At 42.8% G+C, this 144,179-nt stretch overlaps 3 protein-coding genes, 1 long non-coding RNA gene and 2 other non-coding genes across 13 annotated transcripts; 1 reads left to right on the top strand and 5 right to left on the bottom strand.

Annotated features, from left to right (window-relative positions):
* The first annotated feature begins 41,565 nt into the window (after nt 1-41,565).
* LOC139652032 (cyclin-dependent kinase 5 activator 1) lies at nt 41,566-42,558 on the top strand. The gene has a single exon (XM_071528962.1). The coding sequence runs from the start codon at nt 41,566-41,568 to the stop codon at nt 42,556-42,558; it is 993 nt and encodes a 330-aa protein (XP_071385063.1).
* Nucleotides 42,559-54,542: 11,984 nt separating this feature from the next.
* Nucleotides 54,543-98,351, bottom strand: myo1g (myosin IG). 7 transcript variants are annotated; one of them, XM_071528948.1, is made up of 23 exons: nt 98,179-98,351; nt 95,045-95,253; nt 93,393-93,486; nt 92,940-93,105; nt 91,810-91,863; nt 91,610-91,705; nt 90,130-90,246; nt 89,641-89,847; nt 89,194-89,339; nt 88,970-89,084; nt 88,266-88,436; nt 87,190-87,260; nt 83,359-83,433; nt 83,006-83,138; nt 81,072-81,238; nt 80,365-80,572; nt 78,959-79,182; nt 78,174-78,318; nt 75,939-76,063; nt 75,255-75,360; nt 70,013-70,170; nt 63,765-63,776; nt 54,543-55,611 (listed from the first exon to the last, which is right to left on the bottom strand). In XM_071528948.1, exons 1-23 carry the CDS (start codon nt 98,271-98,273, stop codon nt 55,263-55,265), a joined length of 3,243 nt encoding a protein of 1,080 aa, XP_071385049.1. In that variant the 5' UTR covers nt 98,274-98,351; the 3' UTR covers nt 54,543-55,262. The 7 variants fall into 7 exon arrangements, with proteins under 7 accessions (XP_071385049.1, XP_071385047.1, XP_071385048.1 ...); XM_071528946.1 differs by lacking the exon at nt 63,765-63,776 and adding an exon at nt 67,421-67,428 and having other exon boundaries at nt 70,009-70,170; nt 75,255-75,368; nt 75,959-76,063; nt 98,179-98,350; XM_071528947.1 differs by having other exon boundaries at nt 75,255-75,368; nt 75,959-76,063; nt 98,179-98,350.
* Nucleotides 98,352-101,855: 3,504 nt separating this feature from the next.
* Nucleotides 101,856-104,552, bottom strand: rbm43 (RNA binding motif protein 43). The gene is made up of 4 exons (XM_071528961.1): nt 104,485-104,552; nt 103,750-103,955; nt 102,589-102,677; nt 101,856-102,446 (listed from the first exon to the last, which is right to left on the bottom strand). The coding sequence occupies exons 2-4, from the start codon at nt 103,931-103,933 to the stop codon at nt 102,003-102,005; spliced, it is 717 nt and encodes a 238-aa protein (XP_071385062.1). The 5' UTR covers nt 103,934-103,955; nt 104,485-104,552; the 3' UTR covers nt 101,856-102,002.
* A 524-nt stretch (nt 104,553-105,076) lies between these two features.
* LOC139652029 (uncharacterized) lies at nt 105,077-110,287 on the bottom strand. 2 transcript variants are annotated; one of them, XR_011695733.1, is made up of 6 exons: nt 110,248-110,280; nt 109,971-110,020; nt 109,670-109,781; nt 108,720-108,813; nt 107,974-108,059; nt 105,077-107,080 (listed from the first exon to the last, which is right to left on the bottom strand). It is a non-coding gene; the product is annotated as an uncharacterized lncRNA (long non-coding RNA). The 2 variants fall into 2 exon arrangements; XR_011695732.1 differs by lacking the exon at nt 109,670-109,781 and having other exon boundaries at nt 105,078-107,080; nt 110,248-110,287.
* LOC139652034 (small nucleolar RNA SNORA9) lies at nt 108,153-108,287 on the bottom strand. The gene has a single exon (XR_011695734.1). It is a non-coding gene; the product is annotated as a small nucleolar RNA SNORA9 (small nucleolar RNA).
* LOC139652036 (small nucleolar RNA SNORA9) lies at nt 109,653-109,787 on the bottom strand. Its single transcript, XR_011695735.1, has one exon. It is a non-coding gene; the product is annotated as a small nucleolar RNA SNORA9 (small nucleolar RNA).
* Nucleotides 110,288-144,179: the final 33,892 nt, after the last annotated feature.

The following is a 144,179-nucleotide window of genomic DNA, read 5'->3' as shown; positions in this document are numbered from 1 at the left end:
TGTAACTTCAAAATTATTTTTACCACCTCAGGCACTTTTGCATCTTTTGCACAGATTAAGGCTCTGTGAGCGCTTTGCTTCGATGTGCCAGATCTGTCCCCTTTAAATCTCAGTTTTGCACATGATAAATGTTATACAAGATGTACTTGTACTCAGTTCAAACATTTGTGCGTCTCAAGCTTGCTCCCATCACTCATCAGAGACCTGCTTGAACTGGCAGCAGAGAACAATCCAATGTAAATTGGTTGAAAAGTCTTATCTAACCAGCCCATTTAGCAAACAAATCCATGGTGAATTTTGTGCCTCTGGCTTATTCTGAGGAATACTCTTGTGTCCTGCTGTGTGTAGAGTCCAATAACAATACTGGTCCAATATTTTCCAGACAGACCTACTTTTTTTTTTTTTTTTTTTCAATTTTAAGACATGTCTGCTCCAGTAGATAGCATACAGACTAGAAGAAACTGGAAAGATGGGCGAGAAAGTGGAGACGAAGGTGTTGAGCTGGAGTTGAACCCATGCCACAGGTCCAGTGTAAGATATGAGATATGCTCTGTAGCCTATTGAGCCATCAGGACAGACAAAGACAAACTTACTGTGGATGAAAGGAGATCTGCTGACATCTATCAGATATAGATCTTTGATATATATCTGATATCTAGTCTCTTGGCTCAGTAGAGAATAATGTTATCAAATTGACAAGGAACCGATATGAAGTTTGATACAGCAAGTTATTTGTTCACAGCATGTTACATAATGAGAGAAGGTGAGACATGGATGGTACCACAGATGATGGTTTTCCATTTAGAATTGGCTCCCTCAAAGCCTTTTCTCCATATATGATTCTCTGGGGTTTATGGTCGATATGACACATGAGATATGATCCACAACATGTTTTACTCTATTGTTAATGTTATCCCACTACACTTCCTGTGAACAACCATTTCATTACAGGTATTTAAACACACATAGACTCCAAAACCTGTTATCAGATTACCTTTATCAAAATGACAGCTGCTGTGTTTGTTTCTTTCAACTGGCCCAATCAGTCTGTGTTATCTTCAAAATCATTACATGCCCTCTATGACATGAGTCAGCCATGATGTAGTAGGTCTTTAATCATGCAGAAGCATTGCTAAAAGGAGATTTGTCCCTGTACCTGGGCCCTGAAGAGGTTAACAGCATGCAGACGGGCCCGGGGCCCCAGCACAATGGCACTCACCCTCTGAGCTATGCAGCTCTATGCAAGGAACTCCCATGAGACATTAGCTTTTGGCGTAACTCATTAGTCTATTGAATAGACCCAGTGCTAACATAATAGCCCATTACACAGCAAGGAATCTCCTCGACTCGACAGGAATTCTCGAGCTCAGGAGCCGAACAATGGGACTCTGTGCAAAAAAACATCTGGGAGGGGCGGACTGGCCGAGGCCTCTGACGTCTGACCAACGCCCTGCGCTACCTCCACACACCCTGTTTTCCAACTCACAGTCTCAGCCGTGCCAATGCATCTCACGAAACCCTGCCGCAGCTTGACCGTGAGGGGATTAATTACCTTGGTTGGCTGAGTCAATCTAAGGACTTGGCTGGAAAGGTAACCAGGAGTCAACTGGACAACTGACCACCATGAGAAACCTTGCAGGGAAGTTCACTGGAGAGTAGGGGAGGCGGGGGTGATGTTGCCCTCATAGTCTCGGTGTACACTTTGACCCTGTCCCCTCCCAACATCTCCCTCCGTTCCTCCCGAACCCCAAGATCTGTCAAGAGGCAAGAGAAAGTCAGAATGGGGGCAACTTCAGCCCAGAGCGATGCATCTCTCTGGGTGCATTTGATTTGCGCTCACATCTGGGCCAGGGAGGGGATGACACATTTTGCAGAGAGAGACTTGATTATGGGAATCTGTGCAAGTATCTCTCAGCACGCTGTCTGCCTGTAATCCTGTTCTCAGCACCACCCAGCCCAGCTACTCTCTGCCGGCAGTCATCTCAATCAGACTCAGGAACACAACAAATGCCGAAAAGTATTATGGGAATATCCCCTGAATATTTAAAAAAGATTCTTCGCTGACAGACATGAATGTGAGACTGAGTCGAGGTTGTGTCTGCGGCTGTGCTTATGGGCTTCCATGACTTTATTTAACTTTACTGTAGCTTCAAATCAAAGAGAGTGGGGGGCCCTGTCAGCCATCGCTCATATGCACATTGGGAGGGAATGTTCAGAATGCTTGGAATTATACACTATGCTTCAGGAGTTTGGTACAGTTTAAAATAGTCGACTGATACCGATTCAATCTAAGTCACAGAAGATGATAAATATATACTGTACATACAAGGTATACAGTGATAAATGCTTTGCAAAGCGTGCATGTATTTGGCACTGAAAGTAATGATTTGCATTTTTGTAGCGGTTAACAGGTGTTAGTCTCGGAGCATTCCAGTTGGACTAATTCACCCTCTCCAAAGTTCATCAGTGTCTGACAAGGAAAAGCCTGAGGGCCTGCTATCCAGAGATACATTTTTCTCTCAGCGAACGCCGCAAACAGAGGAATTAGCTGCAGGTAGTCATATTTTTGGATCTGGGAGTTCACAGCATAAAACAGAGTTAGTGTAAGGCCCACTGTCTTCAGAGGTGAAGTATGTTTTTCCCTGAACATCTAATTTTATATAGGCTAGATTTAAACTGGTCTAGAGTTAGTAAACATATCTTATTGCAATAACACGATGAAATGCTCCTGACAGACCTTTCATTGCATTTCCTTGTAGATCTTGACCCATATTGTCTTACTGCCATATTTATCAATATTAAGTGTTGAGATACTGGACCTAGAACAAACACTTCACTATAGGAGCCAACACTGCACTAAGCCAACATTGCAAGCCAACAGATATCAATCTGAATTGGATTTCCAAAGATAATTCCAAAGAGAAATACATACTTAGGGAAGTGGGTAAGACTCATTTACCACACCACGCATGGCAACACTTGGTGGTAACAGTCTCTGTGTTACTGTTGGCTTTGTTCTCCTTCGTCACCATGTTTGTTTACACTGCTAGGCAGGTGGAGATTAAACTCCTGAGCTTTCATTCTCTCTCGCTCTCTCTTTCCCTCTGCCTCTCCTGTTCAGTACGCAACTATTCATTCTGATATTCACAGTTCCATTCTCTCAGGCCACCTCATACTGTAAAGGTTAAATAAAGGAATTGTTCACAGTGTATATTGAGCAGGACAGTACTTCTGATTCATAATAGAGTGTGTTGCAATCCCTGCACAACAGTTATTTCATCAATGATTTACGCCATTATGTCACTTCGGTTTGGAAAAAAAAAAGAAATAGCCTCCATTTAAAATAATGCCTACTCACAAAAAAAAATGATTTCTGGCACAAAAGCAAAGTATGGGTTACTATCAAAGTTATCAGTCATCCTTGAGACTTCTGTATTCAAAATTATTTGAGGAATATTGGCAGCCTTGTTTTCAGCTTGGTGGCAGTACATTTCTGACATTATCCAATGTGTTTTGAAAGGGTTTCATGAACCCAAGAGGTTATAGAATCTTCTCAACACATAGAGCATGAAATCCTTCAGTTGAAGTGAAAACATGAACATCACCAAAGTTGGAGTTACTAGGTTTTCACACGACAACAGCCATAAACTGGTTAGCGTTTTGGAACACAACTTCAAATACAGTAGCATCCTTGTTTTAACAACAGCCTCACGCTGCTTGGAAGGCTCAGTGACCCAAAATATGCATAAGTGAGTCTGTTAATGAGGGCATGAACTGGGCACACGTTCAGAGCCTCCTCTATCGTGCTGCCAGCGACAGCCAACCTGGGTTGGGACAGCGGCGCTAGGAACCCTGGGTTGTTGTTTTGACAGGACGGCTGCCAAGTGATAAACTTCTGGGTTAGACTCATTGTGTCAGGTCTTTTTATACTCCATCATCATCCTCTTTAGTACAGCCTTTCATTGTCTACGGTCATGCCAAGATGATTGTTCATGTCGGGGCTTGGAATCCAGCATGCCCTGCCATTGTCAGCGAAACAATTTGTGGTTGGATCCTGCATCAGTCGCAACCAAAACGATAACAGATGCCACCGATTCTGCTAGGCACTGACAGTATTCTTAATATCTGTGGATATATTTTTTCATTGTTGACACTGCCTAAAGAAAAACATTGTAATTGAGGATATTCTTAAATCATACATCAGGGAGTATTTGACTGATAATCTCGGGCCAATCAGATTAATAAAATGTTGACGCACTTATGCCCATAATTAATGTTGTGATAAAGAGCCAGAAATCTTTGTTAGAACAAGAACCAAAACGTCATCATTCCAGCGTATTATATTGTCAGAGGTTTGTTATGATGTTTGAAGCAGAAGTTCACTAGCTAGTGCAGAATTAATAGAATAAAAAAGATGACTAGTGCAGCGGTTACAAGCTAAACGAGTCTAATTTCTTTGATGTGTTAATTTGGATTGATGTAGTTCAGGGGAAGGTCATACATTTAATCCCATCCTGAGGCAAGGAAACATGGGAGCTGCAACAATACGGGATCTGCTGCAGAATGGCTTCTAAAAATACGGGATCTCACAGGAACGAGCAGACTGCTGACATGTGTGCACCAGTACAATGTTGATGCAACCGGGATGTTAACACCCAAACTCTTTGAAGTGAGGAGAAGTGCAGGCCAACAGGTCTGTGCAAAGTGCATTCACAGGAAAGAGTTGGGGCACCTATAGGTGAGCCCTTATTGACAAGGCCACGGCTCATGCACAACCTGTGGAAATCTGATTGTTTCCAAGGTGATGTGATGTAGAGTGTGAGTGCTGTTGCTTGCGAGCCTAAAACAGATCAATATGGGAAAAGAGTCTACGTTCTGAGAATATTTGGAAGGGATTCCTAAGACATCTATAACTTCTTTCTTCCTTTATATATAATAAATGGGAATAATTTGTTAGATCAGCACAGAGGCGTACAGAATAGGGAACCTGCCCTACAGCTGGAGGATCCAAGTTCAAGCCCCCATCCTGCTGAAGTGTCCTTGAGCAAGACACTGAAGCCCCACCAGCTCTGCTGCTCTGTAGCTGAGCCTGCATCCCTGGCACAAAAAAGAAAAGGGAAGGCTGGTGTGGGGATCAATAAAACATTATTAATGATGCTTTTCATTTATAATGCACTTTTCATTAAGAGCAAATCTCAAAGTGCTAGAAGAAAAAGACAAAAAAACAATACAGGAAGAAAAAAAGCAGGACATCTATCTGCCAATTTCATTCGCACTATGTTCCGTACATTGGAGGATGTATGACCCAGTGTCTCATTGGTCATACACAAGCACACAAGTACATGAATTCATACCAATATATGTGTGCAGACATACACACTTTCTGTACTGTATGCAAAGTATACATCAGCAAGATGGCTACTCTTAACGTTTATACCATTGTTATGAACCTGGATCATTGTGTGGAGCAGACCCTTTAACCTAGAAAGGAATGGCTAATCCCAACTCACACACATATATTCACACCACACACACAAACATCTCATGGAAAACTAATAATACCTCAAAATTATGACTTCATAGTTTAACCTTTGGGGCAGTACTCAATCACACCACGACTTGTTTATGGCACTTACTTTCAAACAACATTCCTACATCACATACAGTATATGACATGACCCACAAGCATGAACCCATTTAGCTAAACTAAATGCCTGTACATGCTGTAGATGTAGGTGATGTCCATAGTCTGGTTAACATCCTTGAAAATTATCTGCAAGGCCAAGGGGTCATTTAAATACTGATAATATGAATGATTACCATAACCGTTAACTGATAACCTACATTTGCTTTTCTTATGAAAGATGGCCTAATGTAGGTTATCAGTTTACGGTTACGGTTCTCTCTCTCTCTATCTATTCATCTATCTACCCGTGTAATGGTATTTCTTTCCAAATGAGATGTAACACATTCCAGACATATTTGCTTCAACACTATATCCCATTTCCCAATCCAGTTGTCAGTCTCCACCTCGGCCCCCACATCCCCACTTGACACTGCATAGCACACTCACAGACAGACAAATCACACACTGAAGAATAAACCGACAGACACAAAATGAGAGATGTTTACACGTTCTGCTATCACTCCATCACGTCCAACTCTCAGCTGTAATCAAGCCAGCTACAACCCATGTGCGGTTCTTCGGCTCTGATAGTGCGGCTTGGCTCTGTCACTGCAGAGTATCCTCTCTGCCACACTGCTTTGGTGCTATCTCCCTGAACCAAAACAAGATAGTATGCACCTGCAGCATGTTGAGGGAGTCGTCCCCAAACAAAACCCTATCTCTGTCAACACTGAGTGAGTCAGCTGACCACTGACTCACTCTCTGTCACTCCTAACCCAAACAACACCGAGGATCACCACAACCTAAAATAGCAGAATAATTTCTGACGCTGTACATCAATTTATGTCTGCACTATATATCTAACAGTAGAGTACGATGCTGTAACAATAACAAAAATGATCATATTACTAACATGCCTACTGCTTCTGCAACTACTATTACTGCTACCACTACTACTATTTCTACTATTGCTACTGCTTCTACTCTTTCTACTATTGCTACTACTGGTATTTAGACTAGTACTACTACTTCTATTTCTACTACTTCTGCTAATAAAAATACTACTACTACTGCTGCCACTACTACTTCTAATGCTACATTTACAACTACTACTATTACTACAAGTACGACAATTACTATTATTGCTGCTATTAGTACTACTATTGCTACTAATGCTACTACTACAACTACTACTACTATTACCACAATAACAACAACAAGGCAACACTAAACATGTCAGTAGGAAGATGCATTATCCCATGTATCCATGTATCAGTGCCTCCCCTTAGGCCAATCAGTGTAATTTTGAAAATGAAGTTTTGCCAAAATCTGATCAGTGGCGTCCAAGATATTGTGCGTGACTCTCCCAATTTCACCACCATTACTACTACTACTACTACCACTACTACTACTACTACTACTACTACTACCACTACCACTACTATTACTACTACTACTACTACTACTACTACTACTACTACTACTACTACTACTACTACTACTACTACTACTACTACTACAGTGGGGTGGTTTCATTTGAGGGCCGTATTCCTCAACTAGACCTGGATGCTAGAACTAGATGCTTTTTTCTTCTTTCATGTGAGATTTTTGTGGCAATGATCAGCATCTTATGAACTTTCTTTCGGTGTGCGTAAGTTCTACACACTCTCATCAATACAACCAGTTTACCCACCTTTTAATTTGCAAGAACAGAGTTTACTCACCTATATAGCCTGACATAAGTGTTTAGGACCAAAAAGTCTTAGTATGCATGGCAGTAACTGTTATCAAGCTGACATAAATTGTATAAGAATAGGGTCGTTTAAGTGCGAAAAAAAACATGAATTAATGCTTTTCTTACAGTATAAATGATTTGTGATATTGGTGGCTGTCATGCCTTATGATGATCACCAACTGGAGGTCATAGTTTACCTTTTAATTTAACAATCACTGCTTAGACCACATTAAAACATTTGAAGGTGGGAAATATTGTTTGCTCTACCTATATAACCAAATTACTCAATCCTAAGAAACAAAGTACGGTTGAACGGAGGCACGGCTCTGTGGTAAGTCTTCCCTCTGTTGCTTTTGGTTTTGGCTGTGAAATTGACCAGAAAACGATGGCATGACCTCATGTTTGTCTTTGGGTCTGACTGATTGAAATGCAGAGCGCTGTACACAAAGCACCCTCCTCTCAGGGTGAGCTCAGCCTCGTCTGTAGGCCTCTCTGACACACTACCTGATCCCCCCGGGGGGTCCTGAACCCATCGTGCCTTTATGAGGGCTATTTGGGACGCCATTCAGGCCTTGATGACCTTCCCTATGGGGACACGCCTTAGGGCAGAGAGGGAGGGGCCGGGGAACAACAGGGTCAGCCTAATCCTCTCCTGCTTTGAATGGCCTCCATTCGCCCAGCCTTCACAAGTCGCAGAAAAATACGGTGGACGAGGACTGGGAACGGACATGAGGGCAGCAACTGTGCCACCATTGCCCTTTAAAAACTATCAAGGATGTTCAAAGGCCACGTATCGAGTTTTGTGGAAATATTTATAGGACTAAGTCACGTTCTGATAAAGGACCGGTGTCTCGGCTAAGGGTGAACCACACTGCAATCTTACTGTATGTAGATTGGTGAGGCGCAGCTGCCAGATACTGGACCACCTGCAATTTGCAGGTGCAGCTGTGACCCCAAATGCTACAGTATATTATCTGTGAGTCTTCAGCATGTCAGTGACGGCAGATAAGGAATTAGACTCAGTTATCTCTCTGGGAGTTTATTTTTTGGTCGGGAATGAAAATAGAGATATATTACTAAATGTTTGGGTGTTGTAATAAAACAAAATATTGGAAAAGCACCGTGCGCTGCAGTAATTGTCTGACATAACATATTGTACCAAAACACTGCTCCTTTTGATGACCATTTAAAATAAAATTGTTGCTACTCAGCAGCTTGTAAACACTGAGCAGCATGTTCCATAATATTTAACTTGTTGCTGTGAGTGTATACTGTACATGATACAGTCTACTTCATATCAAGTCTGACATAAGTGTACTGCTGTGAAATTATGCAGTATAAAATTAAAATAGTGGGAAAATTCTACTCCGAGACAAATTAACTTCTTAACCCTACCTAAAAAGAATATAACCTGAAGAAAAACAATGTTCCAGATTTTACTGTCATTTTTTTTGTTCAGTTTGTGTGACTGAACACTGAGCAGGTTGTTTGGTTTGGTGTCAGAGAGTTTATTCAATGATAACAGCATTCACAACAACCATCGCTGGTCTTTGTCTTCCTGTCTGTCACTGTGCATCGGTGTATGATAAATCAACTTGTGATGACTCTTGTCATATTTACCTCTCAATGAGACATCTACTAAAAACACTCTAAAAACTATGTCAAAGCTTGTTGTATTAAGCTATGTCTATCTGCAGTTTTATGCTTATCATGTCAGTGATGCACTAGAAGACAAACGCCTACCAATATTTTCCTTTATATCATGGTGGTTTTTCTTGTAAACATATGTCATTTAAAATGTTCAGTGTATAACGAAAATAATTTTGCCCCACCCAACAGTGTGCTATCGATGATGCACTGTGTACAAAAACCTCTCACAAAAAGGCTAACAAACTTGTCTAGCTGGTTGTGAATTATGCTGCTCTGTACCACATTTTACCAGATCATTTGCCCCACTTGGCTTTTCAGAACATTTTATTAGGATACTGATGTCTCTGACTTTGTCTTCGAAATGGCAATTTTAACTGTGTTGCTTTGCTATTAGACCTCATTCAGCAATAAAGACTTTACAACTAACTCACAAGAAGACTGAGCATTAAGCCACTGTTTTCTCACCATCTTTTCCCTGAGTCCCATTTCTCTCTCATTTTCCCTGGTTCCCCTGTGCTTCTCTGCTGGGCCCTATAGGCTCCTAACAGGGTTGTATAATTGCCTTTGTCTTTCCAGAACAGTGTAAAGGCCTGTGTGGTTTCCCCTGACCCCCAGCACCCAGCTTTCAGACCCCACATGTCACCACACCCTCGCCCCACAGTGACGTGGAAATCTGGGACAAAGCAGAAGACCACCATCAAGCAGAGAGACTAGCTAAAGCCGAGTTGCAGAGGAAAACTTCCTTGATTGGCCATCATACCTCTAATGACCTGAATGGAAAGTGAACTGGAAGCATCCTTTGTTCACAACAGTAAGGCATGCCAAATATTTCCACTGTAGTTTGATGAATGTGATAAGTCTGATCTTATCAGTCATCTCCCTTGTTATACATCGTCTCTCCTCTGCTTTTACAGCGTTATAAACAGTGTCTTCAAAGGAGTTTTCCCAGACAAGGGGAGCAATATATGGGCAAGCAAAGGTTGATCTAACATTGTGCTTTTCTATAGTGGCCACTACAGTGGTCCTAACACTTCAATCAGCTTCTCTTTGAAGACTGGAGCAGGTACAGTATGTCCAGGGGACACAGCTGTCATGTTTCTGCTGAGCTCAGGCTAAATTAAGCCAAAGTCTTGTTAATATAATGTCATATATTGGTAATATTCTAATTATGGCCCGCCTGGATTTCATTTATTTTGTGTCTACGTGGGAGACTGTATGTTGGCACAGAATACCAAATATCCTCACTCACTGCAGCGCTTCTTATTTAGGTCAAAATCAGGCAATAGATTTGAAAAACCATCATATTTTTGAGAGCTGAATTTCAGTAGCTGTCCAATGGCCAATTGTTTTACAAAAAACACCATTTTAATAGAACACAAACCTTACAATACGATCATTTTTGAACATTATAAAAGCATGCAGCATTTCAAACATTTGCAGCAAGTTTTTGCTCTCAAGAATGTGACACCATTTGAGGCTGGAATTCCAAGACTGTAAAAGGGTAATGAGGTTGTGTTGTCCCTCAGCGTGAGTGGAAGTGATAGTGGCTCTGTGATACATTTATCAATGCGCTGGTCATATTTGTTTAGCTGAGTGTATCCTGTCTCAACACATTGCTCCCATTCAGTCCTGTTATGTTCTCGAGTCTGCCGTCTGCGGCCCGGCCCGGCCCGGCTCTTTTATCTCCTTAGTTAAACACCTCGTATCAACGTTCTGCTCGCTGCAATGCAGACATCCGGACAAATCAATGTAAATTTCCCTTTCATGCTCACTTGCCAAAAAGTACAGACGAGAGGATGCAAAGTGGTTATCTGCGCTGCGAGTGAGGCCTGAGGACAGACTGCTTTTCGCAGGAACCACACTGCAAGGACGACAGCAGCATGATGAAATAGCAGGATTTAGACCTGGGAGTGAAAAACATGGCATGATTTATCTTGGCAGCTTGTTTGTTATTCTTAACGAGGCGTTTAGTGACCAGAAAAAAAAAAAAAAAAATCTAATGTCCTTTTGTAGATGGGGAGCAATTTCTCCAGAATCAAAACAGCCAAGTTTTCAAAAGCGACTCGGCTGAGGAATGCCGCAGCAGCCCAGTGTCTCGCCTCACCTGAGTGACTCGTGTTGTTTTAGGAGCGGCGGGAAATGAAAGACAAGTGATGATGTGACAGTTTGGGCCGCGGAGGAAGACCGGTGGTTAAGTGGAAGAGCTTGAGCACCTCCACCTCTCCACACCGCTTGTTCTGTACACAAACAGCTACAGATGTGGCCAAGGTATAAAGTCCCACGTTTTACTAGCATGCTTTGTGCTTTTTGGCTGCATCGCAAAGAGGAACCTAATTTTTCTCTCTCTTTTCAGCCATCAGTAAGTACAAGGAATTGTCTGGTAACTAGTTGGTTGAGAGATACAAGAGTTTTATGCTACAATATAGTAATCCGGTTGTAACACATACATTCAAGGACTAATTTCCTGCATTTTGAATATGGGATGGAAATAGGATAAATGCACAAAGGACTACTGGGGATGGATTACTGACATTGTACAGAGGTATCTATCACCTTTTTGATAAATGTTAAACTAAGAGACTTTTCATCACATTAATCCATTTTCCAAGATGTTTTATTGTCTAGCACTGTGTTGATTAAGGCTGCAACTAACGATTATTTTCAATGTCGATTAATCTGTCGATTATTTTCTCGATTAATCGATTAGTTGTTTGGTCTATAAAATGTCAGAAAATGGTGAAAAATGTTTCCTAAAGCCCAAGATGACGTCCTCAAATGTCTTGTTTTGTCCACAACCCAAAGATATTCAGTTTACTGTCATAGAGGAGTAAAGAAACCAGGAAATTTTCACATTTAAGAAGCTGGAATCAGATAATTTTGACTTATTTTTCTTAAAAAATTACTCAAACCAATTAATCGATTATCAAAATAGTTGGCGATTAATTTAACAGTTGACAACTAATCGATTAATCGTTGCAGCTCTAGTGTTGATGACTGTTGTTTACACATCTATTTGTCAGTATAATCCTTACTCATTACATGAAGTGGATTTAAACACTTTTTCCATTAATGGAAATTTTTTCCTCCATTTTTTTGTCTTTTACAAACAGGCAAAGCACCGGCATTCTCTCCACAGGAACCGAGTTGAACCCTGTTTCTCAGACTCACACCATTGTATTTGATCCCCTCTGCTTGTTAGTCGCTGAACCTGAAATGAGCACATTTTGACTGAAAGGACGGTGGAGACAACAGTCAGGGACAAAAGGCTGAAAGAAAAAGGGGAACGGAGTGAGAAAGAGAAGAAAAAACTTGACTGGAAAGGTTATAGTGTTAAGTGCCAGCATGGGGTAGAGGGAAAATCAAGTGAACTGGGCTCACAGATTATCATGTCAAACCACAGAAACACAGGCCAGGAGCAGGCTTGTGGCAATTTAAACCTTTGCTAAATATCATAATACACCTATTTATAGTGGGCATGGTGTGCTGTGATTTTAACAAAGCAATACTTCCAAAGAACTTAATTGTCTAATTGTCTGGACTGGATTTCCTCCTCCGCTATGGTGAGACCACACCAGTATCCTGTCAATCAGCTTTTGAACTGGAGCATGTCAATATTATCACTCATTCATAACAACCAGGGTGAGGCCTTACCCTCATTACCCAATATTTTACAGGACAGTTGGCATGTACTGCAGTTTTTTGTGGTCTGTGTAAACTCAGTATCCATTGTAATATTCTGAATACACATATATCGATAAGTGGGACACAAAGATGTAGATAGTTTATTCTAAAGGCGATGATAGTGATATGCGCCGTTATCCTGAATTCTGCATGCATGCAAAACTTGTAAACAAAACTGGTTTTCTGAGTAAAGCAGCAGACTGTCCAATCAATCATGCTGTTTACCACAATGATCCAGTCTTTCTGTCATGCTTCCCGACCGCTGAATAAGGTACACACTGCAAAATCACAACAGATGCAGGGGGTAACACACTTGTCTTTATACACAAATGACGTATCTTTAATTGATTCCATAAAGTTGATTCATCGAGCTCGGCTCGCTCATCTTCCGACTCATTTGACTTGGTGAATAGCCGGCTGATGTCGGGCTTGTTCAAGAAAGTTCACCTGCCAGTGGTGATAAATGATTTCTGTTGCTAACCTCACTGTTTATAAACTTTGTTTATTAGATACCAGGTATTTTTTATTGAACAGACATCCATACAAAGACAACAGTAGAGCTGCCTTGATGTCAGCTGTAACAGCTGGCAGCGCAGAGGATTTTTCATATCGTTGTCATCATGTGAAAACCTTGTAACTTATTGTATATTATATAATACATTTTATATAACTAATGTTTTAACTTCAGTTGAAGAATTACATGCTCCTCTGTGGTTTAGGAGAAAATTCTCCCACCGTCTTATGAAACCCTCTCAAAACCCACTGGATAAACTCCAAACTGCACTGTGATCAAGATAAAAACAAGGCTGTTTTTCTGAGTCCCTGAATAGAATCAGAATTAGAATCAGTTTTATTTATTTATAAGGTTTGCTCCTGTAGGCCACATTAAACATAAAACAATACAAAATTATAAAAGAAGCATATAAAAGATTTAAAGTAGAAATTAGGGAATAGGTCTCTTAATGATGTGGTATATAAAGAAGTAATATAGTATGAAAAACTAAAAATAGAAATAAAAAAATACAACTCTTATCTATACAGTATGCACATGGTTCTCTGTTGCAACCTGACTAGTTGCACTGATGGGAAGCAATGGAAATCACTAGTAGAGAAATAATAATAAGGGGCAGGAATATATACAGGTATAGGGAATACTGCACAGGGAGTATAAATAGGTATAAATATATAGCTAAATATAACTGTACAGCCAGAACAAAGTTAAGTGTTTAAGAGCTGACTTTGGATTGAACTTTGGGTCAACTTTGTAATTTTAGCGATACAAGGTTTTCACCCGGCAGTAAACGTCAGTGCATCCTAATCCCCGTTAACACCTGCTGAAGAGCTTACAACTCCAGATGACTCCATTTGGACATTTGTTATTTTTAATTTCTATGCAGGCAGATCCTTAAAAACACCGTTATCCACATTCTTCATCTCGGTCTGATGGCGGTATCACCGGCAGCTCTCCCTCCTCCCTTGCGTTACGTGGCTAATGAGCTTCGGCAAAGCCTGGCTAAGCGTGAAATATTTTGGCAAGGCGCTGGTTTCCCTAGTCGGTTTGTGGTGTGACCCTGACTCTCTCCTAATTCCTGAGCCGTCCCTCGGAGACCCCGGGCAACAACACCGTGGATCAAAGCTGGGCCTTAAGGTCACAGAGTTCAGGCCCCTGGTGGGCTGATTAAAGCCATCAAAGACACTGCGGAAACAACTGCTATACACACACACACGTGTAATAAACTTTATAGTTATATCCTGAAATATTCCTTCTGTTGCTGAGGGGATCAGACAGACCAATGGCTGGTGTACGTCTCCAACAATGAGGTCGCCCAGTCAACTCAAATATGAGGAAACAGCCCCTTCGCTCCTCTGTCACGCTAATCCCAAAGCCGTGAGCCTGCAGCACCCCGCGCTGCCTGACAGATACACACCTCAAAACACTCTTAACTGCTCCATTACCGTGCTGCCACAGGCCACAGGCGTCGACAGACAGCTTCTTACTGGGGTAATCCTGCTGCTGACGACGGGTTCAGCGGGATGAGGGGGTAGAAGAGCTGAGGGGGGCGAGGGAGGTTTAAGGAGGTTTAGGGTGAAAGAGGTTGGAGGCACCAGCGATGCCCAGAGGGAGTCGGGATGACTGACGCCCCTCAGCTTCTAACATCTGCTCCCCTTGTACAGGACTTATTTAATAATAATTATATAATATAAATTTTATTTGTTTCAAAACAGAGCTGCAAAGCACTGTACAAAGGATAAAAAAAATTAAAAACAACAGCAAAAGGAGATATAAAAGCAAGGCAGGGGTCATAAAAGCAATAGCAGAAGGTCATTAGGTAAAAGCAAGTGTATAAAAATTAGTTTTAAGAAGTGATTCAAATGATGATACAGATTTAGGTTGTTTCAAAGTCGAGGAGCCCTGATGGCAGCGGCCTGATTACCTCTTGTTTTTAATCTACATTTTGGAACAGCCAATAGGAACCTGCCTGAGGACCTTAGGCTACAATCTGGCTCATATGAGGTGAAAAGGTCTGAGATGTAGCTTGGTGCCAGACCCATCTGTGCTTTAGATGTGAGCAGTAAAATCTTCAAGGAGAATACCGGTGTCACCTTGAGTTATAGCCCATTTATTTCTGTCTACGTCTAGTTTACATTTCCCACAGTCAATTTGCAACGCATGCTGTATGTAAATAGATTTACTTGTTTTTCAACATTTTTAAAATACAAACTTTACGATGTCAAACCTAGTTTGAAATTAACTGCTGTCCTGACTAACAAAGACACCCCAAATAAGAAGACAGTGACAATGAAGTTTGTAAGGTGACATGTTTTGAGATTGATTATGGTCTGGCAGAGACTTCCATTTCTTCCTGTGGGTGTCAGGTGATTGACATGAAAACACTCAACTCGGACTCAATAAAATAACGATTAAACAGAAACTTTGACAAAACCAAATTAAGGCGTCATGTTTACTGTGATGGATTACCTAGCCTGGGCTATTTTCATGTCTGTGGAAGTTGTTTTTCATTCTGTAGAAGAATGAATGGCAGCATATGGCTTCCTCTGAAGGGAGGAAAATGAGCCCTGATATCTCCAAATTCACTGTTGACTGACTGACTGTTTGCAGGCACCAGCAGGAATAATGTGACAGAGTCAACCTCCACAATCTTTAAAACCAAGACAAACCTAAAAAAAAACAACAAAAAAACAGAATTATCCTTTAAATGCAAATTCTAAAACTAACAGGTAGCCAATGTAACAATGCTAAAATCAGGGTGATGTGATCTTGTGTTTTTGTTCCAGTAAGTATCTCAGCTGCTGCATTATGTACAAGATAGCAACAAGAGAGACTTATTATTTGACCGAGGCAGGACTACAATCTACCTCGGTTTAATCAAGCTCCATTTCTGATCAGAGAGTAAGGGTGAAAGAGCAGGAGGAAGAGAAACAGGAGGAGGAGGAAGAAGAGAAGGAGATGGAATTCAACAACAGGACCCTTGGTGATTCCTGGTCTGCGGACTGGAACTCAGTCAGACAAACCGATTGAATGTGAGGACAGAAACGAGAGGAAACACCTCTTAACTAGACCCAGTGCAGCTTGTGGGGTCTGCTCAGCACAGATGGCACCTGGCATCATTCATTCACCACCACACAGTGAAACAGCATCTCCTTCCTTAGCCTGCTGCCTGTCTCAGCATCATCTTAACGCTGATGAGTTAGTTTGTTCGCTCGACTGTTACGGGCGAGCGACCTCCTCTGAGTTCTCTCTGAGTGCTGCAAACTTTCCATGACCCGCTGTGTTCGGGTCGAGTGAAATCAGCTGAAAAACGTGGCAAAGATTGTCTTGCATAACTGTGTCACTCCACTTTTTAAGCATTTTGAATGTTTTATGTTTCAGTTTCGCTCCCAAATGCTCCTCTGGAATGTTTTCAGCGTAGCAGGTGGAGTTAATGACCGAGCTATTTTCCATACTTTAGGAATCCACTTCAAAGGTGGCATCTGGCACGCCCCAGTGTCGAGAGTACGAGTCTGTTGCACATGTCTTTCTGCTCGCTAACTCCGGCTTAACGTTTAGCACGCAGATACGCTGGGAGACAGAGAGAATGCAGGTGAAGCAGAGACGAAATATGACATGACTAAGAGTCGCAGGGAGACTTGCATGATATCAGGGGCGCCAAAGTCCCCTCAGGGAAGATTACATGTACAGTAAGTATGCTCGCAGGCACCTGCTAAGGATTTTGGAAAAAGAAATTCCTTGCATTCATGTTCTCCGTGCTCCGCAGTGACCCCTCAGTTCACACACTAGCATTCCAGAGGTTCTGGAGGAGGGAATGATAATTTCTTTCCAGCTTCACTAATGCAACAACCCATAGCCTTTGTCCTGCATGCATTCCTCTGACACATGGAGCAGATTTGGGTAACGATGGCCTGACAGCTGATCTTAAGCTGATGATGTTTGGAGCCACAAGCGAGTCTTGCAGATGTGGCGGGCTGACACACTGTCAACCTCTGTAGCCACAAGCAGTGCAGTTTGTGATGGAAAGGGATGGAGTCAACCAAATAACCAAGCAAAATCGTCTTTGATCAGTTCCTTTGTAATACAAGAGGCACTTGAGCTGCCTGATGTCCCGCCATAATCACCATGATATATTAAACAAACCAGTTATGCTAATGAGGCCACTGATTGCATTAACTAATATTTCTATGTCAAAATAATTGTCTTCACCTAACACAGGGGCAGTATTAATGAAGATACAGAGTGTGAACTCTGTATCGCAAAGCATTAAGGAGTTGTAGTAGTTTCAAGAAACACATTTTTCCTCATTAATATGCAAATTTATGCCGCAAGGTGCTCAACAATCTAATCAGATCATCTACTCTACAAGGGGAACCTGTGGTGTAAGTATAAAGTTTCTATCATGTATTGTTCTTGAGTTAGTGTGTTCACAAGTGTGTGTCTGCCTACATAGACAGACACATGCCACCATGATGACATAATGTCCCACATACCATGTACCATGATGTACCATGGTGGTGGGACATAAAACTACAAGATCAATATCTGAATTCTTGGAATTTTAAAAGTAAGATGTCTCAGTATTACAATAATCAGTAGAATACGATGATCATTCAAAATGGCCGGAGGTTTTGACTTTTCACGCATGTCACTCAACACATGACCAAGCCGGCATGCTCATGGAGTTCATGCGGCGTTTTTGAGCGGTCAGATCATTCTTTATTTAGGGCAGGAATCTGCAGGAGGTCTGTGTGCTGTGACAGGGGCCGAGAGCAGAGAGGCCCCACCTGGAAGTACTTCTCCTGGGTCAAAGGTCAGTGCTATTGAACCTGATTGACAACATCTATACATAAACAAAGACACACATCAGTGTAACAAGAGAGATGTTAGGTTCACGGCAACAAAAGAAAATTTTGTCTCCCCTTGCTGGATACTCTTTCAGTTTGTTTTTCCAAGAGAGTTTTTCTTTTTTTTTCTTTTTTGTTGATAAAAATACAATACAATGCAATGCCAGTTAATCATTAATTACTCTGACATCTAATATTTATTTTAACAATTACAAGAAATGATGCTGAATCTAGATTAATCAAATTCGTCTACACTGCTCAACAAAAACCTTTACGCACCAGTGTTAGTGTTAATGTTAGTGTTCAAAGGTTATGCCATAGAAAGGAAAAAGGTTGATAGATGGCTTTCACTGGAAATAAAACAATTGCTGTATCAATTACAGGTCAAACTCCCCTTTCTCTTGATGGCGGTGACCCTGAAAGTGCTTCAATAGCTTGATGAAACAGAACTGTTGCGCACAATAATAGGAAGCATTAAATGTTTTAATATCAGGACAGGCATCTCTCTTAACATTGTGCTGTATGTGTCTAGGAGCAAAAACTGACAACTACAGGAAGGCATCCGCCAGGGTGGTTCCCTCGCATTAGCAGAGAAGAATAGGTGTCACTCTGACTGCTGGACTTTGTTTAGTAGGTGTGCTGTCAGGGTGTGGAGGATGCCATCTAACCTCTGTGGTAGAAAGTAGATGATAAAATGAGGATGCCAACTATATGTCTTAACAAGATTGTGGGTTGATGCCTCAAGAAAGTAGGACAGCCTCGTCTGACTAGAAACAAAAACAACAACAACAACAGCACGCACTCCCAAATCCCTCTCAAAACAACAATAGGACTCATGCCAGTAGGTATAGCGTATCTGTTGTATTGTGTACTGTGTCTGTCGGTGGTGATAAGACGTTTTCCAAGAGGCCATGCTCTTTGCTTATGTTTGGTTCCAAAACAAGAGGCTGAGATAATAAAAAAAACATGGCAGATAAAAGTCCAGCCTCTTGTGAAGTTTACATTACGTAAGAGAGGTCATGATGTTTTCTGAATTTGTTAGCCAAAATCATACAGACATAAGCATCAACAGCACTTTGGCCCATATAGAACATGAGTCCAGATTCGACCAAGGTCGATCCAACCATCTCAGCGGGTCCCCGTATTTAGTCTATTCAGCGATCGCTCCTCATAACATCCCCGGGGGTTCGCAGTCTTCGTGTCTCTGCTTATCGAGGCATGCCAGACATTCTCTCCACTGTGTGTGTGTGAGTGTGAATGCAAGTGTGCGAATGCATGTGTGTCTGTGTGCACACATGTGTGGCTGTGTGTGTGAATGTTTGTGTGTTTGTGTGTGTGTGTATGCATGCTCTGACCTGAGCGCAGACATGAAAATAACATGTGAATTCACCTCCTCAAAATTCCAAACACTTGTAGAACCTACGAGCCAAAACAAGGGGATGGTTTCCTGTTTTGTTCTCGGCCCTTTTGAAAGGAGAGACTCCCACCTTTCCACCACCCACCGTCCACCTACACCCCCCTCTTTGGTCTCATAGGAAAGGACGGAAAGTTTGGAAAGGAAAGCTGAAAAGCTTTCAAACTCTCCATCAGTGAGTGGTTTTCCATTTCAGACCGTTTCTCTCCGGCGCAATTTAATTAACAAGCTTTTGTGTCTTTATCTTTCTTACAAAGAGTTACTCATCTGCAAGCTACCTGTTCCATAAACACACTGCATTGCTTCCTGCTCTGCACACTGACTTTCCAGAGATCAAACGAGCGATACTGCCATTGTAGTCTTGTAACATAAAGTATTGTACATAAACATATTGGCATATTAAATCATAAAATCTGTTCAACTAATTCAGATCTTCTGGTTAACAGCTGGCAACAGCAGGGGCTCCTGTTCCACTTGATTCCAATAAATTGCGATGCTAATGGAGTTTCCCTTGTTCCAGTAAAACTATTCAATGATGATCCAACCCTGACATTTTTAGAGGAATCCTTGCTGTAAATAAACAGGGAAGGGAAGGGGGTGAGAGGAGAGAGGGGGGAGGCGGGCTGGGGAGAGAGGGAGGGTGCGCTTTTATTGCAACAGTTGATTGTTCTCAGAGTCAAAACAACGCACGCTCAAGCCACTGTGGACTGGCATTGTAATAACAAACAATCCTTATTTTCTGCAATCGACGTTTATACAATCTGAATTGTCAGGCGGTGAACAAGGCTAGAGCCTGGCTGTAGCCAAAGTGGGTGCATGTATCTGCCTGCACAACATGGGATCGCAATAACAGGAACCACAGTGTAGCTCCTGCAGACCTGCAGATAAGAGCCATGCTGAATGAGGACCTCAGGCTGAGGCTCAGGCTAGCTGTCCAAAGCCACATAAAAAGTTCCATTAATGAATAAGGCACCTAATAATAATGTGCTGTTCAAGACAATACATTAACTGGAATCTCCAGACAAAGCAAAAATGTACGGTAAATTACACATCAAAATGCCAATCACAAAGGTACCACCATTCTGTGTGCATCATGGAAACAAGAAGTGGCTGTTCCTCAATAAGGTAACAGAAAATGTTAGGGCTGGTTATAACATCTAGGATGATGACATGTGCTTGACAAGATGCATTTGTCTCACTAATTGACTGCAGTTTTCTCGCCTATGCACCTCAGACAACGCTGATGTAATGGAAACCATAAGATGACAACAACTATTGGAATGCTGTTCGCTTTAAATCCTTTTCTTGTATCTGCTACTCCACCCTGGCAAAGGCTAACCTCAAAGAGCAATTACTGTGAATGTGGAATAAAGGTGAAATAATAGAATATACAAGACCGATTTCCCTTTCCCCCTTCTGTAATTGATTGGCTGTGTTTTCTGAGCTGCGTATGTCCACTGTTTGGACGAGATTCCAGGACGACTTCCAATTCATGTCAAATGTCTTGGCTGTTGGTCTCTCCAAGTGAAAATATTATGAAAATGCTAACCAGTATTTGAAAAACAACCAAGATGGTTATCAACTATTATCATCAGTGAGCAAAGGAGGCCTGAGGGAAAAGGCACCAAAGCAACTCTAATAAAGAACGCTTTTGTACAGTTTTTTGGGCCAGGCTTTGCATGTATCTAATATATTGTTTACCGTATAATACAGGTTGGAATGCTGTGGGTGAGCTCTTGATGACAAACTACAGTGTTAAATGTTGACAGCCTACACCATGGTTACGAGGAGTGAAATGAATCTGTTCCTTAGAAGCATACTTGGCATAAACAAACCTGCGGTTTGCACTGACTTGCGTCTCAAGGCCTCGCAATCATCACTAACGTAGATTAATTATTTCAAATACAGATACCAATATAGATACAAGCTTTTCTCCTCATGCTAAAGAGTTGAGATCACTGAAAAGAGGGCTGAGGATGAAGCTGCAACTGGAATGTAAACATCAATTAAAATTTAAAGTAGTCGTTAAAATTGACTATTGCAGCCTGGATGCTAAAATACTTACAGAGATATGAGAGATAGAATGAGGGAGAATAAAATGACGGTGGGATGACAGTAACTTCAAATGTCCTCTAAGAGATTCAAGGAAGAAAAATGTAGTATCTTTCTATCCAGTCAAAGCCAGTCAACACCTAGTTAGTGAGAATTCAATCTCACTGAACTTTAGATGCCCTAGGGACGTTGGCACACAAGCCAAAGCCACCTTCTCTCCACTCCTCATGAGGAGATTCCAACCAAGCAAAATAACAAATGGTGTCCGATGGGATATGCAACTCACAAGGAAGAGGAAATAACAGGAGAAAGCACCCTTCAGATCGAGGGCCCTCAAAGACCTGAAGTGAAAAGAGAGCGGGAATGCGGGTCGACAGCCTGCTAAGTCAGCTGACTTCGAGTAACACCGAGTTCTATGGCACACTCCAAAACACGGTGTTACTCGAAGTCAGCTGACTCCGAAACAATGAGCATCGCAACCACATTTCTCCTCCCTCTCTCTCTCCCTCTCTTTCTCTTTCTCTCTGCTGTTCGTTCTGCTGGTGTTTGCTGTTTGGTTGCTATTCAGGTTGTACTGGAACACTCTCACACTTGTGCCACATTATCAAGGGATCAGCAATGAGCGACAAGGAAGTGCCCCAGATTATGATTGGCAGACAGGTTCTGTTGTGTTTGAGGTCTGCGGTGAAACCGACTTTGATACCTGTTCCATTACTTATTTGGTTTTGAGATGGGGAAATAAAGCGTGATGGGGAACACTCCCTCCAGGATGAACTCGGGTCCCTGTTCTTTTCGCTGGCTGAGTGGTAACAAAACACTCACTCAAATTTTAAAGACAATATGGGACCCACTTACAGCACACTGAATGCTAGGGAAACTAGGGAAGAGTCACTCGCAAGTTATTACATGTGCTCCTGAATTTGGATTAATCTCTATACACATCTGCACTTCTGGTGAAATACCTCCGGGGGGCCCTGATTGTACAAATCTCATGCATTGCCTATTCCTCACGCTTTCCTTGCAGATAGAAAGATACACACACACACACTGTACATGCGCACACACACACACACACCACTCTATTAATAACATTGCGTGCAGACGGCTTCTCTCTCGTACCTCTCACGCCATGACATCACAGGGTTTAACATATTCGCAGTGTTACAGAGTGGCTCGCATTAACTTGGACTGACAGCCGGTGACATTAAGCAGCATTCCATACATGCTACCCTATTGGGGAAAGCAGTTAGAAGATCATAACATATTTGAGTGACGTTTGATGAGCGTGCAGAGGCTGAGGAGCAGAGGCTTAAGAGGATTTCACTGATGATGTTAGAGCAAATGAAGGGTGTCCCTCAGTTCAGGAGAGGAGAATACACGCAAATCGCTGGATCCGACTGAAGCAATATCGAGATGTGCACAAATTTAGTCTGTTTCAAAGTGTCAAATGTTAGGATAAAGGCACCGGGTCACAGTTTACAAATGATTTCTTTTCGCTGACATAATCGCAGTTAATTTTACAGTCGTTTGACTCATGTCTAACTGATGGAAACCCAAGGTATGTACAGGCAGTAGTGCCTCAATAGATGCGTGCCAAAAATGTCTTCCACTAGGACTCAGACACTGGAGAAGAATAGCTTCCAGCAACACTTGCAGTACTGAGAACAAATATAAGAGTCATATAAGAGTTACGAATGAATGTAAAAACAACACATTTCGGCTCGTGACTAGGACTCAGACAGACAGACAGACAGACAGACAGTATAAGCTGACATGATCATTGGAAATGTCAGGGGATTTCAGCACCATCTAAGATAAGAGATCACCTCCAATGATTGTCTACCTCCATAACTGTTAATTTGATATGGGAGGAGGATTTGATACTGACAATCCATGATGAGGTAGAAACAGAATAAGAAAGAGAGAGTAAAACCACCACTAAAATCACCACTACAGCCAAACAGGCGTCAACTATAAAAACCTGTTGCTATATTAAAATGTTGTTTGTGGTTGTTTGTCACGCGTGGGATCCGTTGTATAGGGGCACTTGAGATAACAACCTGATCTCAAGTATATCTTATGATAACTACACCGAGGCCGAGACACACGCATCCGGTACGCCACCTGATACGCTCAATCCACAAGGCGTGAAAACTCCTCAGCATGACAAGATACGGGATAAATTCTTGAGGAAAAGTGTACAGTCACGAATACCCTCATCATCGCTAAGTTCCAGTTCTGCCCATCAAATCTCCTCTCTGTTATTCAGGTGTAGTACTGTGCCAGATAATGTTACCAGAAGACCTAAGGCCATGCTTTCAGAAATGAATAGTTTAAAAAAAAGAAAACATCGCTACAAAAGGTCAGGAGTGCTGTTACATAATCTAGACAATTAACTGAATGATTCAGGGAAAAGATAGCGCAATTAAATTATTTGATTATTTATCCCAAAAAATAGAGATGAGATGATGTTTCATGAAAGCCTCCAAGAATTTGGCATTCTGAGATACTGTAAAGGGAAAGTTTCCTATGCTGCCCATCCCAAGTGGGTCCAGCCCAGGCAGTCTGCATGATAAAACAAACTAAACAAAGTCGGAACATTCCAGCACTAAAGCACTGGAGCGCCCAGAAAGAGAGGCGGTGTCAGCCACCATGTTTACTGGCAGCAGACAGAGGCGTGTGCAGCCTGCCTGCATATGGGCCGAGCCCAACCCGAGGCGAGGAGCTTTCACCTTCCTGGTGCATGATGTCATGAACTCTGTCTGCTATCTCTTCCCATTCCAAATGGCCGCTCATCCTTATCCCATCAGGGTATGAGGGCTTGTAACATCCCTCCTCTATTTTCAAAGCCACCGTTGAGTAACAGGAGACTTGCAGGTGAGGTTCAGGTGGAGTGACGGTTACAAATTGGCCAACTCAAAAAATGAAAAATTCTTATAAAGAGCAATATACAAACCCGGCCAAAAAAGCTACAAATACGTTAAAAATGCTGCTTAATAACCTCTGAAACAGGGCCAGTTCTATTGACCTGCTGAACATCCCTTTAAATGGGCTTGTTGCCAGTCTTATTTCCCCTGACTTGTGGACTCTTGGAAAGACGCAGCAGTGCAGGAAGCAGAATTGAATGCATCCCCCCAGGGTTAGCATATACCCAGGAGAGTTTGCTTACTTTCTCTCTCTCTCTCTGACAGAGAAGGATGAAAGCTTGGCCAGGACAGCCATGCCTGAAGGTGAAAAACGAATGCCAGGCTGGCAGCAAGAATGCGGTTATGAAACATATCATAACCAAACACTGTGCAGAAGAAGATTATATGCGGCCATGGCATGGCACGTCACACAAAACACAAAATACAGACATGTATCCACAGACACATCCAAAAAAATGCATATGCACACAGACAAGTATGCAACACAAGCATGTATGCACAGGCACACAACACATACTCATGTACTAAAGAGAGTGACTGACAGAGAGAGTGCTAGTATGCCATGTAAGGCGAGATCTCCAACATTCTTGCACAAGACAAGAAAAAAGATATTATGTTACAGCTGTGTGCAGCAAAATTCATAATTGGATCAGACCATGATGGATGGACAGCTCATAAGCGAAGAATCATCTGAACCACAGTTGGTACCCTGACACACATTTACCAATATTGTAGTCAGCATGCAAATATGCATCTTACTTATAACCTGAGGGGCTCTAAAATGGCACAGGTAAACTAATTGGAAATTGAGGCAACCATGATCTAACTGTGGGAATCTTGCCACATCTCTTCACTGCAATGAGTCACAATTTCTGTAGATCAAAGGACCTCATACTGTTTCTGTCTTTGAAATTTCAGTACAACTTCTTCCCTTCCATAATCATCTTAACATTACCTATTGGCGTGCAAACGGACCCCTGCAGCAGCACAGTGTTTTCCAGTGGCCATGGCAACGGCAAAGACTGATTGAGCTCCATGAGCAGGAAGCGCTGCAAGGACAACAGGATGTGCCCTGGCTCCGCCGTCGAGGGTCTAAGAATTCTAGGAAGTTATTGTACTTTGTGGAATGGCCTGCGGAATGCAAGATGTCTGCCGTTTTTTTTGAGGTCCTGGCCATATCACATGTTGGAGGCGACAGGCTTTGAAGATAATGTGCCCCTGTTTGATGCATGTGTGGCATTGTGCTGGCACAGAGATGTTTGTGGTCGCCCACCTCTCCACCCCTCTCCACCCCTCTCTATTCTCCTCCTGACAGCCAGAATGTTAAACAGACTACAATAAAAATCCCTACAGTCAATCAGCCACAGAGGCCAAACTCGGTCACATATCAGCCGGGTAAATGGAGATGTTCCTGACACTAATGTGACATGAAAAAAACAATAAATGACAAATATCAGATCATATAACCTCCCTGTAAAGTGACTTTCAGCACAAATAAAAAGAAGAGAGATAAGATTTAGCGGGCCATCAAAATCTGCTTCATGCACAGTGCCTGATAAAATAAACACAATGAAGTAAAAGCAGGAACCGTGAAGGAAAATACAGACTATTTTGGCATTAGAGCTCTTACAATTGTGCATTGAGAAGATGATAGTATAGTTTCAGCATAGTTTCTCAATTTTTTTCCCTATGGTTTATACTAACACTTAACATACATATAGCACACTGTGGATACTTGGTGGATGACACAAGCTAACATTGCATCATCGCACTAAATACTGAACAGAGGGGAAACTGCTACCTATCATTTTGTTGATCAAAGAATTTTTGGTTTCAATACAGGAAAGGAATCTGTAATATTGTGTATGTTATATTATATGAAGATATAATCTGGCATAGGGGACCATCATATTTTTTCTCCTGTTTGAAGTCGCTTTGGAAACAAGCCAAGGACACGGACGTGAATCCGGTCCTCAGGAGGTACGAATACGGTCCTAAACGTCCTTCTTCTTTGACCCTGCAGGCTTCCTTGCTTCCTTGTATACATGAGTACTGATGACATAATATACATGGGTACTAATAACAGTAAAATGTTGGAGGAGGGAAAGAGGAACGTAAAGGAGAAGAAAGATAAGAAAAGGTCAAAGGATGTAAATGATAAAAGTAATGAAAAAGAACAGAGTTTAAAACCCCCTCCAGGAACCTCTGCTGATGTATAGAAAATATGGGCTGCGTTAACAGTACTACAGGAATGGTAAGAAATGACAAAGGGAAAATTTCCAAAAACAGGAACGTGGGACAAAAATATTCTGATGGGTTTAAAAACTAAGTTGGATGAGGCTTCTTTTGACAAAAAGACACAAAGTTATTATGACAAAGTGTGGGACTGTTGGTCCACGCACCGCCATAATAACCAACACAACCGATCCAAAACTAACTCAAAAAGAAGTAAAAAGGTGGCCAGCTAAATTACAAATGGCAATGAATGTAGCATCAGAGCAGACAGATGCTGAACATTTAACACAATTCTGTTGGAGTGCAGGACTGACAAAACAGGAGATTTCCATCCAGAAAACTTACAAAAACAGACAATGATGGCTTTTGGTACATGGGCAAAAAGAGAAATTAACCCTGTTGTTAACAAATGTATTAAAAAGTTGATGTCTGTCGGCATGCACAATACAGCTGAAGTTCTGATAAATCTAACTCGCACTCCAGAGCCACTTACATCGGCTGGAATGTATCCTATATATCCCAGACATTAATGACGATATTCTCACACTTGCTGCCGCAGTTCAGACACAACAAAGGCCAGATAATGAACTGGGTGCAGTGGAAGGGAGGCAGGACGAACGGACAGTTCCAGTAAAAGATAAACAAGAAGAAATTGAGAAAAAGGAGAGTGTGGAGAGCGCAAGGCCAGAACAAAGCACCTATATGGCGTTAACAAATGATAAAGTTTGCTCCCCCTCAGCTGAAAAAGTCTAATTCCAAAGCCTAATAGACCAGATTCATGGAGATTTGTACAGGACCTGAGAGAGATAAATGTGTTGTTCCCACAGCTCCCATAGTCCCAGATGTTTTGGCAATTTTGACAAGTATTCCTGCGAACAGCACCTATTACACAGTTGTTGACTTGTGTTCCACCTTCTTTTCAATTCCATTACATCCAGATTCACAATATCTATTTACGTTTACTTATGATGGTCAGCAATACACCTGGACCAGGTTACCATAGGGCTACACTGAGAGTCCGACTGTGTATGCAGCAGCTGTCAGATGAGATCTGAAAGACTTGGAATTGCCAGGCGGCAGTACATTGATATAGTACACTGATGATCTGTTGATAGCCTCTCCATCTCACTCAGCCTGCACAACAGACTCCATCATGCTCTTGACCACCCTAGCTGAGAAATAAATACTGAATAAACTCCAGTTTTGTCTTCCCAAGGTTGACAATATGGGCCATGTTCTCTGTACTACTCCCTCCATCCAGAGTTGCTGCCCTCTCTTCCCTGACAAAACCTCACACAAAGAAAGAACTGAATTCTTTTCTAGGCATGTGTAACTATTGCAGGCAGTGGATCTTCGATTATCACTCCATGGATGCTGTGCTGAGACCAGCAGTGACTGACCGCACAGCTCCCAATGACGCTGCTCCAGGTTTAGGTATCCTTGACCACACATTGCCTTGTCATATCTTTGTGGCTGAGAGAGAGAGGGGTTTGCAACTGGTATCCTGGCACAACAACATGGTAATGGCAAACGCCCGATTGCATACTATTCAGCTCAACTCCCTGCTGTGGTTCGTGGTCATCCTGGTTGTCTATGGTCTATTGCTGCCACTGCATTAATGATTGAGAAAAGTACTCCCATTGTACTAGATTCAAAATGCACTGTCTATGTATCTCATGCAGTACAAATTCTCCTCCAGAAGACGGCCACACAACACTTCACTGTTGCACGCTGTTCACAATATGAAGTTGCTATTTTAGGTCATGCTAATGTCACTGTTGTTAGGTCGCCAGTTGTTAATCCAGCTACCCTTCTACCTCCATCAGACACTACTGATAATGATATTACACCCCATAATTGTGAAAAGGTTGTTGAGTCTGCTACAACACTGCGTCCAGATTTGCAACAAACACCGTTGATCAACCCTGATTTAATTCTTTATATAGATGGCAGTTCATCACGCCTTTCTGATATAGAGTATATAGGCTATGCAGTAGCAGCAAATTTTGATGTGCTAGAATCTGCAGCACTACTGCCTGGAACATCTGCTCAAATGACAGAAGTATTTGCACTGACTAGGGCATGTATTTTAGCTACTAATAAAACCACTACCATTTATACAGATTCCATATATGCTTTTGGTATAGTTCATGATTTTGGGATGTTATGGAAACACCGCGGTTTCATCACTTTATCAGGTGGTCCATTAACACATCATGTTCTGGTTGACAATCTATTGCAATCTATTGTGGTTCCCCAATGTCCTCAAGTGCAACCTATGCTTCTGCCAGCACCGTACCTTAATGATGTCATTGTGGCGCAGTCCAATGCTGATGAAGTGGAACAGGCTGTTTGGCATAAGAAAGGTTGCTACCCCTCAGAGTCTGGCCTGTGGCTCCACCCTGACGGTTGTATAATTTGCCCATGTTCTCTGCCACTTTCACCCCTGGAGTGACCATACCAACAGCAGATTTTTGTGCTAGATGTATGAAATGTCAACAACACAATGCAGGGCAACCAAAAGCAGTAATAAAACAAAGCCGCTTACCAGTACCGTCAGGGCCATTTGTAAATATGCAAATAGATTATGTAAATATGCCTAGTGCATAGGGATATAAATATATCCTTGTGTGTGTTGATATGTTTTCCAGATGGATAGAGGCAATGCCCTCTAGAAAATGTGATGCCAAGTCAGTAGTTAAGCTACTAGTACAACAAATCATTCCTAGGTTTGGCATCCCAAAGTCCTTGAACAGTGATAGAGGAACTCACTTCACTCACACTGTTATCAAACAGTTGTGTAAAGTCCTAGGAATAAACTAGCAATTACATACGCCATACCATCCTGAGGCTTCAGGATTGGTAGAACACATGAACGGTGCGTTGAAACAGAGACTTGGTAAATTAACAGCTGAGGCAGGAATCAAATGGCCAGATGCTCTTCCTCTTGTACTAATGTCTCTTCTCCCAACAGAACAACGGGATTGTCTCCTCATGAGATCCTCATGGGGCGACCAATGTCAACAGGGTCCTCACCTCCTCTTACACCACAGCAGGTGACTCTACAATGGACAGATGAAACGACCCTGCAATATATGTCTGCACTAACTGCTCAGTTGAAAAAATCCAGTTCACAGGTGGCAGCAGCATTCCCGCCAGCAGCGGAGGGGCCCAAACATCCTTTCCAGGCAGGAGAATATGTTTGGATAAAATCAGTTGGCAAGTGTTCTTGTTTGTCTCCTCAGTGGAAAGGTCCCTTCCGGGTGTTGCTGACCAGTGATACAGCAGTAAAAGTAGCAGGCAAGCTGACATGGACTCATGGCTCCCACTGCAAAAGATGTCTAACCCCAGAGGTGACGGGGGAAAAACCAGATGGACCCAGTGGAACAGCTCCCTGATAGGATGCCTCCTTGCTATGGGCTGCATCGTGGTGCCACTCCTGATCTTCATCCTGGTATCTGCAGGCGATCCAAGATCATCGATGGAGCCGGAGCGCGCAAGCTCACTTATTCCCAACACCGACACGCACATTGATAACACCGTCGATCTCTTCTTGGGGAGAAGAGATCGACGGAACCAGGACAAGACGCTCTGCCTATGACCAACATCTACACTTAACTATTTCAGATGCATTGTAAGGCTTTGGGCACCCCTAAAGTATCCTGATGTTATGTATAATGCCCAAGACTACTATGACTATGACTATGACAATGTTGACTGTGATAATGATGGTGATACACTCTAATGACGGTTTATGACAATGCTAGGGTCTGTGCTATGTTTCCAACTACTATGCATTCACTCTACTGAATATTGACACGTACACTACTGCCTTTAAAGACGATGATGATTGTGTTGAACTGAGCATCATTTGGGATTTTTCCCTGTTACTAATATCATGAGGGTTTTTGTCCTGAATGTGGATTTATTAGACGCATCAATAGATGCCCACTCGGTCTTTTACTTTTCCCTTGTCAAAGGGGGGAGGAAATGTTTGGCCAGTGTGTATACCTTTATGTCTGTTGACCTCCATTTTGTTCATGTATTTGTTTTAAATTTAATTTCAGTCGCTTGGCTGACATATGGAACTCATAAGACATATTGAGTGGATTTAGTTGTAACCATATATTTTTTTATACATTATTTACTTTTATAATCATAATCAGTATATATTCTTTCATTACTTAATTGATTATTATATGCCTGTTGTGTGATTACTCTCAGACAATATTTTAATATTTCATGGTTCAATGGCAACTCTACATATTTTGAATATGAGCCTTTATAGGCTCAGAGGGGGTAAATATAGGAAAATATGTATTATGTATGTATGCCCGTTGTTTGTTCCAATGTATTGATTATCATGTGCTTCCATGTGAGGGTTTATGACTGTCATACACAGAAAAGATACTATTGTTCCTGAGACACACTGATACAACATCCATACAACTATGACAGTGTTAAGATCATGAGACAATGCTTTGTCTAGGGGGGGAGGGTTGCAGGTGGCTGTCCTTGTCCAAGGAGATATAAGCCTGGTTAGTCTAACCCTCGTTAGAGAACTGCGCCATTCCCTTTGCTATGATGTACTTCTCTCCATGCATGTATCATTAAAGAAACCACTAAATCAACGGACGGCGAACTTGTCTTTATTATAAAATTATTCATCAGTGTTTTTGCTGCAAAAGTGAGGGATTCTTTTAATATAACACATCCCAGTTTGCATATTACACAACAGTTTGAGCTTAATCAAATCGTCAGTCATTCAGCCTGTTCACTGGACACAGCACTCGCTCTGAGAAGCCTCATGAAAGGTCAATCTCTTAATCCACAGTCTCCTCTTCAGCCAACGGTATCCACTCACACTTTTCCTCCAGACAGATCCGGTAGCCTGCATTCTTAACTCACGCGGTGCATTTGATCCTGTGTGAGCTACACCTACCTAATTGTCCCTGCCTCACCCCCCACCAACCCCCCACACCCCCTCATCAGCCCGGCCCGTGATCTGGATGTTTCCGTTGTGACAGCCCTTCTCCCTGACGCGTGGATGGAGCTGTCGTTCCTGTGGGTCAAGGGGCACCGGGGTCATGGGTTAACACCACAGGCTGCTTTGCAACAACAAACAAATTGTCCAAAAATCCCAAAAAAGGGGGTGAAAGGCTCCACTCTCTGGTCCCATAAATCCCCTCACACCCTAAATACACAGCCAATGTCATATCTATTACCACACTGGAGTCATAGCCATGAATGCCTGTTTTGAAGCTGCTTGGTAATGGGTTGTGGTATTCTTTCAATAGATAAATCTTTTCTTCATGTTGCCATCAGGTCTATCCGATCTATTCAATCTGTACACCATAGAAACATGCAATGGAGTGAAACACGTTGAGCTAATGGGGGATGAGGGTTTTAGGGGGGCTGATCCCCCCCTACGGATCAAATGTTTGCTTGGCGCTGAAAGGTACGTTCTGCCTGTGGGATCGGGGTGTCTGGTTGTGTGCCTTAGGTGTAGCGAATTGCATGTTGTCTCTCCCTGATGATGTGTTGTTCAATGGAGAGGTTAACAGGTTTGACCCCCCCCCCCTCCTCCTCCTCCTCCTCCAGGCCATGATGGTCACGAACAAAGACAGACAGATAGGCCGACACATACACACACAAACAGAAGGACACACAGGCATACAGGAAGCTATGAGGCAGGGAATATAGAAACTTTAGCTAACTTAGAATTAGGAGGTACAAACTGACCGTGAATATTTCAAAACAAACTTTTAACACAGGGGTTTTTGTGTGAAGGACCATGAGGAACCCCATCTGAGGGGATATTTGTTGTTAGATATGATTTGGTGCACTTATTTAACTGTGTATACCAGGAGTTCTCAAACTTATTCAAGTCACAGACCCCCGAAAAGACACACATTAGGCTATGGACCTCCATTTAATGAGATTTTCCCATTTTGTCTTAAGATTTTTTGCTTCTGTTGATTAAGTGTTGAACTGTTCAATTGTCTACACTGCACATGGAGAGATAATAGTTCTGTGAGTGAAGCCTCTTGTGATTTAAATAGTCATTATAATACTTTCTCCAACTGGGATAATTTAAGTGAATTATTAAACTACTCCTCATTTTTGCAGGGGACCGCCTTGAACCCCCTCAAGGACCCCTGGAGTCCCCGGGCCCCACTTTGGGAAACACTGCATTAGCATACCAGTAAATAATCATATACCAGTATGTGGTGGGAATTTATGTATCTGGTCTTACTGATTCCATTTCTGATATCAACTGTAAGATACCAATGACTAACATGAATACAGTGCTGGTAAAAGCTTTGACATAAAATACTGCTGGCCGCAAAACATGTACTTAATTTGGGACAATCAATTTCTTAATTTTACTACTGTTGCCATGCTCAGTGGTACAATAAAAGGCGTTCAGTATATTGCCGGTGTATATTATGTCCAAGCTAAACTGGCACCCAAGGATTTCAAATAAATCAATGTGCAGACTAGCAATGGCACACAGCCAATGGAATAAAACAGTATCATAAGTATCTAGTGCCATCTAGTGTTAAGCAGAGTTAAGTCTCTAGTGCTAGGTTCATCTTTAGAAATACTGAAGTAGGTCCAGACCTCAGTTTTACCAACACTGAGAGCCTACAAGTGTCCATTTGAAGAGATAAATATATCTTTGATAGCTTGTTATCCATCTATCTCTCTGTCTTTCTATCTATCTGACCATACTGTGCGCTATGCCACCTCAATTCTCATAGTGACTGCATGCTGATTGAATGTAGGCTATATGTGAAGATTGATATGTACTGTCTATCATGTCTTGAAATGTCTAACTTGTCAATATCTCTCTGCAGCAGTGCCACCAGAACAAATTCCTGTACATATTTAAACACCCAAGGGACAATAAACTTTATGTTTCTGTGTATCTGAATCTCAAGTCCTAAAGAGATACTAAAAATCAAGATCTTGGTGATCATATAGTATGTTATCCTGTCAAAGGATTGTAGAAATAAAGTCAAATCTTTCTGAATTCACTAAGGGGAACGGGGAGAGAAAACGCAAAAGCAAGAACTGGCTCAAAAAAATAACAAAAATTATTCACCCACCTCCCTTGACATGTGACACATTTCTGAATTTTATTTTGTTTTTATTTTGTTTTTCTATCTTTGCAAACCTCTGTGTACATGTATTTCTCTAGATATATGTGAAGCATACATTTGAATGATATTTTCCTTCAAAATCATTTTTAATCTACCTTTTTTTTGCTATTTTAGCCAGTTCCAGGCCCCCTCAGTGCATCTCAATGGGATATTAGGATATTATGGATATTAGGATAATAGGATATTATGCAGTTAGAGTTACGCTTCAGAAAATTTCTGTAGAATACATGAATTGAGTTTCTCCTGCCAATTTTCCTGATGACTTCCATGTTAAAATGAAAAAGTGCCAATTTTAATATGTTAAAATCTTAAAGTGAACACATTTTGGGCAACTATACAGTATACGCACATACAGTTTTGGTTATAGAGATCCAGCCTGTTGTATTTGGTGGTAAACTGAATGAATAATGAGTGCCAAATACATTTACACTATTACACTTTACTGTAATTAAGAAATTGGAAGTTGTAAGGATCATTTTAATATAAGATATATATAATAATATAAAATGAATAATTCAGCAGCACTTTTCAGACCTCCTCTGATAAAGAGTCAGGACTGATATGGAGTGAATGAAATACAGCATTAATCTTTCGTGAGAGCATCAGAAATACTATGTCCGGATACAGCTTGTATTGCATGGACAGACTTAGGGAGAAAAGTAACAAAAAGGAACATCAGCTAACTAAAATTAGTTAGATAGAGCTAACGTTAGACAGCAAATTGGCTGTCAGTAGCACTAACATCAACTTGACTGTAATTCGTTGAAACAGAGTCTGTAGAATAGCATAAATATTTATTACCTGGCAGGCAAACTGGCTCTGAACTTCCTGTGTTGCAGTCAGTCAGCAGGTGGAGAGGTGATGCTAGCAGCCACAGCTAGCTAGCAGCTGTTAGCATCATGGATGTATTAAACTAGGTTAGCATCTTCAGCAAAAAAAAAAAAAAAAAAAAACGTCTCTCTGCTGCTCCTCCCGGCGACAGGTGGACCTGACCAGGGCTGGTGGGTGAAGTTAAAAAGCTAGGGCAGTTTGTAAACATCCTTCTCTTGCTTACGTTTTTTATTTACTGGTTTATTTTTCCGTTTTTTGGAAATTACGTATTTTTTTGTGATGAGGCATTTTAGCTAACGTTATTTTCTCGAGACTTGCTAACACACACCTGTCACCTCTGCCTAATCGGATCTCCTCGCGCCTACATGATGAAAAGACAACGAGCCTCTACTGAAATTGTAAAATTAAGTGTTGTGCATGTATTAACGAATTACATTTGTTCAATGAAATTTCACAATAAAGTTGGGTGATTAAAACTGTATGTTGACTGTAATGACAAGATACTCCCATATACACTCTTTGATCAGGAAACCACAGACTCCACAGACACTTTGGGGATCTGTTTCTCTCTCAGCTGAAGCCAGTCTTTCACATTTTGAGGCAAGAATGATTGTTTCTCACTTTAGGCTATATGTACAGAAATAGTAACTCTGCATATGAAGACAACATAGGCCTATGTTAATATAGGCTATGGCAGTTGCTGGACACTTTTATCCAAAGCCCCTACTACGAGTGGATGGGTGACCACAGTGGAAATTTAACCCTATCTACCTCACCTTGTAGCCTGTAATGTGGACTTTTATATGGCCTTATAATTAGATGAAATTACCATTCCTCATCACCACATAACCTTAGATTCAAATCTGATTTTTCCAGGGTAGAAATTGATTTGGAAAGTACAGACTTGTATTGTCCACTAGAGTGCGGTATCACCACACATGTAAGCTGTGCAACACAGCAGAACGGACGTGCACTGCAAATGACTCATGAAACATGAGCTATGATGAGCAATATTTCAGTTTCACTTAAATGGTGAAGAATTTCAATGTCTGGGTAAACAACTACATCATCCCCACGTTTACAGCCCCGCATTTAGTGATGAGACTGTCGCGCAGGGTTCGACTGATATGGGTTTTTGAAGGCCAATACTGATACTGAAATTTGACCATTTACATGCCAAAAAAGTGTAAGTATCCAGTGTTTCCCCCAGAGTTTTATTCTCATCAGTCTGGAAAAGCCTCTGAAACAGCATTTAGACCATCCTGGGACACTAAAACTCTCCACTGAAACCCAGACTAATGAAAATTGATGTGTCATGAAATGAAATTCTATCTTTAAAGCATGGTGACCAATGGCAGGGGAAACTGTGGGATACATTAGGGACATTAAATGAAAAATTAATGTACAACAAACAGGCTGTTACAGACAGTTTTGATGTAACAGTGATCAGGGAGGAACCTCCTTCATATCGGCAGTGGACAACATGCCCGACATTTGATATTTAATAATAGGCCAATATCGGCCTGATATATCGGTCTAACCATACTGTGGAGTGCAGTAGTCCCTCTCCTCTCTCCTCTCTGCTGCTCTGCAGGTCTTTAAGAGGCAGATTAGAGTCTGGTCAGTCAGACAGACAGATGTGTCATCAGGTGAACCTGTCTGACTCCAGCAGCCACAGCTGAGCTTACTGTGCCTCTCTACCCGTCTGTGCCCTCGTTCTCCCTCCCCACCATTATTCTCTCTCTCCCTCTCTATCAATCCTTCCTTTCCCGTCTGTGTCCTCTTTTTTCCGCCCTCACCATTTCTCTCCTCCCCTGCATCCTGCTTTCCTCCATCTCTCTCACTCTATTCCCCTCCGTCTGTGTCCTCTTTTTCATGTCTTTCACCCACTCCTTTCTGTTAAATCACTGCCCTGGTTTTCTCTCTTTTCTGATTCCCTCTTCCTACATGCTTTTCCTCCTTGTTTTCATTTTGATTACTGGTGTTTTTTAGTTTTGTAAATGATGTGCCGCATTGTGTTGTGACCTGACTTTTTGCGGCTCCCTCTGTTTCCTTCCCTAAAGAGCCGTGGGTGGGCTCTTTGCTAACCTGAAGTGCCCCGGTTATTGCTATGCATGAATTGACTGAAGCCAAAGAGCCTGCATAGATAAAGTCGAGATGAAAGGATGCCAGTCGAGACAACAACACACAGTCAATGTGTTCATCCAGGCTATCAGGTAGTAAAGTATTCAGCAATTTAAGGAAACAAGAGAGATAAATAACAGCTTGATGCATTTTTACAACAAATACATTCAGCAACATGCAATAATGTGGCCAAAGAAAATAGAAGCAAGCAGTAAACCACAGAGACATAATTACACTATGAAAAAAAAAACAATTTGCAGTAACTGGTCTGAGGAAACAGTAGCCCCTGCTGGTACGGAAAACACATTTTAGGTTTCATTTCAGTGCATTCTGCTCAGTTAAAACAGTGGGTGTGTGACAAAAAGGCAAGACAGATCCGCTGTGCATTTGGAACGGGATGAAAGTGTGTGATGAGACCAAATACATGCTGCTGCGCCTCGTTTGTAAAAGAAGCCCTGGTGCAAAAAAAAAAACAGTACTGAAAAAACAACAAAGCACAAAACAATTAGTTTCATTGACCGCACCAGTCTTTTCCCCTACAGCAAAATGCAGGACATGAAAGTAGAAATCACAATTACATAATGGAAGTAGGTCAAACAACAGCGAATTATACCAACTAATTTCAGACCCAACATTAGTATAGGAAAATAAATGCTTACCCTCTTTGGAAAAAGAGAGCAACTTTATGGCAAAACAAGAATCCAAGTCAACTCTCTCTGGAAGGTAACCTTGGAAATTTTTGATATCTGACCCAATTAACAACAGTTTTAATATCAGCTGATTCCATACAACCGATGCCTGAGGCTCAGACATAATTTTGTGCCATGCATACACTTTAATCTCTGGATTAAAAAAGTGTTGAAATGGGGTTTAGAATAGGAAGCTTTCTCACTATGATACATATAGTATAGATAATACTGTACATATAGATATAGTAGATGTGCAAAAACAGATATAGTAGATGTGCAAAAACAGTGATTACTGTAGGAAAGACAACCAACAACCATAACAGGTTCATGCTCCTATTTCTACCTCTTGTCTGGATGATGTTGGAGCTGCTGGTGTGTGTTCTTGTGTGTGTGTGTGTGTGCGTGTGTGCGTGCGTGTGTGTCAGTGGACAACAACAGCTCTTTTCATAGCCGCCAGTATCCGGGTCAGCTGTGCAGGAGACGCTGGGAGTCCTGCAGCTGTCGGAGGGAGAGAGTGAGAGAGAGAGAGAGAGAGAGAGAGAGGGAAGAGCAGGAGAGAAAAAAGAGACAGAAAGAACAGGGTGGTGGTGATGGTGTGTGTGTGTATGTGTGTGTTTGGTGAATGAGGAGATCTCCCCTATACAGCTCTAGTGACCAATCAGCCAGCTCACACATACAACCAGATAGAGGAGAAAACAAAGATGGGTTTATGCCAGAGAGGGATGCAAAGTTGTTTGTCTGCTTGCTCAAACTGGTCACACAGTGTTTTATATAGGCCAGTGAAGCACAGAGCCACTTAACTGATGGCACAGCAGCGGGGGAGTTAGGTCTTCCTGGTAGATAAAAGTAATGTTTCACTCTACCGGGATGAGTCAGTAATAAATGCGATGGACAGCTGTTTGAAACGCTGCCAGACAAGCTTTTAGACATATTCTACAAGGTTATGGAGTGATTCATGCTCAGTCACGCGACTCGCTTTAACCAACATGCTTTTGGCAAAGAAGAACCCCTGAAGAAGTTATTTGTTACGGTCGTCTTAGTCACTCTTATGGTTGTTTTATTCACTGTTTTATTTTAGCTTTGGGAAGGATTAACAGTTCAGTTCCTAATTTTTGAGACTTTACTAGCTTTTATGTTTTTCATCTCTTCTGTTTCTCTTCTCTTCTCTTGTTTTCTTATTTTCCCTTCTCTTATTTTCCCTTCCCTGCCCTTCTCTTCTGTTTTTTTATTTTCTGTTCTGTTCTGTTCTGTTCTGTTCTGTTCTGTTCTGTTCTGTTCTGTTCTCTTATTTTCTGTACTTTTTTCTCCTCATACAGTTTGTGCATTTAGTGTCTTTTCTGTTGCCTTTTGCAAACTACAAGCTTCCTTATCTTGTCTTCCTGTTAGTATCGTTTGTTTTTTTCTCACACATCTAGAGGGAATCCTCCAGGAGGAATCTAACCAATTCAGAATTGAAATCAGTTTAATCACCAAATTCAAATTGGGTTACACATCTCATACTGACAACTACTGTACAAGGCCCTCGAAGAGACGGTGCAAGACATACAGCTTGTAGACTGTCCATATTAAGAGACATTATCTATAGCGGATATCTGAACGATAGCCCCTAATTGGCTGCATACTTCAGTTTAGTTTGTTCCTGCAAGTGATGCAGGCCAATGTGTTGTAACGGAAGAAACAATTTGTCCATTGATATTTTATTGCCCCCTCCCTTCCCTGAAGACATAAGATGCATATGATCCTCTTACTCCGTAGCACACAGGAGCTTCATGACCTATAATACAGGATGACCTTATCAAGACGGTTGCATAATAAGACCTGACCTGCGGCCATGTGAGGGAGGCTTATTCACTCCGCACACCCCCAGGCACGGGGTTGAAGCTATTTATTGACATGTCATCTTCATGCAATATTTCATCTTAATCTAATCTTTGTGAGTTAGCGTCCCTAAAATTCAATAAGAACCTAGAATTTTATCTCCCTGTGGTTAATACTTATGTTTCAGGCTTGTGACAGACCACTTTATAACTTCAGAGTCACAAGGCCTTTACTGGCCTGTATACTATACCATGTGCAGTCTGCAGTTCACATAGCCTATAGCACTAATTTGATTTGGTTTGATTTATTAGACAACCAAATTCTATGTAAATTGGGTTAATTCGTGCAGTGCTGGTAAAATGATTTGTGCAAATTTATCTCCAAATACCAAATATCCTACTCACAAATTAGAGAAGTTGTAGTACAATGTAAATGCTGCTACTACTACTACTACTTCTACTACTACTGCTACTACTACTGTTACAACTACTACTACTACTGCCACTACTGCTTCTACTAGTACTACTTATTGTACTGTTCCTAGTATTACTACTATTGATACTCTACTACAACTACTACAACTGCTACTATTATAAATGATAATAATAATAGTAATACTAATAGCCTATACTACTAATACTAACAATAATTATTATTTTACCAACAATAATAATAATAATAATCATCATCATCATCATCATAATGATAGCAATAATAATAATCATATCATAATAATCATAACAATACACAACTGTTATTTTAAATCATGTAATTTGGGTGAAACCATTCATTTGGTAAGTGAAGCCTATTTAAGTTTCGCAGACGGTGTGTTTGTTTGTGTATGTGTTTGTTTGTTTATTGTGTTTGTGTGTGCGTCAGGGGCAGCTGCGCCCGGCTAGGAGGAGTCTGTCAGGGGGGGGCGGTGTGATGAGCGGCTCTGTGCGCTCACTGGTTAGTGAGCCTAATGTCTGAGTCCATACGGACGACCGGGACCGATCACCGGCTAGTAGGCAACTGAAGCCTGGTATACCGGCTCTCAGCTACACGAGAAAATTGGATTGGAGGACTAAAAAAAGGACTTTACGCACGGATCTCTGTTTTTGTAAGAAAGGAGATGGAATGCATTGAGAGGACTCAGATATTGCTGTGAAAGTTTGCATTTCGTTTTGCATCTCGGAGATGGAGACGCAAATTAAAGGGAAAAATATCATAACATTGTCAACATCCACACTCTTCGGGGTTTAGGGTGCAGCAGAGGATGACACCTGCACCCAACCTGGGAAAGACCGACGCGTTATTCTACACCAGGCATCTTTGAAGAGTAGGTCAAAGCTCCTGCAAGAGTGACTTTCTGCCTCTGATTTGGCAGACAGTTCATTTAACCGTCTGGCCAGCTGTCAGTGCGAGACTTTGGCTATTAAGCTACTGCATAAACGGCGGATTTGTTGCACTTTTTTTTGCGTTTCTTCTGCCTTTGCACCATCGCAGACTGCGGCAGTCGTCTCGCACCCGGACATCTCGTAATAAACAGGTGAGCATCACAGCATCCCATTGAAGAAGACGATAGTATCTAATGTTCGCATTGAATGTGAATAACTTTTTTTATAATAATAACGTTTTTGGAACGTCACTATTCTAGTAGTTTTCTGAAAAGGGGTGTTGGGAATGGAAACTATACTTTTAATACCACAGCTTATTACATGGAGAGGAACAGCTTGTACTCAAATAGACTATACAGTATATTCTCCATTGCGCACGACGCGAAAGTGCCGCCTGAATTTGATCAGCATGAGGGAGATATAAATCATTTTAATAGTTTAAACTCTATGAGTCTCACAAGAATAACATCACAGAATGGAAGTGCATTGCATAGATTTCCCTATAGGCTGCAGACTAACAGCTACTAAGGTGTTTTTATATGGCATAGTTGCATTAGACAGGGGTTTAGATCAAGAGCTGTATAATTTGACACGTTTGTTTTACTGCCCACGAGTTAAAATTCTCTCCTCATCTGTGTTTTTATGTTACAGGTAATCTCTGTGTTACCACAGTCATTTAAATTTAATCTACCATTCAGCGTGGAGACCGGTCCAGCTTACCTTGACATGTCTGAACCACTCATCTTTTCACCCAGTTTCTCTGTAGCGCGTTCACATCCTCTGGATTTTAAGAAATAAAAGAGGAGGGAGCTGTGCCTCAGACATCCTCACCTCTCTCAACCCCATTAAGGCAGCATAATCTCTGAAGCACTGACTCACCATGGGCACTGTACTATCGCTGTCGCCTGGCTCTCGGAAATCAAGCTACTATGACAACCGGCCGGGCTCGCTCAGCCACTACCCGAGCCTCAGCAGCCGCTCCCTCAACACCCAGAAAGACCGCGGCCTGAAGCGGGGCCAGTCCATCTTCCTCCCGGCGCTGACATGGAAACGGCTGGTGGCGTCGACGAAGAAGAGGGGCAGCTCCAAGAAAGGCTCGGGCGGTCCGGTGGCCCTCGGCGACCCGCTCAACAACAACAACAACATCAACATCTACCAGAAGGACCCAGTGCTACACCTCAACCGCGAGAATGTGAAGAAGTCTCTGTCGTGCGCCAACCTGTCCAGCTACGAGGGCCCGGCAGGCCTGGGCCTGGGGCTCGGCTACGGCCTGGGGATGGGCCAGGGCCACGGCTACGGCTACAGTAAATCCCAGCAGCTTTCCTCCGTGAAAAAGGTTCCTCAGGGGACAGTGACCTCGTCCCCCAAGCGCGTCATCGTCCAGGCTTCCACCAGCGAGCTCCTGCGCTGCCTGGGGGAGTTCCTGTGCGGCCGCTGCTACCGGCTGAAGCACCTGTCCCCGGCCGACCCGGTGCTGTGGCTGCGGGCCGTGGACCGCTCGCTGCTGCTGCAGGGCTGGCAGGACCAGGCCTTCGTCACGCCGGCCAACGTGGTTTTCGTCTACATGCTCTGCCGAGACGTGGTGGACGGGGACCTGGTGGCGTCGGAGCACGAGTTGCAGGCCACGCTGCTCACCTGCCTCTACCTGTCCTACTCCTACATGGGCAATGAGATCTCCTACCCGCTCAAGCCCTTCCTGGTTGAGGCCGGTAAGGAGGCCTTCTGGGACCGCTGCCTGGCCATCATCGACGCCACCAGCGGAAAGATGCTGCGCATCAACGCAGACCCGCACTTTTTCACACAGGTGTTTGCTGAACTCAAGAGCGAGGGCGGCTGCGGCCCTCAGGACTACAGCCGGGTGCTGGACCGGTGAGAGGAGGCTTGAGCCCTCCCCCAGCACCCACAGCCGACCGCATGCCTTTTTGTACAAACATGCACACACATGCACACATATACATGTACACACACGCACACATACATTGTCTCATACAAACTCCCCTTTTCCCCTGCTTCTGATGTTCTGCAGGAGAGTGTAAGGACTTAACAACCTGATGGCCTATCTTGATAGAGTTGTGTATAGTTTTTAAATCATTCCATCAGATGTTTGATGCCCTCGTCCCCACCATCCACAGATCCACAGATTAGGAATAAAAAAATGTTTTTCCTAAATATTTTCCCAAACTATGATGATTGGCACATTTCATCAACAGAAGGAGACTTACGGTACGTTTATTTTCACAAGCTGTTTTTTCTGGAATACTCACCTGAGTTTACTTGAATTGGGGAGCCATTTGGTCCACCTGTCCCGTCTGACCCGACTCCCACCCCATGTGTCTGGTCATGGGTGACCGGTCGTCCCAGCTGCCCTTCTGGAATCACCTCACACAACCAGCCCTCCACCCTCTCCAGCACAGCCAGGCATCCCAGCATCCCCACCCACCTACCTGAATGTGATCGATCAGTGTGCATGAGCCATCCTTAGCTGAAAAGAAGATGCCATTATCCCTTATGAAATGCCACTGAGGAATTTTTCATGAAGACGCTGGTTACGTTATGATCGGCCGAGTGGATTGGAATGACATTTTCGTCAATGACATTCTTACCATGGAAGAACTGCATCTTGCATCTAAAACATGTCATACATACAAACATAGACTGAGTGAATATTTTCCTGGACAATACAAGGAGACTGACATTCATTGCTGGGTAAGCTCTTTGTGTCAGCAATGAAAAGTGACTCAGACTGATGGGAACAGCTGAGAAATCCATGTTAGGTCCCTCTGGTCCTACTGTGTGCTTTGTAATCAGTAAAGCAAAACAAACAGCCAGCGTTTTGCAGAGCCTTTTGGGGACAGTTGCCAGTTATTATCTTTACAGCTATTCACTCAAACTTGTCAGTGGGCTCCTCTGTGTTTTTGTCTATCTTATCTCATCTGAGGAGACTTTCCTGGTGGAGGTGGAATACGCCCTGTTTTAACTTTGGAGTGTGTTTGAGTGTGCGAGTGCATGTGTGTGTGTATGAGAGTGTATGCATAGTGCTGTGGACAGCAGCCAGGGTCATCAGCTGTTTACCCCATCCTTTGTTCGCTGCGTCTTGTTGACAGGGCGCCCACAGCCGGGCATTAATGAGATTAGCAGATTACCGCGGCCCCTCCCCTCGCTCAACCTCTGCCCCCTTCTCGTCCGCTCCACAGCCCTGCAGAGCTTCAGTGGCTAATCCAGACCGGGCTGGGGCTGGACTGTAAACACACGCGCACACACACACACACACACACACACACACACTTTAAATACCTTGTCGTGTGCGCATTATTCTCCTCAGACAATGTGCTTGTGTGGCAGCATGAATACGAACACACGTGTGCTGTGCAGGGTCAGAGGCAGAGCTAGAAAGGTGAAAGGTGGATGCTGTTGTGGTTAAAGGGGCTTGTTGTTGTGCTGCCGTTGTTTTTTAATTTGTCCCACTTTCTCATCAGTCACCTGCGTGTCCTCATCTGCCATGAAAAGGCTTCCGGGGACAGGGAGTTTTTTGCTTTTTCTCTCCTCCTTTCTCTCTCTCTCTCTCTCTCTCTCTCTCTCTCTCTCTCTCTCTCTCTCTCTCTCTCTCTCTCTATTTCTTTGAATGAAACCTTGTGCTTCAGGCGCTCTAATCTCTAATTCCCATGTGCTTTTATGTGTGTTTGCGCATGTCAGAGATGGGTCACAGATGAGCCCATAGTTTAGGGTGATGTTTTTCTCTCTCTCTCTCTCTCTCTCTCTCTCTCTGTCTTCCTCTCTCTCTCTCTATCCACTGGGGATGCAGTGCATACAAGCTGTGCACAGAGGTCAGCCCATTGCAGCCAGAGCATGACAAATATGATTTGACAAAGGAGTACAGTGAGCGTGGAATAAATACAAATCAGACACAGTGGGGTCCAGTCAGGACATTTGAACCCACTGAAGCCACTCGCTGATGACTCCGATGCAAACAACTGGCCTCCATTCAGCGACAACAACCACAGTGAAATGTGTTCTCTTATCGCGTCTGTACAGGAAAACACTCCCAGAGGGGAGACTCATAGGAAACGCACCAAGGGAGTGTTTCCCCTGGAGCTGCTCATCTCAAAGGATGACAGGTTATATGGCTAATGGGAGGGCTAATGCTAACTCCGTGTGACTCAGTTCAGTGTGAGATAACAGCAGCATTGGTCCAGAGGGCTGTTTCAGGCCCACGGACATCGATGCTCCACTCCTGCCAAGACGTGTGTCCCACAATGCCATGTGGCAAAGCAGGCGGGCCTTAATCTTATTGTGGTCGGGCATCTGGAGGTTTGGGTGATCCAGCTCCCTCCCCCCATGAGGCAATCGCTCTTACACACTCTGCTGTGGCCGGATACCCACACACACACACACACTCTCAGATTGATAAACAAGCACTCTCGCATAAGATCTAACCTTTACACACGGGCATGTGCATACACACTCGCAAAAAACACACGCGCACAAACGCTCTCATACGCACACGTACACCCTTGGGTAATCCAGTCCTAATCCGCCCACCCAATCAAATAGAGAGAGGGAGCGAGGGATGAAAACATGGGGAAATAAGTAAATGTTTCGGAATCCGATGAGATTTTGGTGTCACACTTCCCTTCCAGCCTTCAAATCCCACTGCCACACACTCCGGTAACAACCTGGAGGCCTCTCAAACCAAAGCTCAGCCCTCCCGCCTGTTCCAGCTCACCCAGGCTCATTGGAGACAGGCCAGTGGCGACTGTCTGCCCGCCTGAGGGTTCCTGCATTAGTTTACAGCAGCCAACCAGAGAGGGGTGATAGGACTGACTCACAGAGATAGAGTAGAGCGGAGAGTGGATACCGCCGTCTCTTTTTCAGCAGCCTTGATTGGCAGCCATTTTGGACTCGTTCTTGCGGTCAGTGTGGCTCCACTGCAGCCTCGGCCTCGGCCAGCTTTCACAAGGACACTTGTGTGTTGCCTCAACCCCCCTCCCCCCCTTCTACCCCCATCTCACTTACACTCAGCTGTTGTTCGCTGGCTGTTTCATTTGATTTGACACCCTGCACCCCCCCAACCATTGTCAGGAGAAGGGAGGATAGAATGGGGTTGTTTGTTGGCATCAGACTCGCAGGCAAAGTGATGGGGATGTTGTGTTGTGTTGTGTGTATTTTGGAGTGAATGTGGGTCATAGTTGTGGGCAAGGTCTGCTTCCACCATCAGTCTCCTTCTCCAGGCCTGGACATTAGTTATAATACTGCTAAACCAAGAGATACTGTAGAATGATGTATTTTAACTCTCGCACTGAAAAAATACGTGCAGGAATTCAGACTTGCTGCCAAACATCAATAGGATTCCTTTACTAGTACATTGTGACCATTCCCTTACTGAAAAACAAGTCTTGCTCATGTCATGCTAATTCCTCATGATCATGTACAGCAGAGACACAGAGGCTCCATGTACATTTAAGTGTAACTGACTATGAATGCAATTAGACAGATGTGACATAAGCTGGTCCCCTCCTGACCGAAAGACAACTACTCTCTTTCTCTCTGTACCTCTGTGCAATCAGTCTCTGAGCTGGATCATGCTACTGTTCCTCCAATCATATCGTAGGATGGAGTGGCTTCCGAGCCAATCAACACGCTTCTCAACCTCAAACCCCTCGGCATGACTCCTGACTTCACACCTACACTTTCTACCTGACTCAGTGTACTTATTCACAGAAAAACAGACACATGGCAACGCTGTGGATAATTCATGACTGTCCTTATGTACAAATTGACTGAATCCAAATATTTAAACAGGAATGAACATGGCATATAGTAGGAACTGGACAGATGGACCTTACTCTGTGGATGGGACTTCATCTGGGACTTCAGCAACTCAGAATATGATGGGCCAGTCCTTAGTTTGGCTGTTATGGGAGACTTTTGGGTTTGGGTGAACAATGTGATAAAGGATTAAGTCACCACAACTCTGTGAGTTGTGCTAAGTTATTTTCAGTATGTTGCTGCTGCTCTAGGTTGGTGTGGAGTTTCAATGGCAAACCTCGGACAGTCTGAGGTTCAGACATAAGGAAAGCAGATATTGTATGATGTAAATATGTTGATGTGTAACAAAAGGAACCATCGAGAAAGAAAACAAACAAACAAAACAAAAAGAATATGTCTTGCTGTGTAGTAGCATGCATGCCAGCCAGTTAGTCTAGAAACGTTTCTTTTTTACCTCCGCTTTTGTTTGATTTGCTTTTTATATGTAATAATGTTTTCAATGAAAGATGATTTCCTTTGGTAACTTAAAACAAGATTTCACTGGATTGTTCCTTTACGGGAAATCTGATGTCAACAGTATTATTAAAGTCTCTCGTGACTGCAAATGTAACTATCACATCATCATTGTGGTGGTTTGTTCATGTTTAGAAACTACAGAGACAAAAGAGTCTACTCTCTCTCGTTTTCTCAGTCTTGAAATAGCAAAGCATGTGAATTCATATGAGCCGTGACAGAGTTATATCATCAACACTTTTTTTTCCCAACACGCCGGTCTTACAACAGTCTCATGCCTGACCTTCTACTTCACCTCGCCGTGTCAGATGTGGTCAGAGCGTCAGTAGAATATTTTGAGTCCTGAGGTCAACCAGTTTCGGAGCTGAATGCCTATCAGCCTTTACCAGAAAGTGTCATTTGACTGTTTCACTTATAGCAGCATGGCAAACAAGAGGGGGGTCGAATCTCTTGGCCTCCTCAGAATCACAGGGCCATTTTGTGATGGCTGTCTGTACGTATAGAAATTATCAAATTAGTGGCGATCAATAGCCTTCCTCATCAATGCGCCAGATGGTGACACAATGAGGCCATTGTACGCGGTGTGTTTGTCCCAGGCGGCTCCGGCCCGGCCTTCATCCTCAGTGATTGTAGCTTTTGCCCCTGATGCAAAAAGGTTTCAGCTTCCTTCACAATGCTCGATGTTTTACAGCTTCATTTCTGTCACAGGGGAAGTAGTCTTACAACATTTGTTCGGTGTTGTGTCAACACCGGACAGTGTTAATATAGAGATAAATACACACCTGCCTGTGACCCATCCTATTACTGCCTGCTCCCTTCTCATGCCCCGCCCCTCCCCCATCTGAGTTTCCATGGTTACCTTCGTCAGCCGTCACTGTAACTGTCAGAACAAAATGAAGCAGCGCACCACCTTGAGTGACTTTTGTAAAGCCACCTCAGAAGTGTGTGTGTAGCTCTAAATGTATAATACTGCTGTTGGGGAAAACTTGAAGATAAACAAATGTGACCGTTTCATTTTTTTCACGTGTTTTTTTTTTTTTTGTTTTGTTTTGTTTTCCTTTTTCATGATGATGATGTTGACTATGTTGATTATTTAATAAAGTATTGAGCTGAAATCCAAATCCTGGAGTATGAATGCAGTTTGTGAGATGACATCTTATCATCTTATATTCTCTCTCTCTCTCTCTCTCTCTCTCTCTCTCTCTCTCTCTCTCTTTCATAGACATACACACACACACACACACGCACACACCCACGCAATCATCACACCCTAGCCAGCCATCCGCACTTTAGCATCTGCAAGGCTCACACTTACTAAAACAGCCTTTCTTTTTCCCCCAGTACACATGATAAACTCTCTCTGCCTGCAAACCTTAAGGCTGGCAGTAAATTGTGACCATTTCATTTTTTTAATGTGTTTTTTTTGTTTTGTTTTTGTTTTGTTTTCCTTTTTCATGATGATAATGTTGACTATGTTGATTATTTAATAAAGTATTGAGCTGAAATCCAAATCCCGGAGTATGAATGCAGCTTGTGAGATGACATCTTATCATCTTATATTCTCTCTCTCTCTCTCGCTCTCTCTCATAGACATACACACACACACACACACACACACACACACCCATGCAATCATCACACCCTAGCCAGCCGTCCGCGCTTTAGCATCTGCAAGGCTCACACTTACTAAAACAGCCTTTGTTTTTCCCCCGGTACACATGATAAACTCTCTCTGCCTGCAAACCTTAAGGCTGGCAGTAAATTCCATGCAGCACATAAAATAGCTTAATGCACAGTCACACAATGGCCTGGCAGCGCAGATGGCCTTTTGGCTTTCTGTCAGGGGGCTGCGCTCCATCTGAGCATGTCTCTGCAGTCAATCACCACCCACCGCTCCGAGCCCCAGCAGGCCGCACGACCACAGGTGGGATTGCTGTGATGCCGCCTCTGTTTGAGTCTCCATCCCATCACGATATGAAAACACGTGCACAGTAATGATATACGTATGCGCGGTATGTGATTGTGTGAGAAAACAAAGATCAGCGTGTTGTCAGTACGTGAGTCTCACACACGATGGTTACATGTGTGCTTTGTTGTGTGCGTGTGTGTGCGTTTAAAACGAGAGGCAGAGAGAGGAAAGCACAGCAGGTCTGATGTGCAGATTTAGTACCAGCACAGTGGTCAGTGGAGCGGCTGCCTTCAGGCTGCCTTTCTCTGTCACTGTGCGTTATCACTGATCTGCACTGTCCCATGCTTATACACACACACACACACACACACACACACACACACACCACACCACACTCATGCAAAAGTGTGCTTTGCGGTTGTTTTCCTATAATCTAGAAGTACTTTCATATCTCAATATTTTTGTTCACAGAACTGCTGACATCCCACACATGAACTGACACTTAACTAAATACTACAATAGGACCTAAATAGAAGTGGGAGGTTTATAGAGCTTCATTTTTAACAGATATATTACATCTGCCATTATCAAGCAGCAGATGTCTGCCATAAAACTAAGACGTGAAAATAACTTTGCAGCCAAAACGGCTTACTTGGTGAGGCACGATGCGTCCGTCTGGTCTGTCTGCTGCGACCGTATTGTAAAAAGATTTTTTTTTGTTTTTTAAAATGCCATTTATAATCTGTTCACAATGCTTAAGCGAGAGGACAGCAGAGACAAACCATATGGCACTGGCCAGAGCCGGGGTCAGTGTCCGGGGGGCAGGGGGACACCGGAGGCCAGGGACGTCCTGATGAAGAAAAGGACGGAGTGAGCAGGACAGAGGAGAGGGGAAGAGGAGGCAGTGCTGCAGATGGCTGCTGCAGCCTGGGTGTGTCTTCTCCAGCCTGCTCCTGTCCGCTCAGGACACAAATCACCCGGTGTTGGGCTGCTATTGTACTGCTGCGTGTCCCCAGTGGCTCCGTGAAAGCCTCTACTGCTGCTCCCTGCCTTTTATCAGCCCTCTGGGATCCAGCAAGGACAAGGCTCCCCCTCTACCACTTCTTATAGAATGGGGTTCATAGAAAACATTGATTCAAGTTCTGTCTCACAACCAATATCACTTCTATCTCTGTCTCTGTTGGGACATTTACTTATGTCAGCTTCTAGTTTGATAAATCAATAAAAAAATTTGAGTGACAAAATTGGGTTCTTATCATATATGCAACGATATTCTCTGACACATGCCTGCACAGTCTTTGAATTTGATGTACTAGATGCCCTGAAGGATTTCATCCTTGGTCTAATTGGCACAGATGTACTGTAATCTACATACGCATATATGAAACATTAATTTATCCAATTTGTATGTGAGTCTGGAATAGCTTCAACCACCAAGGTTATGAATAAAGCATTTTCTCAAACTGTGTTGTGAGAAAAAAGGATCCTGTACTGCAGCTGAGATAAAAAAAAAAAAAAGGAAACACCATTTAATATCGGGGTCAGTCTCTACAGTGAGATGCTTTACGGATCATGGTACAGTTTGGGACGTTGGGAGAGCAGTAGCCTGCTGGCAAGTCCTGACTGAGGGAACAGATGGTTCTCGCTCTACCAAGTACCAAAGCACCCATAAGTACTGGGCTGAGGACAGTGCCAGGGGGGACTCCAGAAGAGCCCAAGGGGAGCGTCAGGGACATCAAAATCTGTGACGAGCTATCGGTCTGTCTGCGCAACACTCAGAAGCCCCATTAAAAACCTTCATAATGTGCTAAGACCAATAAACACTATCCAACCACAGAGTATAAAATACCCATCATGAGGTCACATGCTAAAAAACAAGAAGCGAGTTTGAGTGCTTTCACAACACAGCCAGTGGTTTGTCAAATATTTCCTGATTAGTAGGCAGTCGAGCTGATGGCATGTTGGTTCAGAGCAACCCAAGCAAAAACCAATCTCCCCCCTCATGTTACTGTAATCTCCAGCATGTGACCTCCCCTCAGGCCGACGGGGAGATGCTGGAAAACCTGCAGCGCTCACCAAACCGGTGGCCGGTCTGCCCTGAGAGGATTTAGGGGGGGAAAACACAGCGGCTCTGGGACACATATTATATTCCCACTAGTAAATCCTCTCCAACTCATTACCAAATCCTCACTGCAGGGCCGCTAATCTCTAAAGAGAGACCGGCCAGGTGCCAGTCTTTTTGTAATGGAATTGCACGCCTCTTTAAGTGATTGCATCAACAATTGCCAGTCCTGATGAATTAGATTAGAATTAGAAGAATCCTATTTGTACTGCACTGCAGGAGGAAACCAAGAACTTCATCATCAACCAAAACAAACATCGGATGAAAACCATTTAGCATTGATTTACATGTGTCAACATTGTAACCGCTGAATTTCAGTAAAATCTAATGCTGTGTCTGTGCTTGCTTGTCATTCAGCAAATGAAACAGCAAGTCCGCTTTTCATTCAGAGTTGAACACAGGCCTGTCACCGAGAGAAGGATGTGATTGGACGAGCTGTCAGAGAAGTAGATGATTGGACAGATTAAGCGAACAAAAGTCTGCCAGCAGCGGCTGTGAGTGCGATGAGGAAACAATTGGAAAAATAATTGTCGCGCTCCTGTGGCTGGAAGAGCTGCCGTCAAAGTAAACTTTTCACAGTTTGTAAAAAACAATGTAATGAATAAATTTTGGAGTTCTCTTGAGTCTGTGAAAAAAGATTCTGCTTTGTTGAATCCAAATGTCCTTGTTTGATTTGAGAAATACACTTCGCCTCCTGTTCATCTGTTTAGGAAATTTCTATTTGTGTTTGTGTCAAACAGAAAAAAGCAACCCTCAATAATCAATGGTGGATATGCTTGAATTTATATTTTCACAGACTGCTCTCTAACTTAATTTAGACAGCATGGCTTGTACATCAAAGATTAAGGGATCCTTCAAAAAACAATGCGGTGTTAAAAATATCTGTCTCTGTTTCTGATTGAATGTGACGGGCTAACACTGTGTCGATGAATGATTCATCTGATTGGTGGAGCTGTCGCTGGGATCAGAAGTCCACTGGAGGAAAGCAGCAGGCTTCAGTTTATCAACAAGCAGCTGATGGTCCCAGCAGGAGAGAGACTACAGATTAGCATAGAGAAGTCTCAAGGCATCTGGACGGCTTCATTTGGCTCAGAGCTTCCACAGTAAGAGAAATCGGGCTGAGGCTGCGGATGAGACGACGTTTGTGGTATTTAAATAAACCCAGCTTTGCTGTTCGCTCGAGCAAGAGTTCCCTATGCAGCTCTAGTGATATCAGCATTTGGATTTTCTTTTGTCTGTCAAAGCAAAACTTCAGAGAACTGCGAGGAGCCGGCTCCATTGTACCAGCGAGATCTGAGGTTTCTAGCCAAGTCAGAGTTTAAATGAGTTTCGTAATTAAGTTTGTTTGCCAATAAACACAATTTGTTGTCAAAATAGGACAAGAGGGCAGAGGGAGGGGGATTGTGGAGGACAGTTATTTCTGCCGGATGTTTATTTGCACTTTATTCTGACTAATGAGATCTCAAAATAATTAAGCAAGCCAAAAGTGCTGGAAAATGAATGTGTTGCTACACAGCTGCTGACTTAGGTCACCTAGTTAATAGAACCTGAAGGCACAGGGCATTGTGGGTAACGCCGGCCACTGCCCCGCTGCTCTGCCCTCTCCTCGATGTTACCGGAAAGAGCGGCCTATCAGGTGAGACGAGAGAGAAAAGTATATAGACTTTTGTTACACACATAGCAATGTCTGTAAACACATGACAAAGACGAAATACAGGGACACGGAAACACAGATAAGGCAAACAGACACATACACTCACATTGTGCACAGACATGTTTATACAGCAGATTTCACAGTGTTAATAAGGGTTGTTGCTGTAGTGACAGTTATTTTGAGTTGATGAGCGTTGATTGGAGAGTTGTTTGTCCACTCACAGAGCTGATATGGCTCTGAGGCGGCTGTCAAAACTATATAAATGTGTTAAATTAACTGTGATGGGTATGGACTTATATATAAACACTGGCATAGCGTTGCTTTTTACACTCAGAGTTAAATTAACACCGATGACTTTGCTGTAGATGGTGTAAATTATACATGGATGCAATACATTCAGTGTTTTTACATACGCAAACATAGATACACAAGCAAACACATACACACAGGCGCACACATCTGCATCCACACACACACACATATACACGCGCACACACACACAGTATTTTGAAGCTGGATGGCAGCGAGCCTGGGGGAGTCACAGCAGGGAGCATGTCAGAGCGTGGTGAAAGCCCAGTCACAGTGAGGGCAGCCATCACTAAGTCGCTCTATCAGGTCACTGTGGAGAGAGATGGGATGAACTGGCAGAGGAAGAGAGAATTAAGCTGTCTGACTAAACTGTCTGAGATATGGAGAGTTTCATTCCGAATTGAAACATCTACCGTTTGGAAAAAATGTGACACCTACTCTAATAAAGAGGTTGCTGGTATGATCATAAAACTGTCTGTTTAATTTTACTGAGGTTAAAATCTTTGCTGATAAAAATTGTTACATAGCGGAGAATGTGATCATCTGTACTTTGGATATATTGAGCAATACACAAGTTCACAATGCTCTATTTAAAATAAACCCGTTCAAATGCTTCATCCAGGCTTCAAAACATTCTTTTACTGTTCTGTTCATCGACTGAAACTGCACTGGGCATGTTTGCATGTTGGCGGCTCCAAATGGCAGCGAGAGGTAACCGTTTGAAAAATTTGAACTTCAATACCCAGAAATCCTGCAACATGACGTCAGTGAACTGCACACAGCTCGCTCATGTTTACCGACTGTTAGACCCGCAAAAGTAACAACATCCCACAAACGTAACAAACCACAAACGTAATACAAATCTGCAGCTTTTAATGTAATAATCCCACTAACGTAATAAATTTCCCACAAACATAATAGCAGTTGCCTACCACAAACGTAATACATCATTTCCTGCATTACATTAGTGGGATTATTACATTAAAAGATGCAGATTTGTATTACGTTTGTGGTTTATTACGTTTGTGGGATGTTGTTACGTTTGCGGGTCTAACAACTGACCCGGCCGGTCTGTGATGCTTTATACAAAGCAAACCAAAGAGATGAGAGAGGTCTAACATTGGTGAGTCCTGCTGTTTAGGAGACTTTTAGGAGACCCTTTTCTCTGTTGCAGCCCCACTTTGTGATTTACACTGATAAAACAGTTGTATTTTCACATTAACACCTTGCCTAGTGCAGCTTTAACATCCCCTTCCTCAACTGAAATTCAATAACACGACATATAATATGATCCTATAGGTAGACACCCTGTACACAGTAGTAAATTTCTCAGGTATGGGCATAACTGAGCAGGAATAACTGTCTACACAGCAATGAAAGTATTCCAACAGACTGAGAGGCTCCAACCTCTTTCATATTTTCCTATCTTTAATCTTCCCTCAGAGCAGCAACGCAATACATTGGAGAATACTTCCATCGCTGTATGATGTGGGCTTTATTGGGGTCTACAGCTACATTGTAACACACTGTATATTCATGTGGCAAAGCGTTAGAAAGAAATTACCAACCACACAGAGAATGTGCTGAAGTACATTTTGAATAATTTATTTTATTCTACTTTCTTGTTTTTCTTTCCCTTCTTTATTACTTCTGACAAGCAGTAATTCTTGCAGTCTGGCCTTTGTAGGCAGCAGTGTGAGACAATGCATAAAAATAGTTCTCATTTTGCAAAGACAGTGAAATAATTCTGCTGGATGTACAAAAATATATCTTAATTGCGTTGGCTTGGTTGTATTCATCTTCTGTGTTATACAATATTTCGTTATCAAAAAGTGCATTCATTCATTTGCTCGTTCATTCTTTTGGAAAAATGTGAAACAGTCTTCATATGTAACAGCCAACATAATATAAAAGCAAAGACAATATCATGAATATTGCAACCGGTTGTTAAATAAAATTATTAAACCGTAAGCCTCTACACCAACGTGATAACCTGGTAATTTCTCAAATTTGCCTCCAAAATTATTCAGCGCTTTAGTTATTGTCCAGCAAACATAATATTGCTGCAGCTCAGGATTAAGAAAGCAGACAATGCCAGCAACTCTGCTTCGGCGTAATACTTTAAAACCCCCATTTTTTGTGAAACTTTCAAACAATCCTCTCAAAGTAAATTGTTTGGCTCATAAAGCAAAGTAGGAGTAACAGCTGGTGTCCTGCCAACTGAGAGAGACACCGCTGTACATCCCTGCCCTGATTTATCTGCTGCGTACCTGAACCTCACTCAGATTTTGATTTATTTATACATCACTTTTGGAGGGGGACTGTTTTCAGAAAAGCTTGACTAGGGGGTGCAGAAGTCACTGGACAAGGCCTCTTAACCGTTTGATGCCCCGGAGTAGCTCTTGGATGGTCCGGCGAGGACCGGTCCCCCAGCGCCTGAGGTGCAGTGGTTTCGTCCGAGGTTATGAGGTAAGGCTGTTGGTGGTTGGCTGGATGGACTCTCTTAGTTAGTGGAAGCAGCAAGATGAAACCGTCTCGGCTCTTCTTGAAGTCCGCGTTGGTCTGGCCGGCCTTGGTTTCCACCGTGACGCTCTTGGGTTTACCCCGCATGTGTAGCTGGACGGCTGAACAGCAAACCTTCACTGGAAAGGGACTTTCCTGATTCTGGAGGACATACAGACACACACACACACACACACACATGTTTGTATTACTATACTTGTGAGGACCTTCAGTGACTACATTCATTCCCAAACCCTTAACCCTAACCTCACCCCTCATACCTAACCATAACCTTTACCCTAACATAAACCTAATCGTAATTCTAACCCTAAGGCCCTGTTCACATGAGCATTAGGGTTAGAATTAGCATGCGGATTAGGTTAGGGTAAAGGTTATGGTCAGGTATGTAGTGGTGAGGGTTTAGGTTAGGTTGGTTGTGTGTAGATGTTTACCCAGAACTGTTAGGGCTTTGGAAATTAATGTAATCAATAACCATGCCTAAACCTTTACCCTAACCTAAACCTAAGCCCTTGGCCACATGAGCAATACTAACACGTCAAAAAACGGACCATATCCCATGTATTTCAATTAGACTTATCCGTTGATGGATGGCATGGATTGACGGAGTGCAGTGCGTGAAAAATAACACACCATGTCCGTGAAAAACAGGACAGAGTGCAGATACATGTCATCCGCTAACAGACTTCATCAGCCAATAAAATTTGCACAGACTGCTTCAAAAGGTTTCCAGACACGGCCACAACAACATAACGTAGGTGGTTTCAACACATACTTCTGTATGTGTTGTTGTGACGACCCTCCCACACTCCTGCTCTGCTTGCTGTGCATGTTCATCTGTCTTGCAGGAGCCTGGTGGGCGGGGTCATCATTAGTGCCAATAGAGTGCACCTGGGCCCGGTGAACTCCTTGGGCTTAAAAAGCCATCTGACCATCAGTTGCTCTCTCCCTCCTCTCCTATGCACACCTTTTTGTTCTGTTCTTTTGGTTTGATGTGCATAGTTTGTGTTGGTTTACCCTTTAGTTTTAGTTAATAAATTATTGTTATAACTTTTACTTTGTCTCCCCTCCTTTGTTACTTCCTTGAGCCGGGTTGTAACAGTGTAACAGTGTTGAAACCACTTCTGTATTTCACGTCTGTGAAATTGACGGATGCCAAATGTACCATGTGAACATCACCTACGTTTTAACACAACCCAAGTTCTAACCCTAAAAGATAACCTAACCTAAACCTAATCTCAGTGGTGGAAGAAGTACTGAGATCTTTTACTTAAGTAAAAGTAGCAATACAACAATGTAAAGATACTCCATTACAAGTAAAAGTCCTGCATTCAAAATCTTACTTAAGTAAAAGTACGTAAGTATTGGCAGCAAAATGTACTTAGAGTATCAAAGTAAATGTACTCATTATGCAAACTGTCCCCATTTAGAGAGTTATATTTTTCATAAATTATTGGAATATTAATACTGATTTATTGACATACATGTACATGTAAGCAGCATTTTAAAGTTGTCAAGGTGAAGCTAATCTTAACAATTTAGCTATACTTTTGGGTAGTCTAATCTATAACAATGCTATTTTATAGTTATTTTATAAAGATGATCAAATGTTTTAAATATAAGATATTGATCTGAAAAGTAACTAGTAACTATAGCTGTGAAATAAATGCAATGGAGTAAAAAGCATAATATTTTCCTCTAAAATGTAGTGGAGTATGAGTACAAAGTAGCATAAAATGGAAATATATAAAATGGAAGTAAAGTACAAGTACCTCAAAATTGTACTTAAGTACAGTACTTGAGTAAATGTACTTAGTTACTTTCCACCACTGCCTAATCTAATTCTAATCTTAAACTTAAACCCACATTCTAACCCTAAAATCGATCCTTATGGAAGTGAGGACTGGCAAAATGTCCTCACTATGGAGGATTTTTCTCATATTTTTATCCTTGTGAGTTTCTCCCAAGCATCTGTAGAGCAAGTTGAAGTTGTCGGTAAAAGCAAAATAAACACAGAAATAAGCAGTTTGTTGTTCATCAGCCTGACGCTTCATCCTGTCCTCTGATGAGTTTGAGTGACTGCCATCAGTCACGTCCAGAGTGTCACAGACACACACACACACACACACACACACACACACACACAATCCCGCTGCTGACAGCTGGGACAAGGAAGTGTGGCTCTGCCTGCCTGGCTGCTGCACAGTCAGCTGAAGATGATCCTGTGTGAAGGCCGTGTTCGCTCCCAGCCCTCGGGGATCCTGCCGCCTCAGCCCGGCCCCGGCGACCCCAACACAAGCTGGCCCGGGCACATGGCTCAGCCGCCACAACACACACACACACACACAAAGAGCATTATATCTACCTACGTCACTGTCTCAGGCCCGGGGGACTGTGAGTTCATGGTTGATATTGTTGTTCCTGTACATATTTCTCTTATTTATGTATTTCTATTTGTGTGTGGCACTTTGTTTGAACCCGATGTTGGAAGGCTTTAAAAGGCAGATGCAGAAGAATAATTGGAAACGCAGCCAAGCAGCTATTTATGAGTGCCTTTGAATGTTGGTGTATGCAACTCACTAGACACTAGGAAGGCCAATGGATTTGGGTGGTGTAAGAGAAAACTCAAGCTATCAGTTAAAGGGGTTTAGACTCATAACTACCATTTCCAAAAAGCAACACTGGTTTGTACAGAAAGCGGGTCTAGGAAAAGTCATGCGGGGACATTTCGAAAGCTGAGATATTTCAAGTCCAAAAACTGACAGCAGTGACTTGATGCTGTCACTTTGGCGGCTTGGCTTTTCAAGCATTAAACAATTTTAACTCAGGAAATCGAGTACAACTTCAGGACTTCACACTAGTCACCCCACACTCACACAGCTGAGCGTGTTGTTCATCCTAAGCTGCTCTAACAGGTGTAGCCTTGGTCTCCGTTTTCCAAAGTCACACTCGCCCCCTCGTACACCTCCAACCCCCAACTTCCCTCACCCAGCTGTCCTCCTCTGTTGGGCCAGGGACAAACCCGGCCCAGAAACCCACTGACCTCCCCAGGGTTTTGCTCCACATGCGATACTGATCTCTTCATACTGACTACCAAAAGTGAAACCCAACACCAGCGGAGCATGCTCAGACTAAGCCTCTGGCCATGCCCGAGGACAGTGGATGATAGGCAGTGATAGCCTGTGGTGCAGCAGTGTGCTGTGCTTTCTGCTGCTGCATGTGTAAAGCCAAAGACGATGGCGGTTAACACTGCCCACATGTCTCAATTTACCTCATTCACAGCAGCTAGTTTGAACTTACGTTAGCTACCTACAGTCTATGTATGTCCCACTGTTTATACATCACTTTTGGAGGGGGACTGTTTTCAGAAAAGCTTGACTAGGGGGTGCAGAAGTCACTGGACGAGGCCTTTTAACCGTTTGATCCCCCGGAGTAGCTCTTGGATGGTCCGGCGAGGGACCGGTCCCCAAGATACACATACTTTTCACAGATGCCCACTGAAAAACATATTAGAAAAAAATGGAAGAATCTGGAGGGATATAGGTTCACATTTGGCTCAGTACCGGAATCTAGTCGGGTAGCTAGCTAGCTAGCTAACTAGCTAGTAAGCTAACTAATTTCCCTGCTAAATTCAAGCAGTCCTTGTAGTTCCTGCGACTGCTAGGTAATTTGATCACTGTTAGTCACTTCACTTATGTTGCAGTAACGCAAGTTTTGTATGGAAAACTTCCAGGTAGAGTTTCCCGCCCCGAGAGTGATGTAAGTTCAAAATGGCCACCGTGGAAATCGGGTCAATGGCACACACACCTGTTGTTTATGACTTGATTTCTCTCTTTCTCTCTTTCTGAGGGCACACTTGTGACGGTACATGGTGTGTGTGTGTGTGTGTGTGTGTGTGTATAGAGGGATTCAGTACACAGACATGGCCCAGGGTCTGCTGTCTGCCAACCAGCCCTCATGCTGCAGTCGAATAATTCATCGCCGTGGAGACGACGGCGCAGACAGAACTGGGGCGAAGCAACAGCAATTCCTGGAGGAGCCTATGGACTTCCTGTCTCCCTCCTCTCTCCACCGCTTCCCTCTCTATCTCACTTTCCAAACCTATGAAATACTCCTCCTCCTCTGTCTTTTTCTTGCCTTTCTCCCTGTCATCTCCTCGATGTTGCCGGATGGTGCTAATCCAATGTGAACATATGCCTCCGGTGTCTCCATTATGGAGAATTATGGGCCATTTTGTGTGCAGCTGAGCTGGATGTGTGGTAAGGCATCGCCAGTGTGCCTGATGCCACACCGTGTTACTGATGCTGCTCGGCTCCAGAGGCTGGAGCTGTTGGTCCCATTGTGTGGAAATCAAATCAACACCCGGCCTGTGCAGAATCGCTCCCAGGGAATAATGTGCCATTGCAGATAAAAGATGTTTGCACTGACACCATGGCTTTGTTTGTGTTATGGTTTTTTTTCTGCCGTAGGACTGTGCCCGGAATTTTCCTTCGATAAACTGAGTGTGTGTGTGTGTGTGTGTGTGTGTGTGTGTGTGTTTGTACAGTGGCTACACACTCCTCTTTCTTTTTTACGGACATTATCAACACAGTTCACAACACAGGCTTTCCCTCAACTTTCACTGCGTTATCCTGCCGCCTGGCTCACAGCTAAAAAAAACCAAAACAATCGGGGATCAAGACGTCCGTTACGCCAAGTTGTTACATAATGAGCCAATGCATCCTTAATGATAAGTTAACTCATTATCACTGTTACTGTCAAAAGTACCATCAAAAAAACAGTCCACAGGGATGACGATGTGCTTTGAAAATACACCCCCACCCACCCGTTCCATTAATGCACATAGACAAATACTGTGTCCCAGTTTCAATTGAAGTAAGAAGCATCACTTGTTGATGGCAAACAAACAATCTCACACTGAGCCAGCGCACCAGTCCTTTTGTGATTATGGTCGCTATCGGGTAAAAACCTTGTTAAATTCACAATGTGAAACAGCCTTGATCTTAGCTTCACCACCATGCATTTTTTAGTTTGTCCAATAGGTTTTCGAAAGAGTTTCACAAGCCCAAGAAGTCAGAAAGTTATCTCAACCCATAGAAGAGCATGTAATCCTTTAGCTGAAGTTAAAACATGAAAAACACCAAAACTGGAGAGGTTTTCACATGACAACAGTATTATGACAGCATGAAGGAGAAAACAAGTGTTTGTGGGTAACTATTAATTCTCAGCTGTAAACACTTTCTGTCAGACGGCTGTCAGATTCGTTAACAGGCCGGGTGTGTTGACTCCTGCTCCTAATGATCCCACAGACCCCCTCACCAGCACGACCAGACTGTCAAAACCCTCAGATCATCACACTGGGAAAAACAAGATACACCCAAGCTGTATGTATGCACATGCATGCACACACACACACACATATCGCACCTATGCACAAAGTCTCTCCGTCTGTCTCTCCCACACACACACACTCTTCAGACAACACTTTTGGTCTCTGAAGATGTGGCTATGAATAGAGAGAAATGGCAAAGGAAGCGGCTCTGCACCTAACACAGTATTAGTCATACAGTAGCACCTTCAGCAGCATCAGACACTGCATTAATGAGAGCGAAAACCGGTTTAAAAAACTGTCAGGGGCGTTTCATAACCCGGCTCGGAGTTTTGCACTGTGCAAAAAGGTCAGAGAGGTGAAAGAGAAGCCATCAATTCAGTTCATCACTCTGCCCTCTTTTCCTCCTCCTTCATTGCTCATAACAATTCCTTAGCCAAACCATGGCACCTCCCACTTCAATCTCTCTCCTGCCTCTTTCTGTCCACCCCCACCCCCCTCCTCCTCCTCCTCCCTCTCTTCCTCTCCTCCATCCTCTCTCTCCATCAGCGTCTTCAGCTTCAGGTATAATTGGGTCTCAGGAGGGGATCAAACAAGCAGAGGTGTCAAAAGACTGACGGAGCAGAGCAAAATCAGAGCGAGGTCAGGATCTCTGCACAGACATCAGTCCCAGCAGAACAGCAGAAAAGAGTGACGGACAAGGAGAGGAGATGGAGGAGTGTAGTTGAGGATGAACATGATGGACAATTATTGTAGAGGAATGGAGGAGTCTCCGTTGGACAAGGGAAAGTCTCACGGCGGTCCACTGGATTAAAGGAGAACAAAACTTGACCCTTTTCAGATGTCAACCACTTGTAAAACAGAGGAACAGGCACGCTCCCAGTTTAACTCCACCGGCTGATTCTAACAGTGAAATACTTAGATAATTACCTGTAGCTTTCTGTCCATCAGAGCCCTTCCCCTCCATCCCAAAGTCTTCCTCTCCTCCACCCACACGAAACCCAACGCTCCCTCATCATCAGCCCAAGCCTTCAATTCCGCCCGCAATCTTGATCAACAATTCCTCAGCTGCCTGGCAACCATCGCTGGGGCAACAGCAGCATCTGCGGCCCGACAGCGGCCGGGGGGGCGGGGGGGGGGCAACGTGGGCCGAGGCTATCTGAGCCCTAAGGTGCCAGGCGGGGCAGCGGGGAGCGAAGGGTTCCCGCTGCCACCACGCCAATCATCACCCACCTCATCCATTATAATTATCATCATCGTCATCAGAAACAGTGGGGCTATCTCAACCAGCTGCACTCTGCGTCTTGAGTCTCCAAGGGGGGCATTCTGGGAAAAAAAGTGAGTCATACTGTAACAACAGCAGAGCGATTACTGATTTCCATAAATGTTGGAAGTACGGGTGCTTTATCCACTGCAGCTCTTATCAAATGCCAAAACCATCGCTCTGTATTCTGAGGTCTTGTATAAGCGAACACGTCTTGAATCATAAACGTGTGACATCGAGTTCGGTGTAACAACACCGGCTTCAATCATTTCCTTGGTGTTGATTAATTCTAATGACTATTCACACATTGCAAAAACTGACAGACTTGTTAAGTTATTTTATCTTGTATCAAAACTTATCAAGCTTATTTTAGGATTTCTTCTCATCTTACTGCACCGGCACATAATCTTACCGGTTTCAACAAGTACAGGTACTTTTTTTTTTCAGGATAATGGAGCTTTTGCTTGGTAAAAGTGAAATTGTCTTGGAGAAAGTTTCTTGTTTCAAGATTTTCTTCATTGTTTTATGATGATTTCTTGAAATAAGTCATATTGGCACGTATCAAGTGACATTTATTGATTATTTGCCAGTGCAGTGAGATAGTTTGAATAAACTTGACAACTTGTCATATTTTGCAGTGCACATTTCTGCGATAAGAGTAAATCAGATAAATGCACTAAAGTCAGTCAGAGAGGAAGCGCAGATTGTTACATCAGATTGATTGTCAATAGAAGAGATGTCCTAACACTATCAGGGGTTTTTAAGCAGCAGGAACAGGTTCCACCTCAGGACAGGTTGTTGGGAAGGCAGCTAAAAATAAAAGCCATGATTTAGTCTTGCACACGCACAAACACGCAAACATGTTCCTTGTAAAGATAAACACACACAATAGACAATATTTGACTACTGTACTACTCTCTAGTTGATGGCGATGAAGCTTGGCCTTGTGTAGCGCAACTGAACTGACTACAGTGAGAGGGGATTGTTTGGAGGAATGAAAACGCTGCTGAGGAATCCATTTGTTGCACTCGAATCGGTACATGTCATGTTAGAATCCACAAAGGCGTCTTTTGATGCTGGGACACTTGTGAGGTCAATAGCTGACTCTGTGAGCGCGCTCAGGAGGCTTTGAGACGCCGCCGCTCGAACAGAAAGTCCCCGAGAATTAAAAGGGCTGCATAGTCAGAATGTCTTTATTAAATCTGCTCCTCCACCGCCAAGCGCTTTGATGTGAACTTGTGGGAACGCTCTCACTGGAAAAAGATGACAGAGCGCTCACTCTCTCTGACTCCTTCTCCTCTCTCTTCTATTCTATTCTATTCTCTTCTCTCTTCACCTCTCTGGCAACTTTCTGAACACGTTTTCACATCACACTCCCCCTTTCACACCCGTCCAATAATTCTGTAAAATCCCTCTTCTCTCCCTCTTGAAATTCTACCATCATATCAGCTCCTCTGCACCATTCTTGTTCATCTGGACTTTCTTGTGATAATGTTGTCAAATCTATTCCACCAAGGACATTAATTCCACTTTATGAACATGAACATATTGAGTACAACTTGTATACTTACATACAACTTATATATATATACATAGAGTGTCCGAAATTAACTTTGTGGCTCACCTGCCGAGGGTTGGTTTAATTAAAAAACATTACCTGCTAAGAATTTTTCATGGAAATATGCCATCCTACCTGTTTTCAACGCTATTTCATGTATAGAATCAGGTGGTGTATTAACTTGACTTGGCTTAATGAATCACGTTTATAATTCATCAATAGATTTTAAATTAAAAGAGAGCATTTTGATGCTTTATGTTATCTGCCACTGCAGGTGAGTGAATTTTACTTGACTTATTTATCCAACAAAGACTAATTTTATATGCATTTAGCACTTTACAGTTGTCAGTTTAGGATCCTTCACACAGCTGTCTCATATTATAAATATAACTGTAATTTTGGTGATCTAGGAATTTAAGTTTATTCTACTGTTGTACTCACTGCTCCTAAAATGTAAATGAAAATGTAGGCTACAACTTCCACAGACAGACTGTGCAGATCCACAAGGCCTCAAAAGGGAAAACAAAATACTTTTCTACTTTGCTTAATGGTTCACATGACACAGGAGAAGGTGTAGCAACGTCTCCACACAGTTTGGCCCTTGTCTAAATTTGTCATAACTGACCCTAATGTCCGAAAAGAAGGGCTGCATTCACAGTGAAGGACAGTTAACTACAACCTGAGTGGGGGAGGGAGGGAGAGAGAGGGAGAGAGAGGGAGAGAGAGAGAGAGAGAGAGAGAGAGCACAGCATGTTCTTGCATTATATTTTGTTCATGGTTCACTATAGTTTGAGTACAGTTAGAGCACCTTCATGTATCTGACACCAGCCTGCTTTCGAAGGCTGCTGGCAGGATTGTTGTCATCATGCAAGTGACGCACGAGTCAACAGTCACGAAGGAGGAGAAAGTCAGAGAGAGTTGAGAAGGAGGCAACTCATAAATAAACCATTGAAAAATGATGACAAAACACTGAAACATGTAAAACAGACGAACAACAAACCCAAATCACATTAAATGCCAAAGAGAAAGAGCAGAACGATCTTAATTCTGGAGTGCGCAATGGAAAATATGGAAAAAGATGATTGGTCTTCTAGTGGTTTGACTTTTAGTTTGGGGTGCCAATCAGGGCAAAGGCCTGACAAAGCAGAACTGAATGTTAGTGTCAGTCTTAAAGTCAGAATCCTATAAAGAGTGTATGTATCAAAACACTAAGCATATTTTTTTACCATAAACCCTTAAATAAAACTTTAGAAAACCAATACACTACTTACATAACAGTGGTGCATATTTGTAAACCAGGAATAATGAACACAAAATACAAATGTCCAAGTGATATAGAGTATTCAATCAAGGATGTGAGTAAAAATAAACCGGCTCAGTTCAGTATAAAGAGGAGTGAGAGGAGTAACACATGGAGGAGACAGCGAGGAGGAAACGGGTCACTACTTATTTCCACCTAGGTTAACCGCTTTGCCATAGGTTTTTTTTGTTTGTTTTTTTTTGGCATTTTCGCCTTTATTTGACAGTTCAAAGTAGAGAGAGACAGGAAAGACTGAAAGAGAGAGAGAGGGGGACGACACGCGACAAATCCCAACCCAGGACACCGCAGCCACATGGCACGCACCCCGGCCCACTGAGCCACCAGGACGCCCTCTGTCGCCATAGTTACACATATGTGTGTTCTGAACAGGGTCACAAATTGCAACGGAAAATCAAAAGGGCACTGATCCTGCACCAAACCACACCCAGGCCACAGCACAGGACTGAAACCACAAGAGAGGCACAAAAACCAGGGACACAAAGTCAGCAAAAGGGGACAAGTTGACCGTGGAAAGTGTGGAGAGCAGAGGCAGGCCGCACCGTCCTGTTGCTCCGGCAGGCCGGGCCAGGAGACGAGCACATTGAGGACAGCCACTGAGGGAGTGAGGGAGAGAGAGAGAGAAAAAAAGAAAAAAGAGGGGAGGAAGAGAAAGAGAGGACGCTATTTCAGGCAAGGATGACGACTTTCACGACCTAAAAAAGCGAGCTGAGTTTAGAAAAGAGAGGGCTGATTAGTCCGAGGCTGCAGTAACTGGCTGCACGCTGACTTGGGACGTCCAACCGGGTCAAACGAGAAAGTCAACAAGTCGTCCGACATCAGTGACAGGTCAGTGTGTGTGTGTGTGTTGTTGGAGGGAGAGGGGCGGTGTTAAAAAACTCTCAGATCACCAGACCACTCACATATGCTTTGAGGTTAATGAAATCACTTCTTCTTTTTTTTTTTTTTTACATCACTGGGAAGGGAGGGGTGACCCAGAAGATTGCTATTAATGCAACACCGTCCCAGGTCTTTCCATATTCATAAATGAAACTGCTGATTTAGAGAAGAGCGCAGAAAATGAAAGGGGGGAAGGAGGGAGGTTTGGACGAAGAGATGGGAGTAAATGAGAGTAAATGAAAGGCAGGAGAAGGGGAAGACGAGACTAGTAGAGAAAGGAGGATGGGGAAGGAGAGAAGAAAAAGAGCGGGAACGATGGAGGGAAGAGAAGAGATATTAAATTAAAGGCTTTAGAGCATAAGAAGCCTGTCTTATTGATCATGAGCCTCGACTCTAGAAATTTCATGCAGCACTGGATGGAAACTGCTCCATTTAGTCTGATAGTAAAAGTAATAGAAATAGCTGAAGAGACGTGCTTTGGTTTCACAGCAGGTTTTTTTTTTGTTCCTTTCACATTAGCGGCTGCAAATTTTGGTTAAGCAACCCAACTGGCGTAGAAACTTTTATTATGTTCTGAAAAGAGTCTGTGGCAGCGATCAATGAGATAATAAAAAATCCCCAAATTGCCTTTTAAGTCTAGAATCCTCCTCAATCTTTTAAGGCCAGGGCAGATCATATCCTAAATCCTGCCTTTAGCCCAGTCATACTCTCCCAGCTGTCCCAGCAGATGGCCCACAAGTCTGAACCCCCCCCCCCCACCTCTTCTCCCTTAGTAAACAGACACACACACACAAACACACACACACACACACATACTGACACACACGTACACACGCCTCATTCATGCTGACAGCTCAGACCCAGGTGACAGGAAGAGAAAGCCAGAGAGAGAGAGAGAGAGAGGGGGAGAGATGAGAGGATGGAGGGAAGGAGGTGTGTACAGGAAAGAGAGCGGAGGAATGCGTTCTGCGGAGGGAACGGAGAGAGAGAGAGAGAGAGACGGATGTGAGATGACAGCGAAGCAGACAGCTTGTCTTCGCCGTCCTCGCCCAACGACAGAGAGCAACTTTGAAGTCGGGTTTTTACCTTGTGCTGCGAACGCTGCCTCCGCTGACCCAGTTTTGTACAACTCTCTGCGTCGGCACCTTGTTCACTCGCTCTATAAATACTCAAAGGCTCACAGATCCCCTTTCTGGTGTTTGAACTGGGGGTGATGGAGAGAGTCAAAGAAGCAAGGGGGGGGGGGGGGGGGGGGTAGGAGCCACAATCGCTCCATTGACAAAATCTTCCCCTGCACTGCACAAAAATCTCCATCTTAACAAGTCATTTATTCTATTTATTGAGTCCTAAAATTGCAATTTTGTTAAAATAAGTGAACAAATCTGCCACTGGGTTTGATCATTCCACTTGTTTCCGATGCAAATCAACTTGTTTCAAGAATTTTGTAGAATCAAGTGTCATTTTCTTGATAGTAGTGCAGTGATTTTTGCCTTTTTCTGACTTGTTTCAAGATACTGGCACTCATTTCTAGAAGATTCCTGAAATTAGTGAAACTGCATTGGAAGCAAGTGGAGTTATCTCTCCTCATGGCAACATTTTTCTCTTGTTTTAAGAGAAATAAGATTTCAAGGCTGAATATGAGACTAAATGACTTGTTAAGATGGACGTTTTTGCAGTGTAACCTTCCTGCGCAGAGTAAAATGACTTGTGCGTGACTCTCATAGTCTTGGAGCTCATTTCCTGACAGAAGGGGAAGAGGAGCGTGTGTGTGTGTATGTCATCCTCCCCTCCCTCCTCCTCCTCCTCCTCCTCCTCCTCCTCCCTCCTCCCCACATGCTCACACACTTCCCACACCACACTTAAGGCAGCTCACCCCTGACTTTGTCTCTTAAGTCCCCTTTTGATGAGCGGCCCTGTAGGGTCACGACCCCCTTCATTCACCCCAGATGGCGCGGCACAAAGGCAGGCGGAGGCCGGCGCGGGCAGACGGAGCGGCGAGCTGATCGGGCGCTCTCAATGGCCGCCTCTCCTCTCCTCTCCGACGCCGGCCGCTCCCCTCGCCAGAGGCCAGGCAGCTGCTGCAGGGTCCCTCCCTCCCCCAACCCAAACCCAGACCAAAACACACACACACACACACACACTCGTAAAAATCCACAAAAGCCTCACCGGGGATCCAGATCGACTAACCAAAACCTCCCCCTTAAATCGCACACAGATAGGCTCATAAAAGTGGGAACACCACACCCGGTTGCGGCTGCCGTCTGCCCGGCCTCGGAGCTTCTCCCCAGGGAGTTCAGCACCCGCTACTAACATAAATGACTGAACATGAGAAATGACGCCACATTAACGTGGGCAAGTCCATTTTGATGTTTTAGCTGTCCGTGATGTCAGAAATGAGTCTAAACTTCAGCAGAAGGAACGCACACACGTTTTGTAATAATTCCAATTACATTTGGTGGGATAAATAAAGCACAAAACTAAAAGAAAAGAGAAGAATATGCGACTTGAAGTTTCATGTGATTTCAGAAATGCTATATATAACTGTAGGATTGGCTATCAACCACGAAGAAGCCGATTTGGCGCACGATGCCATGAGGAAAGCGTCGGGTTTTGGAAAAAAGTGCCAAGAATTCACACTGGAGACGAGCTTTACTGTGTGTGTGTTTGTTTTAAGTTACTCAGCCAGTGTGGTCCTGCCTGGATTTTGGAGGATTAAGACTTAAGGAACCAATCAATTTAGACTGGGTGCCATTTCAACACACACACACACACACAGATACACACAGATACACAAACACACGCAGAGTCACACACACACATGCACAACCAAAACAGTCTGCTCGGTGTGAACACTTGTAGGCTGTGCCATTCAAATCTGTCTGGCAGAGATGAATGTAAGTTGATGTGAATCAGATTTATAAACGGCCTTGACAAATCGGGTTCCTACGTGGCAGTGATAAATGTCACCGTGACTGATTAATTTCATGGCGGTTATTCACAGCAGGACACAAACACGGACAACTATGACAGTGATAAATGCCAAGAATCTGATTTGCTTGATTGTTATGCTGCATTAATAGACTGCGCTTTAGCCACGGTCCAGTCAGAATGGGTCCAGTGCAATTTGGGGGCCATCATCTGCCATTGAGACCCAAAACGCTGCAGGTTTTTTATTCCAGCCAATCACCACACCAGCTAATTTCACTAATTAGATCCTCCTCTCTGTTGAAAGTGAGCTAATTAGTGAAATCAGCTGCTATAGTGTCTGGTTGGAATGAAAACCTGCCTATTCATGGGTCTCAATGGTACATGATTGGAAACCCATTTTTCCAAAGTGTGTATTGTCATGAAGACCCGTCAATGATGCTTCTTTCATAGTGCTGCTCTCAGGAGTTTGATAATTATGAGTCCAGACCGGTGATAAAAGATCAGCATGAGCGAAAAGTCCACCACTGAGGCTTAGTTAACATTTTTTCCATTGTGACACCAAGATAGGCTCACATCCATATTTCATCTTCAATATGAAAATTATGGAAATCTTTCTGTATTTCAATATGGGTTCTGAATTTGTCTGAGTCAGTCTTAAAGAGCAATGGGCATTAATAAAAGTCAAAAGTATTTCCTTTATTAGAGCTGACAGTTTGTTGATATGTTTGTTTTGTTCCATTTACAGCTCTTTGTAAGTTTTATTATTAACTAAGCAATATAAGTAATATTAATATTAATAATACTATTAATATTTTATTATAGGCCTAGTAGTGGTAGTAGCAGCAGTAGTAGTAGTACTAGTAGTAGTGTCAGTAATGGTAGTAGAAGTAATAGTAGTAGTTGCTATACTAATAGTAGAAGTAGAGGTATTAGGATTTAGTATTAATACAGTATAATAGTATTTAGTATTAGCATTAGTATTATCTCCAGACACATCACCACTAATGTGTGTGTGTGTGTGTGTGTGTGTGTGTGTGTGTCTGTCTGTCTGTCTACTCAGAGATTTATAAAGACAAATCCTGCTCAGTGGGTCTGAATCAGCCTCTCTCGCTGTGAGACGTTTGATGTGGTTCCTGAAACGATCGAGCGTTGCCGCTCGGTTTCACGTTGCGAATGGAGAAGGAAGCCGCAGGATAAAATTAGCAGCGTGTGCGAGGTTCGGAGACAGGTTTCACTGTGATCCTGCGGCAGCACTGACCGTGTGAAGTGGTCCACCAGCGTGCCCAGCAGCTCGCCCACCCGGTCCTGGTTGGGGCACAGCTCCCCCCGCTGCAGGCACAGCAGGACGTCGTCCTGGGACGACGTGTGCAGCGCCACCATCTGGTCGACCCCGCTGGTCACGCTCAGTCCTGTCAGCTGCAGGGTCAAACAAGCACAAAGACACAAAGTCAGACACCAGCATGGACAAACTGTGGATGAACCTGGTGAAGGAGGATATCTGAGAGGGCGTTCTCCACTTGGGCACGATGTAATGCAACTCTCCTGTTTTATTAATTATCCCACACCAGAAAAAAAGTGTTTCGGAGGCTTCATCAGGCCTTCCTCTAGTTGATTTCCTTCATACCAGCACAGATTGAAACATTATTTTTCTGGTATGTGCATCTCATCTTATTTATTTATTTTCTTCACTTGTACCCGTAATCACAGTAAAGACGTGCACTCATGGGTATTCCTGTTCATTATGTTCATTATGGCTTTTATTATACAACGGTTTTATACAGCAGTTACAAATGCATGTGTACGGACACGTTTTCCTCCAAAGCAGTGCACACACGCATAAGATTAATAAAAACAGGAGAAACGAGAAAGATTGCCAACTAACTCCCTATTTACCCAAACAGTTGGCATAGCAACTAATAAAGCATGCAGCTGGAGCACATCTCTCTCCAATCAGACTGTTTGGCTGAAACTACCCATTGTATAATAAGTGTTATCGCCTGCCACTGAAATAACAGCATAACAGGCACTCTGGCAGGTGTCTGGATAGGAATGAAGATAGCCTTTATACTTATATGCAGTGCTTAAAGTGGTAAGTTGAATTGGACAAGATTCTACCCAGTTCTTCTTCTATTTATTTCAAACTAAACGCTGTTACTGCTGCCAGAAACATAAAACGCATCACTTAGTGCTGCAGAGGTTTTATTTCCCCAGGAAAAGCCTACCTACCTATGTAAATGATCATGAACTGACTATAGGTTGAATTACTATTCCTTTATCAATCAGCGATAGAGAAAAGCAAACCAGAAATGTATTTACTGTATATGAGAATGCCACGGATTATTACTTTAATGCGTAATACCTGTTAACCTGATACAGTATGGCAAAGTATATCCTGGATAAAAAAGCAGGCTGTGAAAGACGTCAGCGGATTATTTCTGCCTGGAGTATGTGGGGTGAGAGTAATGCTGCCCGCAGTGCACGTGCGGAGGTGCAGTGTGTGTGTGTGTTGTGTGTGTTGTGTGTGTTGTGTGTGTGTGGAGGTGCAGTGAGGGGAGGGGAGGGAAGAGGGAAGAGGGAGGGGTCGGTCGGGAGTTGTGACCCAGTTGGAATAATGCACAGATTTATTGTGGCTGAGGGGAATGGGAGCGAGAGAAAGGGAGATAGAGTGTGAAGGAAAGAGTCAGAGAGAGAGAGAAAGAAGGGGAGGGATGGAAAGAGAGATAAACAGAAGGAGAGAGAGACAGAGAGAAAAAGACAGAGAGAGAGAGAAAGTGAGGTACTGTATCTCATAGCATGGGAGAGAGTGGACTAAGCCTCTTACGGCCCCCAGTGAACTCAGGTTAATCCAGTGGGGGGCCTGCAGGACGCTACGCGGTCCGGCGTCCTTGTGCCGTCAAGGCCGGCTCCCGGTACAACCTGTCCTCTCCTTCCAGTGGAGGGAACAGTGCTGAGGCGGAGGTTACTCACTTCCCCTGATGTCACCGCACACTGTCCCGTGTGCGGTGACATCAGGGGAAGTGACACTAAACAGCGAGAAACAGACAAACAGAAAAAGAGCAGCGCACTGGGTGGTATTTTGCTGCAGCCCGTACGGACAGGCAGTAGAGGGTGATAAAAAATAAAATAAAATTTAAAAAAAGTGGGGCCCATGAGCTTTATTTATGGCTGCACAAAAATGTTTTCACCCTCCACAGACGTCTAGAGAGTAATAAAATATTCAGTCATTTCTGAGGTTGAACTGAGAAAAAACATCTTGCATATTGCAGTTTCTCTCAATTAACATATTTCTCTAAAACTAAGGTCCATGCTCTCAAAAGCAGTTAACACATCCATCTAAGCCTTTGATGGTTTTGCAAAACTAACTGTGCATTTTCATTTTCACGCAAAATGCAAAACTACATATATAATCTTTTCAAAATCTCCAAACCAATTAAGGTCAGTCCTCTCAAAACAGTTCACACAGCTGTCTAAACTCTTTAGAATTTTAACTGTACCATTAAGTAATAGTCTAATAATACCTTTCCATTGTTTTCACACAAATTACAAGACTATATATACCATAAATCCTCTGGCTTGACATAAATACTGTAAAAGGGTTGATAAGGAGTAAAGTCATTGGTAACAACATTGAAGCAAACTGTGATTTATCTTGTTCATCAATGCTTCTACCTCCTTACTGTATCACACATACACAAACATGTAAAACTGTCGGATAATACTATTACATGTGGAACTGAAATATTGCATATTGTAGTATTTCCAAAATTGTGAGGAATCAACGTTTTGCTTACTGTAAAGGCTTTTTTACAAAGTTCCATAAAATCTGATTATGAACAAAGGGATTGTGTAACTTTCTGACAAACGATTTTTACTGTTAGCTTTCCTGTGTGGATATAGCTGAACTCATCTAATAATAGATGACATGCAATTTTGACACCAGTATTTGGTTTTTATCAAGATGTAATCTGAAAAGAAAGCAGCTCTGTTTTCAGAGCATGGACCTTAGTTTGGAGAAATGTGTCAAATCAATTGAGAAAAACTGTAATAAGCATCACGATTACACAAGACAGAAGAAGCTATCATTTATTCACATTCTTCAAACAGTTTCTGGCCTCAGCCCATGGCTTGGCCCTCTTGGCCCTCTTGTCTTGTGAGACAAAGTGAGGAAAGAGCTGCACTACTTCTTTCAATGCTCTCTTTCTCTCTTTCTGACCTGAATTCAACTCAAATCCCTCAGTTTGAGCAGCAGTGCTTAATGGTATCAGCTATCTTTAGCCTTTCCATTGCTGCATAATGACGGTTTTTAACCCTCTGGCGTGTTTGCGCGCTCTCTCTCAAAAACCACTCCTGGACGTCCAGCTGTGCTGCCTCGGTATGTCAGGTGGGTGTAATTGGTCTTTACTCAAATCTGCAGTGAATTGCACAGAAAGTGGCACTTCACCATACAGTGTGATGCCGTATTGTATGTACAGGTAGAGCGCCAACGCTCACCAGTGCAGCATCTGACTATCAGTAGAAACTCTACTAGTCACACCCACAGCTTCCCACACTGTATCTTTGTATCTGTCTCAGTCTGTCCCTCTCACTTCCTTGCTCTTCCTCTCTCTCTCTCTCTCTCTGACCCCCCCCCCCCACACACACACACACACACACACACACACACACTCCTCCTCTCTGTAGATACTTAAAGGCACAATCAAATCAAAAAATTCTCCTTCACCTTTTCAGCCAATTCTCCACCCATTTAACAATAAATGACAAAAAATAAATTAATCACAAATCATCACGTACCAGAAGGCATACATACAAATTCCAAACCATAATATTATCACAGATTTTTGAACCTCCTCTCCACCCCTCCCATCATATAAAACTGCCTTTCTCTCCCCATAATGGATACTGCTGCTACCTCATCGGTTTACTTTTGAAAGATCCCTGCCTACAGTATGCCCCGCCCCAACAGTTTCCCCAATGGAAATAAGCTCTTGAGCTTTATTATGTCATCCTGACTCTTTTCTTTGGATTCATGTATATCTGCTGTCTGAGGAACTGTACGTGTGTTACTGAATGGGAATTTGTCACATAAATTCAATCAATCAATCAACATCCTGCTTCCACTAGAAATTCATCAAATTATGGAAGCAAGATGATCTCAAAATGCCATTTCAGTGTGACTAATATTGTTAGATACAGTACAAGTTGTGAGGCTGACTGCATACCGCATTACATGCATCTGTCTATGGGCAGAGGACACAATGTGCTGTTGAGGAGAGGAAAGGAAATTATATAATGCATGCAACAATAATGAATGGATCATTAGTGGCATCGTAACCTCACTTAAAGACTGCAAGAAACAGCTATGTACTGTCTTTCTCTATATCTATCTATCTCTCTCTCTCTCTCTCTCTCTCTTTCTCTCTCTCTGTCTCTCTCTTTCTCTCTCTCTCTCTTTTTGAGTCAACGCCCCTGTGAGATCCCTGATCCAATTTCTCAGATCAGTGCGTGAAATGAGGCAGGTTCGCCCCAGACGGCAGAACCTAATGCTAAGCCGGGCTGCCGGTGTCGTAGTGCGGCCACAGGCGCACGTACCACGCACCAACACACACACACACACACACACACACACACACACACACACACCACCAAGAAGCCTTGTACCGCTCCACTCACTCACAGCGACCAGGGAATGTAGGTCAGACACCTTGTACTTTATCCCAGCGGCGCATTCCCCCCCCCCCCCCCCTCCCCCCTCCCTCCCTCTGTCCTGTCCCTTCACTTCTCCCTCAATACCTGTCCCCTCCTGTCTAAACCCCACCTGCCTCTGTCTTCCTTGACCCGGGTCACTGTGATCCATCATTCACATGAATGCTTTTGCATCTGATGCCGTTGCAGTTCTGCTGTACTGGAGGTGAGAGAACCTTTTGACTCAGGGGGCGTGACCCGTTTTACAGGACGTTCAGTCAGTGACAGAGCAGTAGAAGAGCGAGTTGGTAGGTCAGTTGGGGTGTGTGTGTGTGTGTGTGTGTTAGCATGCCTATGCATCCATATGTGTGTCACCTGTGTGTGTGTCTGACCCATTTTATAGGACAAACAGTCAATGACAGATCAGTAAAAGAGCAATTTGGGTGAGTCGGTAGGTCAGTTGGTGTGTGTGAGTGTGTGTGTGTGTGTCTGACCCATTTTATGGGATATGCAGTCAGTGACAAACCAGCAAAGAATTAGTTGCATGAGTCAGTATGCCATTCAGTGTGAGTGCATATGTACCTATGTGTGTATATTTGTGTGTATCCATCTGTATTAGCATAGAGAGGCGTGTGTCTGCATGCCTGTGAGGAGGGAATCAGCAAGGCCTCGAGACAGTCTGTGTGTGTGTGCGCGTGTGTGTGTGTCTGTGTTTGTGTGTGTGTGTGTGTGTGTGTGTCGTCAATTGCGTCTGTGCCTCTATGCATGAATGAGTGTGAGTGTGCATCCATGCTGTGCTCTCCCCAGTGAGTACTTACAGCGTCTAAGGGAAGCCGTTTCAGAACCTTGTACTGCTTCTTTGGCTCTAATTTGTAGATGTGCTTGTCTGTGACGAGCAAGCCGCGGTCTGTGCTTTTGTTGAATCTATTCACCTGAGAGCGGAGGGAAAGAGAGAAAGGGAAGATAAAGCCTCACATTTGTTCAACGGTAATTTCCTATTTTCAGGATCGTTCGGGTCTTCACCGCTCTCTATTCAAAAAGAGGTTTTTCTTGTGAAGCGCCATACAAGCAACACACACAAAAAGAAAGAATGGTAAGACAAATGCGCTATTGGATCTGTGACTGTTGGAGGGGTTTTTTTTGTGCACAATATCAAAGTCCACATATCCTCGAATATACTTTGGCTAAAGCAGCGCCGAGAATTTAGTGGAAACCTCCTCTCTAAAATCCCTGATAAGGAAAATATGGCCATTATTATCCTCTGCTGCAGCAAAGTGATAAGAGCAAGTTCAGCACAAGGTAAAATAATGTACAGGGCTTGAGTTTACTCGATTTCAACTGTATTCATTGTTACAGCAAGTCATCTTGAAAAGATAAGCTGATACAAAAGCTTTAAGAGAAACTGTGAGGAGGTTGGGAAGGGGAAGAGAGAGAGAGTGAGAAAAACAACCCAGAGCTAAACGACAACACAAGGGACAGAAACTCCTTGTGGCTACAAACACACATTACATTTCAGACGTACCTTCCTGCAGAAGCCGGAGAAGAGGACCTGACCGTACTGGTCTTTGTTCCTCAGCTCCTTGGAAACCCTGATGAAGCCGGAGCTGGTCTGAGGACAGTCCCTCACCTGTGCAAATCAAAGGCCCGTATTACATAAAGCTGACTATCGCCACCAGCTACAGATGGGATGGGATTGTATCTCCTCATTAGTCATAAAAACTCCCCATAACCTCTCTCAGGCTCTTTCAAGCCTTTTTATCGCTCCGATTCCATAAGCAGCAGATCAAAGCCGGGAGCCCCGGGCGGCTGTTACCAGACACGGGCTTTGACGTGCCGCCGCACAGCGAGCAGGGGCGCTGATACTGGAGCCCAACTCCTTGATGAGCAATACAGTGGGGGCAGCAAGAGAGAAGGAAATCTAAAACTGTGTAGAGCAAGACTCCGATAGAGGGGGACGATCATGAAAGTGAAGGGTCGATAAGGTCAGATGGTGTGTAGAATAGTTGAGCCGGAGAGACGGAGAGTAGACAAAGTTACAGCTAATTCACTTGTGTTTAATTTATGGGGCAAAAAGATAAATAATCTCCCTTGATAGGTGCCCAAAAAGTGTGAAAAGTGAGAAGTCTGCTCTCTCTCTCTCATTTCTAGCTATATCGCACGAGGCTAGAATTATTTTATCAGAGTGGTTTCTGCTCAAAATGGCCTCCTAAACATGGTATTCATAGTGCTGAGCCAGATTTCTGACCTATAAATTAAATTAAATTAGTAAAAAAAATGTTTGTCTTGTTTGTCGTTTGTTGAAAAATCTAAATTATTGAAAAATCTGTGTCTGCATATTATATTGCAATTTATATCGCAATTGCAATATCCTGTCCTTATGAGTCCACACCCCAGTATGATCCCTGTTCTAATTTCAAAGATCAGTGTGATGTCAAAATAATAAGTAAAAAGTGATTTTATTTTAGGTTTCTGAGCAAGTGGGGCAGAAGTTGATTAATTGATTTGAGTTCCAAGATTCATCTCAGAATTCTGACTGTAAACTCTGAATTCTGAGATGAATCTTGGAACTCAAATATATTTTTCACACGTGGCCCTAATCCTCTTCCGTAGGTAGATAGGTACATTAACTGGTCTCTCTCTCTTTCTCCCTCTCTCTGTCTCTCTTCCTCTCTCTGCCCCCCTCCTCCTCCTCCTCTCTGTATTCACTCTGTGTATCAGTTGTTAGACGCTTACATCCAAAGCGACTTAGTCCAAGCACAAGTCACGACTCAGCCCGGCTACATACCAACATTGCACACATACATATCTATAGGATCTATGGGTCTATAGGTAAGTGGGCTAATAATCACGTGCAGCCGGAGCAGGAAGGAGCTAAACGAGGCCCACGAGTCACGGGCCGTCTAACAAAGTAAAGGAGGGAGGGAGTCAGGGTCTGCAGCAGTCATGCTCACGGTCCCTCAAGGCGTCTTTCACGCCCGGAGCCACCAAACAACCTCAGATTAGCTGCTAAATGAGCCGAGTGTGGGATTCATTAAAGAAGGACTGTGTTCACGAGCCTCCAGATTTTAGTCACACGGCTGCTGTTTACCGCGAGGCTCGTCACATGGACTGCAGAGTCTCGGGGCGATGGGCCATTCCCAGCGATGTCATCCTGCACACTGCAAGTCATCCGAGTCTCAGTTTTAAAGTCTTATTAAAACAAGTGAATAAATCCACTTGTTTCCAATGCGATTTTCTACAAACAATTGTCTTGAAACAAGGCAGAATAAGGCCGATCGCAAGTGTCAACAAAATGACGCTTGATTGAAGAAAAAATCTTTAAAAATTAAGATTTTGATGGTCAAAATATATATGAAAATATACAAAAATATAGGAAAGAAAATTAAAAGCAGCAGCATTCTAATTTTGAATAATAATTAATTACAGTGAAAAATGGCGATATTCAATCTCGCTGAAAATATCGCAATATTTGGAGAATATCGATAATATTGAATATCGGCCAAAGCCTACTAGTTAACCACAACAAAGTAATCTGATTACCATTAGCTTCATGTGATACTCATAATTAACCAGCACTAGTCTTGTGTGAAGCATATTGCTACTGTGAAGAGTTACCAAAGGATTCATGGACTAATTCAACATGCTGTGCGGTAGACAAACATGGAAATACATGATGATAGAACACAAGGGTACAACGGCTCCACTTTGTTTGTGTTGTGTTCGTGTGCGAGTCTCACGCTGGCCAGGTAGTCCCTCTCCCAGGCGCGGCTGACGCCCCAGTCCTTCCTCTCCCCGCTCAGCGCGTCCAGAGCCGCCACTTTGGCCCGGACCTCCAGCATGTCGGACGGAGGGATGTTCTTCACGATCTGCCTCGCCCACCACCTGACGCAAAGAGGGAAAACATGAGAGGAAACCGAGTGGGCGGAAAAAATAAAAAAAAAAATACATCAAAGGTGCAACAGAAAAGTACAGTAGGTGGTTTGGCTTCGAGTTAAACCCTGTGAGGCTAAAAATAGACTTTATCTGCAGTGGCAAAACATATCCTGGTCAACCTCCACCTCCCCCAAACACAAACACAAACACACACACACACACACACACACACTCTACCCAAAGCTTCATTCAAGTTATTCTGCAGTTGCTGTGGGTTTACTGAAGCTGAATTTGTACAAAGACAAAACAAAAAATCTGCCAATGGGGTGAAATAATTTGACTTGTTTTCAATGGAAATCAATTTGTTTCAAGAATTTTCTTAAAACAAGTGTCATCTTCTTGATACTAGTGGAGCGATCTGCCTTATTCTACCTTGATTCAAGATAATGACACTTATTTATGGAAAATCTCTAAAACTGCATAGGAAAAAAACAGGAATTATCTCCCATTTGCTGGCAGAATTTTTCACTTTTTTGAGGTCAAATAAGCTTTAAAAGCCTGAATATGACACTAAAACGGCTTGCTGAGATGGATATTTTTGCAGTGTACAGGCTGTATTTTCTCTGAGTGCAAAGTACTGTGCTCTGACCTGCGGTGCAGCATGAATGTGATGTGGTGAAACTGGGCCAGAGCGGCGGGGGGCGCGGGCCACTCCACGCTCTTGCCATAGTCGGCCATCGTGCGCACATTAGCGAACCTCCGCTCCACCTCCCAGAAGTGGGCCTTGACCTTGTAGCGCTTGTAGCAGCCCATAATGGTGTAGATGGCCCTCATGCGGCGGCACCGCATCCGAGCCAGAGCCCCGCGCCACACCTAGGGGTCGAGGCCCGAGAAGGAGACAGGCTTAGAAAGAGAACGGACACACCGTATAAAAGACGGCAAGCGAGAGGGCAAAAGTGAAACGAGAACAGTGTAGGAGAGCAGAAAGGTGTCAGCGAAAGTCTCGTGTGCAGAAACAAGACCAGGAGAGACTCCCGCTGAGTGGGAGACAAACTTGTGCTCCAGTTAAAGAACCAGACCTCGCTGCAGAGTCACCGAAACTGGGTCACAGCAAAGAGAAAGAGAAAGAGCAGGGTATTTCATGGAGCTAGTGAAATAATTGATTTTAATGTAACTGTGCTCTGATCTCATTAATTATCCCAATTATTGTTACAGCAAATTGGGATTCAGGCTGGCAGATGAATTACAGTCTCCAACGTAACAAGCAGCCAGATATTCATGAGGCTGAGTGCAAACTAGACTCTTCACTTTGAAATCCAGAAGCCTACATGTGACACTGGTGAAGACGATGATGATGTGGGTGATTAGTGCTACTCCCAGGCTAATTAGCATCCAAGCTGTCCAAGACATTAAATTAGGTCTCTGTGTCAATGCATTGGGTTGACAGATCAATACATCCTCATTCACATACAAGCACAGTTTCATTGCCTAAAACAAATTCAACATTCAAAAATGACACTCTCTTAAACTGCAAGTCGAGTAGAGGGTGAAAAGTTCAAGTGATTATGATGATGATGATGGCCAATGATGAAAGCGATATTGCTAATAGCTCTCTCGACATTGGCTCTACTTCCAAACAAGTTTTTCTTCTACTTCATTGGCTGTGTAACTCCGTCTGACACATTGAAATTGCCTGAAATGTAAGATTGCGTTGTTTTAAGTGACAAAGGAGCCCTTTTTGACAGAAAGAAGTTGAAGAGTGTGATGATGTTATGTTTCTTTGTTTCCAAATATTTCACAGTCCAGTCCAGAGTCTTTATTTGTTTTTTGCCAAATCACTCAGTCAAAGTCAAATGAGTCCTTGCAATAATAGAAACTTTGTCCTGCATGTAATAATTTGTTTCTTAACATATTCAAACATATTCAAATTCTGAATCTTGTATGCAGAACTGATTAAAAACAATCAAACTACATTGCATTGTAGTTCATTTTTAACTCTCGACCTTGTTTTCACACTCAGTGGTGGCCTCCTTCCACACCTTCACGACGGCTTACCTTCTGCAGGAAAAGCACCAGGATGGGGATGAGAGCGGCCCTCTCCTGCTCCAGGGTGAAGAGGGAGCGGGGCGTTCGGACAAACAGCTTGTTGAGCCCGTAGGCCACGTCGTCCTGGAAACCGTGCTGGGTGACGATGGCCTCCACAGCCTCCCTGTCCGTGGCCATCAGGTGGTTCGGCCAGGTGTACTCACACGTCATTTTGTACCTTAAGTAAGTACAGGAGGAGGGAGAAGGATCAGCGCTCATGATGACATCACTGCGTACTGTAGTTCTGTATCATTTTTTCCTAATGATATGAAGTGTGTGTGTGTGTGTGTGTAAGTGTTACATAAGTAACTAATTACAATTACTCGTTACTGTAATTAAGTTGCTTTTTCATGAAACTGTGTAAAACAGTAATTTTACTTTTAAATGAGCTACTATTTACTTTTACTTAAGTAGATTTTTACACCAGTAATTTCAACTCTACTCAAGTAAAACTTCAGCAAAGTATCAATACTCCTACTTGAGTATAACACTTTGGTACTTTTTCCACCCCGGTGTTATGCTGAGCTGATAAAGCAGTAGACAGAGAAAAGACTCTTTTTCTCAACTTTTTCACAGAGGTGCGAACCAGTGAAAGAGCTGAAATTCTGCAAAAGCTTTGCCTCACTCAATATATTTGACTGAGAACATCAGTAGGGCGAGAGCTTGTTCCTCCTTACCGCTGCAGAAAGCGTGCGTACGGCTGTCGGTAGGCAAAGCCGGCCCTGCGCACCCTGACGTTCTCCAGCAGGCCCAGGTAGGCCACCTGGTGCTCGCAGCGGGCGTCATCAAACAGCACCGGGGACTTCATCTCATTGGGCTTTACGCATCGCACATAGTACGGCTCCTGAAAGACAAGATGGAAGAGTTACAGGTAACGCTTCAGTCGGTCATGGCTTTATTCCAGTGTTGTCGACATTTCAGCAAGACACTGAACCCCTGCCAGCTCCAGGATCCCAGTTTTATACACAGCAAATTCACGTACACAATACACAATACTGCATTAGTACTTCATGAAAATCTCCCTCGTACACAAGGATGTAATGAAACAATGAAGTACTGACGGTATTATTGTGTACTTCCAATACTTTTCCATAGGTTGATACACAGTATTGTGTGTTTGATGTGAGATGTTTTAATAAGCCTCTTGTATTTTATCACCTGCACAAATTGGTCCTTTGCTCTCTTTTGGTGTGCTTTTATCATTTTTATCACTGTTTTTATTGCTGCTGTGTTCAGTCACTTTTCAAATAAACTAAGCTGAGCTTGTAAACAGTGACAGATAGAGCTCAGCCAAGCTGCAAAACTGCCAAATCGAGTTCATCGACCTTAATCAGACTTGCAAAATATTTCAGCACCAGCTACAGAGAGCAGCTGTGTTTCGCAATAGATCCAGCAAATCAATTTATTAACAGCACATTTAACTGCACATTAAAACTTCGAAGACGATAAAGTCTCCCTGTGTTGAGTTATGATTGGACGCCTGCAGCTTGACTGGATCTCTTAGGGACACATTTCCCTGTCAGAGAACAGAGACTGCTATGCTTTCACTGTCTCTCACTCTCTGTCCCTGAAAGATGAACAAGGCAGAACAAAGTGAGCACTCTCTGAGCGCTCGCCGACACCGCCGTCCATCATGTCAGTGATGCATGTGCATGTGCGCCCCCGGTTTTAACTCAGTTCAGCAGAGATTTAAGAAAAGAGGCAGGTGTGGAGGGGCCACTGAGGCGGTCAGACTGGGCTCAGGTGAGGAAAGCATCCGCTCCTTCAACGTGACCTGACAAAAAAAAAAAACGGCCGCCAGGGGAGTTTCCTTTCACTTCACCTCAGCCGCACCGAGACACAACAACAGCAGGCCGTCCCAAAATAACAGCAGGAAATGTCAGACTTCAGTCAGTGAGCTGAGACCAGGAGAGGTGAGCGGCGCACTTTGTTGTGCGTCCGCCCCCTCCGCTCCAAACGCAGCCAGACAGGATGGGGATTAGCGACCTACAAAAAACTGTTGCTCTCTGACACAAAAACAGCACATCGTTATGTATGCATGTTCCTGCTGGACGGCTACATGCTTTCACTCGGTCATAATCCGCAGCTGGTTTGTCAGCACAGCGGCCCTTCCTTCCAAAACACCGACACATCAGCCGGCTCGGAATAGCCTGTGACTCAGATCGGCGTTACAGAGACCAGAGCGGCTCTTTCTGGTGCGCAGCGTCTTCCGGATGATGACAGGAAAGTAAACCAAAGGGAAGATCTAGGTCAATGCTAAATACTAAGCCTGACAGAAAAAATACAAACAAAGGAGGCAGCCTCAAGTGTCCTTGATTTGACACACGTTGCCTGGCAACAGGCTTTGGTGTGATTCTCCTTCCCAAACTTTTAGAGGTGGAAAACAAAAAAAAAAATCAGATCAGAGCTATTACGAACAAACTTTTTTTCAAAGACATCGCTGTAATTGACTTTGTACCGTATCCTATCAGAATTAGAGAATACACAATGAATGCAAATGATGGTAATTGCTATAATCAGTCTGAAAATTGCAAATGACATCCACAGATTCCCTCGGGGGTTAAAGAGGGGAAGGGAACCGAGATGTGAGCTGTGAGCAGAAACCACTGACCTTGCAGGCCAGTTTGTCCACCAGGGCCACGATGGAGTTCTTGAAGAGCGTGGCGGCGGTCAGGGGGCGCTTGGTGACTTCTGTGATGCTCAGCTGACCATCTGGCCACATCTCCTTCAGGACCGGGTTGGCACTACGAGAGAGAGAGAGAAAGAGAGGGAGAGAAGGAGAGAGAGAGGAAGCAGATGAAAAGCATGAAGGAGGGCAGAGAGCGAAGAGAGGACATCGTTAACTAGGGTAGCAGAGGAGTGAGGGGGGGAACAAGGTGATTGCAAACTCGTTTTTACACTTAACCCAGTTGCAGAACTGTCATCGTGAGGGAAAAAACTGTTGGTGAAGACTGCGTTTGGCACCTGTTGTACATGAGACGCTTGAAATCTTGGAAAAGCAGGTCCTTGTTTTTGTCCAAAAAGCCCTCGACAGAATATCTGTAACAGAGAGAGAGAGGGAGAGAGAAAGTGAGTGGGGAAGGGAGAGCGAGAGAGTGACCAAAAGTAGTTTGAAGTAAGGGCGGGGGAGGCACTCAGGTGAAGTGGCACGAAAAGAGTCTAAATGCTAAAAATAAAGAAGTTACACAGTCAGACAGTAAGTAACACAGCTTGTAAGTGTGTGTCACCTCATCGTTACCCTTAACCAACAACTGTCTGCACTCCAGCTCCATCAGTCCCTTTTTCACACACAGCTCTTCCAATCCAAATGTGTCACAAAGTCCTGAGGCGGAGGATTAGAATAACGGTCACGCTGCTTAGTCGATTTACAAATTAGGCACACGGACAAATTCCCCGCGGCTCACGTTTGGGAAAAAAAAAAGAAAAAGGAACTGTCTCCTGACTAAATTGTCAGCGTTCCTTCAGACTAACAGCTGTTGGTTTTGGTGAGGCGAGAAGGGCATGTTTTTATAAACCATTCAACCCTTTTGGGCTACAGGAGGACACATGAGGTGAGAAGTAAATCATCCCTCGCTCTTCTTCTACCTTTTTTTCTCACTTGCACATCATCAACGCATATTTAATGCAAGCTTTACAGTGTACACTTTGCAAAATGTGCATAATCTACACACACAACGTACATGCATGCATTCCTTTTTTATAGGATGCACAAAAATTATCCGCAGACATTATGCATACTTTAGCACTCACATTCACACACACATTCCACGCACTCATTTACATACTCTCTTTCTCTCTCTCTCTCTCTTTCACACACACACACACACACACACACACAAACAAAACAGACACACAAACAAACACGCAGCGTGTCACATTCATTCTGCATGGCGCTGTGACTGTGTCCTCGGCTGTCACATCTGGAGGCAAAGGAGAAGAGGGTGCTGGGCATGACAGATGTGTCCCCTTGGCTCATGGGTGCCGAAAAAAAACCACCTGACCAGATTCTGGGAAGCTCGCCGGAGAGAAACAGAGAGAGTGAGAGCAAGAGAGTGAGAGACAGAAAGAGAGACAGAGAAAGAGAGAGAGAGAGAGAGAGAGCACACAGAACACACAAGCACACACTGTCACAGCACAGCACACATTTACAAGGACAGCACAGTGCCGGACAGGACAGACAGGAGAGGACACACTGAGATAAAGGCAGCGGCTCTCCAGAGATTGGAGGATGATTTAGAGGAAGGTATATTTAAGTATGAGGGTCAAGGCTGGTGCAAGGGTAGGGGTTTGCGTTATGCAAGGTGAAAGGTAGCAGCGTGCAGCTTTAGTATCGAGAGAGGCAGGTGGCAGGGAATGGGCAATTTCTCGCAATATAAAGTTGTATGGTAAGGGAATTCGATATATATCCTATGGCAGAGTTTATAAAGCATACGGCTGTTCAAAGTGCTGCATGTGCAGGTTGAAATACTGTGGGGAATTAAAGTGTGGATGGCAAAAGAGAGCCAGGTGAGGATTGCAGTGCAGAAGGGGGGAGAGAAAACGGAACGAGGAAAGGGAAGGAAGGGAGGGAGGGAGGAGGAGGAGGGAGCGAAGTAGGTCAAAGCCTGCAATAGTGGTGGTTTGGTTGAGGGGAGGGGAGGGGAGGGGAGGGGAGGGGAGGGGAGGGGGGCAGAGGGTGGCTGGGACAGGGGTATATATAGATAGACTGGGATAGGATAGGATGGGACGGGACGGGGTAAGACGGGGGGCAGTGTCACCGGGGAGGTGTGGGGACCTGACAGGGGGTGACAGCTCAGTCTGACGCGGCCCGGGGAGAAGCCGAGGCTGGGCGAGGCCCGGGTGACGGGGAACGCAAAGTGACAGCGACAGCCATCTGTCACTGTCACCCCGCTGCACGCTCTTATCCAGCCCGTCACGTCGGACGTTACGCTGACATGAAAGAGGCGCCCGGGGGGGAGGGAGGGAACGCAGCGCAGTAATTGTGTGCGGGAGCGGTCCTCGGAGTCGGCGACGGATGATTGCAGAGGTAGAAATTGCTCGGTGTTTCTGCGTGTGTCTGACACGGTGTTAGCCTGGATTTCCCCGAGTCAAAGACCCTCAGTAAACCTCAGACTCCGGTTCTCCTTGATTACTGCTGCTGCTACATCTTGCCGAGCCAAAATAGTCTCATCAGCTCCCTCCCTCCCTCCCTCCCTCCCCGTCCTGCTCCTTTTCTTGTTCACTTGACATATTAACGTCCTTCCCCTCTCTAGATTGAGGACAGGACACGTGAGCGGTGTGAATCTTGTGACACCCAAGCTGTGATGGGCGTCCAGTGGCCGGTGGGCCTCATCTGGACACCTCCAGCCCCTTCATTAACTTCTCCCTGACAGGCCAAGTGGAGCAGTGGAGGAGTGGGAAATCGAAAACTGTGACCTCCAGTCGGTGATCATCATAAAGCAAACAACCATCGACATAAACAAAAAGCAATTATACTTTCAGAGAGTATAAAAGCTTAAACGATCCTATTCTCATATGACTTAAATCAGTTTGATAGCGCTAACTATGATGTATGCTATGAATTTATCGCATCAGGCATGTCCTAGTGGCTCAGTTGGCTTATGTTACCATAGAAACGCAACATCCTGGGTTCAAATCCCATCAGGTCAACTCCTCTCTGTCCCCCCTAGTCTCAGTCAACAAAGCAAAGTAAACCACAGAACAGCATGCAACAGTCTCTTATCTTTGTCAGTTCAAACCATTTCTCTGATCATCTGACATACAAATTCAGCATAAACTTGTATGTGCTTGTATGTTTAATTTCAAGGTTCAAGGTAATTTCTTTTGGCACACTTCTATATGGCTACCATAGAATTCAGATGTCGTAGTCATGGCACAGTTGAATTATGCCATCGCCGTAGTAACACATGACGTTCCCCGAGACTAATGCACCAAATCGATGCTGATAGCCATGAGAACATTATCAAACATTCTGTAACAGAACGTCTTAAGGTGAACCAATCAAATGACCGTTCAAGATTTGGTTAGGTGTGGCTATTCTATTCATTCCAGTTCTATGGGTGTATATCAGCCTTAGAAGCTGAGTTAACTCTATTATGCAAATGAAAACACACAATTTTAACCACAGACCTTTACAAATTGCCAAAAACACTTGTGTCTGGTATTATTGTAAAGAATAACTTCTTATCTTTCATTTGAACTCAGATTTTACATCTTTGATGAGAGCGAAGTGGTCATGGAAATTATCTTCCCTGTAGTAATCTGCCAATTTTGGCCAATTTTTTCCTAAACCATCACGCTCTTTCTGTGTCCTGTGACCTCTGGGAATATCATGGACAACGAATTTCAGCTGTGGGATACTTCTAGCATCATAATGCTTATAAATTGTCTTTCTGGGCTCATGCTGTCATTATGCATTATGCATTATGCATAATGCATATATCATTAGAAAGACAATATCACTGTTTTCAACTGTCACAAATAATATATTATCAGGCTGAATATTAACCAAAGTCTTTTGAGGGCAGTAAGGATAATTGTCAAAACTAATTTATGAATTTAGAACATTTTCTAGTCAATAAAGCCTTAATTTTTAGCACAAACACTAACTACGCCACTGGAATGCCTCTATGAATAAACCCACTGCCAATGTCATAAATTGACCTCTTTTAATAGGATTATATGGCTTATGCTTCTTAACTCTACACAACAGCCTGTCACTTTTTCAGCCGCAGACTGTGACCCAGGCTGAGACAGACGACTGTGATGAAGAGTGTAAATATGTGAGCGACTCACGTGACGTCTCCGGCGTAGTGGCGAATACGGAAGTGTCTCTGGAAGTCCATGGTCTTGTCAGTGGGGCTGAGCTGGAAAAGGGGAGAAAAGATGAGAAAGAAAAAGTTAGTGCAGAGTTAAAAGAGAAGAAGAGCAATTTCATGATTAAATGTTAATGACACACATTTATGTCAGCTTTGAGAGAAGGGAATGATCGCTGTGTCATTTCATATCATGGCTCAACAGGAAAGCATCTTATGATGGCTGAAACAACACTCAAGGGGAAACTCTGCTCTCTACTGACAGAAAGGTGGAACTGCACTGGAGCTATAAGGTTTAAAGTCACAATGAAATGAAAAATGACTTTTTCATCTCGTTAGATAATTCTCCATATCACAATATACACCAAAAACAAAATTTATTAAACAAATATTAAACAAAAAATGCTCCAAAAACAAAACTATTTATTTTATGCAGTTTGTGCTTTTTGGAGTATTAACCCCCGAAAACCCATGGACACCATGGTGGCTGGAATTGCTTCATTTTGAAGAATCAGGAATTTGTAACACCTCAAATTTATACACAAAGCATTTCACAGTGGATTGTGGTTTGTTATAGTGCAACCCTGCGTTACATCCCAGCATTGTTTAAATAAATACGTTGAATTACAGAAGCAAGACGCCATCGAAATGCTGTTTCCTTGAGACTTTAAGAAATTCAACCCTTCGTCCTACAAAGGGAAAAGCCAGGAACTTCAATTTTGGCTGAAAATGTCACTGATTTTGTCATTTTTGTTACTCATGGTTAAGTCACCACCTCCTACTAAGTCAACAAATCAGCACATTTTCAGAAATCTCTTTGCAAAACTAAAATGTTTCCATGTTTATTAGTTTCACACTGAGCAATTACTGCACTCACATGCTTTTGTAGGGCAGCTTAAGTGTCTGAAGAAAGGAAGTGTTTAAAAAAAGACCTTCAGAATGTTATCGACTATTGGTAAATTAAATGACAGTTGTTCATAGGATTTACAGGTTTTGGAAATGGCTGCGATGCTGAGAGAAAGGGTGAATCTGGACTGAGGCGGCGGCTGCTCTGACCTTGCGGGAGGTGTAGTGCGGGTGCTGGGCCAGCTTGGTGTTCATGCTGTCCAGGCAGACGGTGTCGGTGACTTTACCGACGCTGAGGCAGGCCTCGTCCAGAATGGAGATGATGCCTTTGTGGGGCTGCTCCACCAGATCCACGATGATCTGGTTGTTGAAGTAGTCGATCTGTGTGGGAACAGTGTCATCGTTAGGCAAGACGGAAGTGGATTGAAAAATTTTGTGTGTGTGTGTGTGTGTGGAAAAGAGAGAGCTCACATTCTGCCTCACCCTTACTTGTGTGTGTGTGTGTCATGTCTGCATGTGTGTGGGTGCACGTATGTGTGTGGGCGTGTTCAAGTGCGTGTGTGTAGTGGGCTCACATGGTGCTTCACATGTATACTTTTGTGAGTAAATGTCATGTTTATGTGCGTGGGTGTGTGGATGTGTGTGTGTGTGTGTGTGTGTGTTCATGTGTGAGTAAGAGGAAGAGAGAGAGTGTTCACGTGGCACATTATGCATACATGTGTCATTGTGTGTGTGTGTGTGTGTGTGTGTGTGTGTGTGTGTGTGTGAGTGAGAGAGAGAGAGAGAGAGAGAGAGAGCAAGAGTGAAAAAGTGTTCACAGGCTATTTCATGCATTATTGTCTGTGTGAGTGTGAGAGAGTGTGTGTGTGTGTGTGTGTGTGTGTGTGTGTGTGTGTGTGTGTGTGTGCTCTCACATGCTGCCAGGTGATGCCCTCTCTCTGGTATTCGTCTTGCTCCTGTCGGAGGATCAGCTCGATGAAGAGCTGCTGCAGCTTCTCGTTGCAGTAGTTAATGCAGAACTGTTCGAAACTGTCCGACAGCAGAGGAACAAACACTTGACATCATCATCATCATCATCATCATCACTGACTGACCTTCATCCATTTAACTGAAGAGATACTAGAGGCCAGATGCCGACCTGTTGTTGTCAAAGATCTCAAAGCCGTAGATATCCAGCACGCCAATGACTGTATTTTTCCCATGAAGCACTGGGTTGTAGTCTTTAACTTCAATGATGGTGTTGATGCGGCCTACAATCCAGCCGAAAAGTCTCTCATAGAGAGCCTGCAGCACAAAAACAAGAGAGCGTGTAATAGAGCCAGAGATTAAGATAATGTGACAACTGTGAAAATTAGATACAAGAAAAGCAAGCGAGAGTGACGATGTTAACATCATTTACCTCATGGCAAGGCAATCTGCAGAGCGATTCATGTATTGATCGAGCACTTGGCTCAGCATACCGTGTAAATCATCCCAATTAGCTATTTCGTCAAACACAAATTGGGTCGTATGCTGCGGTGATAAACACTGCGAGCAAACAGAGAGGGAGAGAGAGAGAGAGAGAGAGAGAGAGAGTGACCCGCACCTTGACGAAAGCGTCCCGCCCAAAGCAGGCGTCCTGCTCCGTGTGTCCCTTCTCGATGACCTCGCCGCCCCCGGTGGCCACGGTGCGGTACAGCAGGCTCTTGCTGACGTTTTCGGGCTCTGTGGTCGTCAGCTCGGCGATGTGGTTCACCGTCTCCAGGCCCACGATCTGGACGCTCTCGCCGTCACTCTCAAACTGGATGTTACCCTGGAGACAGATCGGTACAGCGGAGCGGGGAAAGTGTGAGTCGTCATTGAACCTTGCACTCCTTACTATCGGTTGCTTTAATAATGTTGGTGATCTCAAGAGTTGAAGCTTATTCTACTGCTGATGCAAAAAATTAAAAAAATAAAATATGAGATCAAAGAAGATACAGGCAAAAGAAACTATTCATTATCTATATCCATTTGACAGTTTCATATCATTTTAATCCCAAAAACACATGCATTAACTTTTAACTCATTTTGAAACAATACGACTGGAACCTACCAGAAGAAGAATGGTGGCCAGGATCCTGTAAACTGAGTCAATCTCCTCTCTTGAGAAGCCGATCACTTCCAGCGCGCTCATCACCGCTTTGTGGTTTGAGCGATCATTGTTGGACGTCTAAAGAAAGTTAAAGGAGTTTGCACAAATAGTTTTAGCTTCAGGGATGAATCATAATCAGTACAAATAAAGGTGAAGTGTTCTAGTTTATATATCCAGTTTGAGAGAAAATCACTACAACAAGTTGATCATTCAGTGTCTCTAAACTATAGAAGAAGTATCTGTAATCATTTTGTTAAAGGATAAGACTGGTGTTTTTTAATGCATTGCTTACCGTCAACAAATCCCAAAATCAGCAATGATTTGAAGCCATGTCCCAGCAGCCATAGAACTCCATTGTATTAAAAAAAAGGGTTAAAAAACGTCAAAGAGCCATGCCGTTGCTTTGAGCAGCATATTTCATTATCGCGATGCACTGGGCCAGCTGACTTTTTCCTCAAACAACTTAATAAACCGGCTGTAAACACAATCTGCGATTTCAGGAAAGTAGTTCCGTAGCACCGAAAATAGTCCCTGGCGTAATGAAGAATTTGTTCCCATTTGAATTTGATTTGGTAATAACTACAACAGTCTGACTTTTCGTGGTAACAGTTTTTTAAAATGTAAACTATGTCTTTGTGAGCTGTATTTCAAGGTTTTTAGCTTACAGTTGGAGCCAATGACTTCTGGGTTGACGGCTAAAAACGGTACGTGGGAATAGGGCTGGGCGATATGGACCAAAAATCATATCTCGGTATTTTTAGGCTGAATGGCGATACACAATATATATCTCGGTATTTTCTACAAAGTGGGCTAAATGTTCAGTTGTAAGTAGGGCTGGGCAATATGGACAAAATCAAATATCACAAAATTTTTGACCAAATACCTCAATATCAATATTGCGACGATATTGTAGGGATGACTTCACAAAATATTTACACAATGAGATTTTTGATAAATAATCATCAGTAATGTGGATATAATGACTAAGTGGGTAAAGGCAAATAATAGAACAGCTAGAACAGTCTGGTAAGTTACAGTTACAAATGACATCACTTTACTGTAATGTAGCCTTTAAAACCAGGAAAAGACAACACTTATGCCATATCACAATATTACGATATTCAAAATCTAAGATGATATCTAGTCTCATATCACGATATCGATATAATATCAATATATTGCCCAGCCCTACGTGGGAAGTCAGAAAGTAACGGGAGTAGAGCAAACGCATTGTTGATTTTGTTATTTTCATAGGATTTGTTGACAGTAATCAATGCATTAAAAAACCCCAGCCTTATCCTTTAAGTTAAAATGTACAATAATTTATGTTAAATTCATGCAATCAATCATTTTGTAAGAGTAGATGTCATTTAATAGAAGTAGTAATTTTTCAAATAGCTAATTTTGGAATTCAACTCAAAATGAAAGGTGATGAACTCACAGTTGACCCAGCTCCCTCCTTGGTGTACACATAAACAGCAGGGTCGTTCTGCAGGTGAAATGACTCCAGCATTTCAGCAGAGCCGCCACGCAATAACTGTGAAAACCCACAGAGCATTTAGGGGTTAGTTTTGGGCAAGAGAACTGTAACGTCCAATTCAATCAAATCATTAAAGCTTTCAACTTTGCGTCAGTGCTTACCTGGTAGAAAGAGTGGAAGTTCCTCTCACCGTCTTGCTGCTGCACCACTCTAGACTTGAATGGGAAAACAGATTATGGTATTAAAGGAAAAATCCATCCTTGGATAATGTTACACAGTTATATATCATCAATTTGTGACATTCAATGCTTTAGAGGAGTTATGTTGTGATAATTTGTTGTAATTTACTTTTCTGGTGTACCTTTCCCTCAACCTGCCTCGTCTTCTTCTGCTACTTTTTTGCCATTTCCTACATTTCCCAGAATGCCTTTCAACAACCTCAAGAGAATGGGCCTGAACTTCAACGGTAGGATATATGTAAGTGTATAGGCGGAGAGAGTAATAGCAACAGCAGCTGCAATAGCATTGTAAGAGCAAGACACCAAGTTTTTCCAGATGAGACAAAAAAGCAAGATCTAACACCAAAACCTGACATTTAATGTTGATGCTTTAGAGCACTGAACATTTTTCTGCTATCAAACGCCGTTGTAGCCGTGCTGGAAATATCTTGAGTTAATGTCACGTCATCTACGCCTCGACAGTTATCCACAGAAATAAGAAAAATGGCCAGAAATGCAAGATGCATCACCAACAGCTGTTTTTTAGTGTTAAAGGGTTTTTCCTTTAAAGCCCGCACTGAAAACAAACCCACTAAAGCAGCACCATTCTGGCCGCTGACAGAGGAAAAGGGATGGGGACGGGTCGGAGTCAGACTGTGGTTATTTCTGCTCTCTGAGAATGGATCATGGCACCATCGTTCACACCGGCTCCGAGCGCCAGACGGTTGTTTAACACCGAGGATAAATACAGCCGCATCATGTAGCCCCAGGTGAGCTATTCATTAACACCACTTCACGGGAACATCTATTCACGGACGCTCCCTCACACATCTTCTTCATCGCCTTCGTTAAACATTCATGCTCAGACGAAATGATGTAATCTAAAAACTACAAAATGAGCAGAACTTTTCAGTACTTCTCTTTAGAGGCGGCCTCTACTATCTCCCAAAAGAGCATAAGAGATCTTTGTTTGTGATGTTTTTTTTTTTCTTTCTGGGACCCCTGAAGTAGTCCGGCCTGCTGTCCGAACCCCCTCCCCCCCCCCTCTCTCGTCCTGCCCCTCTTCCTCTCACCTTCTCCAGCAGGTAGTTGTTGATGTGTCCCCCGGTGGGATCGCCGTTGAAGTTGAAGTTGATGTCCATGTACTTGCCGAAGCGGCTGGAGTTGTCGTTGCGATTTGTCTTGGCGTTCCCAAAGGCCTCCAGCACACAATTGGACTTTAGCAGCACATTCTTCACGCTGATTTATCACATGGCGGTAACCGTTGATGGAAGCATGTGGGGGAATATATGGCCATGGGGGGGGGGAGTGAGAATAGAGCGAGAGGGGGAAAAAAGATGTGAGATGATGTATGGTAACATCAAACTCCCACAATCCAGCTATTGATCTGTGTTGGATTTGAGAGTCTGTATGTACATTTCAGTTTACAATATTGAATCCTTATTACTCAGTCATACAGCTGAGCCTCACGTCTTCACTTAACCTAAAGATCACAGTCTCTTCTCTTCATCACCTCATCAACTCACCTCTCCACCTCGGCCCTCTGGCCTGGGTTTGTGATGGCTGCAATGTACTGCATGATGTACTTGCTGGCCTCTGTCTTTCCTGCCCCACTTTCACCTGGAGAGCAAAACCACATATAAAAATCACAAAGCTGACAAAGGGAGGCTGATCCAATTCCATTATAATCTCACATTCATTTCATGTGCAGAGAAAGTGAAGGTGGTATCTAAACTATGAATCTTCTTTACACAGTTTAAGACTTGCTGTACCCAACAAACATGCAGCACATTTTAATATCTAACTGGCACATAATGGATGTGGAAACAAGTCAAGAATATGTCCAAAAATATATATAAAAACAAAATCTACTGGACGTAAAATGAAGATTTGGAGACGTTTCACCACTCATCTGAGAGGCTTCATCAGTGTTTATATCTTGTATGGGCGTCTTACTACCTGGATCACTACACTGATAAGTCAGAAATATATTTATAGTGCAGACAAAACATTCTCTGTGACAGTAGACTAAACATAAACACATAAACACTACTAAGTGTACAATCAAAGCCAAAGAACTGTACCAGTGTAATACTCTAGTATTGTCAGCATAGAAGTAGCAGCACTGACATTGGCATCGTCACAGATGTGCAAAGCAGGATCCGACCAATATGGGTTTTGGAAGACCAATACTGATAAAGATACCTTTAGACTGAAGATAGAAAATATTTTGTGCCGATATTCAGTATTTTTATATTTGACCATTTTCATGCCAAAAAATTCCAAGTATTCAATGTTTCCACCAGAGTGTTATTCTTGGAGTGGAAAAGCCTCTGACGCAGCATTTAGACCATCATGGGACACTAAAACTCTCCACTGACTAATGAAACTCCTTTAGGGTTTGCCGCTCTTTAAGGCAGGGTGACCCACCCAAACATATTCAATGGTAAGGAAACTCTGGGATACATGAGGCCTTTAAATGACAAATTAATTTACAAAAAACACGACTGAACAATTAGATGAATAAATCATGTGCAAATAAAGTAACATTTCATTGCAAATTTTACAGCTGTAGCTGTGTTCAGGGAGGAACCTCCATCATATCAGCAGTGGACAACATGACTGACTGATAACTGATATTTAATAAAAGGCCAATATCGGCACAATATATCGGTCTAATCCTAGTGCACAGTGCACCTAGGTTGATATATCATAAAAGATGCATAAATGACAGATGTGCAAAATAGCTAAACTCTAAGACAGCAACCTAAACACTCCAAGAGATACTTGGAGGGGGCAAAGGGTCAGAGAAAACTCAGATCCTGTCACATCTATCATCCTAAGGCATCCATCACAAATTAAACTGACCCACACACTGAGTATCAAAAAATTATACCCTATCTGTATCATATTGATTTGTCATACCAGTATTGAATTTGAGGCATCCGAACTCAAAAGTATTAAAGGTTTCAAAAAGCGATTGTTCAAGTTATCCTCTTGTTTGCAGGCATTTATTATCAAAAATGTGTCGAACCAGCTTTGATTTTAAAGTATCAGAACTGGTACCAGTATTGAAATATTTTCAAACAGCATCAGGCTACACACACAAGAAATGTCACACTTGCTTATCAGGATTGCGGAGCAGGAGATGCAGGTTCAGAGAGAGGAAGAGATGGACCTGATATGACGATGCAGGTGTCTTTGGCCCGTCTCTTCATGGCTTTATAGGCGGCGTCAGAAACTGCGTAGAGGTGCGGCGGGTTTTCGTACAGCTCCCGCCCGCGGTACGCTTCGATGGCATCCTTCCCATAGATGTCCATCTGTCTGTATGGGTTGACTGAGACCACGACCTCTCCGATGAAGGTGTAGATACGGCCCTTCTCAAACCTGTGCAGACAAAAGACAGACACACAGACTGATGGACGATACCTGCTGTGATTCAACGTTTAAAGTATGCATGCAGGTATGTATCAGGGTTGCCATTTTCCAACTTTTCCATAACTTCGTGCCAAAGTTTCATGACTGTACTACTGCAGTTTATTTGAGACTCACAGGAGTAATTTGGAAAAATGTGACGTGACCAAAATTAGGCTAAAATGCAACTGGTCTGCACAATTTAAAATTTCATACGTTTTCCAAAGGTTTTAATCATATTTTACACTTGTCCAAAACATGTCCAATCTTGGAAAACAAATTTTCAAATTTCATATCCTTTTCCAGGATTTTCATGGCTGTGGGAACCTTGATGTATACACTGTATGTATGTATGTATGTATGTGTGTGTACGTGTGTGTGTGTGGGTAAGGATGTATATAGACTATATGTATCAATAATTTAGTTCTCCACTCACTGTCATTCTTGTTATCAGTGGTGGCTAACAGAAAAACTCACACCCAACAGTGTGACAGAAATTTCCCCCTGAAACTGTCTCTACACCACCCGTGAAAACTCCCACCAGAATAAAAAGTACCATTTCTCACAAAGAACGCACACCTTTAAGCCAAAGACGACAGGAAGTGACACAAGTGTGTGTATCAAAAGCAGGAAGTGCAACCTTGTGGTTGGAGGGGAGTTGCTTGCTGCTTCCTCAGCCTTGTGTAACCTTGTTGGTTGACAAGAGGTTGGACAACACTGAAGTCTCCTTGAAGCTGATGGAGTTGCTGAATGCTCAGTGAAGTACCACTTACAATCAATTAAGTAGGCAACCATCTAATTGAGCACTAAGCATTGCAGGTTTTTCAGTTTTCAATTTTTTGTTTGGCTTTATAGAGCAGTGGTTCTCAACGTGAGGCCCGGGGACCACCACGGTTCCTTGAGGGGGTTCCAGGGGGTCGCCAGCAAATTGATAAATTGTAAACTTCACCATTATTTCATTTACAAGATGTTAAGGCAATTATAGAATGTAGAAGAATGACTATTTTGATCATAGTTTGACTGTTATCTCTCTACTACAATACAGATAGTCATGGAGTTCATATCTAACAATGAAAATATTCTCAGATTTTGGTTTGAGAGACAAAATCTCATCAAATGGGGGTCTGTGGCCCTAATGTGGACTAAATTAGGGGTCCTTGACATGAAAAAGGTTGAGAATCCTTGTTATAGAAAACCTGTGCAGAATATAAACTCTAAACTCTGTCAATCAACCAAGTGCCACTTAGCAGAGTCCAGGTGACACTAAAGCTGATGTAAACTGGAAGGAGAGAGAGAGCAAACCTCTGCCAACACTGAACAATTCTCCAACTTGCTGTTCCACCCAAAGACGTTGTTCCTATCACTTATATTTTAAGGTCAGTTTCATTCTTGAACCTGCAAACATCCCCTTCGGATTTGAAATCAAGTCTCTTTCTCGGTTAGTTTCATTATTATAGCTAAAATTGACAATTGTCTAATAGTGGAAATCCCAGATCTGGATCACAAACAATATCAAATCAACTGTTCGTTGGCCTAAAGCCTTTCTGTCCACTGACTTTCATGGAAATCCATTCATAAGTTTTGCGGATATCTTGCTGACAGACAGACAGACAAACCAATAGGGGTGAAAACATAACCTTCTTGGTGGTAGCAACTACCTGCCAATATTAACAAGAAATGGAAAGAATGCAAATGCAAAAAAGAGAAATGCAAACACAGAAATTTGCCTGAGGTCACAGGTAGATAAGGATAAGGAAAACTATCGCAGATGATGAAGGTATAGTATGCAAACGGCAGCACAAAGCTTTGTTTTTAGTGAACGCACATGCAGCATCTGCTTGCCCAAGGTTTTCCAACAGGCAAGTCTGATCAAGCTCTGGGATTACACTCTAGTTACCTACTGCATGCTTTTCCAACCCATGCAATAACAAAACACAGCAGATGTGAGGAGTGATGCAAAAAAGTTCATTTGGAGCCATCTGCTGCACTACGTCAGCCGAAAGAGTGTGAATCATTTTCACATCCTCTAAATCTAGAACATGTGTAACATTGCTTGGTATTTTCAGTGTCCGTCTGCTTCCATTGATCTCTCAGTCATGACTGCCGTGGAAAAACTTGACATTTGGCTGCGTGATTTATCACAGTCTGAAGTGAGGACATGACGGCCCTCTGAAAGACACAGAGGAAGTGAGACTGTCCGAGGATGAAAAACCGTCTGGAATCGGAAACAGACAGAAGTGTAAAAATCCCTCAGCACTTTTGACACATACACTGACACCCAAAATAGAACAGAGAGAAGGTTGATTCATTCAAAAACCGTCTCGAAAAGAAAAAACAAACACCACGAAAAGGGCAAACTAACGGATAACAGGTTTGTCAGTTTAAGGGAGACTAACTGGATTACTGGTATGGTGGCATATCCTTGATTTGCTCCATCCACAAAAGTGACAGCCAGTGTCTATGGTGATGATCGAATCGACCACAAGTTAATATCCGAACCCTGAGGGCAGGCGGGAAAGTGGAGGCAAGAAATGACTCATCTCTTTGCTTATACTTCTCTCTCATTTCTTCCCGTTGCTTCATTTTAACTTCCTCACTTGGGTTCTTGGCAGAGGAGATGAACTAGTCGAGTGGTATAATGTCAAACCTGCTATCAACTGTAAGAGCTTCATCGTTTTCACAACTTTCTCAGTCTCAGAGCAAACCATAGAAACAGTAATTATACATTATACACCTTTATTTCCCTTCATTTCACAGTAAGTTGCCACCTAAGTGGAGAAATAACACAAAGACCTACAAGAGTTTGCCCTTGTTTTTCAGGTGTGCATGCAGCGTGTCCCTCTGACACCCGGCTGCTTCCCTTCCCTTCCTCCTCTCTACCGGCGTCTCAGGCCTTACCTCAATTTCAAATTTTCCATAAACTGCTCCATTGTCACTTCATCCAGGAGCACAAAGTCCGACTTCCCAAACTCCAGGCCCTCCAGCTCCGCCATCCTTACACACAGATCTGTACTCTCTCTCACACACACACACACACACAAAAACAGGCAGCCAAGACGCAGAGGAATGAAAGCAACTCAAGGGAAGAAGAAAGAGAAGTATGCTTGATTTCTGGGGCCCCGGTAGTAGAAGGCAGGCAGAGTGTGTGTGTGTGTGTGTGTGTGTGTATGTGTGTGTGAGTGCAGTGGGTGTGGCGTAACTGTGTTCTTCTGTGGATTTCTAGGGTGTGCTTAGTCAAGTCACACAGAAGTGCTGCGGTCGGCATGCCACAGCACGTCATCCTGTCAGTCAGCCTGTGTGTGTGTGTGTGTGCGTGCACGTGCTCGTGCACGTCTGTATAAATAGCAAGGAGCTATCATTAAAAGCGCACACACCACTTCTGCATCCTCCTCCTTCCTGCCACAGGGCCTCGGCTTCTCTGAATGAGAACAAGACTGAGAGAGGTTCATCATCACACCGTCATTTTACTTTCCCTCCATCAGCCTCCCCTCTTTTCTGTGCATTTTCTCTATCCTTTCTCCTTAAAAATAACAGGAATTTCACATTATGGCTGCTAAAGGCGGGGCCGACACGCTGTTAACCTTGTAAATTTGGGGAAGAAAATGCCTCCTTATCTCCTGGGAAACATCATGGCATTTCCTTTCTTAACTTGGCATCGGGCATACATCATTTCCCTGAGGGGTTTTTGCCCTTAACTGGAGGGTTTGAACCAAGCTGCAGCTGGAGAAACCCGGTTTTTCAGATGCTGGAGTGAGAGGGTTTGCTGTGTAAAATAAAAGATAAGAAGTGTTGGTGTGTGTGTAAGTGTGTGTGTGATCAAGCTCGGACGTGCGGTGGTCGTACGGGAATGAGAATGGAGAATGCTGACTAATATGCAGACAGTGGAAATAAAGCTGATTGTTGGTGATTTCCAACTCTAACTTGACCGTTCAGTCCCATGGATGAACTCTTTCTTGTGGTTTTTTGATTCCAGCATTTTCTGCGCCGGGTTCCCTCTACATCCGTAACACCTCTCAGCGTTACCCCAAGTCTGAATGAAGAGGGGAAAAAGGCAACTTGACCCCTTTGTCTCCATCGTCGTGGGCCGTCCTCCAACACGTTTTCAGCAGTGTGTGTGTGGGCTTATCTTTCCCAGCACAGCTCGAAACATGACTCAGATGGGGTTTTTCCATGACAAGCGAAATCCAGGCCTGCGCCGTTTCTGTTTTATATATAGACACTGCGATAAGGACGGGCTGCTGCTTTGTATGAAAACCTTGAAAAAGTTTTAAGTTCCATTCAAAAACTAGGAGGCAGTCAGAGAGGGCAAACCTCCGCCGACGCTGAACAATTCTCCAACTTTACTGTTACTTTCAAAGACATTGCTTCTATCACTTAGATTTCAGGTTTAATTGATTTCTTGATCCTGCAAACATGCCCCTAACATTTGGAATCAAGTCTTTGAGTATTATGGTTATGGATAAAAAAAAAGATTTTAATCTAATGGCAGAAATCTTAGATCCAGATCACCACCAAAATCGAGTCAATTGTTCCATCTGTCCACCAAATTTCATGAAAATCCATTTATAGTTTTTCGAGATATCCTGCTGACAGAGTTATTACTATAGTCATAATTATAGTCATCTGAGCACCTATTTGCGTGGTTTTCTTACTTACATTTGGTTAAGAATTGATTGGGAAATGGTATGAGTCAAGGCATTTCACCACCAGGCCACAGACGTTTTTATTGGTCAAAAATGCAGTGCAGCAGCAGTTGTCTCTGCGTTTGACAAAACCTCCCTAGAGCATCAAGCAGGTTATTTTCTATTTCATTGCTTTCCTGTGTATTGTACTGATACCACAAACTTGCGCCACCTGTGCTCTCGTTTCCATGACGACCGTATCCACTCAAATAAACACTGAATAGCGTTGGATATTGTCTTAAAAGTCTTACTGTAACTACACTGCGTTGGTTCTTCGCTGATCCTAATCGGCCATCATCACTTCCTCCCTCAGCATGAGTTCACCAAACTGACAGTGACCTCACTTCCTTTGAGGGGGGGGAGGGGGGGTGGTGGTGGTGGGGCCGCTCACACTTCCTCTCCCATCTGTTTCCGTCCATCTAGATGCTACATTCAGGTGTTACAGAAACAGTATTAAAACTGAATTTTCCTGGCATTAAAGTAGACTTAAATACCTTCTGATGCACAGTAACAGGAAGAACATGAGATATGTGGAGATATAAAAAAAAAAAAAAAGAGCCAGAATCCTCATTATCCCATTTAATTAACACCCAAAAATCCTCACCGGACACTATTGAAATCACCCAGTGATTTGTTTATGTTTTATTGTTAATGTAGTGCTTGTTTAAAGGCCATGTACAACAAATCCATTTTTCCACTTGCATATGTTACAAATACATTTTAGGCATTCAGCTGATGCTCAAATCCAGAGCGACTTACAATGAGTGCAACAGTAGTACATGCTTAAATTTCCAGTTTCTGACATTACAGGCAGTAAGGAGTGCAAGGGTGAGTCATAGGAGAGAGAAGAGAGGTAGAAAGGATTGTTTTTTTTTTATTTCAGTCAAGGACGTAAAACTTTAGAGAATAAGAGAAAAGGGATATATGGAAGGAGGGGATGTGATATAATCTTCTGTTTGATTAGTCATGTCTTGTAAAGGTTATTGCTGAGTATAATCACTAAAACATCAGTGGAGTACAACGGCAGAATCAAAGTGAGAATATTGCACCACATTTACATTCATCCATCTGACTTAACAATCAAAATTGTATACTCAAACAATCAGCATCTGTTTAAAAGCTCTGAATTTTAAATAAATATTCAACCTTAGGGCAGTGAAGGCAGCATGTCATTATATATTCAGCCTTAACCTTATTTGACACACTAGATGATCAAGAAATATATAAATGTAATAAATGTAAACAAGGCATGTTCTAGTGTTGTTTACCTTCATGGACAATTAAGACTCACTCTTCATTTTTTTGGACTTTTCTTTAGCTTCTGCTTTATTTCTTTTGGGCTTATGCTTTGCAGGAATTTCTTCAGTGATCCAGGAGCCTGTTTGTTTTCCTTCCCAAGCTTGTGGTCTTCAGCCCTTTCTACCCAGACTTTTCCACGGGACTCAGAGAAGCTTCTTCTCCCAAGAGCTTCGCCTTGTCTTGGATGAGCTCTAGCTCCCTGCTCAGCTTCAGCACCTTCCCCTTTTTCATCCTGGTACCTGGACGGAGAGTAACCTCTTGCACCAGCAGGAGGAGCTCTATCTGCACTGTCCCTTGTTTTGATTTTGGACATGGAGCTACTCCTCCATTTGGGGCCTCTGCTCATTGTCCTTCCCGTCCGTTCGAATGCTGGCTGGTCGACTGTCTTCCCCAAAAGCCTCTGCTTTAACTCGTAGCTGTCAGCGGACGGCCCTATGAGGCGAAGTGTCCCATTCACCTGACTGATGTGCACTAAACCATAAATATCTTTGTATTTCTGAATTCTTTTAGCGAGAGCCACCTGACTCTCATGATCGATGTCCACCAGAGTGATTTCCTGTGTGCGTAGTGTTTTGTTGAGATCATTCAGAATGCTCTGCAGTTTCCCCACGGCATTATTTGCGCCCTTCCCCAATAAGGTGACATTGCTTAAACCGGGGGCCAAGTCTAACACCTCCAGTTTAACATTATGGCTGTCTAGGATGACATCGATGTCCTTTTTCCTGAAGCACTGGGCATAACTCAGCACATCTGCGTCAGCGGTAAAGGACTCGCCTCTGGACCTGACAGAGGGGAGGAGGTTTCGTCTCGGAGACTGAGGAGCTCCATACTCCGGAGAGCCTGATGGCCTCGACGAGAAGCTGGTGGGGAAGATGGAGACGCAAATGAAAGCTCGTCTTGAGATACAAAGTGGCGTCTGTTACCGTCCGGCCTTGAGCTGCCGTTGGTGTAGTTTTTGGGTACGGCTCCAGAGGAAAGAATCCGAGTCTGGTTTTGTGAGTTGAGCAGCTCCTCCAGACGGGCCTTCACAGCTCTGAGCTTCGTGAACGAACCCTTGACATGCACCTGATCTTTGTGCTGCTTGGTCACCACAAAGCCATGAGAGCCGAGGAGTCGATGCACCTCTGCCTTATCAAGGAATTTGCTCAAATGTAGAGTTGCCTCCACTGGTAAATCCACCTGAGACTAAAACAAACACACAAAGAGACACAAAGAGACACAAAGAGAGCCAGCAGACACACACACACAGACACAATTTTTATGAGTAACTGATTAATCAGACCGAAGATCATTTTGGATAAGTATAATTACACTAGTATACAATTACCTCTGGACTGTCAGCTGCTTTAACTGTTAAAGGAAACTGTCGCTTATCTACCTCCAACACGTGAGATCTCTGTAAGATACGAGCAGCGACTGTGGGAGGAAACACACTGATGTTAGGATCTGTGTACGAGTTAACACCAATCACTTTGATCCATTTATCCTCTGTTCAGATGGCCAGGCTTGTAAGACAGAATCTCTATTGGATAAAGCTCAACCAGGGATGTAGTGGAGGGTAAACCCATCTATACTCAACTTACACAACTTTGAAATTGTTGAATGTCATGTAAATTCACAGAATATATCATAGTAAGTAGTATTAAACTGATTGATTAAACTTGACTGATTAAAAGGGGCAATAAGTAACTAGGGCTCCAACTAACAATTATTTTTATTATCGATTCATCTACTGATTCTTTTTTTGATTCATCAATTAATCATTTAGTCTATAAAATGTCAAAGATAATGACAAATGCCCATCACGAGTTACCAAAGTCTAAAGTGATTCTTAAAATTGCAGACTTAGTCTGACCAGCGGCCATAAAAACCTTTTCATTTTATAATGATATGAAACAGAGAAAAGCAAGAAAATCTTAGCATTTGTGAAGCTGTAAGATGTTTGGTATTTTCACTTGATAAATGATTAAAACGATTAAGTGATTATCAAAATTATAATTTTAATAATTTAATAATTTAATTTTCGACTAATTGTTTCAGCACTAATTTTTACTGCCCCATACCACAAAATGATGATAATATATCTGCAGGGGGTTGATAGGGAACAGTGACTATCTGATTACAGTGGGGGTATGCCACTAAAGTTTTCAGGCGCATGGGAAGCATGAACACCAAGGCGCATGAAGCATGAAGCATGAACCTTTACTCAGCTCTATTGTGGAAATGTGATTTTACTGTTTGTGTCAACTACAGTCACTGAGAGACTTGTGTAGGAGATCTATTGTTGCAATTCATACTGGTCACCAATAGAGGTCGATAAAGGCCACAGATTACTTAAAGCCCCTTGAAGAAAAAATAAAAAACATGAATCAATGCTTTCCTGAAAATATAATTACTTTTTGTATATTTGTACATTTTGATGGTTGTTTATCACCTGTTTGTTCACTACTACATCTGTACAAAGTGAGTTATTTGCTCCATGACTCACCCTCCGGCTCCTCAAATATGACGAAGGCCTGTCCGGGCCGGCGGGACGGGTACAGCACCCGGAGCACCTCTCCTCCTCCGTGCCGGGGCCGCAGGAAATGAATGAGAAGTTTATCGACCGTCCTGTCAGCTGGGAAAACATCTGGGACTCCAGAAACCTCGATCCTGCATCCCTGATTCTCCATAGTCACGTTGGTGTCGGGAACACTGACAGCGAGAGTAAAAACACAGTAAAGTATTGTGTTTTATGGCATTTCTTCATCTGATATATATATTCCTGTAGGATATTACATATTGTAGATTTGCTGCACATCTAGAGTATCCTAAAACGTATTATTATCAGTATATGGGATCCTAGTAGTCTACTTTTTACACAAATCTGAAGCTGCAGCTCACAGTCGAAAGTTATCGAAAGTGAAAGTATCCCGTTTTAGATTTTATAAACAAGTTGCTGCTCGTACCCAAACGCACCATTTATATTCAATTTAAAAGCAATTTAAAATCATAGCCTCAGTAATGAAAGCAGTGGTATCAGTTAGAAACGGTTCAGAGATATGAAATACTACTATTGAATAAAGCAAAACTCTTGTTCTAACATGAATTATCCCAGGCACAAATCAGTGTTAAAGCAGAATCCGTAGGTTTCCATTACAACAGTAGGCTAACCTTCATACAGATATAAGTTTATAATAGAAGCAAAATCATAGCCAAAGTCTCAGTTGGATATGTAACTTACTTAATAGACTACTTTCTTGATTTTATATTTCCTGGTTTGACTCCCATAGTCTCATCGCCGGAAAGGATAAAACCGAAAGTGAATGTTTAGCGCTGCTGGACTCCTCTGTTCAGCCTGACGGAAAACTTCATGACTTTTCATGGTCATAACGGAGTTTTTACCTTAACCTGAAATTTTTAATTCCTTCTTGACATGTGCGTGTTTTTTTTTTCAACAGAGTTTTTACTTAAGATTTCTTGATGTTCTCATGGGAAATGCACAGGTGGTCAAATATACAAAGTAGGGGAGTGGTGCTACAAGGAATATAAAAAAAAAATAAAAAATGAAACGATCATTCAAAATTAAATGTGGGGAAATGTCACAAACACATCATATGAGTTAGTCCTGGCATACTAGATCACAGACATTTAATTGCAAAGATATTAGATTGACTGAGAATTAAACTAATTACAACTCAGCTTCACTGCAGCCATCTGTGTAAAGCCTGCGCTGTGCCACTAATGAAATGATGCCCTGGGATTTATAACCATTTAAAAAAAAAAAATGACATACACATACAGGTTACGCAACCTAACATGTAAATGACCATTTAATAATTTATTGCACTTTACAGCATCAATAAAACACCCAGGCTGTCGAGGTGAAGGAGCTCGTGGGGCTTTAGCGCCCTCTCATGGATCTTTGGCAGTATTACATCTTTCATTGCCTGGGGTAAAACACCATCAAATGGACCAAGTGCAATAAAATATCTGCCTGTACATATTAGTATGAAGGGTTTAATTTCAAACTACAAAATGTGTGTGGGGAAAATGTACATATAAATCTGTATATACACACACAATTGCATGATATATGGTAGTATGGTTGTGCAGTGTAAGTTTCTCTAGTGCCAGTCAGACCATCACTGCAGTAAATGCACTTAGGATTAGGTTTATTTTAACAGTATTTCACATGGATCTCAACAATACAAGCTTTTTTATCTTAAGTGGGGTTTTTTTCATAATTGACAATGTTTTACACAAGCTTCTGTAAATACTTCAAAACAAAAGCACGTTACAATAGCCAACACACAACAAACCACAAGGAGCATCAACAATGTTCAAGAAAAATTGAAAATTGTCTCTACATCTTAGGATTCCTCAAAACAGACGCCTTTTGCCTCAATAACAACCTCACAAACATGAAGCAAGAAATCACCAAACATGATGTAGGACATTTTTGGGTCTTCTGTCCAGTTCGTCTCATACAAGTTCTACTGGATTGAGGTTTGATTTAGGTCATTATTGTCCTTCACTTCCCTTCCTTGCCACATTGATCTCACCAAACTCTGATTGTGTTTTGGGTCTTTATCTTTGCTGAAAAATGAAGGCCTGTCCAACTAGCCGTAATCCTGATGGTATGACCCGACTCTTGTTGAGACAGTCATGGATTCGACAGCGGGAACCCCACATGCAGGACTCATACGCTCACCCTCTCTGCGTCTCACAAACACTCAGCTGTTGGACCCAAACATCTCTAATTTTGCCTCATTGTCTGTAAGACTGACTTCCGCTGCTGAAACGTCCAGTTTCTGTGTCTCTTGGCTCTCCTCGCTCTGCACCGTTACCGTTTTCTTCACGGCGGCTCTTCCAGCGAGGCCGGCTTCACGCAGCCTCCTCTGAACAGTCGACGTTGACACGCTCGTGCTTCTGCTGGCGTTCAGCTGAGCTTGTATTTCTGGGGCAGTCAGCCGCCGGTTTCGCAGACTCGTGACTCGAATGAACTTGTTATCAGATTTTGAAGTCACCTTCGGCCTGCCTGACCGCGGCCGGTCCTCAATAGTGCCGTTTTCTTCAACACGTTTGAGGGTCTTGGTCACGGCAGATACAGACACTTGCAAAGTTTTTGCAATTTGTCGTAAAGATTGACCTTCCTTTCTTAAGGTAACTATAGAATGTCTTTTTTCTTTGCTTAACTGATGGTACTTTGCCATTTTCGGCTCCCTTACAATCAGGAATTAACAGTTGTACCTATGCTACCTGTATTTATACCACACCTGTTACCAATAATTGGTGAGGCTAGGTAACTCACAGCATTTAACAAAAACACTAAAACAAATATATTTAGGCCTAACACTGCATTATACACATTTCAGACGCTTCAGAATGAAATCCCCTTGATTTGGGGGAACATTTCATTGGAATTTACAAGATTCCCATTTAAAAATTAACTTTTTGAATGCAATTCACTTACAATTATCTGCTTATATTAGTACACATATCACATAATGGAATATTAAGTGTTTATAGACAAGTGTATATGGTTTAAAGGATAGGACAAATCAAGCAGGTGTACTCGAACTTTTGACTGATGGTGTACTTTTCCTCTTGGCAACATTCGATGACTATAATACAAAGAGGACTTTCAGCAGATGTACAAATCTAGGTCATCTAGTTCCCTGATAATCTGGGTCTTGATTTCATGCCCAAAAGCCACAGCTTTTCAAAACTTATTGTAAATCAAACTGGAAAACATCCAGGAGGGTTTGGCCATTGCATGCATGGGTCGTAATTTAACTCAGAACCGATGAACTGGTCCTCCAACTGTCACAGGAAACCTGCAGAGAACAAAAAAAAAAGACAACGTAAGAAATGGATCCCAGTCAATAAAATACTCCCATTACAACACATGACCATCTCGAACAGACTGCCTTGAGGGAATTATCTTCACACTCGTCTAACACTTGTGATTTTGGTGACAAGTTTTTACAACTGCCCTTCCATTTGCAAGCTTGAAGCAAGCTGTGCCAGTTGGTTTCCATGAGGAATGCCAACAAGCCATTTTTGCAGATGGAGGCCAACTGTATAAACGTCACAGTATGTGAACGTATTCCTTTAACCCCTGCCATGATTCGTCTGCTGTTACCCAAAACCCCATGAAAGTCCCTCACAACGCATTGACTTGAAGTTGGAAAGCCAACTGCATCGATTTGACAAGTTGGGATAGATTAATATAAATTAATATCGCATTAAGGTGTCTAGTGAGCTCTCTGTTCTGCAGAGCTAAATGGAAGGTGGAAAGGGTGAAGAAGTTGTTGAAAATAAACTATAGGACACACAGAGCTGTTGTCGTCTGAAGCTTTTAGTTTTGCCTTGAAAATAAATGTAATGCTTTGAACTTGTACCTAGGTGTAAGGTTTAATTATTTCTGACTGAATCAGTTAAGTTACCTTTTACAAGTTACATTTGTAGAGTTATACCTTTTGAAATTAAAATATCAAATCATGGGCACGATTTGAGATTTTATCATGTGTTGAATCTTTGCTGAAAGAATCAAAATCTAAGTTGGATCGAATTGTTAAACACCTATTAACGATTCAGAAAAGGTTTTGAGTGATAAGATGTTGATTAAAAACGGCCACAGCGAACAGAGCCAGAAGTGGCAGAGTAAGAAGACTAGATGAGTTTCCTGTATGGAGAGACAGTCTATTGGTAATGGGTCTAAACCAACCTCATGGCTTCAGACCGCTGATGGGACGGACTTCTGTATTCGACTGCAGTCAAACAACTCGGAGGCTGTCAGGAGTTTCTCTGCTGCTGTAGAGGAAAGAAGTTTTAGTCAGTGATCTACTGAATGACACTAGAGCAGTAGACAGAAAACAATCTAGTTTGGCATGAAACCTAAGAGTACATTGTCTGAGGTTTACCTATAACCCTGCCATGAAGAGCCACAGCAGGGCCTCAAACAGCCTCAGCTCTCTCTAGCAGACACAACAGGAAAGGACAGAGCCACTGCAGGCTGAGCCTCGCTGGAAAGGCCTGCAGATCTCACCATGTTGTAATTAAAACTGCAAATATTCAATTCATAACTAGACTGTAAAAAGCTTCTGCTGTATTGTGTTGGATATGCCACAGGAAGGCATCCCTCAATAAAGCAGTTTACTGACTCTATAAGCAGCTATTACCACAGTTACAATTTTATATTCAATGCAACTTTCATCATCTAATTAAGCCAGAACACAAACTGGGAAGGTTTGAACAGTTCTAGATAGGATTTCGGTCAACAGGTTGTCTGAAATTTGTAGTCTGGACCCAATCTAGCAACAATGTGCAGACATAGTTATGAGAAGTAGAGTGGGGAAAGGTATTGCAAAAGAGTTGTAAATAAATACAGACACATGCAGCCATTTTGAGGCCAAATGTGGACATGAAATGTGATCTTGTAAAATCCTAGTAGTCTATTTGGCAAAAACTCACCTAACTTTACACCTGGTGGTCAAACTCCCACTTCAGCATCAGATGTCAGTCAGGAGGTCTGAGCCGGGCCAGACTTGGCGTCATCTCTTGGATCCTGTGGAAGAATATTTCACTCTGTTGAGCGATAAAAGGCCAAAAAAAGAACCAAAGACCAATTTTGCCTACGGTTTACTTCAGGGAGGGGCAATAATGTGCCGTGAAGGGCTGAGAGACTGCAGCAAGACTACAGCAGGGCCCGGGTTTAAAAACATTTAATCTGGATCAGTTTTCAAAAAACGATCATAGTTCTGATCCGTTGGAAAAATAATGCTACAGCATATTTGGCCAAAAAAAAAGACATGAACGAACTACATGTGAGAGTTAACATTCGTTCTCCATCTGCACAACTATAAAAAAAATACAGCAGAACTCAACATCTCATTCAGTGAAAAAATAACACCCCTTCCCATTCCTCTGCTTACTGCTTTCTCTCAAGGAACATTTTAGAAGAAAAAGGTTCAAAAGAGCATTTAGGGCACATAGACTGATATCCCCATGAATCCTCACCAGTTGCAACACAATTCAGTGAAAACTAGGGCTGATCATTTTGCTAAATCAACCTCAAATCCAGCCCTCCAGATGGGTGGGATCAAGATTATTCTGATTTTTGGCATCAAAACTATCCTGATTTCTCCTTGTATTCAGAAAAACGCAAAAGCAGAATTTAAGCTTGACAAATCTTGAAGATCAGACTTTCTTTTAGCAGCTTTGAAATACATAATTTTCAGATTTAATCCAATCTGATCACTGTTAATCTTTAAAATAAGTTTTGAAAAGCTGATCCCAGGTGATTTCACTGACAAGTTCCTGCTCTCTGGTTGATTGAAAGCCTGCAGACTCCGGGCCCTCCCTGCCACATGGCTGCCCGTCCCTGGATTACTTGATGACCAACACATGTGTCTGAGGTTTACCTATAACCCTGCCATGAAGAGCCACAGCAGGGCCTCAAACAGCCCCAACTCTCTCTAGCAGACACAGCAGGAAAGGACAGAGCCACTGCAGGCTGAGCCTCGCTGGAAAGGCCTGCAACGTGTTACAATGTAACAGAAATATACAATGTAACACACACACATCTCACAGTTTATACAAGCTTGTTACAATGTAATCACCTAAAGGAATTACTGCAGTATTCTTTCACAATGCAGAACTTCACATGGACTGGGAGAAAATCAACAGTAAACCCCCAAACACTGAGAGAAACAACAATCTTACCTTTCCATCCTGATCCTGCAGCCGCACAACTGACTGCCTTCACCTTCAGTCTGTAATACATAAACGAATGGACAGTTAAAATCTCATACAGACATGTGATACAGTTACAGAAGGTGCAGCGTCCACGTTTCGCTAACTTTAACCCCTCAAAACAACATTTTCTTTACAATACTGCAACTTTCTCACAGATCAACACCTGTGCAACTATTTCTCCAAGTTAGATATTTCTTGAGTTTAAGAATTTAGCTTAGATGGACACAGATATTCTCTGACTTACCTCTTTGCTCCAAAGTGGTGAATGAATGCGTCTGCAGAACTGAACTGAACTGAACGGTGCGTGACCGGATGTGACGTCAAGTGTGTTTGTGCCCAGCGTGAGCCACCAGGGGGCGGTAGAGTCCAGCTGATGCTCCATGGCCTCTGAACTGAACTCAGATGTATTTAGGATCATCTGTCTGCCATCACACTGAACACTTAGTTTATGCCCTAAAAGTATTTTCCTAAACAAAACGTATAATGTAACATGTATCTTATTTTTTAATTAATCTCTTCTCATATATTCATTATCTACTGTTTATGTATTAAATGGAATTGGAGTACTGTCATATGGACATGATGATGATGATGATGATAAGATAATTAGCAGCAGTAGTAGTAGTCGTAGTATATAGACTATTTATACATTAATTATCTAAAAACAGAGTTTACAAAGTGCTTTAAGGCGTAAAAATAAGTGAAATTAAAAAGGGCAAAATAACAATGAGAAACACATTCAAGAGGAAATAGGTTAAAAGAATAAACAAATAAATACAAGAATAAAAAAAATATATATATACATTTTTTTTTATTGCTTAATGGCAAACCTGTTAAAAATTTATTTTAAGAAGTGATTTATAAGATGATACAGAATTACTCAACCTAACTTCTTAGGGGCCTTGAGGTCAAAAGCACAATAACCTTTAACATGCAGCTTTACTTTACAGTTTGTATATTTATATCCAGTTATTTGAAAAGAAAAATGTTTTGCAGCCACCATCCCATCATTCCTCAGTGTTTTATATGGCCAGTCGTTGCTGGTGGGTGTCGGCGGCTCTGTGGAGGAGGAACACTCGTGGTCGGTGACTCAGACTTCATCGCTCCACAACAATACAGGCCATAGAGGAACGAACTTCTGCTTGGCTGACGGTCGATGGTGACCGGCAGCATCACCAGACACCCGGCATCAATTTCAGCTTTGTTTCTCCCCAGCTGACATGGTTTGGCGTAGAGACGGACACACAAGTTTAAAAATCCACATCTGCGTTCACAAGGAAACACTGGATGTTTTATGCCCAGGAAAATACAAACTGAGAAAGAAATATAGTCCCACACACTGTCTACACTTGCACGATACTTTAATGCGACATTTCGGTCAATAAGACCTTCTTCAGGCAAACTAGGTCTCATTGACTGAAACGTTGCATATATATTTCTTTCTCAGTAGCTACCTTTTTGTTTTTTGTCCGATGCACCTGTCACTCAAAAATATTTAGGTGTGCAAAAAGTCTTTTTTCTTTATTCAAGACTTAAAATGAAGAGTTAAAGCTTCTCGGATGAGTAGAGAAACGTCTTCAACTCTTCATCTCAAGTCCAGCAGATTTTGTTTCTATTTTCTTGGACATCTTACTACCTGGATGACTTCAGTGAATCTGTACAGACACAGGTCGTTTTAGCTGCTCCTCTACGGACTGGGGAAACTCAGCCATTTAAGGAACTTTGTGAGTTTTGTAAACACAACACTGGAGCCTGGAGAGAGATTTCATCATGGTACATACTGTACCTCAGACTGCTCTGTTGCAGCTAAAAATATGACCCAGCAGTGCCTCGTACACAGATTATCTTTTACATAAAGTCTCAGAAGTATCATATCCATCTCTACCACACAACAACCTGCAGACTTATCATGATTTCATCTCTGTGAATAATCCAATTTTGAAGCCATGTCCGTGGATTCATCTTGACAAAGTCTGTTTTGCTGCATGAGTATGCAACAGAAAAAACTGAAATGATTTCTATCATTATATTTCAGCTTCTGGGTAAAGCTCTTAAAACAGTTGAGTGACTTAAAAGCTTTTCCAAAATGAGTTTTATTTCATAAGAGTCCTCAATGAAGTAACAGCTAGTCAGAGGGCACAACAGCGGCCTTTAGTCTCCTAATGAAGCCGATGTCAGAGAGGTCGGACCGATCAATTAAACTTGTATCGGACAGAGGATTGGCCCGATCACAGAAAACGCTCTACGACAGATTAAGCGCTGTAATCCGCCCTAAAGGAGTTTTGGGTAGCGGTGCAGTGAAGGCAGCTCCGAATGGCGTCACTGCACTCTTGATTTGTTTCGAAGGTGATGCTCTTAGGATCACCGGCTGAGAATTACGCATCAGGTTTCCACCCTAAGCCTTGTTTTGTTGGGAACACCCTGAGGTCATATCATTTACCTCCAGTCCAGCTTTTGACTACGTTTATACTCTCCCTTTGTTTGGCTCAAGGTGATACACACCGAGGGGGCTGCAGGGTTTGTTTCTGTCTGAAATGAAAGACTTTGCTTTTTATGAGTTATGTAAGCAGCAGTAGGCCAGAGAGGGCCAGTGTGTGAATTATGCCTTTGTGTGTGTGTGTGTGTGTGTGTGAGTGTGTGTGAGTGTGTGTGTGCTGCACCCTCCTGTCAGCTGACCACCATGGGAGAGCTGCAGCATGAGGATGGATTGGACAGAAGGAGCCTGATTATAGTTTATCAACAAATAACTACAAATGAATGCCACATCTTTAGCAAATAAACTGCAATTTCTGCTAACATTTTGATTTGAATTTGGACTGACTGTGACCCTGATGTTTCATGCATGTGTATTTCAGTCCCATGCATGCCAGTGGGCCCGCAGTTCGGTTTTATCCGGCTTGTACAGCAGTGACAGAGATACAAAGAGAGTCGAGGTGCAGCTGAGTTCATACAGTGGCTCCCAGCAACTCTTATGAAACCACGGCGCGATTTGAGAGGCTTTATAAGGATGCAATCTGAGTATAATTGAGGTTTCATGCAGACCGCGGGTTTAGCAAGCGCATAATCCATTTCGCCTGACCCCTGCCCGCTGAAATGAGGTGAAAGTCTTCATTTTTCTAGGTGGAGAAAAGGGGCTGTGCGGGGGCCAAAGTGTCGTCATGATCCTCCCTTCCCTCCTCTAATATCCCAGCTTTCCCTGACGTTTGTAGTGACACCAATCCAGGGTTTTTTTAGCTAAACCTTCAGTTTGAATGCATCAGTGCAGTGCAGAGCTCGCCTGTTTGAAAACCTGACTATCAAAAATACAAGCACACGGAGCATTGCGCGGCCAGTGTGTGTGTGTGCATGCGTGTGTAAGTGCGTAATTCGGAAGATGTATCAGCTATATCATCCCCTAAGAAGTTTTTCCGGTACATGATTTTCCCACAGCGCAGAGTGACTCAGCCTCTTAGCAGTGCAGCAGCACAGGGCTCGAAGCGGGATGTTCTCTCTGTGTGACTCTCAGTCGTCCGAGCCTCTCTCAGTCCCCCTCCCCCCCCCTCCTCCCTCCCGCCGTGTGTCACCGTGTCTCCACCCTTCAGCCCCGTCTGCGCCCTCTTCTCTCACTCTGCCAGCCAGCTTCCCCCTGTCTTTCTCTCAATGGCACGACGGGTGAGGGCTAAGTCCGGGTTATTTCCAGAGCCAAGATCCCTCTCTAATAGCCTTATCATTCAACACAGTGTCCCTGCACCATGACTCTGCAGGTACGCTCAGCCATGCTCGCCGCTCAACGTCATTCCCCACCTGAATAGTTCTAGGAAATCCAAATGATGAGCGAATAACATGCAATGACTGTCCTGTGCCTGAATAGATCTTATCGTGTGTCCTTTACATGTGAGCCAATGCTCCCTCCCTCTCTCTCTCTCTCTCTCTGTCTGCCATGAGCGGCGTTACTCAGCAGAACATTACCCAATATGGCTTCAATAATGCTCAGAATGTTCTAGCTTTTGCACACCATGGCTGCTTTGCACTGCCAAAACTTGATTTGACATCATATTTTTTTTTTTTTAAATGCTGTTTACAATACAGCTGGATCAGAATGTTTTCTTCTTGAGCTGAGGACACAGTTGATTGCACACTTGCTGCACACTATTTCAAAAAGGGATAGCAATAGCAATCGTGATAAGAGTGTTTTTATGATCAGCAATAATTACAGTACATTTCCGCACTTGTAGGTATTACTCATAGTATCTTACGCAATGATGCAACAGACTTCTTCCCCTACAAAGCAATAAAAAAAAAAGGTGACATTTGTTTTTATGTCACACTGTTTATTGAACAGCCGTTACAAGCAGTGATTCCGGTGTTTGTCCACTGAACACGTGGCGTGAATTGCAGGCCATAAAACAACCAGGAACACAATCTACAATGAGGGATGAACTTTCGCCACCAAGCCATATTTTCCGTTTCACGAGCCAAGCGTAGATTTGTGGATGGAGGTGCGTTTCAGCCAGCACAACAAACAAGATTTATGGGTTTTTGTTCTGCCACATGGTGGAACATTGGATCATCGCAGCCGTACTGACAGTGCAGTGACTGATACGTCTGGGCATCTGGAAATATCCCCAGGTCAGAGCCGGGCTTTTATCCATACGCAGCTGACACACTTAATCTGATCCATCTTGTGGTCTCACACACAGGCTTGGGCCGCCTGGCTGATGGAAGAACATTGAGATACAATCAGAGAGACCGCTCTGCTACAATGTCCCTCATTTAGTAAGCTGCCTCTCTGTGGGTTTCCCTTTCTCTCACGGGATCCACTCGAAATATGAACGTTTATTCACGTTTTTTGGTTACAGATTAGATGTTGGCTATTATCACTGGGTGACAGGAGAGGACTGCTGTGTTCTGTTGACTATAGACAGGGCTGTGTCTGTCCGTCCATCAAACATGATATCTCAGACCCCATTGGTTGGATTTTGACAAAATTTGGAGGGGTTTTATACACTGATTGGGTGGACGGGGGAGCTGTAATTGCTGTAAAGGTCACAATTTCTAAATTTGAAAGGCCATAACTGCAACATCTCTGGTCCAATTTTGACAAAACATTTTAGAGATTATGCATCTTGATACTGTGTTTTGCCATTTATAGATCAAAATTTTCTAACTTTGGAAGGCACTAACACTGTTGAGTCCAACTGACATTAACCTTCACAGATCCAGCTACCCTCACAAATTACACTGATTGGCTTAACGGAGGCATGATAATTGAAGGTCAAAATTGTAAACCCAAAAATTATATCTCAGATAGCACTGGTGCGATTTTGACAAACCTCACAGGGATGATGCTTTTTAAAACATTATGTTCTAGTGTTTAAAAAGTTAAACTGATTGGCCTGATGGATTAGTTACACTCATCCAGCCACCCTTACAAATTACACTGAGTGGCCTAATGCGGGTGCTGCAATTAAAAGTCAAAATTTCAGACTTTGAAAGGCCACAACTGCTACACCACTGGTCCGACTTTGATGAAACTTGGAAGGATGATGCATCTTGTTCCTACTCAGCCCAAGGAAAGCCTGCATCATTCATGATAGACAATGTGAGATTAATCTGTTTCATCAGAAGTGTGTTGGGCCCTGTAAGTCGAGCCGGTACAGTGGTTTTATACACTGTTAGACTGGATGACGGGGGCAGCAGACAGTAGAGGAGGCCGCTGGTGACGACTGAAGGCCTGGAAACAGCAGCAGTCTCCTCATGAAGCAGCAGAGCTTCTCCCTGTCTGGGTCTCGCTCCCAGTTTGGCTCACGTGCCTCATCAGAGCAGCAGCAGAGCAGAGAGAGAGAGACAGAGTACAATACGGGATCTCAAGCCTGATTTGATTGCTGCGGTGATTATCGCTTCATCAGACAGGCTCTAATTGTGAAATAGATGTGAGGAGGCAGGCTGAGGCTGACGGCGGGCCAGGGTGGAGGGAGGTGGTCCAGCACAGAACATGCTGATCTGCTGCTCCGGCTGCTAATTGGACGTCTGCTTCTCGGCCTACCTGTAGGTGTTCAGACCCGAGCCGCAATGTCACTCCGTCTCCCGCGAGGAGTCAAGCTGTCCGGGCTTAGCGGCCCGCCAGTGCCGGAACACACATTTTTTGATCTACACAGGGGCTCAACCAGGAAATCAATTAAGAGTGGCTAATGGCAACAGGGATTTTTTTTTTTTCCACTGGTGGATTTAATCCTTTTACACGCATTTTAAGGAGAATTGCTGGAGGGAGAGGCTTTTGGGTCGATGTTTTCATCAGCTACCACACACCACACTGTCTGAATAGCACCAATGACTGTATCAGACTGCCCCAGTTACTGTACGGACAGTTTTGTCTGGTGTGCATCATGTTTTTACTGCTGGCTTTGTGTGATTTAAGAAGTGATGATTATGTTTTCCAGTAGAGCAGGAGCCATTTTTTAGCTATACCACTCCTTCACTTCTTTAAGATGAATTCATCACATTGAGTTGATTTTTCCTGTGCTCCAGTGGCCAAAGTAGCTGTACAATTACCCAAATTGTATATATTTTATTTTCAGTTTTTTGCAATATAATACAAATTGGTACAACACAAAACCCATACCCATCTTCCACCCCCCTCCCTTCCTCTTACATGCATTCTCCATCCCTCTCTTCACAGTAAAGTAGGAAGAGGGGGAGGAAAGTATGCATATATATATATATAAATGAAAATAAAAGAACAAAAGAACAATGACAAACACCTTGAAGTTTTTTAACTCACAATTTGTTTCACTTTATACTTTGAAAGGTTTTCTTATTGGCTTGTGTGAGTCAACTTGAGTCACTTCACTGCCAAGTAACAATCCTCTGATTTTCACGGCGAGCGACACCTGTAACTGACTGAGCACCGGCCCTGACGCCTCTGTCTTTGTCAATGAGTTTTAATCCCTTTGACCCGCCCGCAGGTTATTTGTGACTCCTAACCTGCCAAAGAGCAGAGCCTTTTTCAGGTCAAGTGGGGATCTGGCCGCTTAGCGCTCCGGGCTCAGCCAATCAGCTGCAGCCACGGCAAGGTGAGCGGGCGGGGCGGTAACCTGGGAACGTAATGTCAAAGAATTTCCGTGCCGGTTCCACCTGTGTGCATTATGCAGCAAGAAGCGACCTACACACACACACAGACTTCCATTAAAGGTCGCTTTAAGCAGCCAGATTAACGTTATAAAATAAATCTCTGATGTAACTGATTTTATGTATGCTTAAAGTATTTTTAAAGTAATTAAATGTACCAAATCTAATGTAATGTGATCAAAACCAAATTAGGTTGGAGGTTAGATATGAACAGAGTACAAATCTGGGTGAGCTCTAATTGGGAACATTACGTTTTGGCTCATAGTGGGAAAATAGAATCATCAGTCATCATGAGGTAATTTAATATCAGCTGTTTTTTAAAAGTAGCTCATCATGATGTTATGTAGATGACTCGGGCCAATGCTGGGTTTGAAAATGGGAATGGTTATCTATGTATGTAGCTACATCACTGCACTGCTGTCTTATCAAGCACTGAAAACAGAGGTGGAAATTTCCGACATGAACTAAACAGCTGCCTGGCGGATCAATGGATCAATGCTGCGATCAAAGCCCGCCGCTCTGTGAGGCTGTGATCCTCTGGCAAGTTCCCACATCAGTGATTAGAGCGCTCATTGAGAAAAGAGGGGCTCCGGGCCGCAGGGCTACATGGATCTGCCTTTAAGTCTATTATCTCTATCCCAAATCCGACGGGATCCTCTGCTAGTGTGTGAACTGTATCCCCCACCATCACTCAACCCCCCCTCCCGCCCTGGTTGGCACGGTTACCAGCTTTCACTCAGGTAGTGGTAACAAATTGCTGCTGTTGTGTGAAAACCTCACTTCCAGTTTTGGTGTTTTTCATGTTTTTATGCTTGGAAGCCTTCCACTGCTCCCATTAGCTCTTACTTTTTAATTATATTCTGTCTGTGTTCTTCTATTGTTTGCATATATTGGTTGGTATATTGTTTGATTTATTGTGTATTAATCTATCAGTATTATCATTATTGATAACCTTAATATGTTTATTTTGTGTTGGCCACTACAGCTGAAGTTCCCTTCTGGAAAAATAAAAGCTATTCTATTCTATTCTATATACTTTTGATCTAGGAGTTGCTGCTTATTCTGCCGTTCCACTCACTGTAATTTCCCTTGAATAAGAGCATCAGCTCAATGCTATAAATGTAAATATAAAATATACCCAGTTCTTTATGTGCTGGGTAATTTTCCTGATCCCAGAACCAATTATACCCATTTAAATCCCATTTCTACTTTCAAATGTACACAGTTGTTCGCCTGAAAATTAAAAAATTAAAACCTTTTCTCTGAAATGAGAGTAAATTGTGTGGCCTCGTACCATGTTATCAAGGGAAAACAGCGGAGAGTGCAGATTTACTGTAATAACAAAAACAAGGTAGTGTCTCTTAGTGAACTTCCCTCAGCAGGAGCCTGTCAGAAATAAGACAGTAACAAATGCACATAACACCAGATGTTTGAAGCCGCCTCGGTCGGCGAGCTGCTATAATTAGCCAGACACACTTGAGTCAGAGCCAAGGAAATAGCATATCAGTAGGAGGTAAAGTCCAAGCCGATCACACGCCGCGCTGCTGGGAACTCGGCTCACTTTTGATGTTCCTGCGGGGAACACTCCTGACATAAAAATACCGCCGGGCCTCGAGGGATCGTCTCCCATCGTAAAAAACACACACACAGGCCCTGAGGTGTCAGCTCTGCTTAAGACCTGCTCCGTCTTAAAAGCAGAGCTAACCTAGATGGCTCTCGTTTTACCGCATTAAACCTTTCAGTGCTGCGATGAGATCGGCTTAAAACTCGCCGCTATCAGCGCAAAAGACTGTTAGTGCCCTCAGTACAGTTAGAACAAATCAGTGCTTTAATCTCTTCAAGTCTGAGTTTGGTGTGTCTGGGTCTGTTTTTATATTTATTTATTTGGGTTTTTTTTTTTGGTCTGGGAGAGATTGCAGACTGTTTGTGTCCCGGCTCCTCCAGCTGTTGTCGAGGTCTGGTGACTGGCAAACAAGCAGCACTTTGAGACAGTTTGTCTGGATATCATTTGTGCATTGAAAAGAAATTGGAAAGAAATCAGAAAAGAAAACTGAACAAGCAATGTGTGTGTGTGTGTGTGTGTGTGTGTGTTCGTGTCAGAGAACGAGAGAGATAAAGAGTGACTGAGTGAGTGAGTATGCATGTCAGTGTTACATGGTGGTTATTTCCAAGCAGGTTGATGCATGAGAGAAGTCCCCCAGAGCTATTATTAGTGATTTAGATCATTAGCAACAAGAAACTTATTACTCCATAGACAAGAAACTGATTACAGACGAGAGCTGGAAATGAGTTGTACACTGATGCTGCAATTAGTGCGAGTGAGTTAAAACTCCACTTTAAAGGTCCCAAATGATTCAGTTTAATACACAATACACAATGGCCCAGGATAGGAATAATGTTTTTGATGATGATTGATGATTTTGCAAATAAATGTAGTTTGGTTAAAAGGGTATTCATTGAGTGAATTTGTAGAGTTAAGTATCAACAGGCAGAAGAGTCACAATACTGGACTCTGATTGGCCGACAACACCAGCTCGTCTAATTCAAATTAGAAATTAGGTAAAATGAGGTAAACTGGAGGCTCTCCAGGATGTGTATCAGGTAACATGCTGAAAACCTGCCTGATTGGAAGAAGTTCAGTAATTGTTTAGTGAGGGGAGCCAATCAAGACCAAGTCCAGTCTGACACGTTGCCCAGGGTTAGTCCGAAACTGCCTGTAAAGAAGGATGGATTTTTGAAAATGTAATAACTTAAAAATGTAACCACTCAAACAAAATAAAACTGTAACTATTCATGAAACATATTTGATCATATAAGTATATAAATAGAAGAAAGTTTGAATTCCTAAAAAAGGGTCCCTTTAAAAGACGACAGAAGCAACACAGTCTCAACATCTTGTGAAATGCGCACAAACTCTGTGTGCTCATTACATGTTGTGGACATGAATTATGTGAAGATTACATTCCTCTACCATAAAAGGATTGTGTGATAATAGCATAAAATGGACACATCATTTCACGAGTTTGTTACGTGAAAATGTTTAAGGTTAAGCAACTAAAATAATTTGATTACAGTTAGGGAAAAGGCTTCGGTCATGGTTAAATATAAACTTTCGCTAAAAAAAAAAACAGTAGCCAATAAGAAAACCTTTCAAAACAGTCATGAGTTGAAGGCAAATGTACAGTATCTGTCCATCTGCCCCCCCACCCCCACCCCACCTCCCACAGTCTCACTTTCCACCACGTTATTTCAATGACTACTTCCTTCATGTAAACTTTGGAGGGTATCAGGTAGAATCAGGCTGATATTTATTTGTTTATGATGTCAGTTGTTTGATGGATGTTTGTGTTGCACACAGTGAGCGCTCCCTTTTTGGTGGTTGAGGTGGTTCAGGTCATGCAAAGCGTCTAATCTGATCAACTTTTCTCCATTTTCCTGTACCTGTCAGGAACATTGGCTGTTATTATAATGACGATGTCCTACACACACACACACACACACATACACACATGCCCTGGGAATAAACCTGCTGGCTCATCTTCTCCATCCATCTCTTCATCTATCCCTCCACTCACTCATTCATAAACTCAGATTAAGTGCACAAACCGCCTCTTAAATCCCTCTCTCTACTCTCTACTCACACCAAACCCCCCCCCTCTCATGAAGCTGCACTACATTTGCTGTAAAAGCCTCGCGGTCAAGAGGATTGTGTTTTTTCTGAATGATGGTTTTTGTCTTGAGATTATTCCGCAGGACCATGCATGCAGGCTCGGCTAATCCCATTTACACGGAAGACATTTAATCCAACCAACGCCCACTCCCAGCTGTTGAGAGAGAAGTATGACCGCATCAATACAGTAGAAAAACATAGATAGATAGATAGATAGATAGATAGATAGATAGATAGATAATAGGAGAAAATACAGAGTACAATCCAATATGATTAAAACAATTAAATAAACCAGTAATTAACATGCTAATGAAGAGTAGAACATGACAACAAGTCAAACAAAGAGTTAAACTTATCAGGACAGACCAATGTGTAAAAGGTGTGTTTTGGTGTCTTTTTTGAAAGAGGGGAATGAATTAAAGTTTATGATGAAGGAAGAGAATCACGGAGACGAAGGATAGTGTCCGTCACCCCAGGTTTAAGATACACATTAGTCTGTGTATCACACATAACATTGAGCCCATTTAGACCAGGAATGAAGGCACATGTCTAGTATTTACAGTAATAGGATTGCCAACATATCGGGCCAGTAGTAGCCTTTTACTAAATATTGGATATCGGCCAGTCACATCATCCACTTTTGACATGATGGAGGCTCCTCCCTGACCACAGCTACATAAGTCAGCAATGAAATGTTTATTTCTTCGCACATTTTTTTATTAATTCAACTGTTTAATTCTGGGTTTTCCTGTAAATTCATTCTTCATTTACAGTAAACACCTAATCTATGTCAGAGTTTCCCCTACCATTCATTAGGTGCCTTTAAGAGCTGTTAACCCCATACAATTCATTACTCTGGGTTTCAATGGAGAGTTTTAGTGTCACTTGAGGGTCTAAATGGTGTTTCAGAGGCTTTTCCACCTCACAAAAATATAATTTTGGGGAAAACAATGAATGCTTGTAATTTTTTTGACGGTGGTCAGATTTTAGGGCTGATGTTGAATACTGGCACAAAATATCTTCTATGGATAACTTCACAAAAGTTTAAAAGGCTTTAAAAAAGGCATCTAGCATAATATTTGTAATATTTATGTCATTATTATGTCTGAAGCTTTGTGTGTGGCCCCTTGAAAGCACTTAGAGAGGCAGGCGGGGATGAACTTTGTTTGCGTCAAGCTCAGGAAAACTCCTGATTCCCTTACAGTAACTGCTACATAGCGATCATTTCCATCATCTCAGTGCGTCCCGTGGGCCTGGAGGAGAGTAAATAAAGCAAATAAATGTTACGTGCCAGGCGTCTGCAGCAGAAATGACGCATTATATAACTCTCTCATCGGATGTTAGCCTAATTCCACTCATGTGGTTCTATACAGCTAAGAATATCAGGAATGTACTCACTGAATAGTTCTCATGGGCAGGAAACTCTGCTGGAAAGGGGTATGTGTGTGTGTGTGTGTGTGTGTGTGTGTGTGTAGGTGTGTGTGTGTGTGTGTACAGGTGCGGGGGGAGGGAGGGGTAATAGATAGATAGATACATAGATAGATAGATAGATAGATAGATAGATGGATGTGGGAAAGAGAGATCAGGAATGCCAGTGTTTATAAGAGCTCATAACTCTCGTGCCTCGGCTCCTGTCTTATGATGTGTGTCTGTAACATTAGGAGTGTCTGCAGTCTGCAGCTCTGCTCAGCCTCTGGTTCCCATGATCCGGCTCAGCGCCTCCCGCTCGCTCTCATGACCGACCCGCCGGAACGCCTCGCTGGGGCACGTGGAGCTCAGTGATAACCCGCTGGCTTTTAGGAATCAGTCAGACGGTTCCTTCACAACGTTTCAGTAAAGCTTTTCTACTTAAAGGCGAGATCTTTACGTAACAATACACCAGTGTTACCAGCCTAAATCGCAAAGTGGGGCTGCAACAGAGAAGAGCGTCCCATCGCCGTAGATTCGCCCTGTTTGCCCACATAAAATGTTGGTGTTGGGTATGGACACTATGGACACAGACTTACTTACAGAAACTTACCGACGTCACTTTACAGGATTTCAGGTCAAATTTTTCACCGTCAATGGTAACACTTTACAATAAGGGTCACTAAGTGGAGTTAGTTAATGTTTAATAAGCATTAACTAACCCTTAATTAACAGTTAACTAATGTGTCTGGTAATCATTTACTAATGGTGTTCATGTTAACTAAGGTATTCATTTATACATTATGTAATAGTCATCTTTATAAACTATTAAATAATGTATAAATTAATACCAGTTAACATGAACACCATTAGTAAATTACACATTAGTTAACTGTTAATTAAGCATTAACTAACCCTTAACTTAGTGACCCTTATTGTAAAGTGTTACCCAGTCACTTCCTTTTGGAGCCGCCAACATGTGAAGTTGCCCAGTTCAGCTTTAAAGGATAATACTGGAATTGTTTTAAGTTTGAGCCAATCATCTAGATCAGTGTTTCCCAACCCAGTCCTCAAGGACCCCTTTTCCTGCAAGTATTGGTTCCAGCTCTACTCTTGCGCACCTGATCCAGTTAAGGTCTTAATGCTGATTGGTAGAGACAGATCTACCTGAACAGAGCAGCATGAAAGTGTGTAGGCCCCATTGGGATCAGGTGTGCAAGAGTTAAGATGGAATAAAAACTTGCAGGACAGGGGGTCCTTGAGGACTGGGTTGGGAACCACTGATCTAGATCTCCCCTCTCCTTCACGTCATTCCTGCTGGTGTCTGCACTCAGTCGGCATAGTTGGAGATATCAGCGCTCGTTTTCCTCCGTTCAGCAGAAGCCATTTGCTGCTCATTCTCTCTTGTGCAGTATGAACAACAACTTCCACAGAGCGAGAGAATCCATCGCAGTTACTGTAACATGAAGCCTTCGTTTGGTTTTGTCAAGCTGCTGTTTTAGTTGAGTGTTTTCATATCAGTGCATGCATTTTGTTCCGCTCTGCTTCCATGTCAATCACCCAACACCCAAAGGAAGAAATGTAAGTCTCCTCCAGGAAATAATCCCTCAAAAACATGTCAGCTTACAAACTTTATTGTCACCTCCATGTCTTTATTAGCCAGGACAACAGTTCATTTCAAGCTAGGTTTGACACTGTAAAGTCTAATTATAGTCTAATTACATACAGCATGCATTGCAACATGATTGGGGGAAATGCCAACTATGTAGACAGTTATAACTCTGAAAGACACCGATATTATCCTTTATAAACTATTTGAGACTTTTTAGGCTGGCTGGATATGGTAACTGGTAAGACTATCGCACTGAATACATGATGTACAACAACTGCTCTGATTATATCAGCTATTGGAGTGTCCCAGTAATTAAATCTCATGTACTCACAGACTCAGCAATAATTCAATATGTTTACACTCTGAAGTCCAGTCTGTCCTGCAGGCGCTTGTCTCGTACCCCGGCTGGGACATTTCACACTATCGACATCGCTGGATAATTTGTTGGCTCTGAAAGTTGGAGCTATGTTTGGAGTCTCCTTGGACATAGGACAGTTACATCAGCCAATCAGCCCGTCTTCCCCTCTCACACATTCTCTTCATCCTTTGTTAAAGTGTCAGGTTGATGCCAGGGAGGCGAGCGCTAGCACTGCTTCGGACAGTTAAATCAAGCAGATACAGGGGCATGGGTTTGGGGGGAGAAATATTCAAAGAACCTGGCGAAGATGGCAGATGCTCTTTTATCCTCAACTTCAAAGGGTCTGCAGCATCAGTCAGCAAAAGCAGAGGCCTGCGCCGCATCCTTTGATCTCTGATCTGCTTAAATGAACCGGCTGCTCTCTGCAGAGCCACAAGAAACATCCACTTACACCTCCACTTCCTTCCCTGGTTGAATTAGGCACGCCGCTATTATCAGGGTTACAGGGAAGGAAGGAAAGAGGGAAGGGGTTCGTGTTTATCTGCTCACTTTGAATATATCGAAATATATCAAAGTTGCGGAAGGGGGGACTGAGTGTGTCAGCGGTTTCCAGCTGAGTTTATTGAGTTTGGCTGTCTTGTCGCTGTGTAGTGTGATTTTAATTCGGTCCCATTTCCCCCTCGGAGAGAGAGATGGAGATGCAGGTCAGCTGTCATCAGAACAAACTGTCCTGTTCGTGTGCTAACATTTTGTCACGACATTTGATACCGCCACTGTTGAGCGTGCGAGGGTGCCGACATGAGTGCCGTGTTCCAGCTGGAGAAAGATTAGTGGGCAGCGTGGAGTCATTCATTCAGCTCCACAGGTCAGGGCTGCAGATAAACTTAGATTGGCTAAGCGCATGTTTAAGAGGATTAGGCCTGTGCCGTGTTTTTGGCGTCCTTTAGTTTCAGTCGTAAAACAGCTATAAAAGCACTGCACAAAAAGGAAATGCATAATTTACACCTTGCAAACAGTACACACTGCAAAACATCTCCATCTTAACAAATTAATCTATTATTGAGTCCTAAACATTTTTTTAAATAAGTGAAAAAATCTGCCAGTGAGGTTAGATAATTTGACTTATTTCCAATGCAAATCAACTTGTTTAAAGAATATTGAAGAATCAAGTGTCATTTTCTTGATAGTAGTGCAGTGAGCTGCTTTATTCTGACTTGTTTCAAGATATTGAAATTGAGACACTCATTTCTAGAAAATTCCTGAAACAAATTAAACTGCATTGGAAACACTTGTTTCCAGAGTTATCTCACCTCATTGGCAGAATTGTTCTCTTGTTTTAAGAAAAATAAGGCTGAAAATGAGACTAAATGACTTGTTAGGATGGACATTTTTTGCAGTGCAGTAGGCCTATGTCGCAGTCCTCTCCCCATGTATGCAGCCATGAAGCGTGTTTTTATTCCTACAGTGAAATGTCAGTAAGGAGTGAAGACATCCTCGGCACTTTCTCCTGCACGCCTTGCTTTTGTTCACCGGCCTCAAAGCCAGCTGGGCGAGGCAGATGATCGACTTGATTGTTGGCTGTTACGTCAAACCAATGGCACAGTGCTATTTTTAACAGGCACTGACGGGCTATTATCACTGTAATTGAGAAGGCGGAGGAATGTGCGGTTAAATTAAGCGTGACTTTTTAATCCCAGCATGGTATTTCTATCCCATGTTTTGACGTCAAAGAGAAAAAACTTCTGCTTTGTGATCCAACCAGTCTTTCATGATTCTGACAGTAGCGTGCATCAAATCTCTCACCATATAATTTGCACAAAACTATGTTAATATGTCAGAATCAGGCGGTAGTGACACAAATTCGATAAATATAGACAAACCAGTGCATCATCTTGGCTTAAATCAAACCACTGACACTTTTGCTGCTCTTCAGTCTGTAGTCGAGGATTGTGTGAGGAGCGAAAGTCACCTAAATCTAACGAGTCAACAAATCGCCATTGATATCCTCACGCAGATGCATCAATATTGTTTCAATCAAAACACTGTCACATGCACCGCAGTGACCCACTTCCACCTGTGTCTATAAAACAAGATAAGGAGCAAGCTGTTCTCCCCAGGGAAGGCACGGAGTGGAAAATTCCTCCTTCAGTGGCCAAACAAACAGCGTGGGGCCCAGAAGACGCCTGGACAAACTCAGCATTGTTCAGAAGAATAACGGCCTTATCTGTGGAATCCCTGGGCCATGGGGAAACGGAGGGAGTTGCAAAAGCTGCTGTCGGCATAAAAAACACTGGCATTCCACCGAGAGACGGAGAAAGGACAGAGAGAGGGGGGGGGGTTGTTGTTGTTGGTGGGAGACGAGCAACGGCAAGGTGTCCTAGTGATCACAAAACAAGTTAAACTAGGCAAGCCTAGTTTAGCAGCACTGCTATTTGACCCAGCATACAGCCATTTGACCCAAGACTTTATGTCCATAAATTGTACTGGAGCCTCTTTTCATGTCGGTTCCAGAAGATTCTTCCTCCCTACTGAAAGTCAATGAGACGTAGGGCAGCGTTCATGCTCATGGGTAATGTCGTGTGCACTAAAAAAGGTGCTGTGGCATAAAATGTAGCATGGAAAATGGACTGGAGTGCTCTTAATCTACATATACTACACTACTTTGTGTAGTTACTACAGTGACATCAGTGTCCAGTGAAATCCAATGGTATATGGTAAACAGGGGAAACATGCCAGTCTTTGCACTGAACTCATGTTAACTCTCTATCTGAGTGTTGAGCAGTTTGACACATCTCAGATTAAAACGTGTTAGTGTTTACAAATACTGTTACCAACACATGCAAGTTTGGAGCAAATTGTGGAATGTTAAGTTTCACTTTCGTTTTCACAACAGGAGACTGTCAGATTGAGTACAATGCCTGTACATCATGTCTGTCATTTGCAAATGACAAACACGACTCCATTTCTATACATTGACCAACTTTTTATTTTGTGGCAGCCGTGTCGATATTGTGGCAGTGCACCACAGCCAGCCTCTGTATGGGAAAGTTGGGAGGATTTCAACAATGGGGAGTCATTTAGGGACAATTTAGTCAGTCAGTTAGGGACAAATACTATTATTGGTCGGGCCCGCTCAGCGGTCCGGCAAAAAGTGACCTTTCATCAAAAGGCCTTCCTTATGGCTCATACAACCCAGTGGCCTCTGTTAATGTTGAACAAAGGGTGAAGGACAGAGCTGATGTTGTTTGCATTATAGGATTTTGATTAACAGAGAAAGTCCTCAACCTCTAACCTACTCAGAAAGCTATGGGCCTTTTCATTTACCTTTCACCTCCACCCTCCAAGTGAATCTGCAACACCTCACCACATATTGGAAACAACCTGAAGGCTTTGTGCTTCGTTCAAACACCATTCTCTCAAGCTGGAACCTACACAAAAAGCCATTAGCCTTTTAATTGGCCTTTCACCTTGTAAGGGAATATGACTGACCGCCAACACTTCACCACATATTGTAAACCAATTTCAGGGCTTTGTGCTTTGTTCAAGCATCACAAGTGCAATTATCAGTCGTACATCAATAAGTGACTGTGGTCAGGGAGAATGTCAGAGAAAGGAGGCCTAACACTTAGCAGGCACTTAGCGCTGGAGTCGTGTCAGTGCATTTGGCCCAAGACATTGTACAGTACAGCGATGATTCGATTACACCGTTGGAACTGTTACATAAGAGGGAATATGAGCAGCAGCAGAGGACACTGTGCTAAGATGCCAAGCGGTCCCTCCAGAGAGTCTCCCCGGTGTTAACTTGGGATGAATTGAAGCCAAATTGGCAAAGAAGATTTAATCAAATACTTGCTTTTGCACCACGAGCGCCCCATGCGTCTCTGGATCTGGAGTGTGTGTGCAAACCTGACAGCATCCATGCTATGAACAGCATACGAAGGAGGATGGTATCAAACACAGCCTGGGATTATAAAAAAAAAAACACTTATATAACTATATTATTGATATTATATACCTATATTCTAGATCTTGGTGTATGGTGGGTATGATCTATGTAAGTGTTATCATATCACAATAGCATTGTAAATCAATGTGGGGATGATTTTTTCTGGTTCAATTTCTCATGCAAATAACAAAAGAAACAGTGGGCGTCTTGGTGGTTCAGTGGTCTAAGATGCATACCGTGTAACCGGGATGTCCTATGTTCAAATCTAACCCAGGACCTTTCTTGCATGTCATCCATCTCTCTCTCTCTCTCTCTCTCTCTCCCAGTCTTTCCTGTTTCTCTCTACTTTCAACTAATAAAAGTAATAAAGTCGAGAAATGGCCAAAAAATCATCTTAAAAAGAAGAAATGAACAGTGTCAGACTGTGTATTGGGTGAAACGTGAAAACCAGTATGGGTGCATATACTTTTTGACACCATTTTTTGTAAATAATGATGAAAGTAGGTCTGTGAGGCAGCTTAGGGAAGCCAGCAGTTAGGTCATGCTGTTTCCTCGGGTTGGATTTGACTGCATGACAGAATGACAGGATGACAGGATGAGAGAGAGAGAGAAGGGGGGGGGGGGTATCTGACAGAGGGGCATAACTCTAGTTGCCTTGAGATGATGTTCCCTCTTTCATAACACTTGCCTGTGTTCTTAATCCCCCATCGCCAGGGTTTAACCCCCCACCTGCTCTGTCTCTTTCCACTCATGTGTGCCCCCTCTCCCTCTCCCTCTCCCTCTCTCTCTCTCTCTCTCTCTCACTCACTCTCCATCTAGGTCTAACTATGGCACCGCCAGCTAAAACACTTTGGAATAGAAATGAAAATAAAAGCTACAGTGCTTGGAGTGCTCTCTCTGCCTCTCTTGATGCATTTCTTGCATGTCACTCTGTCACGCTGACTGTGTGCTCAGTGTTTTGGAGTGACCAGTTCAAAATCATTCTGAACAACAGGTTTTTTCGTCCTCATCGGGATGCAACCTGTATTTAATCAAAACAATAAATCTGTATTGTGACTGTTACAATACTAGCCAAAAATGTTTTTTTACCTTACAAAAGGAGATTCTTACAGATTCTTACATAAACACAAAGTTGAATCTCTTTTGCTGAGCACAACATCACATGTAAGTGTTTAAAGGGCTATATTCTGCTGAAACCTCTTATTCTTCAATTATAGGTTCATCTGTAATGGCATACAGTCATGCACATAAGTGTGTGCACCCTTTAACTTTTTGCTCACTTTGTTGTGATACAAAAACGTCTAAAATGAAGATCTACACAAATTCACTGACCAGTAAAGTTACAGATGAAAACACCCTTGAAAGGACTTCCAATGGATTTTTACATATAGCAGCAGGAGGATAATTCTTTGAAACCTCAGCAACTTGACTGCAATACTATCCCCAAGTGAACCACATCCACACTTTGCTGATGATTTCTGAATTAAAGTCCATCTTACCTCGGGCCAGATTCACAAAAGTGCTGTTAAGATAGAACTATTTTGATGAGTAGCAACTTTTGTAACTAAAGTTACAAAAAAATAGCACTTAAGAAGATCTCTAGGAAGGTTTGGAATAATCTAACTTGAGGAAAAAAAGAGAAATGTATACCGCACACGATATAATGCAACCCCCGTGTTTTATTAATTATCCCACACCAGAAAAATCAGGTCAGACCTGAGGAAGCCTCCTGTGTGAGGTGAAACGTTGTTTTTTCTGGTGTGGGATAATTAATAATTAAAGGGGAAAGAGACAATAAATCATGTCCAACATTACCTGCTTAAGAAATATTTTCAATACAAACCAAGGGGGTAAATTTGCTTCAGGTTCCACATTCATCCCTGTGCAAGATTTAATAGATTTAATAGTTTATTGCCAGTTATCCGAGATTGCTAGGAATGTGTTTCGGTGTGTTCAAGATAGACACAAGACAGGACATCAGGTACACATATACAAATGCGATTGAGATAAAAACAATAAATAAATACCTAAAGTCAATGAAAATAAAGTAATTGTAACAAACCCATGAAGTTCAACTCTCATGCTGCATCAAGATCGGTGCTGTGTTGAAACCAAGACGTCCTGGTCCTGGATTTCGTTTTGGTTCTATTGCTAAAACTGATCTTATTTGAATAAAGCGGCCATACCAAACACTGGCTGTACAGTACGCTCAAAGGAAAATAGTCGTGCTTTTCATAATTTCACATTTTTCTGGCAGTGGTGGCAATGTTTGTACAGTTTTGGTCCACCACTGCTCAATAAATATACATGAATCAGTGCTACATAGAAAAATGAATGCAATAAGTCACTGTTACCTGCATGTGATGAAGTCTATCGGAGTCGGGATCTAACAGAAACATGCTGCCATCCTGTACTTGACCTCAATGGCTTTTTTATTTCATATTCCATCTGGCCCATCGTTACGTCAAGTCTGAAAAAATGAGTTTGGAAAGTGAAAAATAAACTCAAAATCCAGCATTATGCATCTGAGAGTCTTAGGGCTTAATCTCCTGTTAAAAACCTCCATTAAAAAGACTCCTATGCGATTAAGACAAGAAGAGTGACGAAGCGGAGCTGACCGAAGCCGGGGTGCATTTGCAAAGATTTCATACATCACATAACCATATCACACTTTTAACACCGTGACAAATCCTTGCAATCCATCTTGAGTGGCACTGCTTTCCATTCAGGTCAGTTAGTCTTTATTTCCTCTTGGCATTCCTGGCTCTTTTGTCCTGTGTTATATCATATATGCTTGACCTTCACATCACACACTGAGAAACCAAATCACGCTGCCTTCTCTCCCTGCCTCAAACTGAGCTAATTATATGCTGTCAATATGTGCATCAACCCACGACACTATTTTCAGCTAATCTCTAATTACAGAGTGGCAGTGGGCACTCAGGTTGATTGCTTTCCAACATAATCACATTATTATGTTATATACTTTCTGTATGAAGAGATAATATGATATACAAGAGAATATATCAGAATGAATAATTACATTTGTTTGCATTTAGCTTCCCTTTGGATGATGATATGAGAAAGATTCAATTCAATCTCTGAGAAACTGGCATTATTCAGTGACTGAGAAAGTCCATAAGAAGATGTGTGTAAAATTAGGCTTCTCTGGTGCGTCGATTCCAAATAGGCAATTCAACAATGACTGTAAATGACGTTGTGAATGTGAAATAAATCAATCTAAGCATTATTCAGAGCATCTTACACAGAGTGAGGGCTTCAGAGTCTCGCTCAAAGACACACTTGCTGTTGTTGTGGGATCAAATCTGTGACATTTCTGTTACTGGATGGTCTCTTTCACCCTGACACTCAGAAAACATAAGAAAATCTCCTCTCTCCTCTCTTATCAGCTGTGCCTGCTATGTTCTTTGTATCGTCCCCTTCTGCCAAGCTGCAGTAGCATTAACCCAGATACAGGACAGTGTAATTTGGTGGAGAAAAAAACAAAGCTAGCTACTTATGCAACCCTTCATCGCTGAATAGGGCAGCATCAGCAGCGGTCTGATCATCTGGGCCCGAAGAATGAGAGAATGAAAAGAACGAAGGACAAGAAAATCACAGATGAAAAGAAAAGAAAATCACTTGGAGGGGGAGTGGAAGTGAAAGCTGACGCATTCACAGGCTGCGGCTCCTCGGGCCGAGTGACGCCGGAGTCTGAGGTCTGGTGCGCAGGCAGCCGTGCATCAGTGCAATTGAAAGAGGCTAAAGAGCTTTCGTCTTTCACAAGGATTTGTGTTTTTTTTTTGTTGTTGCTCTGGCCTCATGGTTTATGTAAGAGAAAGAGTTGCAATCAAGCTAAATGACGTCAGCGGTCCTGGCAGATGAGGAGCGACTTAAACAACAGACACAGAGGCAAAGTAAAGAAGAAATAGTAATCAGGAGACTCAAAGTACGGCTAAATAGGTTGAGGAGAAGATTTAACTTCATCACTAATTTATTTAGTTGTTTGTCATTCTGTTTGTTTGTCTATTTGTTTGTCTGTCTGCTTATTTAACTATTTAATTGTTTGTGATTTATTATTTATTTTATGATCTGTTTGGTTGTAATTTCCGAATAAAACTATTACAAAGTCATATTATTACATTTTCTGCACTCCAAATGAAAAAGTAATATATGGATAAACCTTTTGGAATTTTCCTTCATTTTAGCATTATTTCAACTTAAAGGTTAAGCATCAGTTATTAAAGTGTATATTATTTTGCACTTTTATGTAATCCAAGTCAGTAAAGTCCATTTTGTCCGTTTTTTTCAGTGTCAGCCTGTTGTTTTTCTGGGACACCTAAGCATTCTCTTTTTGCACATATGGTGAGTCCTTGAACTCAACAGATTAACCAGGTCCAGGAGTTTGTGTAAGCTCTTCCATTAGTCGTAACTTTACCGAACTCAGCAGCAGCACAGAGACACAACGCACGCTGCCTTCCGCCTCCCATCAGCAGAGTTAATGTTAAATGCACAGCGGGAAGCGGAGGCATTAAACTAAACTGCTGAATGTTTTCTAAGCAAGTGATTTACACATAACATGCGGACCGGAAACATGCTCAAAGGATGTTGACATACTGCACGAGCCGCTGTTATAGAAAAGGAGAAAGGAAAAAGTGCTGCTGCAGATTTTCCTGATTCCCGGATAAATAATCTGACCCTTGCCAGTGTTTCTTGGCCAGCCAATGAGCAGAAAGAACTAATCAGAGTTTAGCCTTTGCCCTGTTTGCCCTCCCTTGGCTCTGTTTCGGACACCTGTTCCAAATTACAGCATTATTAATCTCTAGGTTACATATCTGTGGGTTACATATCCGCCGCAGCTGGCTGATCCTGGCACCCTGGCACACTGCCCCCCCCCATCCACCCCCCCTCCTCCATTGGGTTGCACAACTGAGGCCCCACACTGGCACTGGCAAAGCTGAGAGTAAGGTCAGAGAGAAGGACGCACACCCTGCTTTAACACTCACAGGATGGCCTAGTGGTGAGAGAGAGACTGTCCCACAACGGTCACAGGTTCAATCCCCACAGCAGTCAGCGTGTCCCGGTGTGCTCCGTCCTCAAGTGTCCTCAACACACCGAACCTAGCCTGGTTCCAGACTGCTGAATCGTGTCCCGCCCACTCTTCGGATTTTGTCGAGCAATTCAAAGAGTCTGGCGCTGCTCTAGTCAACGGCTTGTTCTCGCTCGGAGAAACAATCGAGCCAATCAGTGCATTTTTGCGGGTGGGACTAAAGTTTGAACCGTTCTTGCAATGGTTTTTCATTGCATAATAGATTTGCTGAAATCACCCCCCCACATATTGTCTTTGCAAAGATGGTATTTTTGTCAAAATCGACCAACATTCTTGGTCAAGTTGGTAAATATGCTTATTCAGGCTGAATAATGGTAACGAAATGGCCATTCAGTGCCTCCATAAAAATCAGACCAGTGGTGTGGCCTTTCAAAGTTTGAAATTTTGACTTTTAAATATCGCCTCCCCATTAGGCCTTACTCGTTTTAAATGCCAGAACACAGCGCCAAAATCATCAGTACATCCCTCCAAATTTCTGCAAAATTAGACCAGTGGTGTCTGAGATATTACGTTGCGTTAGAAATTTTGACCTTTGATTAAAGCACCCCCTTATAGGCCAAATAGTGGATTTCTTTTTTTAAACACTACAACACAGTGCAAAGATGCATCATTCCTCCAAGCTTTGCCAAAATCGGACCAGTGGTGTCTGAGATATCACCTGAGATATCACAGACGGATGGACACGACCCGACCCACGTGAAACTCACATGGCTTACTCTGTTCCACCAATGTCTGAACTGAGTCTCATCTATTGACCCAGTTTTTAATATACACTGTATTCAAATGTCTTTTGTCTGTCAGTTTCCAAAGAACAGCCCCCATGCATTTTCTACCTGCTGGGAATCCAAAGTGAGTCGTACTCTATTTGTTTCTGGGCGGCTGCTTTGCATGCTGTGGCTGGTTCACCTGGCTTGTTGGCACAGCGCTGCATGCAGCCCGTGCCAGAGTATCACGCTCGGCCTCACGTGGAAACACACTTCCCCTCGGGTTATTTTAATACTTAAATCACCACTGATTTTTCCCTGAAAAACTTTCCTGAGAGGCCATGAATACTGGGTACTTTCTGAATGTTTCTCAAAAAGCTTTGGCTTTTCCCTTTAGGTAACAAACCTCTTCTTTCCCCTGTGATAGGGCTGAACCTTTAGGCTACACTTTTTCCAGGATGAGTTTATGCAGGAGACCTTAACATCCTGTCATGGGATTCAACTGATGATAGATTGAAAACAAAAGGCCTATTCTCCGGTCTTGCCTCACCTCATAGTCGCCGGCCTGTACAGAACCGCCGTCAAATCAACTGCGGAGTAGTAATATGATTGCACATGCCCCCTTTGTAGCACCACATGAGACCCGCCGTGTGGTTTCACGTGCGCTCAGAAGACAGCGAAGCAAGATAAACAGAGAGTGTTTGTGTTTATGAGAGGGAGGCCGGGATCCAGAGGGGGTCGGAGACAGCGATACGGTCAGGGCCGGATCCAAGCCGGTTCCCATGTCACCGTGCGGTTTTCCCCTCGTGAATAATGGAGAGACGCTCTTATCTGGCTCATCTTCAGGGCTTGTTGTCACACTGCACTGGCTTTTATTCACCGTCTTTGATTAAAAAGAAAGGGCTGCACTTCTCTGGCATTAAAGACAGTGATGGACGTACACAGACTCATTATACATAGGCTCAGCTTTTTTAGTGGTGCTACACTCAAACATCCATTCAAAAGCAAATTATACACTTGTTTATATAAGCCTTTAATGAACAAAACACTCTGCAAAATGTCAAGCACTGTCAACTCTTTGATCATATTCAGTTCATGCAATCTAGACTGCATTTATTATCCTGAAGAGAGACAGTCAGGCAGGGCAGGTTTTGGAGTTAAACCTCAATGGCTTAACCACAGTTAGCTAAGTTAACTGTTAGCTAACAGGTAAACCTGAATGGCAAAGAAGGAACTATGTCAGTGACTTTTTTTCATTCATTTATGACCATGGCATTTATGAACTTGGAAGGTCAGCAGGCTAACTAGCTTACCTAGATATAAGCTAAGTGTAGCTAATTTGAAGTTGTAAGGTCAGCTAGGCTAAGCTAACCTAGATCACTTAGTATTACTGGTATTACCAGTTAGTAGCAAGAGAGCTAGGCTACATAATAATAGCTTCCTCCTCTCTTACTCCTAGCCATTTTGACTGGACTGGATTCACAAATCAATTGTTCATTTGAACAATACTTCAAAGTGAAGTAAAGAGTGTGGTGGTAGGGAAGGGGGTTAGGGGGTGATAAGGGCTTTTGGCTACAAAAAATGACATTTTTATGAAGGTGAATTAAATGAACCGGTCCTGAATTGATCCATTACTGTCGGATAGGCAAGAAAGAACTGGGGTAGTCAACAGGATCAGTCTTCCCAGCACTACTGGGCATCAGTCTAACATTACCAGAGAAACTGGGGCTCGTTGGCTCCGCCCATCGAGGTTTATCTCAGCCAATAAGATTATTCCTGCCTGCAGAGCAGCTCTGAGAAATGTTTGTGTAAAACACCAATCTGCCCAGGCAGAACCACACTCATATCAGCAGCATGTTTTTAATGTGTGTCTGGGTACGGTGTTAAAGCAGTATCCAGAGACAGGCAGTCAGAGACAGGCTGCCCTCCCACAGCCGCTGCACCTGCAGGTCAGAGTCCCTCTCCCCCGCCAGTTTCTCTCTTCGGAGCCTCTCTTCCTTGGAGATTACATAACCAACTCCTCCACTGGACAGGAGGAGGGAAAGCAGTCAAAACACACAGGCTTCGAGCCTCGCTCCCCGGTGGTTTAACATGGGTGATCAGTGAATTGACTAATAATAGCACCAACTTGGCATCCTCGAACAGTTTAACAGCTTTTGTTTAAAAATTAAAAGCAGTCCTGAATTTCAGATCGGTTGTCAGACGGATCCCCTTGGAAATGATTTTTGCCTTAAGCAGATCCTTTTCATGCTGTTTGAAAGCTTTGGCACACTGCAATTTTGGAGTGAACTTTTTGTTCTATGCAAATCTAGGGGTATGAATTATAAAATGGTGATGTAACGCTCTCTCGTTTCAACCCCGTCCCTCCTTTAAGCCTCTCATGCCATAATAAATCAGCCAATAATGGACTGCAGCAAACCGGATTCAGCTTTGAACGGCGTTTTGAAACAAGGCGGCTTTGACAAAGATCAAAAGTGACGGGGAAATAGATGAAATAATCAAGATGATGTTGCCTAAGAAACCATGTCTACTGAAAGTACTGATGCAAATACAGAAGGAAGTAACCCCCCCTCCACACACACACCATTCCCACACACACACACACACACACACGACCCTTCTTTCAACGAAGTCATTAGATAGTCTGAGTTTAATCGCAACTGAGGGAAAGATCTTTCTCTGTTACTTCCCCTGGGTCTCTATCTCTGTACATCCCTCTCTGTTCTTCACACTCATGCCCAAGCACACACACACACACACACACACACACACACATATTATGTAAACGTTCCCCTGTCATGTTCTTGTGGATGTGTGCAGTGATTCGTCATCAGCACTAGCTGCTTCGGGCCTGCACCTGCTCCCCTGCTCCCTCTCCCTCCACAGAGACACATGCTTTTCCTCACAGATACAAGTCATTTAGAGGGACAGACTCATCAGTTTTAAATTCCAAACTCTCACAATCTTCTCTCCTGACTCTTACCAGCTCTCATACACCCCAGTGGCATGATGGGTATAGTCCAGCGGCAGTGATGTCATCTAATCTAATCCCTGCCCGGCAGACGGGCTCTGTACATCTGCATTAAAACGCTCTCTTCTTCGTTTTACACTCGTCTCAAACTGTGAGAGAAACTTTTGGTGGGTCAAACGGCACTATATAGGCTGCTTGGCGGTCTCACTGCATCGCGTCTAGTTCCCGTTGGTCAGGACTTTGTGCTACCATCCATCACATGGAGTGCTGAAGAAGAACTGTAGACTCATTCAGCGCTGTTATGTAAAAAGATGTCCGCCTGCAGCACAGCATCAAGCTGAAAAAGGAAAATGAAAAAAAAAATTCAGTCATCAGTTCTCATTGGCTCAGTTATGTTTGAAGTTCCTATAAAATACCACAAAAACACTTACATTTTTGTTAATTTAAATATTAATGCACTGACCAAAACTTACCATTCATACCAGTACTTAGGCTATGTTTTGCTTAGCAACCATGTTGTTATGCTACTGTTCGAGAACTATAATGCTTAGGCAAACCAATAGCATTTAATCATTATTATTATTTAATTATTGATTGAAAAGTAAAAAATTATTATGAATTCTCTCTCAACCGTCTTAAAGTCTCTTGTGAAATCTCAGAACCTCTTATGGTTTATTGCTGAATTAATAGAAAGAGGCATTTAAAAGGAGCCACTCACACACTCATCATCTCCCACTTATCTCACACAGGCAGCAGGCGCTCTGCTCAGTGTGGGGCTCAGTCACATTAACAACCTTTACATTTTCGGTGCTTTTTGAATAAACAAACCCCGCTCTGGGGTAGGCGTAGCATAGGACTGCAGATTATGTCAGAGGAGAGGAGCGTGAAACAGATTCCCCCTCCAGACACAGGGGCAGATCAGAGGAGCGGTGATGATACGGAGCTGCTTCCTACAGACACAAACTACAGACCGGACTGAAACTACAGACCGGACTGTGCAGAGAAGAGACTGATGGGCTTCAGTCTGTGGCACAACAAACCCTTCAGAATAAGAAATGTCCAATGGGAGATGAGAATCACTTGTGTAATATAATGAAATTCAGAGTTTCACTTTGATGGGTGAGTTTTGGAATTCAGTAACACATACACAAACACATGCTGTGCATAAACACACTCACAATTGCGTTCTGTTCTCTGAATTTTGGTCTTCCTAAACCCAGCAGACATGTCGACCTACACCACTTACACACACACACACACACACAAACACACACACACACACACCTTCAACTAGGTTTGGACTGTTTTTGAAGGCTAATACTGCTACTGATATGTTTGTGTATGGAAGCTACAATATTCACTATCTTTACTGAATACTTGGAATTTTTTATGGCCAAAAATTCCAATTATTCAGTGTTTCCCCTAGAATTTCACTCTTGGCAGGGTCATGGGACATTAAAACTCTCCACTGAAACCAAAACTAGTGACATTTTTTTCAGGTTTAGCAGCAGTTTGGGGGTTTTCTGGGATACATTCCTGCCTTTAAATGAATACATTTTCCAAAAATACAATTGAACAATTAAATGAATAAATAAAATGAGCAAAGAAAATCAAAATTCATTGCAGGTTTTGCAGACTGTTTGTGTGTAACTCCATCATATTAGCAGTGGATGACACTGACCAGTCGATATTTAATCAAAGTCCAATATCACAATATATCAGTCTAACCCTGCCCTCAAGCCTCCCCACACACCCACCCCCAACACACACACACACACACAGGCGTTCTTATGTCATTCCCAGTATCCCACTATATCCCTATAATCCCACCTCTCCAGTAGCAGAGCAGTTAGGTAAGACTATGAGAAGCGTTGTGTAACCTTAATGCACAAAGCCTTAATGATAGACGTTTCAACTCATCTTGCTCGCTGGTCTGCATCAGCGCACACACACACACACACACACACACACACACACACACACACACACACACACACAGTCACAAATGCATGGATGCAGACACACACACGCATACAAAATGACATTATTATCTAGAATATTATAAATCATCGTTATTTCACAGCAGCCAGTGACATTACTGACCTAATCTTCAGTGTGATGTAATGTTGCGTGCCAGTATATCGTTTTTTCTGACCTGTCAAAGAAGTTACAGGACTTCTGAGAATTACGTGCAAGGCAGAGCGGGGACAAGCCGGCTATTTTGGTAGATTATATTTTCCATCCTGCTCTGTCCTTCGGGGTAGACTGGCCAGATGCCCTATTATAGTCTAAGCAAAGTGCAGTGTCCTCATTACTGACAGCAAAGTAGCTGGAGTCCGTCTCATTTTTAATACTGCAGTGACATACAGTACTCAGCCTATACTTTCCCTCCTGTACTCCTCCGGTCCAGTACATCTATTGTCAGGTCTTTATAGGATGTGTAGCAGGCAGTGGTGGAAAAAGTACTCAAATCCTTTACTGAAGTAAAAGTAGCAATAACATAATGGAAAAATACTTCATTAAAAGTAAAAGTCCTGCATTCAAAAGTTTACTTAAGTAAAAGTATAGAAGTATTAGCAGTGAAATGTACTTAAGTATCAAAAGTACAAGTACTCATTCTTTCAGATTGTTAAATTCTTGATGCATTAACATGTAAAAAGTATTTTAATATTATAGGTCTAACTGCTCCATGTACTTTTACTAACAGTGTAACATATTTTATGAGCTTATTGTATGTTTTGCATGTAAAACCATATAAGTAATAGTAAGTATAATAGTAAGTAATAGTAAGGAAGTATAAGTAACTCCAGACGTCAGATAAATGTAGCGGAGTAAAAAGTACAACATTTCCCTCTGAAATGTAGTGGAGTAAAAGTATGAAGTCTCACAAAATGGAAATACTCAAGTAAAGTGGAAGTACCTCAAAATTGTACTCAAGTACAGTACTTGAGTAAATGTACTTAGTTACTGTTTCACCTCTGATAGCAGGTGAATTTCTTTCGTTCTCTGCCAAAACTATAAACTTTGCCTTTGAAAAGCCCCTGGGGAGTGGCAGCACTCCAATAAAACTTTAATAATAAGACTTAAACTGATCCGGCTTCACTTGACCCCTGTTATAACTTATTTTTTATTGATGTCCGCACCAAGCTAATGTGTCTCAGCATAACCCTCCATCAGAGGATCATACACGTGATATTTGGCCAGGATGGATAACACAGAGCTGTAAAGTGATCAAGGGATTTGAGATTATACTTATCTTGTCTGGTTCCTTGTACTGTGTGTGTCTCCTGAGTGGCTTGTGGCATGTGTTGATAACTGAAAGTGGCATGACAAGAAAACAGAAAGACTTTTCTTTAGTTTGCTGTCAAATATAGCATGTCCTTTCAGCCTGTCAGTGTGTTTGTGAAGGCACATGATACTGATTTGTAAAAAATACCAACATGCACACGCCTCTCACACGTGTGTCATAGCGGGCATAACAATTAAATCACAGAGAACCGTGAAGCAGTGTGTCCCTCATTCTGTGTATCAACCACTTTATCCTTTAACCTTTTTCCCACAGCAGACATTGTGAACTTACGTCACACTCAGGGTGGGAAATGCTATTCGAAAGAGCAATATTTTGAGTGTCGAGTGTGAGAAGTTTAGTTGAAAATAATTGTGGAAGATTCATTATAAAGCAACCTATGAAAACGTCAACAAGTGGCCAGATAAAGGCCTCGTTTCTGTGCTTCAAACGCTTTGATATATTTTTTTCTGGATGTAAAGTTAGTCTTTCCTGAGGACAAAACACATTGTAGCCAAACCAAATGTCAACACAAAAGCCACACAGCAACAATTGAGAGTAAACAAATTAAAATCGGTTCTTAACGGGTTAGGACAAAGAATCCCATGTATCAAATTCGATTTGCACAAGAGCGATCAAGGACAAATCAGTACAATAATTTATTACTGATTAGGTCAGTTAGGGTAGCTAGAGGAACCTAGAGATCAGGAACTGCAAGTATCAACTTAGTGACCCACATGAGAGTGTAGGCTACCAGCCTGAGGCCTGACCTGTATTGTATTGTATACTATACAGCTCACTCTGCATGGTAAGATGTGGTAGATGAAGCAATGGAAACAAAGAAGCTATACACTCAACGCTATAAATACACTCAACTAGCAGATGAAGCTGAGCAGCCGGAGGGGAAAGCCACGGTCGATCCTGTGGTAGATTTGTAGCCACATCCACCACACACACACACACACACATCTAACAGTTCATTAAGGGAGTAAGGGACAAATCAATCGATTACATAAAGGACAGAAATGACACCAGTTGGGGAATAGCTATGGTAGAACTGAGCAGCCATACACAGTTTTTCTATTGTTTGTAGTTACAATGCAATTTCTGAATTGCCGTCCCTTTAGCCCCTGATTGCTGCTACAACACTGTTTCTGAACTGCTGAGTGGGCTGTTTCAAGCTGAGTTTCTAGATTATATATTGTGGGATGAGTTTAAAACTACAGCATTGTAAGTGCAGTGTAGTATAAGTGTGGTGGAAAAAGGTTCAATTAGTGAGAATGGAAGAATACATTAAAATTTTAAAAGTAATTGGTAACAGTTTTTGTGGACATTTTGCTTCTCCTGTCTGTCACTGTCAAGTGTGACTCAACATTTCACATTCGGGATCACACGGTTCTTAAGAAGACTAAAGTAGCTCAGCCTGTTTCTATTTATATGGCGGCGATAAGCTCTCCCATGTCTAGAGTGCATCCTTTTAAATCCACCAGTCACCCTTACACCCAGTGGGTGACCCAGTGGGTGACCCTCAAGCAGAGACCCATCTCAGGTTTCTCTTTGAAATACATGAAATCATAAAAAAAAAATTCTGCGGTGGGCTGAACATAACCAGAGCAAAAGAATTACATCATCAGCAAACCACAAACTATATCCATATGAAACTACAGGCAGACAGTTATCATATACTGCACATCATGGGGTTTTCATGGGAACCTACTTTTTTTTAGATGCCCCAACACACACACACACATACACATCTAACAGATCCTCCTCCACCATTCGACCTGCTAATCAGGTTAAAGATAGCAGCAGGTGAGCCGGGCGGTTCACAGAGTGACCTACTGTACAGACAGACTGAGCTCAATCCCTCACCTCCACTGGCCTCCACACACCCGCTCACCGGTTATTTTTACTTCTCACCAAGTCAGTTGACTTTGCAGTTACGAATCTGCTGTTTAATGCTGGGATGGGCAAGTGGTTGTGATTGGCGTTGGTTAGAAACGCAACACTCCTTTCCCTTAATTGAAGCTGTTCCCTAAGTTGTTTGAAAATCTTTTTAATGCATACCTTTAACCCCTTTGCACCCTGAGTTTCCCCTTAAATTCCCCCTTAAGTAGCTTCAAATTAGAATTTTTGTCACATCCATATTCTGTATCTGCTCGTTCCAATGCTTCATTGAAGCTATAGCTGCTTATATTGAGTGAAATATTCAAACCCAAGACGCCACTTTTTTATGGCTGCATCATTAAAACTAATGTGGAAAAATCTAGATGTTTGAGCATCACCATGACCCTGTAATTAAGCATGACATATTTGGGGGTTTTGGAAACGTTAGGATGTTGACTAGAATTTAAAATAAAGTTCTGTGGGTTTGAACAAAGCTTGGCCATGAAACCTGTTTGTAATGATGGAGCCACATGAGGGACCTTAAGGTAATTAAAAGCATTTCAACAGCCATGTTTCATATTTTGGTTAATGTTTGCTCTCCAGATCAAAGTTCTGTCTCATACCTGCATGCTTTTCTCATGTAAATTTGTATATTTTGTTTTAGTCTTACAGTTTAGTAGTCCTACAAAGGAATTGCATTTATGGCAATACCATGCCCATATGTCAGTGTGATTTGATGCCCAACTTTAAATGACGCCTTCACCCTTGTAGACGCACTAATTCTATCTGAGACTTTTTTTTAATAATCCCATGGACAAGAAAATTAGCGTTTCATTGAGTTTGTGTGTGACAGGAAAAGTCTAGCAAACAGGCATGATGCTCAGCAGTTGTTTTCCTCCTTACTATAAGCGAGAAAGCTCCACAACACGACCAGCAGATGCCTTAAAGGTTATCTGAGGCTAAAGATCACATGTGACTTAACATATTGGCTTCCGTTTGCGCGTCGCTCCCATCTCGCCATATTTCATATCCAGTGACATGCAAATCTGTCCTGTCCGACCGTCTGGACACAGATTGTTCCTGTGCCTCCGCCACGTCTAGAAGCATTCACACTGTAGTCCTGTTCCTGAAAAAAAAGAAAAATCCCCACAATCATTCCTCAAGTTACGTGATACGAGGCTGTATTTATTTTCACTTTCCCTGTGAACTGTGTTGTGCAGTGTTGTTCAAGGTGGTGACCAGGCGGAGATGTGTCTGTTGGCAGTGAGTCGCTTTATTTCAACACCAGACAGCAGATATAAGATGACTCAACAAACACTGTCTGAAACCTTTCAAGAGGAAGCTCATTTCTCTTTCAAAAGTGACTAAGATGCGTCAAAGGTAACAGCCCTTCTGAATTTGTAACATTTCTGAACTCTTTTTGACCTCTTGTGGGGTTTTTTTTTTTTACGTTAAAAATCATGACAATGTATTCAGCGGTTTCTGTTTGCTCTGAAGTTTGGAGTTCAGCACCGGGGCAACTGGGAGCCTTGTGCGTCAGTAGCTATCGCTTCAGTATCAATAAAGGCAGAATGAATGGGCTGTGAAACGCATCAAGTCGTAAATATGCATGTGGATAGAATATTCTGATGAGAATATAACAACAGAAGTCGTTCTCATTGCATTAGCTGCTGAGTCATTAAGCAGAGACCCCCCCTCTCTCTTTTTATCAGCACTGCAGCCATGACACTTCTTTTTTTATTTTTGCCCCGGCCTATCATACTCCATTTCCTGACTCTGAGAGATACAATGGACCCCATTACCACAAGATCATTAAAATTAAATTGTTTCTGAAAATGCTGTAGTAAAATTTAATATCCATGAGAATGTTCTGTGAGAACAAGGAAGGAAATTTATACTGTTATCAATGGCAGACTGCTTGCACTTTAATCTGCGAAGTGCCATGTGAACTGATATCAAAGTTTTAAGGACAGACCTTACTATTCTCTCTCTCTCTCTCTCTCTCTCTCTCTCTCTCTCTCTCTCTCTCTCTCAATTCAATTCAATTCAGTTCAATTCAATTCAATTCAATGTGTTTTATTGGCATGAATGTCATAACAACAAAATTGAGCGTCTCAG

The sequence above is a fragment of the Centroberyx affinis genome, unplaced genomic scaffold (assembly GCF_046629955.1).
Source record: "Centroberyx affinis isolate AG114_WGS23_722 - 3 ecotype Tasmania unplaced genomic scaffold, CSIRO-AGI_Caff_v1 ptg001743l_1, whole genome shotgun sequence".
NCBI lineage: Eukaryota > Metazoa > Chordata > Actinopteri > Beryciformes > Berycidae > Centroberyx > Centroberyx affinis.
This window is presented reverse-complemented; position numbering and strand designations above follow the sequence as displayed.

Coding starts and splice junctions, on each gene's coding strand:
- LOC139652032 (XM_071528962.1), top strand. CDS start 41,566: ATGGGCACTGTACTATCGCTGTCGCCTGGCTCTCGGAAATCAAGCTAC.
- myo1g (XM_071528948.1), bottom strand. CDS start 98,273: ATGGCGGAGCTGGAGGGCCTGGAGTTTGGGAAGTCGGACTTTGTGCTC. Junction 89,340..89,640: donor GGCGGGACGCTTTCGTCAAG/GTGCGGGTCACT, acceptor TTTGTGCTGCAG/GCTCTCTATGAGAGACTTTT. Junction 76,064..78,173: donor AGAGGGACTACCTGGCCAGC/GTGAGACTCGCA, acceptor TGATTTGCACAG/GTGAGGGACTGTCCTCAGAC.
- rbm43 (XM_071528961.1), bottom strand. CDS start 103,933: ATGGAGAATCAGGGATGCAGGATCGAGGTTTCTGGAGTCCCAGATGTT. Junction 102,678..103,749: donor CATATTTGAGGAGCCGGAGG/GTGAGTCATGGA, acceptor TTCCTCCCACAG/TCGCTGCTCGTATCTTACAG. Junction 102,447..102,588: donor AAGCAGCTGACAGTCCAGAG/GTAATTGTATAC, acceptor TGTTTGTTTTAG/TCTCAGGTGGATTTACCAGT.